Here is a 132,054-nt window from a genome sequence, read left to right as displayed (position 1 = left end):
GCCTCGATTTGACTTGAGTCTTCTAGTGCTCTGTTAAATCCTTCTTGCCATATCACATCTCCCACCTCATCTTCATCTACAAACTCTTTTGTTTCTATAATGTTGCTTACATGATCGTCTGTTGTATAGCCCCTCTGTATATTCCTTACATCTTCCTGCTTTTCCTTCTTTGGTTAGAACTGGTTTTCCATCTGAGTTCTTGATATTCATACTGCTGCTTCTCTTTTCTCCAAAGGTCTCTTTAATATTTCTTTAGGCAGTATCTACCTTCCCCTGATGATATATGCTCCTAAATTCTTATATTTGTCCTCTAGCTTTCCTGCTTAGCCACTGTGCACTCCCTGTCAGTCCCATTTGTTAGACGTTTATATTCCCTTTACCCAGCTTCATTTTTTGCTTTTTCATATTTTCTCCTGTCATCAAATAAATTCAATATCTCCCGTGTCACCTAAGGATTTCTACTTGGCCTTGTCTTTTTACCTAATTGATCTTCTGCTGCATTCACTATTTCACCTCTCAAACCTACCCATTCATCTTCTGCAGGATTTCTTTCCCCATTCATATCAGTCATTGCCTAATGCTCCCTCTGAAACCAACAACAACCTATGGTTCTTTCTACTCATACCAGTCCCATCTCCTTAATTTCCTACCTCTTTACAATGTATTCACTTTTAATCTACAATTCATAACCAATAAATTGTGATTAGAATCCACTCCCCAGAAATGTCTTACACTTTAAAATCTGGTTCCTAAAACTCTGTCTTACCATTACGTAATCAATATGGAACCTTCCAGTGTCACCAGATCTCTTCCACATCTTCAACTTTCATTAATGATTCTTAAAACAGGTGTTAGTGATAATTAAATTGTGCTCTGTCCAAAATTCTACCAGACAGCTTCCTCTTCCCTTTCTTTCCCTCACTCCACATTCACCTACAATGTTTCCATCTCTTCCTTTTCCACCTGTCAATTGCCAATCATCCATCACTATTAAATTTTCATTCCCCTTAACTATATGAATAATTTCTTTTATCTCAGCATATATTTCTTCAATCTCATCATCATCTGCAGAGCCAGCTGCCATTTAAACTTGTACTAGTGTGGTAGATGTGGGATTTGTGTCTATCTTGGCTACAATAATGTTGTTGATATTAGCTTATCTGCATTCCTATTTCCTTATTCATTATTGAACCTACTCGTGCATTAACCCTATTTGATTTTGTATTTGTAACCATGTATGCATATGACCAAAAGTCCTGCTCCACATGCTACAAAACTTCACTAATTTCCACTATATCTAACTTTAACCTATCCATTTTCATTCTTAAATTTTCTAACCTAACTACCCAATTAAAGAATCTAATATTCCACACTCCGAACACCTCTTCTTTTCTACTGATGATGATATCCTTCTGAGTAGTCGCCAGCTGGAGATCCAAATGTGGGACTATTTTTTCTATGTAATATTTTACCCTAGATGATGCCATCATCATTTAAACATACAGTAGAGCTGTATGCCCTCAGGAAAAATTGCAGTACCAGCACAGCAAGATCATTTTTGCTGATGTTACAAGGCCAGATCAGCTATTCAAACTGCTGGCCTGCAACTACTGAAAAGCTTCTCGTCTTCTTCAGGATCCGTACATTTTTCTGGCTTCTCAACAGATATCTTTCTGTTGTTTTTTTCATGTACGGTACAGCTATCTGTATCGTTGAGGCACACAAATTTTCCCCACCAATGGCAAGGTCTATTATTCATGTTATGGTTTGTTTCTAAAACCTTGTTGCAAATGTAAGAAATATTCAGACCATTTCATTAATTTAGTTTAGAAAGAAGGTCTTGGGCGAGAAGTGCTGAATCTGTATTTGATATCGATAGTGCTCATGCGGTGCACAACAGCAGCTTACTTGACTAGCCCCTGGTGGTGTAGCATACAGGAGTCATCAGGAGTGAAAATTTCAGAACAGTAAAATATTGGTGGCATCACGCACTTACCATGAGACCAACCACGCCCAACACATATTCTTTGAACCTTCTAGCAGGGCAGTGTGGATACTAACAGGTTCAGTTTAGGAAGAAGTTCTTGGACAAAAGACAGCAAATCGCCTGTTCTAACAATGGAATTGGTGAACTAATATTTGATATCGATAGTGCTCTACTGCTCATGCGATGCACAACAGCAATGCTGCTCGACTAGTCCCTCATTGTGTAGTATACAGGGGTCGTGAGGAAGAAAAATTCCAGAATGGCCAAATGTGGAAGACATCACGCCCTAACCGCTTGACTAACTACATGCAGGACAACTTCATTGAATCTTTTAGCAGAGCAATGTGCAAACGAAGCTGTATAAATACTGCGCTACTGAAGTGAGAATGGTATGAGCAACAAACAGGTGACACTGTCTCCAGGACACTTACCAGTCTGAAATGGACTTATTTTGATAGCCTCAGCCAAAGTAGACCACGTATTGGACTTAGAGAATGTTGAGTTAGTTCATCATAGATGAGCTTATAAAAAAATACTTTTATCCTGTTTCATGAGTAGCTCTACCAAGTTCTGTACTCTTGTACCACTCAAACCTAACTTCTCAGCTGAGACCAGGGAAACAACACGGGGCTCACTACCAGTTAACCTTGTCGAACTGCATCGTTTGAGGTAAGGTCTACTACTGTTGCTCATCTGGCTGTCCTTCTAACTCCCTCTCAGGACACGAAAAGCTTACAGCATAAGACAAAAACAGTGTTTTTCGAATCTGTTTAGAGTAGCCATTCTCTTTGATACTTCTCGCTGTTTCATAAATGGTTTCCATAACAGTAGGTTGAAAACCTTCGATTTGAAGTTCAAGCAATCATTCTTTATGATTTGCTTCAGGTTTTCTATAAAATACCGCAGCATTTCAGAACTTAAAACTGCAGGCCAAAGTCCAGGATGTTCTTTAGAAATGTTTGGTATCGATCTTGGTATCCTTGAAAACAGTGGTCTTGGCTGTGGCGTTTGTATGCTTATACGAGCCACAGACATCACTTCAACGGCATTGACTTCTAACTTACATTCATCAGCAGTCAGGAAACTAGCAACATTTTAAAAAATTCTTTTTACCCTTTAAATAATTAAGTATGCTAAAAATGATAGTGGCGCAAAATATTCTGGTACAATTTAAGAAAAAAACACTCTATTTCTTATTTGGAATTTCATACAGTGATAAGGGATAGCTGTATTATTAGTGAGTATTTTAAGAAAGACAAAGAAAATGGAAAGTTGTGACCACACTGACACACACATGCGTGATCGAACACGGTTAATCTAGAGGAAAAGGGGCTCGACTATATTTGAGGGGTCCAGGTTTAATCCCCAGGCCAGCCACCAAACTGGGGTGTTCTATTATATCCTCTACCATTTCAAGCAAATGTTGGGATAAGTCAATGAAACGGATACATACACTCCCTTCTCTTCCAGTTAAATGGAATTCCACTTCTAATGGACCTATGCTGTCGACCAGACGAAAAACTTCCTTCCTTCATTCATTCATTATGAGTGCACTGGATAGTTCCTATTATACACCCACTAGCTGATAATAACCTGCTTCGCTGGCCTTTTAATTTTCAGTCAGTAGTTTTATAAATGTAATATTGGACAGATAACTACAGTGAAAGACTTTTCAGTTTCGTTTTTCTTTTCTTTTCTTTTTTTTTTTTCGCTGTATTACAATATCATGATAACCATTTTCATTGTCCAATTACTTTGGCCACTTCGTTTGATCTAGGTGCATTCTTTCATTCTCGTCTGCTGGACCCTCATGAGCTCAAATTATTATTTTGTAATTATCTGTGACCATTTTTTCGATATTCTTTTTAAACATTCGTACCCATTCATTTTTTTATGTTTGAAACATTGCAGATCCAAAGTTATATCTCGATGCAACCCAGTGGTGTTCAAGAAGCGCTGATCGGCTTCGTCATCTTCGTTTCCTACAAAGCATACTTGTAAAAACTTTGACGTTTCATTTGGAGATGGTAACAATGTTCCGGTTTCATGAAACACTTGTCCTTGGATTCTAAACACCAGATTAAATCCTTCCTACTCAGTTACTCTTGTTGCTCCAAATTATGTCTTTTGGAAGCGTTATAATATATCCCCCCCCCCCTTTTTTTTCTCCAAAATGCTCTTCGATATTGATGTTCCACCTTTCATATGTTCAAAGAATTTGAGTGGAGGTAATTTTAGTGCTGGCAATGTAATTTTACCATTTGAGCAGCATATACTTGGCTTTTCATTTTAAATTTTTTCGCTTTACGATATTTACATAGATTATCCATTCTCCTGATTGCTATACTTGTATTTGCACTATATTTTATAGTTGAATAGTAACAAAATGTCTCATTTTTAAAAGAGTGACGTCCTTTCCTCCTTGCGCATCCAGCATTTGAAGATGTCTTCAATGAATGTGCGGTGACCCGATTTCCTAAGCTGTATCGTTGTTCCATGCTTTCCGGCACTATACAGGGTTGTGAAAATTTGTTTTTATGTTTGGGCTTTCTGCTCCAATATATTTTCACATTCTTAATAATTACACACAGATTCTAGGTACTCATCCTTTAAATGTTGAATTGGAACTGAATCACAGTTTTCGTGAGCAGTTTTAACTTTGTTATTTTTTTCTGCAATTATTCATAAATAATGATACGTAGGCAGAGATTGGATCATAGAATTTGTGTTGGCAGCGCTGAGCTTTAATTACGTTAACATGACAATTTTTGTCACCAACAGCCACCTAATTCCACCCACAGCGACCAAACCACCACAGAAAATTGCTTCTCAGTAGTGACTTTATTCAGCGGACTGGTTTGGTGCTAGGTTTTGATAGCAAGACCTTCTTCTTTAACTTTTGTCCTTGAGAGATGACAGCCCTTTGTTCTTGCTGTGCTCTTACCAATGTCAGTTTGCTTAACTCGTTTCATTCCGACTTTAATTTGAGTCATTTGGGGTAGGTTGAAGCCAAGCGGGGACTGATGACCGCAGCTGTTAAGTCCCATAGTGCTCAGAGCCATTTGAACCATTTTTTTGAGGCCAAGCAGCTACTGAACATCTTAGGGAACTGCCCTGACTTCCTCACTAATTATTTGGGGGTAACAGACAAAATTTAGTACAAGATTCGTTTAACTGATAATGTTCCAGTGCGACAAGCTCAATATCGATTGTCTCCCCAGAAAAAGAGGATACTGCAACAAAAGGTGAATCACATATTTGGGATGGGTTTATTAGTTCATCCACATCACCTTATGCTTCCCCCTTTTTTCTGGTTGCTAAGGCACAAGGCAAGGATTACAGGGCACTTAATCAAAAAGCCATTTTGGAATCTACCGGTATACCACTTTCTGACCTGCTTCATTGTTTTACTTTGTTTTCTGGGACTTGTTGCTTCCTGGTGCTTGATCTTAACCAAAGCTGTTAGCAGGTACAGTTGACCAAAAATTATAAGTGTGTTACTGCATTTTGCACCAACTGGAACCTATATGAGTTGAATTGGGCGCCCTTTTGCTCTACCAGGGTCACTGTGCTGTCTCACCTGTTATATCATGTTCTGGGAGACCTTATGTTCATACCGAGCGAGGTGGCGCAGTGGTTAGACACTGGACTCACATTTGGGAGGACAACGGTTCAATCCTGCGTCTGGCCATCCTGATTTAGGTTTTCCGTGATTTTCCTAAAATCACTCCAGGCAAATTCCGGGATCGTTCCTCTGAAAGGGCACGGCTGACTTCCTCCCCTATCCTTCCCTAATCCAATGAGACCGATGACATCGCTGTCTCATCTCCTATCCCAAAAGAACCAAGACCTTATGTTCAACTGCATCTATAACCACCGCGATGATGATCTTGTATATGGCCATTCATTTGACCAACATTCATGTCACCTCAAGGAAGTGTTCTTACACCTTTGGGCAGCTGGAATAATCATTAAGCTGTCTGAGGGTGCACTGGCTAGGTGGAAAATTTCTTTCTGGGTCATATCATGTCATGTGATGGGCTTAGAATTGATCAGGATTGTACCTCGGCCTTATGAAGTTTTCTTCCCCTAAGGAACAACAAGAGGGTAGCTAGATTAAGGAAGTTTGTTCCGAATTTTGTTCAGTTCACTGCCCCTCTTAATAGTCTCCATAAAAAGGGAGAGATCTTTTGTTTGGGTGGAGAGCCACCAGGCTGCTTTTGAAACTATTAAAACCACCTTGTAATCCCCCAGTCTTGGCCATACCAAACTTTGGAAAAGGCATCATTGTCCAGACTGATGTGTTGAATGCTTTCGTCACGGCCATGCTCTTGCAGTAGTGTTCCTTGGAAAGATGTTCCATCGTTTACACCTCAAGGAGTGTAACTGCTGCTGAATTAAAGTATTCCATTTAGGAGTATCAGGCCTTGGCGGTTCTCTTTGCCCTTGACAAAATTCAATTTTATCTCAAGCAAAGGGAGTTTGATCTTAAGATGGACAACCAAGTTTTAAGACGTGTCTTAATGTGACATAGAAAGACCAGTAGGATCACTGGATGGGCGGTACAAATATTCCCATTCTGCTTCACAGTTCAGCATGTTACGGTGCCTGACAATCATGTGGCCAGTACGCCTAGTTGAATGTTCGGAGAAGGTGCCGAGGAAGTAGGAAGGGTTCACTCCTCATCCATGAATTCTGTTTGTGGTGTATTGGCCAAGTTACCAGAGATTATTACTGACCTTAAGTCTAAACAGGGCCAGAACCTCCTTTCAGGATCCATTAGACAATGTCTGTGGCCAGAGAATGGGTATCCGGTTATCTGTTTGAAAGGGCACAGTTTGTTGGGAGGTTGGGAGATCCACTGACGTTGGGATTGTTTGCCTGTGGAGCTTGTTTCTTCCATTTTTTATTACTTTCATGATTCCCCACTTGGAGGGCATTTGAGGCTTCACAAGACCATTGTTAAGGTGTGGCAATATGTGACCTGGCCATCATTATATAAGGATATCGGCCAACTAGTGGTAGAGTGCGAGTTATGTAAAATGGAAAAACCCAGTCACAAATCATGCAAGGGACTTTTACAGTCCATGGGAGAGCAAGTTGTTTATTGATGGTGCGTCTTCCTCAAACAAAGGGGGGGAATTGTAATGTGTTGGTTGGAGTAGATGCATTTTCCTGTTTTGTTTGGCTTGTCCCTAGTAGGGGGTTACTGTGGCGGTTACCATCCACCATCTCCCCAAGACCTTTTCCATATTTGGGGCAACTATAGCCCTGGTGAATGACAATGCCCCAGCCTTTGTCCAAAGGAGTTTAAGCGTTTTTGCTTTGGTAACACCATTAAGCATGAGACTACAGCCCCCTATTATCCTCAGCCCTCTTTTGCCAAAAGGGTGAACAGGACCTCACAGATGTTCTCATCATCTACCATGCCAGGTCTCGAACAAAGTGGGACGGCTCATTCCCGTGGATTAATTTAGCTTTTAATTCTGCTCAACACAAGGTGGTGAAGGCTACCATGGTCTCATGAATGTTTGCCTGCCCCCTTAATTACCCTCTAACCGATTTGTGGAGGCACTGGGATAAGTCTAGGCACAAACTTTCTCACTGCTACTAAATGAGGCACTACAACCATGGTAGGCAGCCATTTTATGCTAAAGCTGGGAAGAAAAATATTGAAGCTGTATTCAAATTGCAGAAAAGAGCAATACATATAATGACCAAGAGTGGCAGAATGGCTCACTGCCTTGAACTTTTTAAAATGCTGGAAATCTTAACTGTCCCATGTTAATATATTTTTCAGAATGTTACGTACAGTTTAAAAAGTATTGGACACTTTGTTAACAATGTTTCTGTACATGGTTACGAAACTAGGAACTGTAATAATTTGCATCTGGATAGAAAAAATAAAGTTAAAATGCAACAGAGTCTACTGTACAATGCCATCAAATTATATAATAAATTACCACAAAACATAAAAGACATAGAGACAATTTCCTCTCTCAAAGGAAAACTAAAAGAATTTTACAAAATAAAAGCTACTATACAGTAATGGAATATTTGAATTAATAAAGGTTACTTAAAATCTGAAAGTTCTGTGTTCAACTATATGGAGAAATAATAATTATATAAGACTGAAAAATGTAAATTAGATTACAAGAAAATTTCACTGTCAGCTGTTGTGTAAGAAACAAATAAGAAAATTTCACTGTCAACTATTGTGTAAGAAACAAATTTAAACTGTTAAATTGTCTATTATTCAATGACAAAATCCATACAATGTAAATTGTTTCACGGATTAATAAAGAAATCAAATCACTTACCTCTTTCATGAGAAACCAAGGTTTGTAGTTGAACATGGAATTGCAAAACAATGTAGAAAAAATATCTGTATTGTGCAAAAATTAGCAATTGATCCTAAATAATGAAAAGTGTGAGGTCATCCACATAAGTGCTAAAAGGAATCTGTTAAACTTCTGTTATATGATAAATCAATCAAATCTCAAGGCCATAAATTCTACTAAATGCCTAGGAATTACAATTATGAACAACTTAAATTGGAAGGAAGACACAGAAAATGTTGTGGGGAAGGCTAACCAAAGGTTGCATTTTATGGGCTGGACACTTAGAAAATGTAATAGGTCTACTAATAAGAGTGCTTATACTACAATTGTTTGTCCTCTTTTAGAATACTGTTGTGCAGAGTGGGATCCTTACCAGATAGAATTGACAGAGTACATCAAAAAAGTTCAAAGAAGGGCAGCACATTTTGTATTATCACAAAACAGGGGAGAGAGTGTGTCACTGAAATGATACAGGATTTTGGATGGACGTCACTAAAGCAAAAGTGTTTTTCACTGCGGAGGAATCTTTTCAAGAAATTCCAATCATCTACTTTCTCCTCTGAATGCAAAAATATTTTGTTGACGCCGACTTACATGGGGAGAAACATGCACCATGATTAACTAAGGGAAATCAGCTCACACGGAAAGATATAGGTGTTCGTTCTTTCCGCTTTCTATATGAGATTGGAATAATAGAGAATTGTGAAGGTGGTTTGATGAACCCTCTGCCAGGCACTTAAATGTGATTTGCAGAGTATCTTTGTAGATGTAACTCTTTTTTTTATTTTCATGTAAAAGGGACCACAAATTTCTTTTCCAAGCAATATATCCATTTCTGACACTTTTTTTTCTGCAGTATTAGTAGCAATTTTGTCAAATAAACACGTAGCTGGAGACTGTGGCTTTTACATGAAATAAAATGTTGATGGTGTACAGCAGTCAGCTGAAAATTGATTTAAGGTTACTTTATTTGAAAAGTGCACTTAATGGTATCGAACTATACCATCCACCATCAGATGGCTTCCATGCTTACATCAACATATATGTGCTGTGAGTCAAAATGTGATGTGCAGTGGAAATTTGTTTTGTTGCCAAACAAATGAGCTTATTAATGCAAACCAACATATGTGATAGTGAAAATACAAACAACATTGTGAATATGATTTGTTGAAAGAAAACAATGGAAACAAGTAACAGACTAGCAATACACGAGTACACCAATGCATCACATATTTGGATGAAACCACAAAAGCCATCTGATAATTAATTGTATAAATTTGAAAGCAGTAGTGGTACTTTCTGAAGTTACGTAAAACCAATTTGTGGCTGGTTGCTGTACAGTGTACACCATCAACATTTTAGTGTTAGTAGCTTCATGATACCAGACAAATTAAATTCTGGTGTATAAAATAACAGACACAATGTGAATTTCTGCTATCTACATGAGTAACACCTTTATTTATTTATTTAGATGTTTTGCATGTAGCCATCAAGCTGACATCATTTGTAAATTTCATGCATAGGTAATTAATATAAATAACACTTATGTATAGAAGTGGAACAATAATTCATCTCAATGTTCCAAATATATATCATGCTGCAACAGAAGACATACAATTTAGAATTGGCTGAGTGAATACAAACACTTATGTTATTTCCTAGGAAAGCATTTAACTCTCCATTGACTGGCTTTGCCTCACAACTTTTTAAAGTATGTGGCAGCTTGTTGAATGGTATTTGCCCACTAACGTAAGGACTACTGACAGTTATTTGAAATAGTTACCGTTACTTCTAGTATGTGCTATTCGCAAAAAATGTAATGACTTTATACAAATATAAGGAACATATTGTTAAATATTTATGTCAGATAAAGGTTTCATGACAGAACTCTCTGACCTTAATCCATGCATTAAACTAACTACTCTGTTCTGTAATACTAATTTCTGTTGAGATGCAGGCCTGCTGCACAGCACCACAGTTCAGTGTCATAATAAAGAAATGGATAACTTATTCCACAGTACAACAAAGAAAACAATCAGTTTTTGACAAAATAATGTAACTGGATGAATAAAAAATCTGCTCACAATGTAGTGGCAGAACACACACATAAAAGAAGGTTGTGATTGGGCAAGCTTTCAGAGCCAGTGACTTCTTCTTCAGGCACAAGAGCTGTAGGGGAAGGAAGAGGGGTGAAGGAAAAGTACTGGAGAGGTCTAGAAAAAGGGGTAGATTTTGGGAAAGTCACCCAGAACTGCGGATCAGGGGAGACTTACCACACAGGATGAGAAGGAAAGACTAATTGTCGGGCATTGCTCGGATGAGATGCAGGATGGAAAATCTCGTCCGATGCAGTCCCCAACAGTCTTTCCTTCTCATCCTGTGCAGTAAGTCTCCCCTGCCCTGCAGTCCTGGGTGACTTTCCCAAAATCTTCCCCTTTTCATGGACATCTCCATTCCTTTTCCTTTACCCCTCTCCCTTCACCTTCAACCGTTCCCACCTGAAGAATGAGCCATTGGCTCTGAAAGCTTACCCAATTGCAACCTTCTCTTTTGTATGTGTTTTGCTGACACTCAGTGAGTAGATTTTTTATCTATCCAATTAAATGATTTTATTCCGTAGTACACTATTTTTAATGTTTGTCTTGGAACTGTTATTGCCAGTTGTCTTATTAAATAAGAGCTACTGCTGAGTTTCTCACACATAAAATTAATTTGGTTTAACCAGTGAAGATTTTGTCCACGTGGACACCAAGAACCTTAATGTCGTATGTTTCTACTGGTGTAACACCTCATATACAAGTGATACAATACATATCACAAAAGACAGGCTGTTCAGTTTATTTGTTAAATTGTCTGTGTGTCTCTTTCAATTTAGACTTCTGTGGAGACATAGACCTAAAATGACACACTGCTCACTTCAGTCATCTGCTGCTCACAGCGAATTATTTCTTTGTGTGTAATTTAATTTAAAATTGCACTGTCTAGATATTTGTGAAACTCAGTTTTAGCCCATTTTGATGAAAGAAAAAGTACCTTGCACAGAAAATAGTTAAGGTAAGATACAAATATATGATCAGGTGAACATCTGCAACTGAGGAAAATATTTATAGAATCTGTTTCAGTTGCCAGTAATTTTCTAAATTTATTACATAACCAGTTTTGAGGCTTAAAGCTTCATCTTCATTTGCCACCAAACAACTGCAGCAACATAAAAGTAGGGCAGTCATGCCAGATAGTCATGTGAGATCACATCCATGTCAAACAAAGGAATGGGTGCATAGGACCAACAGCCACTGCACCCGCCTTGAGAGTATGGCACAGAAGTGCATAATCAGGATGTATACGTCCCGGGGCAGCCGGGAAAACCCGGGAATTTTTTAGAATTCCGGGAATTTTTCATTGTTTTAGTTTTCAGCTAACTTTTTTTGTGATTTTTTACTGGTAAGAACTAATACTCTAACAAAGGATATTACTGCATCACGCTATTGCAGAATAATACTGCAGCAACAAAACATGAACGAGAGAAAAAAATCGAAATAAAACTTAAGCTGCCAAGGAAATGCGCCGTGTAGAACAACAAAACACAGTGCTCGTACAAGCGTCTGTCAACGGCAAAGTGTGTCAAAGGCCTTAGGAAGACTATGCAATGCTTCCTTGCCTCCGATGACCGTGACGCGACAACTGTTTAAATTAGATTCGTTTGAGCAGTGGCGGGCGGGCTCTTGCGCAAGCGCAGTTGAGTCGCGTATGAGTAGTACCTTTTTTCGCTTCTGGTTACGAAAGTATGGCTGGCGCCACTACTTAATACTGCCCCGGTTCGGAAATATAGTAAATCTGGCGCTGATGCCCAAAACAATCTGATTTGTGGTGCGGAGATGGATCGTCTCCACGTGACCTGTGTTTACGTTCAGTGGTTTTATTGTTTCCTCGTAGTTTATTGCTCTGACATTAAATGGTAACAAACTGATTTTTGCGGCCGGTAGTTATCAAATGAATTAAAATACGTTCGTATAATTACGAAATGCTAAAATATGTATTAGTTTTAGATTTTATTTCCGCCTTTCTGACAGTCAAGCATTAATCGCCTTGCAGAACAATGAAGTTATTTTTGTCGGTTTGCTAAAGAGATTTGGCTTTCATTAATCTTTTCTGTTTTATTTGAAACGAGTGTTTAATTTCACACTATTCACTAGTTTCAACTGTTCGCTGCATTTCAAGTGCACGTATGGCATTATGCCATAATAAAGAACCAAACATGATATAATACAGTACTGGTACTCCAAGAAATTTTACATACGAATCTGGACATATGAATGTGCATTTTAAGCCGAATTATGCATGGTTCACGAAATTCCGATGCTCTTGAAGTATCCTCTGATGTCTTGTTCCTTTTATGACATAATGTAAGATCTTTTAATGTTCAACACGTACGAACAGATGGGGTGAGCGCGGTGACGCCTATTATCTGGCGTTCTCTTCCTCTGCTGAAACGAACATATTTCTAACAGGTCGCAGGAAAATATTGCGAATGTTGGTTTGAAAAGGGTTACATTCAAACCAAATTTCCATTTACGCAAGATGAACTATATGCGAGAATGTACGATGTATTACTTAAATCACAAAACGCTTGACTCTCATTTAAAAATCAGCTCTTTGAGGACGACCATTTAGAAGAATTTCGCTGCCCAGAAGATCAAACAATTACGTCGTTATTAAAAATTTTACTGGGATATTTGTGTGATGTATCTTATAGTGTTACACGCGCAAAAAAGATCGGCATTATATGTGGAAGCTTGGCTTCTCTTCCAGCTTATTAATCTTAGATTAATCTTAGAGACCAATATTATATGTTAACGCTATGTATATCAATTTAAACCAATAACTTTTCTTCTTTATGTGTTCGCGCTACTTAAGAGTGATCTTACTATTGGCTTACTACATCACATGTCCTATGATGTCATCAGCTGGCGAGATCACGTGACAATGAGCTATGACTGGCTTACAAAGGCGACTGGCAATCTCGATTTCAATGCTTCAGAAAGTGACATGCGGTGTTTGGTGGAATTCAAATGTATACTTTCGTAATACGGAAATATTCAGCGTGATGTTGCTGCACATCAAGGGTCTTTCAAAACGTCGGTATATAAAAACTTAAACATTCAAAGAACTGATGAGTTTTACAGTGCCAAGGAAGAGCATATTGTCACTTCACACGGAAAAAGTGTATTTTCACCCGGGAGAAAGTGTATTTTTAACCTGGAAATCCGGGGATTTTTTTTCCTTGTCCATGTATACACAGTGATAATGTAACATAGTTTTTTATTTAACATCTGATGAATCTTGCATAAAAAAACTCTGAAATCAACTTCATGAATAAAACACAGTGATTTCAGACACAGTTTTGATAGTGATTTAAAATGATCAAATTACTGATGTGTCCCTTCCTTTTCTGCACCATTCATATGCACCTGTCAAGTGATATGAATGTTCTAAGACTACACAAGTAGGGCGAACTTTATTTTCATGAGGATAAGGTAGATTAGACTCAATTACACTGGTACACGGTATTATTCCCTTAATTTATTAAAAACTGATCAGCAGGACTTAACATTATTTTATACCCTTGCAAACATGGTGGCAGACATTCTGTGACATTTTAACAGTGGTGAATCCTGTCATTGGCTCATGCTGCCATAATGATTCGTTCCATCAGTGCCAACACTTGAGTCCCATGAGTACTCACCAAAAATGCAATTTATGTAGGCTACATATTAATAGGAAGATCAGTACACATGACGCTGACTCTCAGTATCAGGATTGGCTCTCGAGCAAGAAAGTTTGATGGTCACCAATGTAAAGGAATCATCTAGACAAAAGAAAAGGGAAATACACAATGCGATTTCTAACTTGCAAACAACAATAACTGTGTTAACTGAGGATTTGCAGTTGGAGGTACATGAAACAATGTGATCCTGTGAGAAAGGAAGTTAGCAAACAATTTCAAGAGTTTAATAATTAGGTAAAGCAATTGAAAGAGGTTAACAAATGTGAATTTAGAACAGTTAATGAACAAATCTCAGACATGTTTGAAAAGAGTACATTATAATAAAAGAAGGATTTGGAGGAGATGGCTATTTCAGCCTTTGGTAACTTGGAGGAGCAAGTGAGTGAGTTAAAATTCTTTGGACACACAGTGGCTATAAACGGAGTGTGACCTGACAGTGACGCTCCTTTTTAGACTGGCCAGATTTAGTAGGCCATTTGTAGGAGTGAGTGATTCATGTCATTTGTCCCCATTGGAACAGCAAACTTAGTGGATATGGGACAAAGGTGATACAGAACTCTTTAATGGCATAAAGTAAGCCTTAGGAAACACACAAATTTTAAAAGAGATGTAATGGCAACAGCCTTTCAAACTTGCCACCAATGCATCACACTGTGGCGTGGACTGTGAACTGTTCCAGGGAGAATGAAACCTGGAAGGAAGCAGTCATGACACAATAGGTTTAGTCAGAAAGTTACTAACTAAACATAAATTATACACCCACCAAAAAGGAATTAGCCATCACGTTGAGGGTATAGAAATTCCAAATGCTTATGCAGAGGTCGCAGATAATTATTTAGGCTGATCATGAGGCATGCGCTTTCTAAGGGAAAATAGATTGTTGCACAACAGACTTATGTGCTGACTGTTATTTTTACAAGAATTTCAGATAGAAATAAGACACATTAAAAGGTCATTAGGTACAATCACAGACACTAAATCCCAATTACCTTTGGGGACGAACACACAAACAAGAATAGAAGGACCTGGTGTTGTTTTTAAGATTAATTTTTTGTCTATTAGCTATATGGATAATGTGGTAAGATGCTTAGCAACAATTACTAGGCAAGAATGACAATTGAACTAATTCTTTGGTAAAAATTTTTTGGTGCAAGCAAAGAACCTACAGAAATTGAGAAATCTTTGCAGATGCTACAAGGAGTCTTATTGTGGGCATCAACATGGGACTCCAGATGCTGAAAATTATGTATTCTGCATGCAGCTATAAAAGAATTGGTTTGGTTTTTGCTCAAAAGTTATAGCCATTTAGGGATAACGAAATGTATTACACATGTCACCAAATTCTATCATTTCAAAGGTATGAGTAGATGAAGGTATCATAAGGATCTGTAAGTTGTGTTGGAAAATCAAAGATGACAAAATCAATGAAGTACATAAAATATATCAATTAATTACAAAAAGTTTACGTGACATAATGGTGACTAACTTATATGGACATCTGCCAAACGCTGGAAGAGAAGTTTCTTATATTTTAGTATGAGTTGAGTGTTGGTCAAAGTGTGTAAAATTATATCCAGTGAAGTTTGCCAGTTTTTCAGATATAGGAAAACCCCAATGGGTCCTGACAGACAATGGCTTACAATTCACAAGCAACAATTTCAATGAATTTCACACTTGGGAATGTATCAAATAAGAAGCCATTTCCAGGTACCATCCCCAGGGTAACCTTCCAGTGAGGGTAGTGAAGGAGATCAGACAACTGTGTTATACATACTGTTCCAAAAAGCACATGACCTGAGTACAAATTATTTCCTGAACTCCAAAAGATATTAAAAGAATTACCACATTTTTCAGCTGGACTGTCCCCAGTAGAGGATATGTGCAAAACGTTCATAGGGTAACCACTGTCAAAATATTTTACTTGACTGGAGGGGGATGAATTAAGTGATGTGAAGATTAACAAGCAAACGGAAGGGCTCTTAAAAGTAAACAGTGCATAGGGCAAGAGGACATAAGGTAAAGGCATGTGTACCTAAGTTTCGATTGGACCAATTTGCAGTAGTAAGAAATTATCATCAAATTTTAAATTTAAAAAAAGATACCAGTAAGTTCTTCCAGTAACATGATGTCCCTTATGAGATAGTAGGCATTCCTCAACCTCAAGCTCTATTTCTTGTGCATCCGCCCATAGGCCAAGAAAAAGATTTTTATAGTACAGAATTGATAAAGAGATAAACAGCTTAAGACTAAATGACTAGCAGGACCCATCTCATTTAATTTTTTTTAAATACCGACAGCACAAGGATGTAATCACTTCTATCTTCTTGAAAGTGAATGAAAGGATTGATATCATTTGATAATGGCATGTATTGATCACTGTACAATAATAACATGACCTTTTGCTTCACTGAGGAGAGGAAATTTATTTATTTTATTTATTTATTTATCCGTCCTTAGGCAATATACATTGTATGGATGTCATCAGTGAATATGCAAATTATGGTATGAAGTCTAGATATTTTCTTAATAAATGCCATTTACACTGTTTAATAAGCATAGGTATTTTGGTGTAGAACTAACATGCATAAATACAAAGCCCTGCATACATATTGCATAAATGAAAAAGATAGTTTATATTGTTTAAATAAATATACTAGGAGTGTTGATATGGAACTAGCAACCATAAATACATAGGCATAAATACATAATACACGAATGAAAAAAAAAAAAGATGTTAGGTATAGCTTATGCTACGTGTTCCCAAGAATGGATTGGTTTTTATTTAAGATATTCATCCAAACTGTACAAACAATGCTCTTGCAAAAACAGTTTTACAGTTTTTTTAAAAAAGAATACATACAGCTAATTGCTTTTATATTCTATCACACCTCAATAATCATGACTGTTCTGAGCTTTAAGCTTATTAATTCTATATAAATGGAGGCAATGACTCAACCTTATGTTATGATCATGAATATAGCTATTCAAGCTATAATAGTCAAGATTTTTTTCTGATATACATTATGGTCTGAAAAATAAACTCACAAGGAACAGTCAGAATGCCTAGGTTTTTAAATAATTCTTTACAATGAGCCCATTTATCGCATTTTGTCATTATTCTTAGAGCTTTCTTTTGTAATCTGGAAACAGTTTGTAGATTCAGGTACTATTTCCCCAAAAGATTATTCAATAGCTAAGGATGGCATGCACATAACCAGAGTAAGCTGACCTTACACAGATGTTACTGCTTACTGATGCAAGAACTCTAAGCGCGTAGCATGCTGTGGAGATCCTCTTTGAGATAGTATTGACATGTTCATTCCATTTTAGTTGGCTGTCAAAGTGCAGTCCTAGGAATTTAGTCTTAGTTATATCTGTTATTGAGGTGTTGTGTAGTTTTAAACTTATGGACTTGTGCTTCTTGTTTATTCTAAAGTACATGCTGTTTGTTTTCTTTATGTTGGAAGTTACTCTGTTCTCTGTAGACCATTTGTAAATATCTGCTAGTACTTCATTGGCGTTTTCCAATAGCAGACCAGTTGTCTTGCTGGTGAGCAGTTTATTACTGTCACTAGCAAAAAGTACTTTGTATTTTTCTCCATGCTCCACACTTTGTGGAACATCATTAATATAAATTAAGAACAATATTGGGCCCAGAACACTTCCTTGTGGGTCTCCTATATTAACATACTGTGGGTCAGATAAGTGGTTTACCACATATTTGGATGTGTTATGTGAAATTTCTGCTATCTGCACTCTGTTATTGAGGTACAATTGCATGTAGAAAACTGGAAAGTTTTGAGAATCATTTAAACCTACCATAAACCCATGTAAGTGGAATCCATCAGTAGAAACATATGTCAAGAAAGTAAAAGGCCTATGTCGCAGCCAACACCTATGATAAAATAAATTAATAAATAGTGTACTAAAATATGTATTCAGTCACTATTATAGGTGCTTGGTATTAGCATCACCACATTCACCACGAGAAGAGGGAATTGATATCCACCTTGGGAATTAAATGACAAGCTAACATCTAGGTATGGATATCAACACAGAGTAAGGATAATGAATAAGCCTGTCATGACATGAATTCAGTGGAGAGAAAAGTACAGGAAACACTATAGATGGCAATCTAGGCAGTCCATAAGTAAGTCCAAGCTATAAAAGGTAATAAGCTACCTACAAAAGAAAAGTGGTTGAAGAGTAGAAAGATTTGTAATTTACTTGTGTGAAATGTCATTACATGCACAACAATTGGTAGTGCAACAGATACAACAGTATGCAATCTAACTTTATTTCATTATGGATACTAAAGTATACAGTCTTCATTATTTTACATAATAATATATTAGATTTTAGTTTCTATGGTAGGCTATGGTAGCACTGCTCAATGAGCCATGATCTTAGATGTTATTTGATTTCTTCACATGTTAACATTTTAGTGCATCAAAATATTTTTCTCCTTTAATGTATGGACTGTTAGCAGTTTTTTTCAGTCTTCTGTTTACTATATGATTATTTTTTACTTGTGTAATGTTATGTTCATGAATTTCTATTACATCATGTATGTTTCTTATCTTCTACAGCTAGTACTATTTTTTTCAAACATGTACATACAACAAACAATGGAAAATCCAGGATGGAATGTAACAATACCAGAGAAGGAAAGTTGCTACTCACCATATAGAGGAGATGCTGAGTTGTAATAGGCACAATAAAACGTGTTTTGGAAGCCCTACCCCATAATACAAGACCATATGCAAGATAGAGTTGGATTAAATTGAAATACATTGTCCTCTTCTTTGGGTGTTTACATATGGATTGATGGATTAATTTTAACAGGAGAGCTAAAACAGCTTAGGTCTAACCCGCCACTGCTCACACCAAAACTAGGTGTATTGTGTGGTATCACTCCCTGTATACCTAGTAAAGCCAACCAGTGCCCTTAAATAGTGCAAGGAGTCCCTCTACCAGTTTTTTGTTAGACACAATTTCTTTAGGTCTAGTTGTCTCGAAGATTCTGTATCTTTTACTCTCCAATGCCATGCATTCAAATATTAGGTGTGATGCAGTTTCTTCACCCTCATCACAGATCCTACATAGGGTCCTTTTCCATTATACCCATTGTGTGTAGGCGTTGTTTTGAAGTTCCCATGGTCGGTCATCAGTCCGGTCATGAGTGTGATCTCTTTCCTGTTCAATCCCAGGATTACAGAGCTTCTTTTAAAACATCATTACCTTACCATGTTTTTGTTTATGGACCTCAGTCCAATATCCTACGTGCTGTTTCCAAAGGCAGTTCCGTAGTTCTAATTTGATCATAGCCTTGGTGATTGTCAAGACAGGTTCCGTTCCAATAAATGGATTTATTGCCCCCATCCTAGCCAATCTATCAGCTTGTTCGTTGCCACAGATCCCTGAATGGCCAGGGATCCATGCTACACCCTATTGCTTCCCTCCAGCTCCACCAGAGCCCTGTGGCAATCTGCAACAATCTTAGATCTTGTTGCAGGAGCTGCCAATGATTTCAGGGTTGCCTGACTGTCTGAATAGATTTAGATGCCATGGTCATTGTAGTACCTACTCATATTCTCCTCCACACTTGCCCTGATTCTCACCATGTCCTTTTCCTGTCATTTCCTGTTATATGTATAAGACCTCAGCAGCAGCGACAGCAGAGAAAGAATCTTTTGGAACGGTGAAGCTGGCGGAAGAGCCACCTTTTCACTTTTGGTACACAAAGAGTACAAGTAGCAACTGTACCCCAGAGGGCAGCTACAGATTCATTGTGAGTGGCTAATTTTAGGCTGGGCATCCTACTGCCTTTGTGGAATGTAACGGGAAACTATCACATTACATACCCAAGAGATACATGGCATATCTCTCCATGTGAAAGATTCCGGAGTTAAAACTTCCCCTCATTCGGATCTCCAGGAGGGGAACACATTGAGAGTAGACATATTAGAAAGGAAGGAAGGGACAGTGAAGGAAGGAAAGATAAGGAATGGAACATGGAATGTGAGGACACTATAGCATGCACGAAAGCTAGAGAATGCAAAACAGGAGATGAAAAGGAACAGATTAGATGCCCTCGGTTCATGTGACATGAGATGGGGAGAGAATGGTGAGATAGAAGGAGGAGATTGTAAGCTCTTGTACTCAGGGGAAATCAGGAGTGGAGAAAACGCAGTAGGAATATTGATAGGGCGAAAGCTGAAAAATAAGGTAATCAACGTACAATATAAGACTGATGATGACACGACTGAAGGGTAGTTCAAATGATTTGGTATTAATACAGGTATATATACCAACCAGCCAGCATAGAGATGCGGAAGTGGAAGAATATTGAGAAAATACAAGAACTTGTTGAGAAATAAAATAGAAATGCCTGCATTATCATCATGGGGGACTGGAATGCAGTGGTGGGTGAAGGAATAGATGAAGATGCAGTAGGAAAATTTGAATTAGGAATAAGAAATAAGAGAGGTGGACAACTAAATAGTTTCTGTAAAGAGAATCATTAGCAGCGGGTAACACATTATTTGAAAACCACAAAAGGAGACATTACTCATGGGTATCAAATTTGAATAAGGAAAGATATCAGTTGGACTACATCCTGATACAAAAAAGGTTTAGGAACTGTTTGAAGAATGCCAAAGCTTATCCAGGAGTGGTTATAAATTGAGACCACAACCTAGTAGTGGGTGAAATACAAGTGAAGTTGAAAAAAGTCTGGAGAGGTAAAGCAAAAGAAATACTGAACAGAGAAAGACTGAAAGTGGTAGGAACGGCATCAGATTTGGAAAACAGATTTATGGAAAAATGGGGAAGAGGTGGTGTTGATTAAAGTGTTACTGACAAATGGATAAAAATGAGGGAAGGTCTCTGCCAAAGAAGTACTAGGAATTAGAGTATCCCAAAGTACCAGGAAAGAATTGATAACAGAAAACATGTTGAAAAAGATGGAAGAGTGGAGAAAGTGGAAAAATGTAGAAACTGAAGAAGGTAAAAAGAGGCACAAGAAACTGAATAATGAAGTAAGAAGAGAAACTTAAGAAGCAAAGGAAAAATGGATGAAACAGGAATGTGACAAAATAGAGAAAATGGAGGAAGAGGGAAAGTATCATATGATGTATACACTGGCTAGTGAGATAGTTTTTGAACATAAAAGAAAGAGGAACAGTGTGGAAATAGAAGAACCATAGGAGGTTTTGTAAAAGGGGAATGGCCTGGGGACTTCCCTGCAACAGTAATGATACCAATAGAGAAAAATAGAAACACTAAAAAATGTGAAGAGCATAGGACTATCAGTCTAATTTTTCATGCAGCTGCAATCTTACTGAGAGTGTGGAATAGAAGGCTATATGACAACCCGGATAGAGGGAGTGCAGAGGAGCAGTTTGAATTTAGAAGAGGATAAGGAATAAGAGATGTTATTGGCCTGTTAAGAACGACAGAGGAAAGATATATGGAAAAAAGGTAGAGAAATCTTTGCTGTTTTTATAGATTTAGATACGACTTTTGACAGAGTTCAGTGGAACTAGCTGATGGATATTTTTAAGAGGAAAGAAGTAGATTGGAAACAGAGATGACTGATACAGAATCTATATTTACACCAGAAAGTAAGGATAAGGATTGGAAATGAAATGTCAGAAGGAAGCAGCAGTGGACCAGGTGTTAGACAAGGTTGTTGTCTTTTCCCACTGTTGTTTAATGCATACTTTGAAGAGATTATTGCAAAAGAATTAGATGGGAAAAGAGGAATATGTATTGGTGGAAAGAGAAGAGATTTATAAGATTTGCTGATAACATGGTGTTAGTGGCAGAAAGTGAGTGGATAGTGAATAACATGCTGAAAGATCTGAATGAAGCTTGTGTGGAATATGGGATGCAAATAAACACAGCAAAAACAAAGAGAATGGTCATCAGTACAAGACGCCGACTGCCCAATATTAAAATAGGACAATCTACTGTTAGCCAATAAGTGCATTTAAATATCTTGGAAGCACAGTAACTGAAGTCTTGAGGTGTCATCAGCAGCTGAAAACTCGAATTGCCATATTGAAGGAGGCATTAAACAGAAAGAGGAGACTCTTATGTGGCAAATCAGAAGGAAAAGGCTTGGCAAATGTTTTGTCTGGCACTATATGGGGCAGAAACATGGATGCTGAGATGAGAGGATGAAAAAAGGTTAGAAGTATTTGAGATGTGGATGTGGAGGAGAATGGAGAGAATAATCTGGATGGAAAGAGTGAGTAATGAAAGATTATTGGAAAGTGTTGGTGAGAGAAGATGTCTGCTGAAGGTCGTAAGAGAAAGCAAAAAGAACTGGTTGTGACATTTGTTGAGAAGGGAGTGCTTCATAGCAGATGCTTTGGAGGGACTGATTTGTGGGAGAAGACTGAGAGGAAGAAGGAGATACAAGATGGTAGATGACATAAAGGGAAGAGGAAATTATGCAGACCTGAAGAGGATGGCAGAAGACCAGACAGCCTGGAGAAGTACCACGTGAAAATTGCCTTTCGGCAGAACACCGATGATGATGAAGATAGGAATAGTTTGACATAGATGTAAAGATAATGTACCTAGGAAGACATCACATTTATCATTTACTCCTCAGGTTTGTAACACAAAATGCCAAGATTCCTCACTAAGGCTGTCTCTCAGTTTGGCAATGTTGGTTACAGAGAGAGTTCTGTCATATTCATAATTTTTATATGGTTTTGTACAAAGTTCTCCCTTTAGCACTAATAGTTGACCTAGATGTTCAGAGATGTGACCATTCACAACAGTAGCTGTAATAATATTCTTCCAGTCGATAATAACATGAGCTTTAGAACTTATACTAGTTGGAGTGACTCCTGTTGCTACATCTGCTAATAGATTGCTTTCTTCAGAATCTTTTAAAGTGTTAACATTAATATCCCCTAATAGGACAACATTGAAATGTTTTTGCTTGGACATTAATTTAAATAAAACTGTATCAAGGGAATTAATAAATAATTAAAATTTTCCATTTGGAGGTTTATACAATGCTAAGATAAAATATACAAGAGACAAGAATTTTATCTTACTAGCAACTATTCCACAGTACAAATTAGAAGAATACCCTTTTACCCAGGATATATTTCCAGAAGATTCTATTAAGTTATTATTCTCTGGTAGATAGTCACAATTCCACCTCTATAGTCAGTACAGCAGTAAAAACCAGATAAGGAGTAATTTTGGATTGAAAACAAGTGTATGTTATTTGCAGATTTTTTACAATCACATGCAACTAATGTGTGAGGTGTAATATCTAACAATGAAAAAATTCAGGATGAACTGTAACAATATTATGAAAAGGATAGATGCTACTCGCCATGTAGCAGAGATGCTGGGTCGCAGGTAGGCAAAAATACTGTCACAAAATGACTTTTCGGCCAACAAGGCATTTGTCAAAAAAAGACAGAACATCACACACACTCATGCAACTGAACTCATGCACACTTGACCTCCAGGTGTAATCTGTAAGATTGTGCTCAAAAACATCTATCTTATTTCCCTGTCCCTCTACTTTACAATGTAGAAAAAAATATCTCATGATGTACAGGGTAATACATCTTGATATGAATTGGTTAGGTTCATCCCATCAAGGGAGGACATGTACCACAATGGGAGTAAAAGAGCATAGGTGGACAATACGGCCATAACAATTTTGGATTGTGGTGGAAGTATTTTTCTGCATTAAGCAGTGCATTCAACAGTCTCACAATTGTTGGATGATGTTGTTATTTGAAGGCTTCCTCCAGGATCGTAAGGCAGAATAATGCAAATGGATAGTGCATTATTAGATATCTGGCCAAATACATGGACGGGAACATGTGTGCCTGAGCTTCACTGTTTATATAAGGCACAGGGAACTTGGGTACTGGTTAAGGAGCAATAAAAAGTTGTGAGTTCCTCTTGGCCTGTAGCAGCTCATCATAAGCTAGATTAAGTGTCAGTATTTGGGAATTTTGCACATTTCTTATAAAAGAACTAAATTTCACAGTTGGGTTTGTAAATGTTGTTATGTGACGGGTTTTATTTTAATATAATTACTCCTTTTTGCATTTTCTGCAGGGTTAGAGGCTTTAAGCAACCTGGATAACAGGATTAGTTTTCTATACTGAAAAATAAAAATTCAGATGGATTAGATGAAGTTCCAATTTTTCTAATTAAAGACTGTATAGGGATCCCATTATCACCATTAGTAATATTATAAACCAATCATTCAAGCAGGGTTACTTTCCTGACTACTTAAAATATGCTAAAGTACTGCGTCTCTTCAAAAAAGGAGACACAGGAAATATAGAAAATTATAGGCCACTCTAATTGCTCTTGTGCTTTGCAAAAATAATAGAAACTATTGTGAAAGAGAAACTTAGGAGCTATTTAAATAAGCACGACCTCCTAGCAAAGGACCAGTTTGGATTCTGAACAGGGAAAGGCACAGAAGCAGCAACAGCATATCTCAATAAATATATTCTAGAAGCACTCGATAAAGGAAACTATACAACAGGTATATTTCTCGGTGTAACCAAAAATTTTGACACAGTGGATCACAAAACACTGTTGGTTAGCTAGATGAACTGGGAATAAGGGGGATTGTAAAAAAAATGGTTCCAGTCATATCTAGAAAACAGAATACAGATGAATGAAATAACAAATTTATCATGTAGCTCCAACTGTATTGAAAAACATATTTCTGACCCAAAACATATAAATATAGGATTACCACAGGGTAGTGTCCTAGGTCCAGTACTATTTCTAATTTATATTAATGATTTTCCACAAAGTATAAAGCATGGGCATACAATATTGTTTGCAGATGACTAATGTGCTAATCAGTGACACATCACATGTAGGTCTAAGACAGAAAGCTGAAAAAACACTAAAAAGTGTATATGAGTGGGCTGTTAACAACAAAGTCACACTTAATATTAAGAAAACAAGTGCTATAAACTTTTACATAAACAAAAAACCATATCATAGTAACCTGAAGTTAGGTAATGAAACCATACAATGATTGGAAAGCACAAAATTTCTTGGGATGCAAGTTGATAGTCAGTTGAAGTGGGAAGACCATGTAAAAATACTTCCGTAACAGAATCTCTACAGAACACTATGCCGTCAGAGTTCTTACTTCAGCATGCGATATTTCATGTATTAGATCAGTATACTTTGCGTATATCCATTTTGTTATTAGTTATGGGTAATATTTTGGGGAGTCATCAGGAAAAATATCGAAGCTGTATTCAAATTGCAGAAAAGAGCAATACATGTAATGACCAAGAGTGGCAGAATGGCTCACTGCCTTGAACTTTTTAAAATGCTGGAAATCTTAACTGTCCCATGTTAATATATTTTTCAGAATGTTACGTACAGTTTAAAAAGTATTGGACACTTTGTTAACAGTGGTTTTGTACATGGTTACGAAACTAGGAACTGTAATAATTTGCATCTGGATAGAAAAAATAAAGTTAAAACGCAACAGAGTCTACTGTACAATGCCATCAAATTATATAATAAATTACCACAAAACATAAAAGACGTAGAGACAATTTCCTTTCTCAAAGGAAAACTAAAAGAACTTTACAAAATAAAAGCTGCTATACAGTAATGGAATATTTGAATTAATAAAGGTTACTTAAAATCTGAAAGTTCTGTGTTCAACTATATGGAGAAATAATAATTATATAAGACTGAAAAATGTAAATTAGATTACAAGAAAATTTCACTGTCAGCTGTTGTGTAAGAAACAAATAAGAAAATTTCACTGTCAACTATTGTGTAAGAAACAAATTTAAACTGTTAAATTGTCTATTATTCAATGACAAAATCCATACAATGTAAATTGTTTCACGGACTATTAAAGAAATCAAATCAAATCACTTACCTCTTTCGTGAGAAACCAGGGTTTGTAGTTGAACATGGAATATATTCTACGGGCCATCTTATGTGTGTACAGCACACATGTTCCCGACAATAAAATCAAAAGAGTATCAGATGATATGAAGAACATCAGTGTGAAAATAGAATATTCTTACTGAATTGAAAGTTAGTTCCACAGACTGATGTAATCCTTGTACATGAGTTTGAAACGAAGCTAATGTGGTTAAGGATTTAAGTTAGAGACTAATTCACTGTAAGGTAAGCTGTTATGAAGTACAACTTTTTATTCGGGACGGAAGATGTAACTAACATGAAAAACAAGTTGTTGTTGCTGTGGCTTATCAAAGGAGTGAATTATAAAGTAGTTACAGTTGATATGATTTAACTGTAGTATAAGACTGTCTAAGCAGGGGCTATGAGATGCAGCAAATGACTTTGGATTAAAATAATATGTTATACCTTGATCTGTCCATCTGATGAATGATGTCTGTGATTTTTAAAAAAGGAATTTTCTTTCTAGTTTTGTTGACATCTGACCCAACTTCTGTAATTGGAACTTTTGGTTTCTGTGCATCTACTGTGTGCTGGGCTGAATGCAGAATGGCAGTAGATGGTGATACTACGGTACAGTGAGGCCTTTGCTACAGCGAGCAATTACTCCATTCGTCTGACATCCCATCTAGGAGACATGCTCCAGTCCATTGGAAAACATTGCTGTTGACACCTGTATGAAATAAAGTGAATCATTGCTTGACAGTTATGATGTACAAGATAAAGCAGTGTAAACAGCTGTTAAATGCAGTGTATGCATTGTAATGGTGTATGCAAATGTATTTGCAAAGAAGATGAGTTCAAGATCACTGAGCAGTAGCTTATTTTCTAAGAAACATTTCAGGCTTGCACAGGTACTGCAATGGAGGAAAAGGAGTTTGAAGCCAAGATACCCAGCGGCCAGTTACTTCTCCAACTTGTTTTTAGTGCAAGAAGGTAAAATTGGTTTTCCATAGTGACCATAAACTATACACACAAAGAGACCATACAGACATTTGTTACATTACAGCTGCTACAGAATTCCCTGATTATTTAAAATGTTGTGCTGCTCTAAGGCCTGAAGTATGACCCTCGGCTTTAGCAGGCAATATTATTACTGACTGTGTTACCTGTCTACAGCAAACATAGATGTTCAGCACTTCTGAAATGCATTCTAAACTCCGTACACTTGAACTGCCTTTTAAGTGGCATTCACTCAATTGATCTATTGCAAATAGTGCATGATCAGATAACACTTCCTAGATAACTCCCAGTATCATGGTGACCATTTTGAATATAGTTATTGTAAGCAGTACAACTGAATGTAAAAAATTACATTTAGAGAGAAACTAAACTATGGTGCATCCCCAACCTACCAATGTATACACAACATATACACAAAGGGGAATGTGATCATGTCAGAAGAGTAATGAGAATCATCTGTATAAGCTACAGCAGACACTAAAGAGGAGCTGGCAAAGAGCATGGTGAGTGAAGGGAGGTGGGCTGCCATGTTTTCAGAATGACCAGCTCTAAAAGTGAACCCTCAGCGCCAGGTTATTTTGATGTTATATGGGAGAAAGTGTATCATTTTGTCAATTCTGATTTTTGTGTGAAATATTCAGCACATCACACGTCACTAAACCACATTTAATTGCCATTGCCATTAGGCAGGAAATCTTGCATCAGCATATGAAAATACAACATAGTTGAATGCAAAACTGCTATCTGTGACCTAAAAGCCATTTCATAATTTGTAGTATCATTCATTTGCCTCATTTATGACTTGTCATTGTTTCTATTATGTTAGAATTAGATGATCACAGTTATAATTTTCTTCATTGTACAGATCATGTTTGATTAGTATTTTTGATACTGCCTTATGATTCCTTCTGTTTGGATATTCTGAACTGGTCATCAGAATAAACACATACACACTAAAAATTAAACTGCAGTTGCTGCCTTTAAATAATGACACAGCCATCTTCTCCAGAAGGAGATCTGGCAAAGACAGACGTTACCACATTTTCCAGTTGTCTAGTGCTTCAACTCTCAACACCCTGAAATCGTGCAGTGAAAGAAAAATATTGCTGCTGTACAAAGCGCTATTACTGCTATATAAAGTACCACTACTAGTGCAAATAGTTGGTACAGTTATGGCAACTGCTGTCATAGGAAAGCTGGACAGGAGCAGAAATGATTAGCTAGTAAGTTAACACAATAAACAGAAGATTTACTTAATTCATATTTCTTCAGTTGAATGAAGAATCATTACAAATAATGCAGCAAGAAACAGAGTCCAGCAATTTCAAGGTCAACAATGATGAGTCTCACCATACTAACCACGAACTATGGTGTCAGAACCATGATTAGACGGTGTCTGGGTAGCGTCACATGGTGAGGAGGCTCTGGGTGCAAGTGACCTGAGTGGCTGCTGCCTGCCATCCGATATTGCAGCAGCAGAAGGCTTTCATAATACAGAGCCACTGGCAGTGTGGTTCAGTGGACATGCTCTTCTGGGTCCGCCAGATCCCGTGCGATTGCTGTCAGTGTTCAACGGAAGCTTGTAATTCCATTACTATCTCTAGAATGCTGCAAGTGGGGGTGGCACTGATATGAGATACAACAAGTACTTACCTCGAGGGGACAAAATTTTACTAGGCCTACTCATATAAAAGTACATACACTATCCTAGGTTCTGATAGAAATAATTTCTTCCTTGGGGAGGGAAAGGTATGAGTGAGACATTAAAATGCTCATCCTCTTGCCTGACCTTACTTTTTAACTTTCCTCTGTATTTAACTCTCTTCTTACTGATGAAGTAACTGTGTTTCAATTCTACAATAATATATGTGCTTTTTATATGTGCCTATTGGCAGCCTTGAAATTTTGCCAACTGAAGACAAGCTAGGCTCAATACTATTTCTCATTTACATTAATAACTTCCCACAGTGCACCACATGAGGTACAACGGTGTTATTTGCCAATGACATCAGTGTAATAATTATGGAAAAGACTCTAGAAAGGTCTGGAGCAAAAACTGCCCAGGCACTTACAGTGGTTTGCAACTGGGTAGCAAATGATAAGGTAACTCTTAATATAAAAAAAGACTAATAAAATAAAGCTCTATATAAAAAAGACCTAATATGCAATGTTTTAAAATATGTAATGACAATGTAGTGTGTGTAAACTGTGTGCCAACAGGCCTCGGAAGGTCCAACTGTAGTGTCATTCTCTACTGCCTGATGTCATCAGACGTAGATGTGGCTATGGAGAAATGTATGGTCAGCACACCACTCTCTCAGATGTTGGCAGTTTTTGTGGCCTTGAGTTGCTACCTCTTGGTCAAATAACTCATCAAATGGCAAATGGCCTCACACAGCCGAGTTCACCCCAGTAGGTCAACAGGGCATGATGGCCTTGATGGTTGACCATTCAAGTGCCCAGCCTCATCTGACTGAGCTTAAATTTGGTGATCTAACAGGAACTGGTGTTATCAACCACAGCACAGCCATTAAACAGTAGAGTGTGTGACCAGCATTAAATTTTTAAGTATATATCTTGATCAGTAATTAAAATTTAATTAACATATCACAGTACTCAGTAAAAGAGTTAGCACAGCACACTATGCCATATGAATATTAACTGCAGGGTGTAACAGCTCATGCCTAAGAACAATGTTTGCACACATGCGTTCTATCATCAGTTATGACATAATATTTCTTGTATCAATAGACAAAGTGGCAATAAATACAATTAGACATCTGCTGGTGGCAGTGTGGCTTCATTTGCCAGAGACTGCAGTCATACCTGAGAGCTGCATCTGTGTGTGTGTGTGTGTGTGTGTGTGTGTGTGGGTGTGTGTGTGTGTGTGTGTGTGTCAACTCAGCACATCTCTGCTATGTGGTGAGCAGTGACTTTCCTTTTCATAATGTTGTTATATTCCATCCTGGAATTTCCATTGTTTAACAAATTAATAAGTTTATTTACACTATAACACTTGATAACTGAGTTATGCATAACTTTGGATGCCATAGGTTCTTCTGTGGTGCTGAGTTATAAACAAATGATGCTTCTGGACAGTAATAAGTAGCCTCTAATGCTGATATTTTCATATAAGATGCTGAATATGATTAATGGTTAGTTGCATCATGCTACATTGTTGTGTAGTTCCTCTCTGAAATCTCTGATGCTAATGTTCATAAGTCTACAGATGGACACAATCTGGGCTGAGCTCTGAGCTCTGGCTGCTTAAGGGTATGCACCAGCTAATCAGAGTCTCAGGTGGTGAAATTATGTGAATTCCATATCCACTGTTGGCGTGTGTGTGTGGCACAACCACTCAGGGGAACAGCGAGTGAAGGAATGTGATATCGCCTGGTGGTGCGCTGGTGGGAGCTTTAAAAGTGTCATCTCCCACGCAGCAACGAGTGGTGTGCCTGGTGCAGGTGATGGAGGTGCTGTTGACACTCCAATATTCCGAGCTGCAAATGCTCAGAATGTGAAGGAATGTATTCAGACTGCAAAAAGGGGCCATAGGCATAATGAGAAAGAGTCACAGAAGGGTGTAATTCATCGAGCTGTTTAAGAATGGGTATTTTCACAGCTCTGAGGTTTTGTACAGATAACACTGAGCAGTTTATGCAGTAAACAGCTCTGTACACAACCAGCAAACCAGATGCAGTGGTTGCCTGTATCTGGATTGAATGAATGAATGAAGTTAACACCCAAACCACTATGTTACCATGGAGTTAAGCTAAATAATAAACTACTGAAAAAGACCAAAAACATTCACACATCTTTAAGTGTATTTACTAAGAAATAATTTTTACTCAGGTAAAGAGATCACAGAATAAAAATGATTACAGATAAATAATCAGGTTGGCCAATAACAAAGTAGCCACGAAGCATGTTTGTAAACAATGCAATATATGTCTAGTTTGTAAATTATTTTACATAATCTAAAAACTTAGGTGTCTTTGCAGAAGAGTTTTGTGATTCATTTCTTTCTGTTCCTTTGATCTTGGCTTGTATAAGTCAGTGACAAAATAGCATGTATATGTCACTGTGAATCTGGGCCTGCCTGCCCAACTTTAGCATATGGAGCTCAGGATTCGAGTCTTGTGAGTGGCAGGCAATATTTTCCTACATTGCATAACACAGTTATGTGTTTACATTGAGGCAGCATTTACTGTTTTATTCATGGTCTTACAGTCTCCACTGGTTTGTTGCAAAGTACAGTACAGAAAATACATAATGAATTGCATGACAAGTAAACGACTATAAACTTCTGAACTGTGCCACTACCAGTAAACAAAAAAAAAAAAAACACACACACACAAAATAAGAATAGTTTTTGCTTGGATGCAGTGAGAATAATAATTTTGTAACTTCTAATTTTACAACAAATCACATTTACAAAAGATGTTTGAAAAATGAGTAATCTAGCAGAGCGATGGGCAACAGTACCCACTTGTAGCAAGTGTAGGATCAACAAGACCAGTCACTGCGTGTGTGGTAAGGTACGTCATCTGGTGACATCATATCTTCAACATTTGTCATCCACTTATGAGGCATTTCTCATTTGTGGCCCCATGTGTCTTGTTTTAAATTACTAGTCACACCATCATCTATGTTGCTTTGGGGTTTTCAAACATTGACAAGAATCACTGTGTATATGAATAATGACGACATCCACACAAAGAAATTTGTCCTTGGATGAATGAATGAATAAATAAAAAATACTGGTCAGTAATACTGACACATAATTTTATAGTTTTCTCAGACAAATTTTTGTTTTGATAAGTCTTTTAAAAATTTTGTAGTTGCACTAGATTTTTATACATATTTTAGAAACAGAGACCACTTCTCTACATAGCCTACAGCCTTGGTGATTTCTTTAAGCCTCCAGGGAACACAGATTTCTCCCAGCTAACCAACCAACCATTGCACATGAGTTGTTCTTGAACATTGTCTAATATTGTCAAATCTTATTCTTTGAGGGAATTGTTTAAGTAACCTCCTCTGCACCCCCAAATTACAATTTTTGCACCAGATAGACAGTATTCTTACTCACGGGCTTTCTAACTGCAGACCTGGATGACATTCAACTATTTATAGATGGGTGTAAGAATAAATTCTTATTTTGTAAACTATATTATGCTTTGAAAATTGGCTGGGCTAGGTTTTACTGTTTTGGATAATTTATCTCAACTAATGAGATTTTTGGATTTATGAACACTGTTATTCTTACATGATGTGGATACCAGGTATGAGTGTCATATTGCATATTTGCATAAAGTGCATGAAATTATTAATTAATGAGTTAATTAATTAGTACTGTACATCATACTGCGCAGAAAAATTAAAGTAACAAAAGCATAAAGTCAAAAGTCAGACTCTAAGAGTGGTTAGAACAGAATTTGATATGAAGTGGAAATTAGCCTCTGGCATTGAGGGCCGGGAGTCCCCCATTCGGGGAAGTTCAGTTGCTGAGGGCAAGTACTTATTGCATTCAATGCCACATTGGGCAACTTGTGCATCAGAGATGGGGATGAAATGATGATGAGGACAACCAACAACCATTTGGATCGAGCACGGCATTCTGTATTACCCTCCTGAACCCACTGATTCCTTATTCTGTTAACAGTCATTGGATCTCGACCAACGCGAGCAGCAATGTCGCGATATGATAAAACGCAATTGCGATAGGTTACAATCTGACCTTTACCAAAGTCGGAAACGTGATGGTACACATTTCTCCTCCTCACGCGAGGCATCATAACAATGTTTCACCAGGCATCACCGATCAACTGCTGTTTGCATATGAGAAATGGGTTGCAAACTTTCCTCATGTCAGCACGTTGTAGGTGTTGCCACCGGCGCCAACCTTAAGTGAATGCTCTGAAAAGCTAATCATTTGCATATCACAGCATCTTCTTCCTGTAAGTTAAATTTCATGTCTGTATCACGTCATCTTTGTGGTGTAGCAATTTTAATGGCCAGTAGTGTATCACACACTGCACTTTCTCTTAGTGGGTAAATATCTAAAATTTGTCATGGAATGTAAATATTTTCATGTAATAAATAACTGTGTGATGGATAGACCCTGAAGATAATGTATGAAATCATGTGTTTGCGATGGCTCTCTATTCATTAGGCAATAACGACAGGACACCACAACATCTAAGTACTATAAGTTGCCACGGCCTCGTTCCTACGGAACAAACACTGTGGGAAATCTGAGTTCTGCAACTCTGCCACCAGACTGGCAGATGGCAACAACAGCATTCTATCCAGGCCTGCAGGCAGCATGCATGGTGATGGTAGACGTCATCGATGTACTGTATCACACATCTTCCTGCACCCGCTGTGTCACATGCCAAAAATAGGCCCACACATATCCTACCACAAGGCAGCTACTTAGGGTGGTGTACTGCTTGGCAAACCCCTTCCATTACTGCGAGCAATCGACAAGAAGATTTCAGCAATGTGTCGTTGCGGATTCAGCCACTATCTTCCAGGAGAGCATGCCACCTCCTCCACCTACGCTCCTAAGAGTTACTGGCTAGCTGGGACTTGGCATAATTTGTACTGTTTTTACTTCACTGACAAGATAGTGCCAAGACTTTACTTTGTGCTTCTATCCTTGCCAGACTTAAATTTTCTATACTGTTTGACCATCAGGACTTCTCCTGTGAAGTACAACTCTAAGATACTAGTATTTCGAAAGTTTACTTCTGTGACTTAAGCTAGTGTGCAGACTTTATTTTGAAACCCAAGATTTCAGAAACATCCTTTATGTTAAAATTTAACTTTATTCAGACTAAGACTCTGCACACCTTTAAAGAGTGTTGTGTTCTCACTTATCAAATGATTATTTTCTCGTGTTGAGGGAACATCAATTTTGTTTCCCACTGGAGAACTATTGTTTATTTTTCACTTGTGGAAGATCTCTGTTTAGTTTCAGACTTGAAGGGACTTTACTTCCATAATACATTGTAGACTTTGTTAAAGTTGTGTTCAAGAAATAAACCTGTTCTATTGAGACTACCTGTGTGTCTCTCTAGTATAGTGATCATCAAACTGACACCCAAAGGCTGCATGTGGGCCGAATCAAGTATTTGTGTGGCCTGCTGTTTTCAGACATACTTTATAATAACATGCATCTAGCAACTAACAACCAAATCCAAAAATGTCAACTAACTTCAAGTCAGCTAACGTCAGTTCTTAGGGGTGTAGTTTTCTTGTACAATAACAAACAAAAATACTTACAGCGACAGTAGTATTTTGAGATGTGCTTAATTTTAATTGGGGTTGGCAAATTCGATCGTCAGCTAAGTAAAGTTGGCCACTTACCCCAATGGCAAAGGGATTAGTAGAATGGCCACTAGGGGGTTAAGTGATGTGAGAGGGGGAATGTCTTACTTTTTATTTGCCAGTACTGACAGCTCATGGGCATGTGCAGCTCATACTGCAATACCGCTCAGCTGCTACTGTATAAATTTTGACAGAGAAGTAACATAACAGATAGGGTCATCTTCAAATATGTAGCAAGGAGCATTTAATTAATTAAGGGGGGTGTAATACAATGCAGTGAGTAGAAGAAAGGCATTAAAATCATTTATCAAACTTCTGTGATGGTGTTTCATATTCAACAGTGCATTTAAAAATAGATAAGTATGAACATTATTATTAATCGAAGTATCCACACCCATAGTAAAACCAATGACATTTCACCATGAAACTATAGTGTCACATCTGATCATTGAGGGTAGCAGAAATCTGAAACAGAGAACAGTCGACACAAAACATTCCGAATGGTGCTGACTTAACAATAAGTACTACGAGGATGGTCAACTTATCATGCCCTTACTATAGCTAGTGTATTGGCAGCTCATAACACACTAATTTATGTAAATTACCAGTTAATAATAAGATTGAGACATATGCAGCCTGATGTGTGTCACACACTGTCAGTATTAGCTCTTGAGCAAAAATGTTTGAGGACCACTGCTCTAGTTGATATCTCTATGGAACTGGTTGTGCCAGTTTTGCTACAAATATCACAGTTAAGTCTAAATAATATGTGTTATCTGCTTTAGATTTCTGTTCTCTCAAAGCATCTCAAATGAAATTGAGAATTTGAGATACACCGACTTGATCTAAGTGTTGCTTGACCATTCAGTGCTCAATTACAATTGGTAGTTACCAGTTCTATTCAAATCTTCATTAACAATTGACAACTTAGAGTGGAATAGGTTTAGAAACTAAATATACCATGTAGTGTAACATGTCACCTTGGGGTTATACATGGCATTTACTGAGCTGATGAATATAAAAGCTGTATTTAAGTTTGGTATTTTATCCATCCTCAGCAACTGTAATTGTATATAAGGAAATAATGAATAACCAATTGCATAAAAGGCATTTAATTTCTTTACTAATTTTGGACACTTTGTGCCCTTCTTCAGAAGGTTATATCTATTATATTATTTGCAGGTGTCACCAGTAAGATGCATACAGCAAAATGCCCACAGCCATGTGGTTCATAGTGCCTGGTCAAAATGTTGACCTTTAAGTAGTGAGCTAGTGAAATATGCCATTTTAAAGTTTTATTTCTTAACATGCAGATATTGTGAAGTGGATGGAAACAGTGTATCTGTAAGCCGGGATGACAGTAGCACGCTCACCACATTTTGCACTATCTGCCATTTGGACTGTTTATTCCATGGCAGTGGATCTTGCCTCAGAGATATGATGCATATCCTGTAAGAAGAACTCCTATGACAATCACTACAATGGCATGAAAAAAATCAGAAGCAGTTTTGGATGTCACTTTTCTGATAGTTGTCATTCGTGTGAGAATGAATGTCAGTTAATATCAAATGAAACTGTAACTGATACAACTCATTCACCAGAAAGTATTGTATGAGGTGTTTAAGTACTGTAATGAATCAGTCAATATGTTGATGTTAAAGAGAAAGACTCATACAATTTCTTGTAAGAACAGAATTTGTGAGAGACCTTTTCAGTTTCCAACACAGAAGGAGGTGCAGAGAGACATGACGTCTACATCAACAAAATACACAACTTTTCTGAACTGTGAATTTTAAACATAGGAGGTCAGAGTTATTAGTCAATGGAGACCAGACATCTATTTACATGTATAGTACATCACATAACATGTGGACTGGATAGAATGTCTCATCTCGGCAAACCAGTGCAGAACCAGAACATCTCTGTGCTGGAAAGGTGAGATGAGAATCTGATGAGAAGAAAAAATTAACAGTTTTTATTGGAAGAATCTTTAGTAAATAGATAGCTGTTGTGCTTAGCAATGGCGGTCAACAGCCAAGATTATGCTGCAGTACAAAAGCAATTGACGGCAAATCTAATAATAAAATGAAAACAATTTGGAACATTATAAAAAGTGAGACAAACACAAAAATAAGTGACACAGATGACCTAAAACTCAGGCATGGGGCTAACTTAATAGAAAATCAAAAAAGTGTGGCTGAAATTTTTAACAAATATTTCCTCTCAGTAACCCAACAAATTGGCTGTAGGCCCTCTGTTGAGGAAGCTACGACTTTATGTCAGGATGCATACTCCAACATAATACCAGAAATGTACATTAATCCTATCACTGTAGAGAAAATTCAAACAGTCATCTGGTCTTTAAAGTGTAAGAACTCTGCAGGAGTAGATAATGTATCCAATAATTTATTGAAATTTTCATGTATATGGATTAGTGATATTCTGTGCCATATTTTTGATGCTTCATTTCAACAAGGCATTTTTCCTGAAAGACTCAAGTATGCCATTGTGAAGCCCCTACACAAGAAGGGTGACCATTTTTTATATATTTAATGAAGACTGTTTTGCATCTTTTTGTATGTTTGTTGTTTTGTATGTTTGACTTGTTCCACATGTGACGTGCTCACAATACGACATCTATGGAACATGAAATAAATAAGTAAATAAACAACTTAAGAATTTTGAGAAGATTTGAATAGTCATTGCACAATCATTAAATCTATTGACTTCAGTTACACTGAAGAAGAAATTAATTAGTACACAAACTTAAGATCATTGAGAAGGACTTCTGAAGACTTCAGTTACATAACCAGTCCCATGTTGCTTTTACAGCAGCTGCTGCTGATCATATCGGTGTTTTGTCAACCTACTACAGTGGTATCTGCAACTATTGCACTCACCTTCCTTCAACAGTGCAGTCCGATTATCACATTGATCCAGCTTCCCATCAGGGTCTCAACATGGTGAGCCATGCAAGAAAAATTTGGTGGGCTGTATAAAATCCAAGTTGAGTAGTTTTGAATTCTTTTTGGCAGAGGTGTTTGCATTGTGAGGTATACTCCAAATGAGTTGACAACCAAAGTTTGATGTTTTAGTACAGCACCAAGGCCTAAATGTTACAGTGTTAAGGTGATTTTAATTACACAATCATTATTGTAGTTATTATATGTCCATAATTATGAGAGGCATGGAGGTGAATGGTAATAGAGTGGTTTAAAAATTTTAATGAGAAATTAAGTGCAGTATAAAGGATTTAAGGAAGAAACTGGGCATGAGATTAGACACTGCCAATGCTAGTATAGAGAACAGTAAATTAGGATTAAAAAATTAAATACAATCAACAGATACCATACTTCAGCAACATATCAATGAGTCACATAAGGAAAATAGGAGATAAATAATAAAATATTTCAGTTACAAATGATACTTTTTGCCTTAACAGAGGAGTTATATTCTGAGGCAATTAAACAGTGTGATTTAGCACTCAATGAAATGTTGGAACAATTTAGGGACTTGAACAATTAAAAGAAATAACTGAACAGGAGTTGAAAGCAGTATGTAGACAAATCTCAGACACACAAGTAAGGTTAAAAGTGTTGGAGTACAGCAGTGATTTGGATGTTAATGTTCTTTGAGGCTCTATATTTGCTAGTTTGGAGAAGCACATAAGTGATTTTATTGAACATAAAGTACAAGAGAAGATTGAATCATCCATCAGCACATCTCATCCTGATGTAAAAAAGATTAACTGGAAAGTGAATTTAAGAAACTTTGGGGTGGCAGCACAGTGGGGGCATTTGCAATTTTAAGCAGGCTCAGTTGGTAGCTAAACTTTTGAGTCATCCTAAATTGCACCAACCCTTAAACTGGCCACAGATGCATCAGAATGTGGACATGGATGTGAGTTGTTTCAGGGAGGATGGGATCCAAATGAGGGAGAAAGTTTTAAGAATGGTATTTTATGTGAATCTGCTGTTTGTCAGTGCATGTGTTGGTGCATTGATCTACAGTTTGCCTCTAGTGATTCTCTCTGCTGTCAAATACATTTAAGTTTCTTTTGACGTAAAGCAATGCTGTGCACCTGTATAAGTTTACAATTGTCAATGTCTTGAACTCAATAAACAAAGGTTGGCAGTGTTCCTCAGGTTTAACTTTGCACATAATTCTGATTATTGTCTTCATTTTTTTTCCAGATTTTTGTTGACATAGATATGTCCCAATATCAGCATACTGCAGGAAATGTAAGACTGTAATAGACTCATGGTGAAGAAACACTCCTTAATTTCCCCCATAACCTCAACTCCTTTTCGAATCTGAATTTCACCTGGTCCTTCTCCAAAACCAAAGCCACCTTCCTGGATGTTGACCTTCATCTTGTTGAAGCTCACATCCACACCTCTGTCCATATCAAACCCACCAACAAACAACAGTACCTTCACTTTGATAGCTGCCATCTATTCCACATCAAACGCTCCCTTCCCTACAGCCTAGGCATTCGTGGCAAACGTATCTGCTCCAGTGACGAATCCCTCAACAATTGCACCAATAACCTAACCAGTGCTTTCCTCTCCCGCAACTATCCTGCAGACCTTGTCCACAAACAGATCTCCCGAGCAATACATTCCTCCCCGTCCAACAACAATATTCCTACCCTCAGACCACACAGAAGCATCCCCCTTGTCACCCAATATTATCCTGGCCTCGAATACATCAATAAATTACTCTGCCAGGGATATGACTTTCTCAAGCCAACCCCTGAAATGAGATCATCCCTTGACAAAATTCTCCCCACACCACCCAGAGTTGCCTTTCGTCGTCCCCCTAACCTCCGTAACATCCTTGTTAAACCCTGCAATATTCCCAGACTACCTTCTCTACCCAGCGGTTCCTACCCCTGTAACCGACCCCGCTGCAAAACCTGCCCCATGCATCCCCCCACAACCACCTACTCCAGCCCCGCTACTGGGAAAACATACACAATTCAAGGCAGGGCCACGTGTGAGACTACACATGTCATTTATCAGCTGACATGCCTGCACTGCACAGCCTTTTACATTGGTATGACAACAACTAAACTGGCTGAGCGCATGAACGGACACAGATGAACTGTCCGCCTAGGAGATGTCCAATACCCAGTAGTGGAGCATGCCCTCCAGCATAATTCTAGGGACCTAGGAACCTGCTACACTGTATGTGCCATTTGGCTTCTCCCACCCAACACCAGTCCCTCTGAACTGCGGAGATGGGAACTTGCACTCCAGCACATCCTTTCATCCCGCCATCCCCCTGGACTGAACCTACGTTAAACAACCTCACTCCCATTTACTTTTGAGTCTTCTCCTCTTTCCCTTTCCTCTTTAGCCATTCATGCATCTTTTCATCCTACATCTTTATAATATACACCTCTTTACTTCTGTATGCATCCTCTTTGGTTTGAAGCTGCCACAGTACCTGCAGTAGAATATCTTTGGCTTCCCTCTGACAACCATGCCTCCATCCTTGCTACCTTCCCTGTTTTCCTTTCCCTGTTGCTTCATAACCTGGGTTGTGAGTAACTAAATCCACTTTCCCTTCTTCCCTTTCTTTCCCCTCTCTCCTCCCTGATGAAGGAACATTTATTCCGAAAGCTAGGAACTTAAATTTTCGGTTGTTTTTTGTGTTTCTATCGGCTGTACTGAGCTGAGGTAAGTACTGGCCAGCCCCTCTATCTCTTTGTTAGTAATAGACCATAATATGTCACTTTCAGAAACTCATTGGTGACTTATAAAATGACTTTTATTGTAATAATATGTATATTTATATATGTGTTTGGAGAGAGAGAGATTGATTTTTGATTGAGATTTTTACTTTAAGTTGTAACTGGTACCTGAATTTTGGTTGCTGCCTCCTTGAATGATCAGCTTCTGCACCAGTTGGTGATGTATTATAATTTGGAGGAAGTTATTATTCTTTAAGGTTTAAAATACGACTCTGTTAGTTGCTTGGGGCATATTGTGGATAGCTTTGAATCCAAGTTTTCGTAGCTTTTCATACCTAAGGGGCCACTGTTGTAAGTAAATAAGATCAAACAGCAATCTGCTTTCATGAGAAAAGGAGATTGCTTAGCACACAAACTTCCTTCAAACTACACATACTGCCGCATAAAAATTGATCAGTGGAGTTCAGCACCATACTATTATACAAGAACATAATCCAATTACTGCAATTAAGAAATTATGAGAGGTTGTTATGTATTGAATGAAAACTATAGAGTATGCATTTCCTTTCCTGTATTTTAGTGAACTTTGTACACTTATAGTTCAGTCGATTGATAGCCAGTGATAACAGTGAAGTTCGCCTCCTTTTCCAAAAAAACAAGATATTTCTATTCTTCACTTCCAGAAAATTTGTATACATAAATGTTTGGCAACTGTTATATATACTTTAGTCGGTTTTATCACTGAAACAGCAATTTTCATTAAATGTAACAATTCATTCTGAGAGACGGCCTAGCAACACGTCCTCTTTCCACAAGATACACATCAACAGTCGTTTTTTTTTTTTTTTTTTAAGAAATCTTTTACTCGAAGATTCACAACATCTATCATTGCACGGATTGCGCGCTAAAGAGTATCTTACTGTCCATCTGCGCTTCACTTCACTTCAAGTACTTTTTGAATCAAATTTATATTTATGGTATTTACATTACTGAGCTTCTCAGAATAAAATCAGGCACAAATTAGGCTCACATAACAGACTGTATCTATCAGTTGTCATAAGACATAGCACGCTCTTGCTATTCTCTTGCAGACAGAGCTACACGTTCTCCTCATTTGATTTCGAATCAGTGTAAAAGACTAGTATTTTTACGGATTACTTTATATGGCTTTAGTTAACCAGAGAATTAGTTCCTCTGTTCAATCAGGATTACAAAGGAGTTGATAAGAAGTAAATCAATTCATTGCTAGTTCTAATTTTTCCTGTGTAGCCTAATGCAATTCTATGGTGGCATGGTGTGTATTCTGCAGTGCTGTCTCATCTGCATAACACACTTCTGAATTAGCTCCTATGTGGTATGATAAATGATTAATTGCAATGATTTTACGAAGTCTCAGACAGTGTTCAGGAAAGATAGATTAGGCAGAATTGGTGGTGGAGTGTTTGTGTCTGTCAGTAGTGGTTTATCTTGTAGTGAAGTCGAAGTAGATACTCCGTGCGAATTGATGTGGGTGGAGGTTATACTTAACAGCCGAATTAAGTTAATAATTGGCTCCTTCTACCGACCCCCAGACTCCGATGATACAGTTGCGGAACAGTTCAGAGAAAGTTTGAGTCTCGTAACAAATAAATACCCCACTCATACGGTTATAGTTGGTGGGGACTTCAACCTACCCTCGGTATGTTGGCAAAAATACTTGTTCAAAACCGGTGGTAGGCAGAAAACGTCTTCCGAGATTGTCCTAAATGCATTCTCCGAAAATTATTTCGAGCAGTTAGTCCACGAACCCACGCGAATTGTAAATGATTGCGAAAACACACTTGACCTCTTGGCCACAAACAATCCAGAGCTGATAGAGAGCATCATGACTGATACAGGGATTAGTGATCACAAGGTCATTGTAGCTAGGCTCAATACCATTTCTTCCAAATCCATCAGAAACAAACGCAAAATAATTTTATTTAAAAAAGCGGATAAAGTGCCTCTAGAAGCCTTCCTAAAAGACAATTTCCATTCCTTCCGAAATGACTATGCGAATGTAGACGAGATGTGGCTCAAATTCAAAGATGTAGTAGCAACAGCAATTGAGATATTCATACCTCATAAATTGGTAAGAGATGGAACGGATCCCCCGTGGTACACAAAAAAGGTCCGAACGCTGTTGCAGAGGCAACGGAAAAAGCATGCGAAGTTCAGAAGAACGCGAAAACCTGAGGATGGGCTAAAATTTACAGACGCGGAAAATTTGGCACGTACTTCGATGCGAGATGCCTTTAATAGGTTCCACAACGAAACATTGTCTCGAAATTTGGTAGAAAATCCGAAGAAATTCTGGTCGTATGTAAAGTACACAAGCGGCAAGACGCAGTCAATACCTTCGCTGCGCAGTGCCGATGGTACTGTTATCGACGACTGTGCCGCTAAAGCGGAGTTATTGAACGCAGTTTTCCGAAATTCCTTCACCAGGGAAGACGAATGGAATATTCCAGAATTTGAAACACGAACATCTGCTAGCATGAGTTTCTTAGAAGTAGATACCTTAGGGGTTGCGAAGCAACTCAAATCGCTTGATACGGGCAAGTCTTCAGGTCCAGATTGAATACCGATTAGGTTCCTTTCAGATTACGCTGATACTATAGCTTCCTACTTAGCACTCATATACAACCGCTCGCTCACCGATAGATCTGTACCTACAGATTGGAAAATTGTGCAGGTCGCACCAGTGTTCAAGAAGGGTAGTAGGAGTAATCCATTTAACTACAGACCTATATCATTGACGTCGGTTTGCAGTAGGGTTTTGGAGCATATACTGTATTCAAACATTATGAATCACCTCGAAGGGAACGATCTATTGACACGTAATCAGCATGGCTTCAGAAAACATTGCTCTTGTGCAACGCAGCTAGCTCTTTATTCGCACGAAGTAATGGCCACTATCGACAGGGGAACTCAAGTTGATTCCGTATTTCTAGATTTCCGGAAAGCTTTTGACACCGTTCCTCACAAGCGACTTCTAATCAAGCTGCGGAGCTATGGGGTATCATCTCAGTTGTGCGACTGGATTCGTGATTTCCTGTGAGGAAGGTCGCAGTTCGTAGTAATAGACGGCAAATCATCGAGTAAAACTGAAGTGATATCAGGTGTTCCCCAGGGAAGCGTCCTGGGACCTCTACTGTTCCTGATCTATATAAATGACCTGGGTGACAATCTGAGCAGTTCTCTTAGACTGTTCGCAGATGATGCTGTAATTTACCGTCTAGTAAGGTCATCCGAAGACCAGTATCAGCTGCAAAGCGATTTAGAAAAGATTGCTGTATGGTGTGTCAGGTGGCAGTTGACGCTAAATAACGAAAAGTGTGAGATGATCCACATGAGTTCCAAAAGAAATCCGTTGGAATTCGATTACTCGATAAATAGTACAATTCTCAAGGCTGTCAATTCAACTAAGTACCTGGGTGTTAAGATTACGAACAACTTTAGTTGGAAGGACCACATAGATAATATTGTCGGGAAGGAGAGCCAAAGGTTGCGTTTCATTGGCAGGACACTTAGAAGATGCAACAAGTCCACTAAAGATACAGCTTACACTACACTCGTTCGTCCTCTGTTAGAATATTGCTGCGCGGTGTGGGATCCTTACCAGGTGGGATTGACGGAGGACATCGAAAGGGTGCAAAAAAGGGCAGCTCGTTTTGTATTATCGCGTTATAGGGGAGAGAGTGTGGCAGATATGATACACGAGTTGGGATGGAAGTCATTACAGCATAGACGTTTTTCGTCGCGGTGAGACCTTTTTACGAAATTTCAGTCACCAACTTTCTCTTCCGAATGCGAAAATATTTTGTTGAGCCCAACCTACATAGGTAGGAATGATCATCAAAATAAAATAAGAGAAATCAGAGCTCGAACAGAAAGGTTTAGGTGTTCGTTTTTCCCGCTCGCTGTTCGGGAGTGGAATAGTAGAGAGATAGTATGATTGTGGTTCGATGAACCCTCTGCCAAGCACTTAAATGTGAATTGCAGAGTAGTCATGTAGATGTAGATGTAGATGAACAGAAATGGACCAAAGACCGAAGAATGTAGGTCTCCAGTCCCAACTTTCTTCTGCAAAGAGTGTCAATTTTAAGTGAGATAGACTGTCTCTTGTTGCTTAAATATGGCTCAATTACAGCTAAAGTTGGGTTTTGTATACGATAAAATTCTGTTTTTGCAAGTAGGGTATTAAATGACATACAATCAAAGGCTTTGCTGAGATCAAAAAGCACAATAGATACCAGATCCTCATTTTGAAATGCAGTTAACCCATGGTAACAAATTCAGTGGCAGCAGTAATCGTTTTTTTTTTCCACACTGGAATCCCAATTGCCTGTCAGAGAGGAGCTCATGCTTTTTGAAATAGTTATTTATCTAGTTGTACATTAGAGACTTGAAAACTTTGGAGGAAATGGGGGAAATAAAAAGCTGCCATCAGTTTTGGGGAGATGCTTATCCCCCTGCTTAAAGATTGCTATCACTGGAGCAGTTTTGCTGCATCAGGGAAAACTCAAGATTGTAAACATGTATTAAAAAAATGAAAGAAAGAGGTTGACTTGTAGGATGTACTGTTGTTTTCTTTTTTATTTTATTTACTTTATTTTATTTTTTTATTACACAGTGTGAGAAGCAGCAGCAGTCCACACTTCTGGAGTAAGATTGTCAACATTGATTCCAGACTGAGCATTCGGAATTTTTTCATGTATGATGTAGTCATACCTCTACTTCTACAGTAATCTTTTTCTCTTACAGGCAAATACAGTTTCTCACCTTCCGTGTCAGAATCTGTGCTTTTATTCAATGAATTGTCATTTCCTCAGAGGCTAATGGTAGTCTGCCTGCAGTTACTGCATATGAATAATACCCAAGCAAATAAAATCTCTGCCCTAAATGAACTGAAGGTGAAGACATCATATTTGCTATTACTGATACTATCCCTTGCTGCCTACTTTGCAGCTGGTGACCCATCACAACATACAGTCCATGTGACGTGCAAGATAAGGACACACTATTTTAAGGAGTTGAAGCAAACAACCTGTTTTAATTAGATAATAAATTAATTTGTCAAGAAGGAATAATTTTTTAAGCTTATGGTTTTTATTCCTTTCTGGGTTTCATCTTATCTCATTGAGCCTGTAAGATAGTGGAATAGGCCATTATATCAAGAACCGATCAGTACTAGGTCAATGGAAATCTGCAATACCTTGAAAGTTGTCATGGCAGAATATGACTTCAGTGTTTTGTGCTTTAAAAGTTTTCCACTTGTATTATTTATTTCAAACAAACAGTTTGGAATGTAATTAGTAAAACTACTCTAATGCATCAATAAACTTGGATGCATAGTGTACTGTGAAGCTCTTTGTAGTTCCTATGTAATGTAAATAAACACAGTTACTGATACATTTCAATTACTGGCGTAAGAAGTAATAAATGTATCAGATGATACATAACCAGATTACTGCACAAACATGATAGGAACATAAACTATTACATAATAGTGAAGTAATTAACATTTTTACATAAATCACTGTATCAGACAAATAGGATCTTACATTTAAGCAAGTTAGTTGGTGTATTTGTATTGAATATGAAAGTTTATACAAAAACTCACTGCGATTTTCTATTCAATTATTCAGAATTGTGAAAGTTTCATTGTAATTTGTGATAATCTAGCAAACAGCAATGTAAGCATTCAAGCATGTTGTTGTTTTTGCTGTTGTCTTCAGTCCTGGGATTGGTTTAATGAAGTTCTCCATGCTATTCTATCCTGTGCAAGCTTCTTCATCTCCCAGTACCTACTGTAACCCACATCTTTCTGAATCTGCTTAGTGTATTCATCTCTTGGCCTCCCTCTACGATTTTTACCCTCCACGCTGCCCTCCGGTACCAAATTAGTGATCCCTTGATGGCTCAGAACATGCCCTACCAACTGATCCCTTCTTCTAGTCAAGTTGTGCCACAAGCTACTCTTCTCACCAATTCTATTCAGTACCTCATCATTAGTTATGTGATCTACCCATCTAATCTTCAGCATTCTTCTGTAGCACCACATCTCGAAAGCTTCTATTCTCTTCTTGTCCAAACTATTTATCGTCCATGTTTCACTTCCATACATGGCTACACTCCATACAAATACTTTCAGAAACGACTTCCTTACACTTAAATCTATACTTGATGTTAAGAAATTTCTCTTTTCGGAAAGGCTTTCCTTGCCATTGCCAGTCTACATTTTATATCCTCTCTGCTTCGACCATAATAAGTTATTTTGCTCCCCAAATAGCAAAACTCCTTTAATACTTTAAGTGTCTCATTTCCTAATCTAATTCCCTCAGCATCACCCCGCTTAATTCGACTACATTCCATTATCCTTGTTTTGCTTTTGTTGATGTTCATCTTATATCCTCCTTTCAAGACACTGTCCAAACTGTTCAACTGCTCTTCCAAGTCCTTTGCTGTCTCTGTCAGAATTACAATGTCATCGGTGAACCTTAAAGTTTTTATTTCCTCTCCATGGATTTTAATACCTACTCCGAATTTTTCTTTTGTTTCCTATACTGCTTGCTCAATATACAGATTGAATAACATCGAGGAGAGGCTACAACCCTGTCTTACTCCCTTCCCAACCACTGCTTCCCTTTCATGTCCCTCGACTCTTATAACTGCCATCTGGTTTCTGTACAAATTGTAAATAGCCTTTCGCTCCCTGTATTTTACCCCTGCCACCTTTAGAATTTGAAAGAGAATATTCCAGTCAACATTGTCAAAAGCTTTCTCCAAGTCTACAAATGCTATAAACATAGGGCGCCTCTCCTTAATCTTTCTTCTATGATAAGTCCTAAGGTCAGTATTGCCTCACGTGCTCCAACATTTCTACGGAATCCAAACCGATCTCCCCCGAGGTCAGCTTCTACCAGTTTTTCCATTCATCTGTAAAGAATTCACATTAGTATTTTGCAGCTGTGACTTATTAATCTGATAGTTCGGTAATTTTCACATCTGTCAACACCTGCTTTCTTTGGGATTGGAATTATTATATTCTTCTTGAAGTCTGAGGGTATTTCGCCTGTCTCGTACATCTTGCCCACCCCATGGTATAGAGTTTTGTCAGGACTGGCTCTCCCAAGGCCGTCAGTAGTTCTAATGGAATGTTGTCTACTCCTGGGGCCTTGTTTCGACTCAGGGCTTTCAGTGCTCTGTCAAACTCTTCACACAGTATCATATCTCCCATTCCATCTTCATCTACATCCTCTTCCACTTCAATAATATTGTCCTCAAGTACATCGCCGTTGTATAGACCCTCTATATACTCCTTCCACCTTTCTGCTTTTCCTTCTTTGCTTAGAACTGGGTTTCCATCTGAGCTCTTGATATTCCATTACATTTGTTCTCTAGCCATCCCTGCTTAGCCATTTTGCACTTCCTGTTGATCTCATTTTTGAGATGTTTGTATTCCTTTTTGCCTGCTTCATTTACTGCATTTTTGTATTTCCTCCTTTCATCAATTAAATTCAATATTTCTTTTATTACCCAAGGGTTTCTACTAGCCCTCGTCCTTTTACCTACTTGATCCTCGGCTGTCTTCACTACATCATCCCTCAGAGCTACCCATTCTTCTTCTACTTTATTTCTTTCCCCCATTCCTATCAATTGTTCCCTTATGCTCTCCCTGAAACTCTGTACAACCTCTGGTTTAGTCAGTTTATCCAGGTCTCCTCTCATTAAACTCCCACCTTTTTGCAGTTTCTTTAGATTTAATCTACAGTTCATAACCAATAGATTGTGGTCAGAGGCCACATCTGCCCCTGAAAATGTCTTACAATTTAAAATCTGGTTCCTAAATCTCTGTCTTACTATTATATAATTTATCTGATACCTTCTAGTATCTCCAGGATTCTTCCAACTATACAACCTTCTTTTATGTTTCTTGAACCAAGTGTTAGCTATGATTAAGTTATGCTCTGTGTAGAATTCTACCAGACGTATTCCTCTTTCATTTCTTACCCCCAATCCATATTCATCTACTATGTTTCCTTCTCTTCCTTTCCTACTGTCGAATTCCAGTCACCCATGACTACTAAATTTTCATCTCCCTTCACTACCTGAATAATTTCTTTTATCTCATCATACATTTTATCAATTTGTTCATCATCTGCAGAGCTAGTTGGCATATAAACTTGTACTACTGTAGTAGGCATGGGCTTTGTGTCTAGCTTCTTGAAGCATAGTTGTAGCCAAATGTCCCTCAATGTTGTAATGGAGTTTGTGGTGTCAAGACTGTGTTACATTATATTAGAAGTATGTAATGAACATTTTAAGGTTACATACTGCATTGTGTGTAAATCATTTTGTAGATAGTGCATGGCAGATTGCCTGACAATATGAGAAAAATAACTGCAGGCTCCATTTTTAATGTAGGTGCTATAAAATTTACTGAATTACACCACCCATTATTTATTGTCAGACTGGAACTTAAGTTTGAAGTGCAGCAATTGAACCTGCAAACACTTTAAGCCCACATTTGACACAGGTTATTTTTATATCTGATGGAAATAAATTGGAGGACAGTTCAAGGAAAAATATACAAAATCTTTAAGAAAAGTTCCTCATAAGAGCCACTCTAATTGGCAGTTTGGAATGGAAATGAGACCAGTTGCAGGACACGGACACTTCATTTATTGAGAACAGTGGAGCAAAGCAGCGAACATAGGCACAGTGAGAGCCCACCCACAGGTGGAGTGGGGGTGGGAGCGGACACTGCACTGACTGCTTGTGGGCGGCGGTGGCCATGGGGTATCTCGTTGCTTTCCTCTTCCTCAGTAGGAGTGTTGTTCACTATGATACCCATGATCCACTTCCTGTAGTAACCGACGAACATGAAGTAGTTGCTTTTGGCCGGTGAGCTACAATTGCGCATGAAGTCATCTCTCACTGGGACCATGTCAGAGATGATGCCATTCAAAAACCTGAAGAGAAAGTAAATATCACACAGAGGTCACTTGTATTAACATATAGAAATATTTCAGAAATAGTAATAGTACGCAATGAGCTGAATATTTTTTGTTATGCTCAATGGTCAATTTTTTAATCCATTGAGGGCAATCCTATTGAGAAGGAGAACCTTCTGAGATCAGGAAGGAGTTGAGGCATACGTTAACATGAGACAAGGGCATCACAGAAAATTACTATGTATAAAGTTTTAACAATAATGTATTGCTGTTTCTAATCCATTAAATTTTGGGAGTGCAGCAGCCACACAGAGACTACTTGTTCCACTGATATTTTGGCTACATACCATCCAGCCATCATCAGAATGAGTCACAGGACTAACGACAAAGTCACAAGTGTGGCCTCGTATCATCCACCGTGGCAGTACTGCACATGTGGGTCACAGATGCTGGTTGATGGCAATGAGGTACCCATGTGCCACCTGTGGTGAAAGCGTTCTGACACACACCCTCATATTGATGCATATTCAGTGGTGGTAATACCTTGATAGATTCTCTGCAATTTAATTAAACCAAGAGCTGGACATCATGCCTTGCCCAATTTAAAACCATTACCTCTATTTATTAAGTTATCGGTTAATGTAATATATATGCTTTCCTTGACCACAGAATCCCAAAAGGAAGAGATGGATATTAAAATATTAATGTCACTGTAGTTCATCAAATGGTCCCTATCTGTACAATGTTCTGCCACTGCTGTCTTATGTGGCTGTAGTACATGTGTGTATCTTTGATGTTCCACACACCTATTTATTTATTAAAAAACAAAGATGCTTTAACTTACCAAACGAGAAAGCGCTGGTAGATAGACACAATTTACTGACACAATTTATTGTGTCTATCTACTAGCGCTTTCTCGTTTGGTAAGTCACAGCATCTTTGTTTTTTAATATATTTTTCACGTTTGGAATCTTTCTTTCTATTATATTTATTTATTTATTTTTGATCCAACATCAACTGATTACAAAAAAAAGTTTTTTGTTGTTGTTCCAGTCTTCTGGATAAGTCAGAGCCTTACTTACTAGGGTTACATATCATTGTCTGGCACTTTTATCTACACAACTTTTTCTGAATTTAGTTGAGAGAACAGACTTACATATATGAACTATACATAAAAAAAATTGTTATTGCCATACTTAGCTTAAGGAATCTACAGTTTGTGATGCAGTATTCATATCTGACATTCAAATATTTACAGTTTGTGACACAGTCCATCATCTGAAAATACATATATTTTTAGATAGAGGGCCTTCCATCATACGAGTGTACTAAATCTAGAAACTCATCTATTGAATATACAGGATTGTTTAGGAGCCATAACTTTAATTTCGTTTTTAGTTTTGTAATGGGCAATTTGGAGATTTTAGGATGGAAGCAATACAGTAGTTTTATGCCTGCATAGTGAGGGCTTTTCTCATAAAGTGTTGTTCTATAAGATATGATGTGGGGTCTCTCTCTACCTCTAGTGTTGTGATCGTGTATTTCTTTATTAAGTGTTTTGTTACTGCTTACTGCCATGAATGGTGCATGTTATCTGATCTGCATATGATGTACCACAATTTCCACAAGGAATCGTATACACACCTTCCTTACATGGCAATAACTCATTTTGCTCCTCATACTTATGATAGTTAATGGAACATGGAAATTAAAAGGGAAGTCACTACAGCTGGTTTGTCAGCTGCATTGAATAGCTGTTGCTTATCATTGATTGTTAACTTAATATTTACTTGATCACAATCACAATTTTAAAAGAAAATAATAACCTATGTCTGTAACAATGGAATCCAGTTTACAATACAGTATAATGTGTCACAAAGATTCAGAATGAACACTATGACTTATAGGGTAGAAAGAAAGAAGTTTCAGTCATTGAGCCTGGCATTCAGATAATTTGTAAGAGGACTGGTTATGGGAATTTTTAAAAATTTTAGTTTTAGTAGTAGGGTTTCCCAATTTATTAATTTGTGTTAGATGGGAGCTTGTTGAATATCTTATCACCAAAGTATATAACTCAATTCTGAACCCTGGGCACGGAGGCAATGTCTACATGGAAACAATTTTTGTGTCTCGTATTGTGACTGCATCACAGTTCAGTTGAAAAGTGCCCCATCGTGTTCACTCTTGTGTTGTAAACTTGGCCAGAAGTCGAAACAGTGTGAAAGAAGATTCACCAACCTAATTTTTGTGACAGCTCCCAAAGCCAAGGTCCTTGGTGGTACCTTTGGGGCAGCCGCCACAAATTGTATAAAGCGTGGGTAGTGACCAGGATGTAGCTATGTCTGTTGGCTGAAAAATAATTACTGACAAGAATTGCGCCAGCGAGAATGAAGAGATAACTTATCTTTATTTCTGACAAAACGTGCACCAGCAATAAAAGTCCAAGTAATATCCAAGAGTAATCCATGTAGTGAGCTTAGTCGAATACAAAAGCAAATATCACACTGCAATTTCTCCGTTATAATCTCCATGAAGGCTAGCAATAGACAATCATCAATAGACTGTCCGACTTGGGGCCAGCACTCCTCCTTATATGCAAAAGGCAGAGGGCGCTGCGGACCCGAGCTCAGCCATGGCACGACCTCTTCCGTCGGCAGTTATGCCCTAAGACACCGACGGCCGCGACAGGAATTGTGGCCAGCGATATCACGGTCATGGCACGAGTGAGTGCGTTGGTTGGTTGGGTCCGTAGATACAACACTAATGATTTTATCCATTGCTCCACTGCCCAAGTTTTATTACTTCGACACCACATTTTCCTATTATGAGCCTTTGCGTCACTGATGAGTGGTTATGGAATTCCAGCTCGCCTGCAATTCCCTACTTATGGAACTCCCTTTGTGTTGTTTTTGTACTAACAAGGTTTACAAGAATGACAATTATTATCAGCAACAAAAACAATTAAGGTTTAAACTTATTGAGAAGCAAGTGTGATACTGCCAAGATCCTTAAAAAGGGCATTTGCAAGATATACAATTATCTATTTCACTCAATATTCTTACTGTTCACTTATTTACTTTAGTTGCACTGCCCCAGTACTTAAGTCCGTAAGACAAGAAGGTGTGACAATATGCAGAATAAGCCAACACTCTGGTCTTCAAGTGGACCTGGTGACAGATGCTTCTAAGGGCATTGCACACTGAACTGAGCTTCTCCATTAGTTTTGCTATGAATTGATAGTGGTTTAACTTGTTAACTATGAGGGTAATCCCAAAAGTAAGTACTGGGTTCGCAGGGAGACTGTTTGGTGGCTATTGGTCATGCTGTTTTTATCGTTGCTCCCTCCACTCTGCACAGAACCCACCACACATCCACTCAAGCTTCCAGTCCTGGCTTGGCAGGCAGATGTAATGAAACTCCTGTTAGCCATTACCGACAGGTGTGAATGTGGCACAGTTATTTGGTTTTTGAGTGCAAAAAGTGTTAACGTGATTGACATTTGTTGACAGTTGATGGAAGTATATGGAGAGTCATGTATTGATGTCAAAAAGGTCTGCAAGTTGTGTTGGTAGTTTCCACATGGTTGAACTGAAATTTGTGAGGAAAGAAATGGGAGACCACCAATTCCCAAAGAGGCAGTGACAGACATTGAACAAATCATGCTTCAAGATCAGCCAATCACTCTCAACGAGCTCTGCAATGTTGTTCCTAAGGTTTCACCAAGCACCATTCACTGAACATTGACTGAAGTAAATTTTGGAAGGTGTGTGTAAGATGGGTCCCAAGTGTGTGGATAGAAGGCCACAAGTACCAACATGTTGAAACTTCCCACCAATTTCTTTGACACTATGCAGATTAAAAGGACAACCTTTTGGGTTCAGTTGTCATGCTTGATGAAATCTGGGCTGTCCACTTCACATCTGAGACCAAACAACAATCATGTGAGTGGCAGCATTCCATTTCACCCAAGCCATGAAAATTCAAAAGAACACAGGCTGCCAGTAAAGTCATGGCAACTGCTTTTTGGGATCAAAAGGGGAAATTGTCGGTCGACTTCATGGTTCCTGGGGCAACAACAAATGCCAGTAGGTATTTTCAGACATTACGAATACTCAAGCAGGTGATTCAGAACTGAAGAAGAGGAATGTTGAGTAGGGGCCTAAGCCTTTTCCATGAAAATGCTTGCCCCCACATGCCCGTCAAACCGTGGAACTTCTGCAAACAGTTTGGATGGGACATCAGTACCCATCCACCCTTCAGTCAGGACTTAGCACCCACTGACTAAAACTTGTTTCAGAAGTTGAAAGAACACTTGGCTAGAAGGCACTTCAGTGATGATGAAAAGGTGAAAGACGAGGTAAAACGCTTCTTCAGAGGAATGGTGGTGTGCCGGTATGATGCTGTCATACAAAAACTGCTACAGCATTTACAAAAGTGCATCAATCGAAATGGTGATTATGCAGAAAAATAGAAGAATGCTCAAGCTTCAAAACTATGTACAATTTATATTAAAGAAACTATTAGTTATATTTTTTAAAAAAATGGAGGTCTTACTTTTGGGATCACCCTCCACGTATCTAGACTCCGAGGAATTTTGTGCACCGTCCTTCATTCAGTAGTTGTATTTTTGAAACTAATGTCTGTCGGTAGTGTATATGGTGCCTACATAAGTAAATGCTATGCAACTGTATTTAGTTGTTTATTACACCGTGCAGTGTTTGCAGCCACTGTGGGGAAGTAACAACTTCATTTGGTGGCCAATGATTTGAAAGTGTTACCATTTCGGGCAAAGCTGTTTTCTGGGGGGCCAAACACTTGGATGACTAATTTCGACGATATTATGAAAAGGATAGATTGCTACTGACCATCACATGTACCTGACCAAAGCCTCTAGGCCCTGCAGCTGGACTGTGCACAGCAACAGGGTCTGATGGAAGAAGAAGCAATTTGTGGCAAGAAATAGGTTTGGGTGGTGAGAAGGGTATGCTGAGAAGCATAGATAGAAAGGTATGGATGGGGGAAGGTGTAGTGCTACGTTTGGGAGCATGAAGGGACATGGTGGAGACAGGGCTGGGCTACTATGTGCAGGCGGGAGGTTGAGCATGAGGGGTGGGGGGGGGGGCAGCGAGATGGGGGGAGAGGAGAGAGGTAGAGGAGGGGAAAAAAGAGAGAGGCTAGTGGGTGCATTGATGGAATAGAAGGCTATGTAGTGCTGGTAAGGGGACAGGGAAGGGGATAGGTGGCTGAAGGACAGGAACTAGAAGAGGTTGACATCAGGGGGATTCAGGAATGTAGAATATATTGCAGAGACAATTCCCACCTGCACAATTCAGAAAAGTTGGTGTCAGTGGAAAGGATCCAGTTGGTGCAGGCTGTGAAGCAGTCATTGTAGTGAAGCACATTGTACTGGGCAGCATGTTCAGCAACTGGGTGGTCCAGCTGTATATTGGATGCAGTTTGTCAGTGGCCATTCATGCAGGTACACAGTTTGTTAATTGTCATGCCCAGTTGAATGTAGCACAGTGGTTGCAGGTCATCTTCCAGATTATATGATTGGTTTCACACGTAGCCCCACTTTTGATGGGATAGGTGATGCTTCTGACCAGACTAGAGTAGGTGGTGGCAGGAGGATATATGGAACAGCTCTTATACCTAGGTCTATTACAGGGATATGAGCCGTGAGGCAAGGGATTTGGAGCAGAGGCTAAACAGGGATGGGTGAAGATATTGTGAAGGTTTTGTGGGCGGCAGAGTACCACTATGAGAGGGGTGAGAAGGATAGTGGACAGGACGTTTCTCACTTAACGGCATGATGAGAGATTTCATATGAACAAAATTCTTGTAAATTAATTTTGTACACTGATGTCACATTACCTGACACTTTAGCACAACAAACAGAGCGAGTGCAAGCCCAAGTGCCACCCCGTGCGAGCTACTAAATTGATGCCCCAATCGCAGTTTTTGTTTTTACTTTTTTTGATCTACCTAGGTTTCAGCCACTGAGTGGCCAGTGTAAAAGCTTTTAATATGTGCTTACATCTAAACTGTCATGTTGACAGTTACGTTCATCTTGGCGCCACAGATGTAAACATAACTCAAAGCACTGAGAATAGCCACACTGTGCCCGAAATCTATGTAGATCTGGAAAATAAAAACAAAAATTGCGACTGATTCATGACATTCTCTACAGATTTATACAAAACAGTCACTGGGCATCAGCTCAAAAGTGCAGTCAAACCTAATTGAAGAAATGTGGCTGATTTAAATAAGCCTTGTGAATTTACAAAAATGTTCAAATGTGTGTGAAATCTTATGGGACTTAACTGCTAAGTTCATCAGTCTCGAAGCTTACACACTACTTAATCTAAATTATCCTAAGGACAAACACACACATCCATGCCCGAGGGAGGACTCGAACCTCTGCTGGGACCAGCTGCACAGTCCATGACTGCAGTAACTGAACTCCACTCAGCTAATCCTGTGCGTCATGAACTTACAGTTAACGTAAATAAAATTTTTCAATGGTTGTGAACAATTAATGTATTCAATGGAAAACAAAATATATTTACAATTTAATGATAATTTGGTTTGAACAATAATATTTACTATAACTATTTAATGTTGAACAAAATAAGATACAACACAGTAAATAACCAAGACACTGATCATAATATAAAAATTTAAAAAAACACTAGACAAATTGAATCTTCCTAGCTTTTGGTTGTGCAAACTCTTTCACACGATGTGTGTAATTTAAGTCCTCTGCAAGCGCGTGCTCAATCGATATTATTGCAAGATCATTCAAATGAGGTTGGCTCACCATTGGTCTTTATCAATTTCAGTTTTGAGAAACTCCTCTCTCCACTCGCAACAGTAACAGGGAATGTTAGGAGAATTCTCAGAGCAATGTTAACCAATGTTAACATTAGGGCAAAAATTATGTCTTCCTATAAATTTCAGAGTCTCTTTTGGACCTATTTCAAGTTTCAACAATGTTGAAAGCACTTTTAGTTCTTCCCTCAACTCCAATGCATCAATGTTGTTTGACTCATGATCTTGTAAAATCGCTGAGAGCTTTCTATACTTTGTGTCCAGGCTGTCAGGAGGTGCATTCTTCAGCTCGCCGATGTTGTAGAGAAAATCAAAATATCATTGTGAGATTTCAGTTGATTGGATCTCTCATCCAAAGATGTGGTTACTATATCTAAAAGATAATAGTAGAATTCAATCTTGCAACGTTTTGTTGGGTCATCTATTGTCTCATCCCTTTATTCATAGGTAAAGTGTATTGGCTTCTTACTTCATCACCAGGAAACACTTATCCATGGTAACGTTAGATCTTCTAGTTCTAATTCTGCAGCCAATTTTTTGGAATCCATGAAGAAAGACGCAAACTTTTCTTCTGTTCTGCAGGTCTCAAAATACGTTTTCATTTTTTCAAGCATTTCCATGGCCTCAAAACATTAATGTCAGTGGTCTGGAGGGTCTTCCTGACTACACTGATGTGAAGCAGAACGTCGTACCAGAGAAGTGAGAAAGGTGTAAGTTTTTATTTGATTCGCGAGTGACGTTGCTTCATGAGCGGTCATGGCATCGAATTCTTCTGATATCTGAACCAGTGCATCATAAACGCCTCCGCCGGCCGCAGTGGTCTAGCGGTTCTAGGCGCGCAGTCCGGAACCGTCCGACTGCTACGGTCGCAGGTTCGAATCCTGCCTTGGGCATGGATGTGTGTGGTGTCCTTAGGTTAGTTAGGTTTAAGTAGTTCTAAGTTCTAGGGGACTAATGACCAAAGCAGTTGAGTCCCATAGTGCTCAGAGCCATTTTTAAACGCCTCCAATTTGAAACCTCAAGGGAGTAAGTGCATCAATGTGACTTTCCCACCTAGTATCGCTCAGTGGCTTCAGCAACAGGTTAGGCTGATACTTCTTCAAGACATCCCAACGTCGAACAGAGGACAAAAAGAAGTCATAGAGGCTTTTCACTGTCGAAAACACGGAAACAGCATATTTAGAAGACATATCAGCATCATTTAAACAAGATTCAAAGGGTGACTGCTGCATGGTACATAAAATGCTCTCTTGTTCATATCTGAAATTCCTTACTGGAGACCAGACTTCTTTCCTTTCATGTTTGCTCCATTGCCGTGTCCTTGCCCTCTCATACTACACAATATGATTTTTTTTTTATCTTCCAAGAACTTGATTACGACCTGCATCAAAGTCGAGCTTGAAGCATCGGGCACTAGAAGAAATTCCAGGAAATGCTCCCGAATTTGGACATCGTATACCCTGTCGAGTCTTGTCTCCTGAACGAAACGTTCCACAACTGTCATCTGCTCAACTTTTGAAATATTTGGTGTGCAGTCTAGAATTATACTGTAATACTTTGCAGATTTCATCATTAATAGAATGTTGTTGGTTATAGATGATCCAATAAGATGAATTATTTCATTCTGTGCTTCTTTTCCAAGATAATGATGACCCTTGTTCTCACCTTGCTTTGTTCTGTGCAGGTGCTCCATCATCACAGTGTCGAACTTTCCAAATAATTCAACGATTTTCAATAAGTTTCCGTTGTCAGGCTGAAAGAGTGTATCTGTACTTCCTCTCAAAGGCAGACATTGCCGATCCATTTTTCCAATGTTTGCTTTCAGTATTCAGAAGCCTTTGATGATGGGTGTCGACAGTTCGTGGTTTTTTCAGTCCCTCGGAAAACACGATCCACTTTTTATGTGAATTCAAATGCTCGGTAGACTTCCCGTGACTTTCGAGATACGAAGCAAGGTGCCACCAGTCGGTTATACCGTTCTTTGAAATGTTTACTGTAAATGACGAAAACAGTTTGCAACAAAAGCAGAACACAGCATCCTTGCTCTTTGAGTATACCAACCAATGTCTATCTACTTCTTCTAAATTCTTGAAAGAGTAGCTGTAGTGCACAGGGCTGAAACACCGGTTGTCCGCGTTTTTAGGACATTCTTCAGCTTCCTTAATGCGCTCGGGATGACCTCGCCTGACCAACGTCGTTCGAATGCAGTTGGTAATAATTTCTGGCCATCTTCGGGATTTGAGTCAATTGTGTCTTCCTGTTTAGGCTAGCCTTCAATCCCTTCTCTGGTGGTGAGTACCTCGGCTGATGTTCCTCCGGTATTTTCCGAATTGGGTCGCCTAATTCCAGTTCTGCCTGATGATTCAATCTCGGAACTTTCATCACAAAGCAGGTTTTGAGTCCAGACGAGGTCTGTTTAACATGTTGAGGATGGCCAACAGTTAGCATTGTATGCGGTGGTCGCAGTACTGTGTTCGTCAATTTTCTTGTCATGTCCTGAAGATAAAGATGTAGCTGCAGTAGCTCGACTAGTTTCTATACTTTCAGAATCTATTTTTCCATCCTTGCCGGTGCTAGGTCGTTCTCTCTTTGGCTTGAAATATCATTGTAGTGCATCCTTTTGCTTCTTATCGTCATCTTCCTTCAGCGCGGGTTTTTTTCCTATATTCACTGCCAAACAGTCTTTTTCTACCATTGGACATATTTCGGACAATTTCCTGATATTCCACTGCACGTAAACGGAAAATTATATTACTGTAGGATACACGGTTCAGGAGATGAAGTCATAAGAATTGAGCCGCGTGAAATTGAATTTCAGGCGGAATTTCAATACAAAGGCAGGTGAAAAGATCAAAGAGTGGTGCGGAAGACAATGGAAGGTGGTAGAATAAGGAGATGGAGTTAACATAATAATGCAATAATAACACACTCGGGCATTGACTGATACTAATACTACTCGAAATATATTACACTACTGGCCATTAAAATTGCTATACCACGGAGATGACGTGCTACAGACGCGAAATTTAACCGACAGGAAGAAGATGCTGTAATATGCAAATGATTAGATTTTCAGAACATTCACACAAGGTTGGTACCGGCGGTGACACCTACAACGTGCTGACACGGGGAAAGTTTCCAACCGATTTCTCATACACAAACAGCAGTTAACTGAAATTGCCTGGCGAAACGTTGTTGTGATGCCTCGTGTAAGGAGGAGAAATGTGTACCATCACGTTTCTGACTTTCATAAAGGTCGGATTGTAGCCTATCGCGATTGCGGTTTATCGTATCGCGACACTGCTGCTCGCGTTGGTCGAGATCGAATGACTGTTAGCAGAATATGGAATCAGTGGGTTCAGGAGGGTAATACGGAACGCCGTGCTGGATCCCAACGGCCTCGTATCACTAGCAGTCGAGATGACAGGCATCTTATCCGCATGGCTGCAACGGATCGTGCAGCCACATCTAGATCCCTGAGTCAACAGATGGGGACGTTTGCAAGACAACAACCATCTGCACGAACAGTTTGACGACGTTTGCAGCAGCATGGACTATCAGCTCGGAGATGATGGCTGCGGTTACCCTTGACGCTGCATCACAGACAGTAGCACCTGCAATGGTGTATTCAATGACGAACCTGGGTGCAGGAATGACAAAATGTCATTTTTTCGGATGAACCCAGGCTCTGTTTACAGCATCATGATGGTCGCATCCGTGTTTGGCGACATCGCGGTGAACGCACATTGGAAGCATGTACTCGTCATCACCATACTGGCGTACCACCCGGTGTGATGGTATGGGGTGCCATTGGTTACATGTCTCGGTCACCTCTTGTTCGCATTGACGGCACTTTGAACAGTGGACGTTACATTTCAGATATGTTACGACCCGTGGCTCTACCCTTCATTCGGTCCCTGCAAAACCCTACATCTCAGCAGGATAATGCACGACCGCATGTTGCAGGTCCTGTACGGGCCTTTCAGGATACAGAAAATGTTCGACTGCTGCCCTGGCCAGCACATTCTCCAGATCTCTCACCAACTGAAAACGTCTGGTCAATGGTGGCCGAGCAACTGGCTCGTCACAATACGCCAGTCACTACTCTTGATGAACTGTGGTATAGTGTCGAAGCTGCATGCACAGCTGTACCCGTACTCGCCATCCAAGCTCTGTTTGGCTCAATGCCCAGGTGTATCAAGGGCGTTATTACGACCAGAGGTGGTTGTTCTGGGTACTGATTTCTCAGGATCTATGCACCCATTATTAAGTGAAAATGTAATCACATTTCAGTTCCAGTATAATAAATTTGTCCAATGAATACCAGTTTATCATCTGCATTTTTTCTTGGTGTAGCAATTTTAATGGCCAGTAGTGTAAATCACTGCGCTGCGGTTGTTCATGTCAAAGAACTGACATTCGACATCTGTCTTAATTTCCATGTGTCACTTCTTTCGTGTCTGATTATGGAATAAGGGGTAATGAATTAGTCATCGTCGTATCACTTCACTTTTCTTCGCTTTATTTATATTTTAGCTATTGGGACGACGCATGTTTATTTGCCGACTTGCCAATTTTTGAAGTAACAGATCATAAGAAAAATAAAATTTTCTATTCTTCAATCTTGAAGGAGAAATATTCTAACTTATGTGTAACATGCATGAGCAATACTAATTGTACATTGAATGAAAAGCACTTACCTATTACATCCCAAGTTGCAAGTAATTTGGACGCACTAATTCTTCTGTTTTACAAACGCAACGAAAGTGCTTCTGACCACTCTTGACTCCCTTGGCCAACTACCGAAACGAATTCTGTAGTTTTCGTTGCAGAGAAGACAACAATATCTATTGCCTGGAAAGGCGTAGTGGTGACGCGGCAGCGCCAGGAACTTGGTGACGTGACGTGGTACAGCGAGGCTGCGCTTAAACTAGCGCCCAAGAAGAAGAAGCAAGAAGCTCACAATAAGTATGTGACCGATGATATGGATAAATGCATCATCAGGCAGCAATTTCTATGGCATTACGAACAATAGAAAGAAATACGAACTTTGCGAAAACTGCACAACTTTTGTCAAACAGAAATGAGCTTCAAAGCTGGCAAGGAAACCCTTAGAAGCAATGTTCTGTCTATGGATTTTCGTTTTAGAAGGTGTCAAAATTAACGTTTTGTTTTGAGCTGACGAGAGGGCATTGTTGCTAAAAGACGATACTTTCCCAGGTTTTCATCCGAATCAAAGCGACCAGTAGCTTACTAAGATGAAACATGGATTCACACGCATTATACTGTAAATAAATGTTGGCAAAGTGATAATGTGCAAGTAGTATTGTCAAACAAAAGTGGCGGTCAGGGTTTAATTGTTGTTCATGCAGGCGGAGACAGGTGTTTCATGGCTCAAAAACCAAAACGTTCGACTATCACTCAGAAACGGATAGCAAAAATTTTAAAAAATATGTCAAAACTCAACTTATGCCATGCTTACTAGCAATGTCTTTATCCCTTGTAATTATTCGCAGCGTATTTACCCATTCGGAATACTTCTAGCCATTGTAGGTATTTGACATGTTTGATTGTAGTAAAGATCAACCATTTTTTTCCATTAATGCGGGAAGAATAAAACACTCAGAAATTGCCATTGAAGGGTTTAACAAAATTGCTTCAGGCTTAACATGAAACTGCAGTATCGAACATTACATTCGAATTTCCAAATTAGAGTTCGCTCTCTGCAAATTAGTATACGCACGGCGTGTAACAGGCTCGCAGCGCTCCACTCATAAGAATGCTGGCGTGTGCTCCAGACTGCTTCCCCCTCTTTGTTCCTCGAGCGTAAACACGACGGTGCTGCCACAGTGGCGAGGAGGAAATTAGTCCTCCTAACTCCCCTTGTTCAACAGGGGCCACCGGCAGGTAGTCGAGGATCTATGCTACAGTTCCCGAAGCCGCTCCCTCCGTAGTTTGGTTTCGAATCCCCTCTTGGGCATGAATGTTCAGTTTGTCCTTAAAAGAAGAGGGGGGGGGGGGGGGGCAGATTTGCTGCACCTTGGGAAAGTACCGCTCCATGCGACCGCACGTTTTGCACCTGCCTTGCGCCGGCCCTGACAACAAAGCATACTAAAAATGATACATTATAGAGAAATCTGCAAAGGGCATATCACTGAAACAGCATATTTTTGTAATACACAAGTATAAATATGAAAACCACCAATAGCTTTGCAAACACTTAAATCAACATGGCAGCTGCTCGACTTGCTTCTGTCAGCCAAGTGTTGTAGAAAATGAGCTCTAAGATGGAAATAAAGCGTTTCCAGATCCATGTCCACGTAACATCTTTTCTTCCACTGCATGTGTGGAATGTTTCTGAATAGTTTTGTCATACCTTTCTGGTACACCCTGTATTACTGTCGTGGCATAGTAAACCAATTTTTGTTGCTCTGTGTCGACCCACAATTCATTTTGTCGAAACGTGCAAGTCCAAGTGGGGTGGGTTTGCTATGACTCGTAAAACCAGTTTTTGGAGAATCGTTTATATTTTTACAAATATATCAATTTCCAAATTTCGCAGCTAGCTTTCCGGAAATAAGATAGCATAAAAACGTGTCTGGAACATAAATAAATATAGAATGCAACAAGCAAAAGGAGTTTCAATTTATGAAACGAAAAACGATGGAATCTTTGCAAATAATTTTATAGTTTGTAAACGATGAATTTAATAACGGTTATATATGAAAGAAACGCAATTTTCTTCGATTTTTATATTACAACAAGGAAGCAAAGAGGTAAAATTGAAACAATAAGAATAAATGAAGCACTGTTCTTTCAGTAAAAGATGAAGACCTTTCCTGGCAAAAATAGTCTACTGTTGGATGAGCAAAAGGTACATTTTAAGGATGGAGGACTGAAGAGTAATACCTCCAGAGCCCGTCCGGCTAGCTGTGCAGTCTGATGCACTGCTTCCCAAATGAGATGGCGTGCCGGTCCCCGGCACGAATCCAGCTGGCAGATTAGTGTTGGGGTCTGGTGTGTCGGCCAGCCTGTGCATGGTTTTTAAAGCGACTTTCCATCTACCTTGGCGAATGTGGACTGGTTCCCCTTATCTGCCTCAGTTACACCATGTTGACAATTGCTGAACAAACACTGTCTCCATGTATGCATACACCATAATTACTCTACCACACATTTGGGGTTGCACTCGTCTAGTATGAGGATATGTTCCCGTGGAGGGAGGGGGGGGGGGGGGGGAGGAGACCACTGAGGCCGAACCACACAATAACCCCTGTGGGGCAGCGGTGGGGAGGATGCACTGATGTGGCCTGTTGTGGTATTGTGAACCACTGAGGGCTACAGCGGGATAAAGCCTCTCTGTCTTTTATAGGTCCCTGGTTTAATACACAGTACACACACACAATATCTCCAGAGAAGATGCTGGAGTTGATGATGGGAAGAAGAGAAAGGAGAGTAGTTTGGGGTGTGAGTATGGCCATAATACGAAGGGGAGAAAGTGGAAGGAAAAGATGGGAGGGAAGGGGAAAGGGAAGGGAAAGATGGGGAGGGAAAGGGAAGATGAGGAGGGAAGACGAAAAGAGGGCAACCTTGGTGGGCTGGTATTACAGTTGGTGGAATTACCCAACTGACCAACTGTGTTTCCATTCCAGGGGTGTGGATTTCATTGTATGGGAGAGGAGACAGTTCAAAATTCGATGGGAGTGGATACGGAGGGTGTGTTGGGGTAGGAATGGTGGAATGTGTCAGTATAGGCGTGGCTGCAGAGATAGTAATGGAAATTTGAGGGGAGACAATAGATTTACAGAAGTCGGGTTTGTAGATCTTGTAGATTTCTTGGAGGTGTTCATTGTGAGTGAGAAGAGGTGGAAATTTTATGAGACAGTAAATGATCTATGGGAGGGAAGATGAGACGATGTGGGCAGCAAGTCAGAGTGTGAGACATTCAAGGATTTGAAGGGACTGACAGAACTACAAGGTTTTTTAGTTGTGGAAAATGGTGGAGGGGTACAATAACCAAGGTCACCTAGTCATTAGTTTTCGGCTATTGTGGGCACTCAAAAATAAATTGATGAAGATGTAGATTTAGCTTTCACGGTTGTACCTGTGGTTGAGAAATAGCTGAAATCACTAAAGCTGAACAAAGCTCTGGGTGCGATGGAATTCCTACCAGGTTCTATAAAGAATTTTCGTTCAAGTTAGTCTCACTTACAGTTATAATCTACCGTAGATCCTTCAGACAAAAACCATACTCATTAGTTGCAAGAATGCACAGCTATAAGAATGGTAGTGGAAATGATCCACAAAAATACCATCCAATATCCTTGACATCCATCTGTTGCAGAATCTTAGAGTGTATTCTGCCTACAAAAATAATGGTGTATCTCAAATAGAAAGACCTCTTGAACGCCAACCAGCATGGATTCCAAGAACACTGATCACGCGAAACCCAACTCGCACTTTTCTCTCATGACGTACTGAAAGCTTTGGATCAATTATAGGATATATGTTACACCTTTTTGGAAACACATTTTTTTTCTTTTTACCCAAACATGTTTCAGCTCCTCTGTGCCATCATTAATGGATTTTGCTTATCGAAAACTATAAAAAGTGAACATATTTTAGGTTGTAACTGATTTAACAAAGTGAGACCTGAAGAAAGTTTTTGTTCGTTTTGCTCTTACCGTGATTTTACATTACATGATTTTGCAGGGCCAACTGTATGGTATCCTACACTGATAGCTTGTCATCTGGAGACCAAACTACGTGAATGTGAATTCCATCGGCGAGTTACATATTCTTTGATTTTTAAAAAACATGATTCTAGCATTTCAAAATAATTTGCGTATATATTTGTTATTACCAACGTTTTGCTTTCTGAAGGCACTGCACACACGTATTAGTGTACTTTCGCTTTTTATAAATGCCTTTTTACTTTGCTAAACGCAGTGAGCACTTTGTTGTTGTGTTTCGTAATCCCGTCGTCCTTCATTTGTTCCCGAGAGAATTTGCCGCAGAATTGGAATTTTGTTTATTTTTCCTCTCTCTTTCTCTGTGTGTGTAAGTTCCTTTAGCTGTTTGTGTTGTCTTTCCTATACAGTTCCTCTAATGTGTTAAAGAACGTGTCTTTATGGAGTGTAGTGTTTTCATTTAAAATCTGTTTGCCTTCTGCTATTGTCTTATGTGAGTAGGAGTTCTCTTCTATTGTCAGTTTGTAGTATATGCTGTGGTTGGATTTCTGTATTTTTAAATCTGTTTCTGTTGTAGTTGGATGGGGGTTATGGGCTATTAGGCGGTCAGCAAATGTGCTATTGGTGCTGTTACTTTTTAGAGTGCTTAGTTGTTCTGAGTATTTTGTTTTAAAGTTCCTGCGTGTTTGCCCTATGCATACTGAAGGGCAAGTGTTGCGTGTGAATTCGTATATTCCTGATCTGTTGAATTTTGTCTGTTGTTGCCTTCTGTTTATGAGTTTTTTCTACGTTGTGTTGCCTGTCCTATACCCTATTCGATGTCCCTGTTTCTTCAATACGTAGCCTATTCTGTGGACAGTTTTATTATTGTAGGTAAGTATGCTCCATTTTGTTTAGTGTGTGTGTTGTTGTACTGTTGTGTTCTGCATGTGGTCATTGTTTGTATGTTGTATTGGTCTGTGTTGTGTAAGGTTTCGTGTGTTCATTGTGCATCCGTTTTTTTTCTTGGCGTAATTTCCCTGTCGTATGGGGCTTGTAATCATTTTCCTCGCTATCTGTTTTATTGTGTTTAGCTCCTCTGTGTAATTCTGTTTGTTTACAGGTATCTGTTCAATCAGTAGAGCATAAATCTGACGTTTGTTTTGTGTGCCACCGACAGATTGTGAATGGTGATGCTTTGGATCAAGGTAGTTATGTGGATGCAGTATTTCCTGATTTCTGAAAAGCATTTGACTCAGTAACATACCTGCATTTAACGCCAAAAGTTTGATCATGCAGGGTATCAAATAAAATTTGTGACTGGATTAAGGACTTTTTGGTAGGGAGGACACAGCATGTTATCTTGGATGGAGAGTCATCATCACATGTAGAAGTAACTTTGGGTGTGTCTCAGAGACATGTGTTAGGACAATTGCTGTTCATGTTGTACATTAAAGACTTTGTGGACAATGTTAATTGTAACCTCAAATTTTGAGTATATGATGCAGTTATGTATAATTAAGCACTGTCTGAAAGAAGCTGCATAAATATTCAGTCATATCTTGATAAGATTTCAAAGTGGGGCACAGATTGGCGACTTGCTTTAAATGTTCGGAAATGTAAAATTGTGCTCTTCACAAAATGAAAATTGTAGTATTCTATGACTATAATATTAATGAACCAATGGTTTATGGTAGAAGGTTCATAAGAGACAAGAAGTGATGTATTTATACGTTTAATGAACATTGAAAACATTTTAGATGTGAACAAAATCAGAGACGATACAGTTATTAAGTAATAAGAATGTAAAGAAAGTTCAGAGATATACACACACTCCCTCCACAGTGACAGCGTCCATACATTTTCGAGGGGAGGTGATCTGTCGATCTGTTCTGGTGATCGATGGTGAAGGTGCACTGGTGTGATTGCTGTCTGTCATCTTCTGAAGGCTGACCGTCTTTGGAATGGAATGTGATGGAATATCCAAAGTGGTGTCTCCTGCTGTGTCTTCCATGTTGTTCGATGAATAGTCTGTCAGAAGGGAGCAATTGGTCAGTGCTAATAGTTTGTTTTCCTGTTGGCATCTTCACCTTGAAGTGCTTGTCATTGTGAGACAGGACTAGATATGGCCCATCATATGTTGGCTGAAGTGGTGTTCTGACAGCATCATCTCGAATGAAAGCAAACTTGCTTGTCATCAGTTGTGGATGAATAAAGATCTTCTTGTGGTGGTGACGTTCTGTTGGAATCGGTCTTAGGCTCCTCGTTGGTTCCTTCAATTTGAAGACGAAGGGTGGGATGTCAGTTACTATCTTCTGTTCATTGAGAAATGCTCCTGGTGAGCTAATTGCTGAACCGTAAGTCATTTCCACTGGTGAAGTATTCACTTGCGGGATTATGTAGGAGCGAAGCCCTGAAAGGACCAGAGGAAGCTCTGAAACCCAGTTATCACTCATCTGTGCTTTCAAAGCAGTTGTTAACTGACGATGCCATCATTCAATTTTTCCATTTGCTGCACGATGATATGCTGTAGTTTTAATGTGAACAATACCCTGTGTGCTCAAAACGAGATATCCATGTTGAGACTATGGCAAATGAAACTGCTTCTGCTGTGATATCAGCTAATGGAACTGCTTCTGGCCATCGGGAAAAACGATCAATAATTGTTAGTAAATAGCGATATCCTTGTGGAGGAGATAGGAGCCCAACTACGACCACATTAATGTTACTGAATCTTGTTGTTTGAGAACAATGGTCCACTGCGCTGTTGGTGTGTATCAGCCTTTACTTTGTCGGCAAGGAATACATGCTGAAGTCCAGGCCTCCACGTCTTTTTTTTTTTTTTTTTTAGTGATGGCCAAATGAAGTGCTTTCTCACCAAATTAATGGTTGCTTGAACACCAGGGTGAGCTAGATTGTGTAGCGAGTTGAAAATTGCTTGTCGTAGTTGTTGAGGTATATATGGGCGAATCATATCTCCAGCTATGTCACAAAGAAGCTACCATTTGGCAACAGTATTGTTTGAAGTGCAAGGGACGTCGTACTTTTGATGTGTGCAAGGTCTTCGTCACATCGTTGGCTTTCTGCAATTTGTTCCATGGTAACAGTGGGAGGTATAGTGATTGAAGCAATTCGTGAACAAGCGTTGGCTGTGAGGTTCTCTTTCCCCGTAGTGTAACGTATGTCTGTGGCAAAATGTCCGATGAAACTAAGGTGTCAGATCTGACGTGGAAAAGCATTGTCCGAAAGTTACTTGAACTTGAAAGTGAGGGGCTTCTGCTCGTCCTTCAAGCATGTACTGAAAGTGTTTCACTGCTGAGTAGGCAGTGATGAGTCTCTGTCATAGGTTGAGTAATTCTTCTGTGCATTTGTCAGTTCCTTGGAGAAGAATGCTAATGGTTGCAGATTATTGTCTTTGATTTGTTGTAAAGGTGCACCAGTAGCATAACCTGAGCACTCAACCATTAAAATTAGAGGTAAATTTGAAGATCGATGAGCCAGCAGTGCTGAATTGGCCAAGCCATTTTTTAGGTCATTAAAGGCTTGTCAAAAATTTCCTGTCCAATTAATTTTCCTGTTATCATTTCTCTTCGTCCCATGCAGTAGGTTCAAAAGCTCTGCTTGTTTACTGGCTGAAGTTGGTAGTGCTCTTCGGTAAAAATTAATGAGGCCAAGAAATCGGTGCAGTTCTTTTATTATTGTAGGTAGCGGATAGTCGGCAATGGTTTGTACTCGATCTGGTAGTGGTCTAATTCCCTCTACACTTACCACATATCCCTTTAATCCCACAAACCAACCAACCAACTTACCACATATCCCAGGAAAGGTACTTCTATTGAACCGAAAATGCATTTGTTCAGATTGATTCTGATGTTGAATTTACTGAGGCGTTCGAAAAGAAATTGAAGATGCCTCTTGTACTCTTCTTCATCTTGTGATACCACTAGAATGTCATCTATATAAGTACACGAAATCTAGGTCTCTCAGGATATTGGCGGTATACTTTGAAAAGTTTGTGCTGCGTTTCGGAGTCCACACGGAAGTCCCAAAAACTCAAACGAACCAAATGGAGTTATCTCTGCAGTCTTACGTACATCATCTGGGTGTACAGGTATGTGATGATAAGCTTTGACCATATCTATTTTTGAAAATATCTGTTTTCCATGCAGCTGGCTGTTAAAATCTTGAACGTTACCTGTCAGGCTTGGTGATTTTGTTGAGAACACTGTGGTCTCCACAAGGCCTCCCAAGATCCGTCTTTCTTGGGAACTAAGTGGAGGGGGTTTGCCCAGGCGTTCTTTGACAGCTGGCAGATCTTCACACTAATCATCTGTTGGAACTCTGCTTTAAGTTTATCTGGTGGTAGTCGTCGTACCTTCCCCTCTACAGGATGTCCTTCTGTAACAATCGAACGAAACACAGTGGCATCTGGAACGTCAAAATTTATGTTTTCTTGGGACAAGTTGGGAAATTTGTTTAGAATGGCAGCGTATTTGTGATCTGGTGGCATTACATGAACTATTTCTATGCCGGAGACTTTAATCAATGTGCCAGATTATGCTGCTGACGTTACCATGTCAATGGGTCGTCTGTTCTTGAGGTCTACTGAAAAATTATAATGGTGAATGTTGTCGGCTCCGATGATCGGCGACTGCACATCTATAATTACGAAATTCCATGTGAACTTGCGCCGTAAACCCAAGCTGAAGCCGGCCACTGTAACTGAGCGGTTCTTCGCGCTTCATACCGGAACCGTGCTGGTGCTACGGTCGCAGGTTCGTATCCTGCCTTGGGCATGGATGTGTGTGATGTCCTTAGGTTAGTCAGGTTTAAGTAGTTCTACGTCTATGGGACGGATGGCCTCAGATGTTAAGTCCCATAGTGCTTAGAGCCATCTGAAACCAAACTGAGTAATAATAGGCGCTCTCTGTAAATATTAATGCCGGTGCCATTTGCAGCATAAAGTTTACGATCTATTTTCTTTCGGCGATCACTATTCGAAGGAAGAATACATGGTTCGATTCGTCAAAATTATCCAATTAGACTACCGTAATGGACTTCCGTATGATGACAATACCGATGACGAGTAAGGTGTTTTTGTAACGCTTTTCTATTGTCGTTGCTGTAGCGACCACCGTAAACATACTCATAACACCCGCCACCAGAGTTGCATGATCGATTTACGATCACACGTTCGATATGTAACATTTGGACCCCGTGATTTCGATAGGGAATCATTCTTGGAAATTATCAAAAGTTAAAAGAACTTGAAAATAATAGTTCTGCAAGGTTTGCGAGAGAACTTCTGTAAAGTTTGGAAGGTAGGAGACTAGGTACTGGCAGAAGTAAAGCTGTGAGGATGGGCCGTGAGACGTGCTTAGGTAGCTCAGTTGGTAGAGCACTTGCCTGCGAAAGGCAAAGATCCACAGTTCGAGTCTCGGTACGGCACACAATTTTAATCTGCCAGAAAGTTTCATATCAGCGCACACTCCGCTGCAGAGTGAAAATCTCGTTCTGGAAACTTGAAAATACTTCTCAGGAGCAGAGTGACTGAGAAACCAAAGGAATACTGACGAAAGGGGGAAGCAGTTTGCACGGAGAGCTCATAGACAGTTGAGACGAAGAAACACGCTTTGCGGTGGTGGAGTCAGCAAAAGGATCTACCTGACAGTTGCAGTAAGATCAGCACAGCTGCTTCGTGCACCTTGCTTAACCGATCACATAACGTGATTATGTATCTGTCTGTGAGGCAACATCTTAGTGTTGTTGCAGCGACCATTGTGTCACCTGGAGCCATTTACACTTGGCGCTCGAAATCTGGCATCAGCGGTGCCAGCTGTCAGGGATCTTCTTCTGCTAACTCTGCACCAGCTACGCATCTCGCTCACCCGTAGCACATGACGGGCCCGCCGGCGTCACCGTCACACATGGTGTTCTCCTCGGTGTCTTTGGTGCAGAAGACGTTCTCGCCGACGGGTGCGTTGAAAGCTCCGGCGTCGATCTTGCACTCGAGGCTGTCGGTCATGTCGAGGGTGGCGTAGTGCAACGTGTGCCGTACGTCCCAGGAGAACTGCTCGCCGAAGCCTGCGATTTGGCACAGCTTCGACGTGTTCCCGAAACTGAAATGAGGAACCGGAGTCAGAGTTTGCTGCCGACATTCGTCCTGTGCACGTACTGACTGAGCGCTCACAAAACAAATTTTACTTGCTGGAAGCCCAATACAGGTTTCCCAGAAATGTAGGAACATGCAAGGCAGTCAGAAGACCAAATATCGATATACCGATACATCGATAACTGTTATCTGAATAGTATCGATATACACTACTAGCCATTAAAATTTCTCCACCAAGTATAAATGCAGATGATAAACGGGTATTCATTGGACAAATATATTATACTAGAACTGACATGAGATTACATTTTCACGCAATTTGGGTGCATAGATCCTGAGAAATCGGTACCCAGAACAACCACCTCTGGCCGTAATAACGGCCTTGATGCTCCTGGGCATTGAGTCAAACAGAGCTTAGATGGCGTCTACAGGTACAACTGCCCATGCAGCTTCAACACAGTACCACAGTTCATCAGCAGTAGTGACTGGCGTATTGTGACGAGTCAGTTGCTCGGGCACCATTGACCAGACGTTTTCAATTGGTGAGAGATCTGGAGAATGTGCCGGCCAGGGCAGCAATCGAACATTTTCTGTATCCAGAAATGCCCGTACAGGACCTGCAACAAGCGGTCGTGCATTATGCTACTGGAATGTAGGGTTTGGCAGGGATCGAATGAAGGGTAGAGCAACGGGTCGTAACACATCCGAAATGAAACGTCCACTGTACAAAGTGCCGTCAATGCGAACAAGAGGCTATCGAGACGTGTAACCAATGGCACCCCATACCATCACGCCGGGTGAGACGCCAATATGCCGATGACGAATACACGCTTCCAATGTGCGTTCACCGCGATGTCGGCAAACACGAATGCGACTATCATGATGCTGTAAACAGAGCCTGGATTCATCCAAAAAAATGACGTTTTGCCATTCCTGCACCCAGGTTCGTCATTGAATACACCATTGCAGGCGCTACTGCCTGTGATGCAGCGTCAAGGGTAACCGCATCCATGGTCTCCGAGCTGATAGTCCATGCTGCTGCAAACGTCGTCGAACTGTTCGTGCAGATGGTTGATGTCTTGCAAAAGTCCCCATCTGTTGACTCAGGGATCGAGACGTGGCTGCACGATCCGTTACAGCCATGCGGATAAGATGCCTGTCATCTCGACTGCTAGTGATACGAGGCCGTTGGGATTCCAGCACGGAATCCCGTATTACTCTCCTGAACCCATCGATTCCATATTCTGCTAACAGTCAGAATTATTGAATTTCGACCAACGCCCGTAATGTCGCGATACGATAAACCGCAATCGCGATAGGCTCTAATCCGACCTTTATCAAAGTCGAAAACGAGATGGTACGCATTTCTCCTCCTTACACGAGGCATCACAACAACGTTTCACCAGGCAACGTCGGTCAACTGCTGTTTGTGTATGAGAAATCGGTTGGAAACTTTCCTCATGTCAGCACGTTGTAGGTGTCGCCAGAGGCGCCAACCTTGTGTGAATGCTGTGAAAACCTAAACATTTGCATATCACAGCATCTTCTTCCTGTAGATTAAATTTCGCGTCTGTAGCACGTCAGCTTCGTGGTGTAGCAATTTTAATGGCCAGTAGTGTATATCGGCGGTGTTACCACCGACAATACATCGACATATCAATATTAAAATGGTAATATCGAGTGGAGAAATTCTTATTTTATATTATATTTTTCACAATTTTCGGTAAATTTAACATGTTTCTCTTTTGAAATTGTAATAGAACATGACTGTACTTTCGCTGTGTGGAGAAGTAATCCCAAAAGTAAGGTCTCCTATTTTTTTATAAGTATATAGACCTGTTTATTTCTAAAGTGGTTTACATCAGTTTACAGCGTGAACATTTAGCTATTTTTCGAAATAATCACCATTTCTGTCTATGCATTTTTGTAGACGCTATGGCAGTTTTTGTATGCCCATGTCATACCAGCTCGCCACCGTGCTGTTCAGAATGTTATGAAACTCTTCGTTCACCTCGTCGTCGGAGCTGAATCGCTTTCTAGCCAAATGTTCTTTTAACCTAGGAAACAGGTGATAGTCACTGGGCGCCAAGTCAAGACTATAGGGTGGGTGGGTGATTACGTTCCACTGAAACTGTTGCAGGAGAGCAACGGTTTGCCGAGCGATGTGTGGGCGAGCGTTGTTAAGGAGAATGTGTACGCCCTTGCTCAACATTCCTCTTCTCCAGTTCTGAATTGCCCGTTTGAGTTTTTTCAGAGACTCACAGTACTTGTGTGCGTTAATTGTGGTCCCAGTGGGCATAAAGCCAACCAACAATACCCCTTTCCGATCCCAAAAAACGGTTGTCATGACTTTACCGACAGACTGTGTTTGTTTGAATTTCCGCGGTTTTGGCGAGGAAGGATGCCACCACTGACGTGATTCTACATCTACATCCATACTCCGCAAGCCACCTGATAGTGTGTGGTGAGGGGTACTTTGAGTACCTCTATCGGCTCTCCCTTCTATTCCAGTCTCGTATTGCTCGTGGAAAGAAACATTGTCGATATGCCTCTGTGTGGGCTCTAATCTCTTTGATTTTATCGTTATGGTCTCTTAGCGAGATATACATAGGGAAGAGCAATATACTGCTTGACTCCTCGGTGAAGGCATGTTCTCGAAACTTCAACAAAAGCTCGTACCGGGCTCCTGAGTGCCATTTTCGCGATTACTAAATGATCCAGTAACGAAGCGCGCTGCTCTCCGTTGGATCTTCTCTAGCTCATCTATCAACCCTATCTGGTGCGGATCCCGCACCAGTAAGCAGTATTGAAGCAGTGGGCGAACAAGTTTACTGTAACCTACTTCCTTTGTTTTCGGATTGCATTTCCTTAGAATTCTTCCAATGAATCTCAGTCTGGCATCTGCTTTACCGACGATCAACTTTATATGATAATTCCATTTTAAATCACTCCTAATGCCTACTCCCAGATAATTTATGGAATTAACTGCTTCCAGTTGCTGACCTGCTATATTGTAGATAAATGATAAAGGATCTTTCTTTCTGTGTATTCGGAACACATTACACTTGTCTACATTGAGATTCAATTGCCATTCCCTGCACCATGCGTCAATTCGCTGCAGATCCTCCTGCATTTCAGTACAATTTTCCATTGTTACAACCTTTCGATACACCACAGTATCATCTGCAAAAAGCCTCAGTGAACTTCCGATGTCATCCACAAGGTCATTTATGTATATTGTGAACAGCAACGGTCCTACGACACTCCCCTGACGCACACCTGAAATCACTCTTACTTCGGAAGACTTCTCTCCATTGAGAATAACATCCTGCGTTCTGTTATCTAGGAACTCTTCAATCCAATCACACAATTGGTCTGATAGTCCATATGATCTTACCTTGTTCATTAGATGACTGTGGGCAACTGTATCGAACGCCTTGCGAAAGTCAAGAAACACGGCATCTACCTGGGAACCCGTGTCTATGGCCCTGTGAGTCTCGTGGACGAATAGCGCGAGCTGGGTTTCACACGATCGATTGTTGCTTGGTCTCAGGTGTAAAGTGGTATGCCCAGGTTTCGTCACCCGTGACAATTGAGCCCAGAATGTTGTCCTGTTAGGCTGCAAGGCGGTGAAGAAATGCGCGGGAAGCATCAGCTCGTTACCGCATGTGGTCCTCAGTCAGCATGCGTGGCACAAACTGGCGCACACCTTCAGGTGTTTCCGTTAAAATTCTCTGAGCAGTGCTTCGGGAAACCTCAGGAACCAACATGCAGAGAGCATCCAGGCTGATCCACCGATCTTCACGCATGCTTTGCTCAACCTTCAACACTGTCCCATCAGAAATTGACGGTCTCCAGCTCCTTTGTTCGTCGTGAATTTCGGTCCGACCAGTTGCAAACTCTCTACACCACTTATGAACATTTTTGACATCCATGCACGACTCACCACACACTTCCGTCAATTGACGATGGATTTCAATCGGCGCAGTGCTCTTTGCGTTCAAAAACCGAATAACTGCGCGCAATTCGCACTTTCCCGTAACATCCAACGGGAGCTCAATTCTCAACGGCTGCCAAGCCAAGACTGAGCGCCTCAGTACGACGTGCGCATGTTTACACACAGCACGTGAAGCACTCTTGATAACAGTGTGACCAACTGCCACACAAACAGAGTTCTGTAATTATAAAAAAAAAAAAATAGGAGACCTTACTTTTGGGATTACCCTTGTACTTTTTATGCTTTCATCACGTCTAGTCTTTCTCTTTGACTGTGTGAAGCAAGTATAGATCGCTCAAAGGAAGAACTCCAACTGCACTGGCCGGTGGTGGTGTCAGTAGAATAACAAGATTTGCAATGTGGAGAAGTAGCACACTAGTTGTATTAAAAAGCAATTTTAACACGAGTAGTGTGCTATTTCTTCACATAGGCATTCTTCAAAAACAGTTACTGAAAAAATGAACAAAAATCTAAATGTCAAGATTGGCCTTTGTGGTGGTCAGAGACATGTGAGGGGAAATGCTGGCGCAATCGACTCTCATCGCTACCAACAGAAGCTGCAACGTTTACCTTCACGTGCAATTTTGACACTACAGCTGCAAGGTCACTCGCGTAGGCAAAAATGGAAAAAAAAACAGGGAAGTCGACATGAAGTGTTCTTGACAAATCTGATATGTGACGAAACCGAACAACGGACCTATCAGATAACTTTTTTTGTCCCACTTATATGCGTTTACCATTGTTAGCATAGTGGTTATCACAAAGCGTGGAGGTACATCGTTTTCCCTTCAATTCTTGTTATAAGGGGGATAGGCAGACAGCTAGCTTCTAATAATAAATCAATAGTCAAATATATAGCTCTAAAACCGACAGTATATTTACAATGTGCAGCCGATATATTTGTAGGCCAGTATGCCTATATTTCTTCTGTCGATATGTCGATACACCGCTACATTCTTCGAAATATCTCGATCCGATAGCAACATTTTTTAAGTATCGATATATCGGATACTCAATATTTTTAAAAATATCAACAGTCGTAACTAGGGTGCTATGACTCGTCTTAGAAATGTTTAAGTAACGCAAACAAAGTTTACAAGATTTGCGGACGTAGAGAAAGCATTTGATAATTTTAGTAGTGTGGCTACCTACTACCCGATCCACAGTTCAACTTTCTGCCGCTAGCCAACACGGCAGTCGCTAGTGGTGGTGTGAAATACAAAGATCCAATATGGCAGAAGGCAGGAAATGTAAAAATCTGATATGGCGCTGGCAGGAAATATAAAAATGGAAAATGGAGCATGCAGGAAAGAATCGTAAAGATAAGATTCCGCGATGATATTGCTCTACTCAGTGAAAATGGGGAAGAATTAGAGGATGTGTTGACTGGAACTGTCTGATAACACAGAACATGATTTGAGAGTAAACCAAAGAAAGACAAAAGTAATGAGGATTAGAAGAATGAAATTAGTGACTTTAACATCAAAACTAATAATCACTTAACAGACTTTTACGCGAAGGAATTCTGCTACCTTGGAAGGAAAGTAACATGTGATCGGTGGAGAAAGAATATAAAAAGGAAAGTAGCAGAGGCAAAGAGGACTTTCCTGATTCAAACATGAGTACTAGTATCAATTTGAGGATGATATATCTTAGAATATAAATGTAGAGCACAGTATTGCATGGTAGTGAACCATAAACTATGGCAATATTGGGAAAGAAAAGAATGGAAGCGTTTGAGATGTTATACTTCTAGAAGGATGTTGAAAATTAGGTGGATTGTTAAGGCAAGGAATGGGAAGGTGCTCCACAGGATTGGTAAAAAACACATAAAACAAGATGGTACTATTTTTACGTATTTACTTATTTTGGCTTTAGGCAACATAGGCCATACAGGCAGTAACAGTCATAACTATACAGAGTTACCATAAAATTTCGAGTGAAAATAAAATGGAAGGGCGAACTTAGCTTTGTCGATAGTACAATATGCTAAGCAGATTAAATTACACGCAGATCTATTCTTACAACAATTTCATATGGAGTATGTTAATGAAGATAGTTAATGCCTACATATACACATACAAGTTCTTAATTTAAACAAAAGAGAAACAATAATTTGAGTCCTCATATATAGAAATACAAGTTCTTAATTTAAAACTTATGGTATATACAAACATGCAGAGCATTATTCTAACCAGGCTGTCTCCATATGTTTACTTGAGCCATATGAACTCATAGGATCAAATCCAAATTTGTAAATCAGCTCCTTTTGAGTATTTCGCTATGAAATTATACTAATGAACAACGAATTAGCAGAGTTAGGAGGTAACAGTTGTAACGAGGGGAACACCCCTTGCAATCAGTTTCCTATACAGACCTTCTCGTACTTCCTTGAACTCAATTCATGCCAGTACTACACGATTCAAATTGGCCTTGTCAGTTTGATCTAGATAACAATTTCCAGAAACTAGAACTTTTATTCGATGTATCCTAAATGTGCGGGGTAACATTGGTGTCCCACTGTCAAGCAAATGAAGATGTCACATGATATTTACTTACACTTAGACTCAGAGATGAATGGCTGCCTGGTGCCTGTCCTCAATGTTACTGCAGTGCATGAGAAGCTTCCAGTCATGCAAAGCAGCTTTCTTGATTGTATGTTTGATATTAGCTTGAGAAACTGGTGTTAGATGGAACTGCCCTTAAGGATACAGGCTACTTATAAATTGTGGAAAATTTTTCATGACATTATTAAATTCTATAGTCTTTCCTGATTACACTGATGTATACATTATAGGGTTTCAAATGAAAAATTCCTATTTACACCAAATTTTAAAGTTACAGTCATGTATGCCGCCATGCCCTCTTTATTTCTGTTACAGAAACCAGTATTATTTCGAAAAGAACTGTGAACTTTCTGTTTCCAGCGAATATACACATGATACATTGTATATGTTGGTAACAGTGCAGGTTTCTAGTGTCTGTAAATGATTATCTTTGCTAGTATTTACTTTTGTTTTGCTGAAGCAGTTTGTTCACGTGTTACTGAATGTTTGTTGCCCAAGTGCTACATATATTTGTGGAAGTACATATCCTTTAGTATGCAATAAATACGAACTATGCCACGTATCAAGAAATTCAATAACAGAAAATTCTATGGTAACTAGTTCACAAACAAAGAAGCCACACTGTTGAAAGTAACCTATGTATCAGTTCTTCAGGGAAGGAACTCCCACATGGCACGCCTCCTGGTGATTCAAATTTTTGTGTTAACAATGAGGCTGTTTGTAGTGGCTTTATGATGTGGGCATCTTATCGTCTTTGATAAAGGAAGTGGCGAAATGTAAACATTGTGATGCTGTAGGCTGTCTGGAAATAACAAGAAGGGCTTAGTGTGACAATTAGTTGTTCTGTGTAGATCCTGCAATAAATCTACCTCAAAAATGACTTCGAACATAGTGCATAATTCATATGATGTGAATTTGAAGTTAGTGTACGCAATGTGTGCAATAGGAAAAGGAAAAGAAAAGGCTACTCAAACGTTTTGTGGTTTGACGGACCTTCCTCCTCCTCGCAGTAGGTTCAGCAAGTACATAAAAATACGTTTAGGTGCCTTGACGGTTGTGTCTAAGGCATCTATGGGAAGTACAGTAGAAGAAACTGTAAATATTAATGGAACCAGGGTCACTGCTGTTGCACTTGATGGGACATGGCAACGTTGAGGACATCGTTCCTTGAATGGTGTTGTAAGTCCTACTTCTCTGGAGAATGGAAAAGTTGTTGATGTTGAGTGCTTGTATAAGTACTGCCACACCAGCCATGGTAACACTGAAGGACATACTGAACATCAGTGTTCTAAGAATTATGATGGTTACAGTTTGGTGGAGTGTGATGGAGCTCTAAAAATATTTCAGAGGTCGATGCCAATTTATAACGTTAGATATATGAAGTATCTAGGCGCTGAGAACTCTAAAGCTTTCAATAAATTTAATGAGTTCAACTTTTATGGTGGTACCTTGGTAACAAAACTGGAGTGTTGTGGACATGTGCAAAAGAGGATGGGTGCTAGATTGAGGAAGCTATGAAGAGAAATGAAAGGAAAATCTCTGTCTGGCAGATTGACAGAAAATGAAATAAACCTTCTTCAGAGTTATTATGGACTGGCCATTATATGAACAGCACTTCTGAATGATGTTACAGCAATGACAAAAGCTATGTGGGCCATCTACTTTCATACATTGTCCACAGATGGCCGCCCTGTTCACGGACTTTGCCCTAAAGGAGCAGATTCTTGGTGTGGTTACTAAAAAGCAAAAGAAAGTGGTTAAACATACCAACATAAGCATACTCTTCCTGAGCCTGCTATGAATGAAATAAAACCAATTTTCAGAGACCTGAGTGACCCTGAAATGTCTTCATGGGGGCACTCAAAATACAAATGAAAGTTTCAACCATTGCGTATAGGAAAGATTACCCAAGAATGTTTTTGTAGGTCTAAATACATTAAACGTTGGTGCACTAGATGCAATGATCTGTTTCAATGATTGAGTGATGGGAAGGTTGGAAGCCCTGAGAAATTTAGGCATAAAATGTGGCTCTAATATTGAAGATCAACTGCCTGCGTGTGGTAGACAACAGGTGCCTGAAGCTGAAAGATTCTCTCTTCAAGTTACCAACGAAGCAAGAAGTGCTAAAAGGAATACCAACAGGAAGCTTGAAGATGGAGAAATGCTGGAGGATGAAGACTACGCTTCAGGAATGTTCTGCGGCACAGTTTAATTGGACTCATACCTTCATTCACATTTCCCCACAAGTTGTATTTTTCAGAAATCAGGTACAAATATTTCCTGAAGTTAACAAAGCATTGCTCTAATTTTTTCTGTAACTTGCAACAATCCATACTTATGTAGTAGACATAAGCTTTATTGCAGAATCAACTAAATTACAGAAAAAATAACATTTTTATTAGGAAAAAGATTATAAAAATTACAATGTAAGATGTAATTTTTTATCCTTGTAATATACATAATAGCTGGAATTAAATAGGTCTAGTACCTCGGTCATCATATCATGCATATCTGGTAAAAGTTTGGTCTGCTTCAAATGTATAACATTGGATTAAATGGTATCTCAATTTGAGGAAGCATTTTGGGAAAAAATGAATCAATTGCCGGCCGCTGTGGCCGAGCAATTATAGGCGCTTCAGTCCAGAACTGCACTGCTGCTACGGTCGCAGGTTCGAATCGTGCCTCGGACATGGATGTGTGTGATGTCCTTAGGTTAGTTAGGTTTAAGTAGTTCTAAGTCTAGGGGACTGATGATCTCAGATGTTAAGTTTCATAGTGCTTAGAGCTATTTGAACAATTTGAATCTGAATGAATGAGTTTCTTTTTATTTTTTAAAAAATAACTCTAAGGAGGTTCAAAAATATTCAAAATACTTCTAATTTGTTTGGAAAGAGTGCTGCATTACCTGATATCAACAAAAAATCTGTAAAACATGTACATTATAAACAGTGCCTGAAAGAAATAGACATTGATTTTTACATAATATAAAAAGTTGCCTGTATCCTTAAGCAATCATCCTCTCTGGTACGTGATCGACTATTTCGTTATCGAAAATTTCATATCCTTTTATCCACACCAACTGGATGTCTACGTCATTTTGTCTAGCTTCTCTGATGCAGACCACCCAAAATACATCTGTTAGTCCACTTGTCGAATTTTTGTCTTCGTAATTTCTGCATAACACTGGCAGTCCGTGAGTATTGATATGGGCTTAAATGACTGCATAGTGAATGTTCTCCCTTATAGTCATAGCTCCGTTCTATAGATAGACATTCTAGGTGTTTCTTTTTTTAGGTTATGAAGTGACTCTATCGCCCACTCACAATTATTCTATTTTTATTAACTAATTAGTTATTTACTAACAAGATGTGGTTTTTCTTCCCGAACCACAAGACCAGAATTTTGAAATGTGGGAATTTTCTATCTGCTTTCTTGAACTGTACGATTTGCGCGGGCTATACGATGAGGGACGGAAGTCTGTGTGAGAGAGAGATGAGGGACGGAAGTCTGTGTGAGAGAGATTCGGTTTGTGCCTAGTGGTCACTAAGCATCAAGAAGTAGCTTGATGAATTGACTATAGACTTTGGCCAACAGATGGCAGTATGTGACTTGCAGTGTTAGTCACAGATATGAATAATAAGATGTAAGAAGAATGCCAGACGATGACAAGTTAATGTTTAAGTGGACTTTATCCAGGTCATGCGATAGTGGCTTGCCGCACAATCTGCTGGCGAACGGCGAGACGTCAATGGGAATATAGCAAGTGGGAAGCGCGAACATTACACGTACATTGTTAACGCAAGCAAATCAAATCCCGAATCCCTATGTTGAAATAAATAAAATGCAGTTGCTTGTTACAATATTATGAAAAGGAAAGTTGCTACTCACCAAGCAAATCCCGAATCCCTATGTTGAAATAAATAAAATGCAGTTGCTTGTTACAATATTATGAAAAGGAAAGTTGCTACTCACCCTATACCGGAGATGCTGAGTGGCAGATAGTCACAGCAAAAAGACTGTCACAAATAAGCTTTCGGTCAGTAAGACCTTCGTCAAAAATAGATGATACACACGCACACACACACACACACACACACACACACACACACACACACACACGTCTGCAGCCTCTGGCAACTGAAGCCAGTTGCTTGTTAGCTATTCTTGTCGCCGGCCGCGCAAAGATTTATTCAGATCATTTCATTCACAAAGATTATGAACAGGACTTAAAAAATGAGCGTGGGGTTGCCTTTGAAAATAAAATTTAAGGGTGAGTTGTGACATCACAAAAGATTCCAAATTGGCACAGAGATGCATTCGAGATGTCACAAGCACAGACAAGGACAATGCACAGGTTGCCAGGTAATTCTCTTTAGAAGCACGCCTCTGAGTGTTATCGATCTTGGAATTATTCGCGCATGATGGTGTAACTCTGCTCAACATCACAGTATTGAACAATATGCTTTTTGAAAATCTGTTAGCAACACAGAACAGGAATATGAGCACCATACATCACATTATGCAGGCTCTTGTAGAAGAGAACGTACGAATGGCAGCGCAGCCGTTTTCACTCTGTTGTGTCCGAGATGTTAAATACCTGCTAAACAAGTAACAAGAAGGAAATATAATTGAAGTGTTAAGTGACAACTTTGATTAAAACTCAAGGGTTCCTAAGGCGAAGGCACTTCTCCGGAGTGGTTACAGCTTTAGTTTTCAAAGACAAGAGAACACATTAAAACGCTTTCTCTAGGTTTGTTCTCACAAACGTTGAGCAGAAACAGCAACGCTGGTAGCCATTCTAGATGGGTTTCCCAATTTAAATAGACTCTCTCTTTGGACTTTACAGTGTCATAAAGAATATGGACGCTTCTTACAAGTTGACTTCCAAGGTGAACCAAGACTGTTTAGAGCACTTTTTTTTTTTTCTAAAATTTGCGTTTGGGCTCATTTTGCAACATGTCAACACAATTCAAAATGAAAAATAGAACGCGGCTTCCAACACTAAATGGAAATACAAAATACATCCCCATGCGGGCAAATACATCCGATACGTAGAGTAACTGTGGGATGCTGTCACATGTTTCTCCATCAGAAGAAACCGAACAGACTAAATTAAATTCATCACAAGCGAGTTGTGGTTCAAATGGCTCTGAGCACTATGGGACGTAACTTCTGAGGCCACCAGTCACCTAGAACTTAGAACTACTTACACCTAACTAACCTAAGGACGTCACACGCATCCATGCCCGAGGCGGGATTCGAACCTGCGATCGTAGCGGTCACGCGGTTCCAGACTGAAGCGCCGAGAACCGCTCGGCCACCACAGCCGGCAAAGCGAGTTGTATATTAATAGAACTGGAAATACGACAGTTGATTTGGACTGCACTAATTTCAGTGAACAAAAACTACAACTGTTCCAGTTTATTAGTGCTGAACTGGCAACCAGTCATGACTGCGAATCCCAAAGTGAACTGAAACATCTTGCGGCTTACATAGCAATTAAGTCAAGCACACAGACAGATCCTTGCATTCAGTCTCAGAGAAGCTTCTTCCGGGTTCAGAATACCTCACTTGTAATGACTGGACCTCCGTTTCCTCCGAAGATGGACTCACTTCTCCTTCACCTGACTGAATCAATAAAATAATGCGTTTGAAGTGATATTTTGCAGTTTTCATGGGCGATATGTAGCTAAGTGTGACGGAGCGTTGCAAAAATTAATTTTTATAATAACTTCAAAGTTTCCGGAAATGCACAACAAAGTGGTTTCTATCTACGTAAGGACAAGAACCTTCATTAGAATATGATATGATATCCGAACACAAAATCTAAAACAGAAAATATAAAAACACTTGCCGCGAAGGAAAATCTTTGATTCTTGCGTCCTTATCTTTCTCAGCTACAGTGAGTATTTGTGAACGCTATAAGAGGTTCTCGTTCCTAATCGTAAGTCTTTGATGCTGGCTATTATTATGCTTCTTAACGTGTGACAGCACTTAACAAACACACAATTCATGAAGCTGGTAATGGTGTTAAACTATCGGTGTAAAACAGTATTCCAGATGATGTCATATGCGTCAGCCAATAGCACCACGATCCCCTGGAATGGTATTTTACAGAGTAAGGCAAAAATCTGGATACACTACCGTAAAAATCTCACGTTGTGAGGAATCATAATGGCGTATGTTATAGGGTGTCTGTAGCTGAGGGCCCAACTCATAGAAGCTATGGCAACAGCTGCCACTGTCTTCAGATCCGTCATCTTGAATTTGGGTTACGTGTTCCAAATGGGAAAGGGGTCAGGTGGCACATCACTTTGAACTGCCTCTTTCTCAGGAATACACATGTGAACTCTGTTTTAAGATATCCCTATTTTTGTAGGAGTTATGACCTGTTAAAGTTTGAAACTGCAAGGAAGTGAGCAATTCTGTTTGTTGTTGCAGGTGATCCACAGTGGCAATTTCACTGCAGGAACGAACTGAAAGTGTGTTAATGAGTGGTGAACGAAGTACCAGAGTGATCGCTGCTGACTTCAATGCCTGGCTTCCTGAGAGAAATGACATTTCACAGACGACAGTATCCAAGCTATTGGACTAATTTCGTGCTTTAAGACTCTGTGGTGGACAAGCCACACAGTGGACGTCCAAGAACAGCCACTGACAATGAGACTGGAAAAGCAATTGTGGCATCGTAAGTGAAAAGTTTACATCATTTGTCTGCCATTTCCATGAAAAAATAAAACAGGAGGAACATTAAACCAGTTGATTCATAGTACAAAATAAAAATAGAATTTAGCTTATATATTGCCTGAAGCTATATAATATGCCTTTATATATAAATAAGCCTTCTTTATATACAAATATGCTTTAATATAAAAAAGCAGTGAATGAAGGAATACAAACGTCTCAAAAATGAGATCGAGAGGAAGTGCAAAATGGCTAAGCAGGGATGGCTAGAGGACAAATGTAAGGATGTAGAGGCTTACCTCACGAGGGGTAAGATAGGTACTGCCTACAGTAAAATTAAAGTGATTTTTGGAGAAAGGAGAACCACTTGTATGAATATCAAGAGTTTTTATGGAAACCCAGTTCTAAGCAAAGAAGGGAAAGCAGAAATGTGGAAGGAGTATATAGATGGTCTATACAAGGAAGGGCGATGTTCTTGAGGACAGTGTTATAGAAATGGAAGAGAATGTAGATGAAGATGAAATAGGAGATATGATACTGCGTGAAGTGTTTGACAGAGCACTAAAAGACCTAAGTCGAAACAAGGCCCCAGGAGTAGACAACATTCCATTAGAACTACTGATAGCCTTGGGAGAGCCAGGCCTAACAAAACTCTACCATCTAGTGAGCAAGATGTATGAGACAGGCGAAATACCCTCAGACTTCAAGAAGAATATAATAATTCCAATCCCAAAGAGAGCAGGTGTTGACAGATGTGAAAATTACCGAACTATCAGTTTAATAAGCCACGGCTGCAAAATACTACTGCGAATTCTTTACAGACGAATGGAAGAACTGGTAGAAGCCGACCTCGGGGAAGATCAGTTTGGATTCCGTAGAAATGTTGGAACACGTGAGGCAATACTGACCCTACGACTTATCTTAGAAAATAGATTAAACCTACGTTTCTAGCATTTGTACACTTAGAGAAAGCTTTTGACAATGTTGACTGGAATACTCTCTTTAAAATTCTGCAGGTGGCAGGGGTAAAATACAGGGAGCGAAAGGATATCTACAATTTGTACAGAAACCAGATGGCAGTTATAAGAGTCGAAGGGCATGAAAGGGAAGCAGTAGTTGGGAAGGGAGTGAGAGAGGGTTGTAGCCTCTCCCCAATGTTATTCAATCTTTATACTGGGCAAGCAGTAAAGGAAACAAAAGAAAAATTCGGAGTAGGAATTAAAATCTATGGAGAAGACATAAAAACTTTGAGGTTCGCCGATGACATTGTAATTCTGTCAGAGACAGCAAAGGACTTGGAAGAGCAGCTGAACGGAATGCACAGTGTCTTGAAAGGAGGATATAAAATGAACATAAACAAAAGCAAAACGAAGATAATGGAATGTAGTCGAATTAAATCGGGTAATGTTGCGGGAATTAGATTAGGAAAAGAGACACTTAAAATAGTAAATGAATTTTGCTATTTGGGGAGCAGAATAACTGAGGATGGTCAAAGTAGAGAGGATATAAAATGTAGACTGGCAATGGCAAGGAAAGCGTTTCTGAAGAAGAGAAATTTGTTAACATCGAGTATAGATTTAAATGTCAGGAAGTCTTTTCTGAAAGTATTTGCATGGAGTGTAGCCATGTATGAAAGTGAAACGTGGACGATAAATAGTTTGGACAAGAAGAGAATAGAAGCTTTCGAAATGTGGTACTACAGAAGAATGCTGAAGATTAGATGGGTAGATCACATAACTAATGAGGAGGTATCGAACAGAATTAGAGAGAAGAGAAATTTGTGGCACAACTTGACTAGGAGAAGGGATCGGTTGGTGGGGTGTATTCTGTGGCATCAAGGGATCACCAATTTAGTATTGGAGGGTAAAAATCGTAGAGGGAGACCAAGAGATGAATACACTAAACAGATTCGGAAGGATGTAGGTTGCAGTAGGTACTGGGAGATGAAGAAACTTGCACAGGATAGAGTGGCATGGAGAGCTGCGTCAAACCAGTCTCAGGACTGAAGACCACAACAACAACAACAACAACATCTGCTTGTAGCCATTGAAAACGGACAGATTAACGCGAAAATGGAGTTCCTCAACCTCAGTTTTCCTCCTTTATCGCTGACTATTCCTAATGCCCAATTGGTAGCGTGATCGATAATTACAACAGGATTTTTGAGCAGAGTTTCGAGAAATTAGAATCAATAGGAAAATACTGCTGATGTTTTGTTGCAGTCAACCACTTATTAGTTGTCGACAAAAGCAGTGAACTATGGACAGATAAAATTTTCTTTTGTTCGCCTAATTGATTTAATATTTTGATTCTATGTATATCTTGAAATTTAGAAATAAAAAAATTTTCCGTTTTTGTTCGATTGAAATTACAATGAAATCCAGACCATTCGCTGCTTACAGGCGTTGATAAATATCAATAGGGACAGTTGAAAACATGTGTCCCGACCGGGTCTCGAACCCGGAATTACTATAATAGGGATAAAAACCGAAAATCCGTTATTACAGAAACCGGTTCTTTCAATCGGTTTTAACAGTCAGATTAAACTGGCCTGGAAGAAAACCGAGATAACCCAAAAGCGGTTGTTTCAGCGATAACACGTCTACGTGGTAACGAGAGACAGTGTATGTCTTCGAGTTTTTTTAACTTCAGTTCTCTTTAGTACTTGCTGCTGATCCGACATCGTTGTAGTGGGAAGCATTCATCTACATCTACTTCTGCGTCGCAACTCTGCATTTCATACTTACCTGCCTGGCAGGTGGTTAATCGAACCACATTCAGACTCATTCCTCGTTCTCTATCACTGCGCTCTGTAACGGCGCGTACGAAAAATTAACCCTTAAATCTTTCTGTGTTGGAGCTACGATTTCTCTTATTTTATTACGATAGTCATGTCTCCCTCTGCAAGTGGACGTCGACAAAATGCAAGTATTTTCCCATTCACAGAATTAAGTTGGTGGAAAGATCTCGGCCGTCCAGAGTAGTCGAGCGGTTCAAGGCGCTACAGTCTGGAACCGCGCGACCGCTACGGTCGCAGCTTTGAATCCTGCCTCGGGCATGGATGTGTGTGATGTCTTTAGGTTAGTTAGATTTAAGTGGTTCTAAGTTCTAGGGGACTGATGACCTCAGAAGTTAAGTCCCAAAGTGCTCAGAGCCATTTGAACCATTTTTTTTTGAAAGATCTCTCAGCTATGAAAGAAGACTTCGTTTTAATGATTGCCACCTCATCTCGCATATCATCCCCGTGACGCCCTCTCCCCTATTTCTCGATCATACAAAACGAGCTGCCCTTCTTTAAACTTTCTCGATGTACTCCGTCTACTTTATCTGGTAAGGATCCCAGACCGCGCAGCAGTACTCCAAAAGAGGAAGGTACAACCGTAGTGCAGGCAGTCTCTTTAGTAGACCCGTTGCATCTGCCAATGAAACACGGTCTTTGGTTAGCCTTCCCCACAACATTATCTATGTGAGCGTTGCAATTTAACTTATTCTTAATTGTAATCCCTAGCTTAGTTGAACTTACAGCCTTTAGATTTGACTGATTTATCGTGTGATGGGAATTTAATGGCTTTCTTTTAGTATTAACGTGGACGACCTCACACTTTTCCTTATTCAGAGTCAATTGCTAGTTTTTCGCAGAGTCATCTTGTAGACAATCGTGATGCAATTGATTTTGATCTTCTGGTGACGTTACTAGAAGGTACACGACAGCAACACCTGGCCGGCCGTTGTGGCCGAACGGTTCTAGGCGCTTCAGCCTGGAACCGCGCGGCTGCTACGGTCGCAGGTTCGAATCCTGCCTCGGGCATGGATGTGTGTCATATCCTTATGTTAGTTAGGTATAACTAGTTCTAAGTCTAGAGGACTGTTGACCTCAGATGTTAAGTCCCATTGTGCTTAGAGCCATTTGAATTTTGAAGCAACACCTGCAAACAATCGAAGGTGACTGCTCACATGGTCTCTAAATCATTCATATACGAGGTGTTATCCAAAATTTTCTGGAGTGGTATTGCCATCTGTTAAAAACGTTACCTTTCGACTAATGGTCACCGTCACCCTCAAAGTAGTTCCCGTCCGCACATACACACCAGTCCCAGCGCTTCTGCCACTGGTCAATCGTTTTCTGGAAGTCCTGTTCTTTGAAGGTGTTTATCTCCGGCAGCGATGCTTCTTGAATCCCCTCTAGAGTGTCGAACCGACGGCCTTTCAACTTGAGTTTCAGTTTTGGAAATAGCGCGAAGTTGCAAGGTGCCAAATCTGGCGAGTACGCTGGGTGGGGTACAGCCGCCATATTGTTTTTTGCCAAAAAGGTTCTGGTGATCAAGAACGTGTGACAGGGCGCGTTGTCGTGATGCAGCAGCTAGTTCTCTTGACGTCAAAGTTCGGGCCGTCGTCGCCGCACGTTTTCAAGGAGCTGCCGCAAACCGTCACACTAGTACATGGAATCCACTGTTTGGTTGGGTGGGACGAATTCTTTGTGCACAATCCCCTTGGTATCAAAGAAAACGATGATCATACTCTTCACTTTGCTCTTGACCTGTCTCGCTTTTTTGGGTCTTGGAGATCCCGGGCTCTTCCACTGGGACGACTTTTGCTTTGTCTCTGGCTCATAACCGTAACTCCAGCTCTCGTTGCCGGTGATAAACAGTGCCAAGAAGGTTGGATCATCAGATGTGGTCTGATGGTTTAAATGGTTCTGAGCACTATGCGACTTAACTTCTGAGGTCATCAGTCGCCTAGAACTTAGAACTAATTAAACCTAACTAACCTAAGGACATCACACACATCCATGCCCGAGGCAGGATTCGAACATGCGACCGTAGAGGTCGCACGGCTCCAGACTGTAGCGCCTTGAACCGCACGGCCACTCCGGCCAGCGCGGTCTTACGGATTCGATACACACGCGCTGTTCTGTTCGCGGAACCATCGTAAAATCGCCACACACCAAACACAGAGTATTATGGAAATCACTGTGGACAGGCAACACGTCCTCCCAGCTAGAATGCCACTCCGCACACTGACTCACCAGATACGCAGCTCCCGCCACCTAGCAGTGCAAAGATCTACTACTCATACTTTCCAGATGGCAGCACCAGTCGCGAAAATTTTGGATTCCACCTCGTAGATTAGGAAGAGTAGAGGGATTGTAAGACTTCTTCGTGGAACGCCAGATATTACTTCTGCTTTACTCGATGACTTTCTGTCAATTACTAGGAAGTGCGATCAATATTACAATAAATCACTCATCCATTCGCAGAACTCAGGTGATACTTCATAGGCATGGAATATGAGTAGAAGCCGATTGTTAGGAACAGTGTCAGAAGCTTTCTGGAAATCTGGAAAAATTGAGTGAACTTGAAATCCCCTTTCTATAGTACTCATTTCTTTGTGGGAATAAAATTCCTGAATCCATTCTGACTATACGTGAATAGACTGTTACCTGTATATTTTGTGAGTGTTTTCACAAATGTTACTCAGCCATTGTCATCCGTAAAAGCATATCTTCTTGTTATTGTCAATGGTCAACACACCTACAATGTGAAATACGAAATCATGTAAAAAGTTTATTTCAGTTTCAGATTAAGTCTAGTATAGGTCATGATAGAGTGTGTACTCAATCATGCAATAGAAGTTCAATGTTAATTTAAGGAAATTAAAGTTATTTAAAAAAATAATAAGTGAAGGTAATTAAGTGCGATTTAATGAAGAACAAACCTATGCCAAGGTTTTATTAAGCCTCAAACCTTTCAACTAGAGGCGACATCCATTTGCAGGCGACATCTGGAATACTGTATAATTTGTTTGAATTGTAAAGTTTTTAGTAAAGATTTGCTTATTACAGTGGATAAATCTTGTGCAGCGTTTCATTGCACCGAAAAAAGTAATGTTTCGATCTAGAGGCGATGTTGTTTTAAAAATACAAAAACGAAACGTCACGAACATAAATTTCCAGTGTGCATCGGCGAATTTACAGGTTGAAGCGTACCAGTGATATCGTTACGAACAACAGGCAAAGTCTTCATTTTGGGAGTACTTATTTGTATCTAAATATTAAGAAGTGAATGATAAGGGTCATTATATAATACGACGACCTTCAGATCTAAAACTCGATTAAAGGCGAAGATTGTGAGATGACAGAAATCTGTGGTAAGTTCCTATGGGACCAAACGGCTGAGGTTACACACTACTTAATCTAACTTAAACTAACTTACGCTAAGGAAAACACACACACCCATGCCCGAGGGAGGACTCGAACCTCTGATGGAGGGGGGGGGGGGAGGGGCGCGAACGGTGGCAAGGCGCCTAAATAAATGTTCGTGTGACTAGGGCCTCCCGTCGGGTAGACCGTTCGCCGGGTGCAAGTCTTTCGATTTGACACTTCGGCGGCTTGCGCGTCGATGAAGATGAAATGGTGATTAGGATTCCCCAGCCGGGCCTTTAGGATGGACATTCTGTCGCGCTGACCACTCAGCTAACGGGGGCGGACGGCAAGGCACCTAGGACCACATGGATAGCGCGCGTGGCTGGAACGACAGAACGTTAACGTCTAAATCACTACAATAGCTTTCTCTGTAATCAACATCTTCTAATATTTTCATGTCCGCCGCTCGTGGTAGCGTTCCCGTTTTCCGAGCACGGGGCCCCGGGTTGGATTCCAGGCGGGGTCAGGGATTTTCATCTGTCCCTAGAGGACTGGTTGTTGTTGTGTCGTTTTCATCATCATCATTCATCCAGATTACGGTCGGAGGATGGCAACGGCAAACCAATTCCATTAGGACCTTGCCTAGTATGGCGGTGCGGGTCTCCTGCATCGTTCCACTACACTCTGGCAAGAAGCATGGGACTTCATTTCCATTTCCAATATTTTCTTGTTCCCTTGTCAGTATTGGATTATCAGAAAGTCGTAAAACGTAGACGCTTATTTTTTGTAAAAACCGGACAAAATAGATAGGAACGGAAGTCATCTGCTACAAAAGCGTAATAAAATATTTCACGCACGTTGTCAAAAAACTAATTGCTTCCTGCCAAACTGATATTTTAACTAAATGACTCGCAGAGCAACAAATAGAGTATTCACTGAAGAACTGTAATTCTGCAGTATGAAAAAAAAAGCTGCAGGTGATCAAAGATGTAAACGATAACCATCGTACTAATTACTGGGATTTTTTTAAAAAAATGCGTTAACGGTACTACAAATACAACTAATCGTTCAGCTGTTAATAACAGTGTCTGATTTCAGCTATACATGAGAAAAAGTGTAACTGTCGGTTGCACTTGGCGTAGTGTGTAGTGACAGAAACTCGGCTTCTGCTCTCCGTCACGTGATTTAAGCGTCATTTCAATATTAACACAGCAGAGAGAGGGGCGTGCACTGTCTGTATGTACGAGAGTGAGTCAAATGAAAACCTTATATATTTTAAAAAATATTACTTATTGTATAGAAGTAGTACAAAGCTGCATCTCTTTTCAACATAATCTTCCCCACGCTCAATGGAAGTCCAGCACTTACAAAGTGCATAAATTCCTTTAGAAAAAAATTCTTTTGGTAGTCCGCGCAACCACTCATGCACTGCGTGGCGTACTTCTTCATCAGAACGGAACTTCTTTCCTCCCATTGCGTCTTTGAGTGGTCCAGACATATGGAAATCACTTGGAGCAAAGTCTGGTGAGTATGGTGGATGAGGAAGACACTCAAAATGCAAGTCTGTGATTGTTGCAACTGTTATACGGGCAGTGTGGGGCCTTGCATTGTCATGTTGCAAAAGGACACCTGATGACAGCGATCCACGTCGCTTTGATTTGATTGCAGGCCGCAGATGATTTTTAGGAGATCTGTGTATGATGCACTGGTGACACTGGTCCCTCTAGGCATGTAATGCTCCAAAATGACACCTTCTCGTCCCAAAAGAGAGTCAGCATAACCTTCCCTGCTGATGGTTCTGTTCAAAATTTCTTTGGTTTTGGTGATGAGGGATGGCGCCATTCCTTGCTCGCTCTCTTCGTTTCCAGTTATTGGAAGTGAATCCAGGTTTCGTTCCCAGTAGCGATTCTTGCAAGGATGCCATCACCTTCTCGTCCAAAGCGCCGAAGAAGTTCTTCACAAGCATCAAAACGTCGTTGTCTCATTTCAGGAGTCAGCTGCCGTGGCACCCATCTTGCAGACACTTTGTCAAACTGGAGCACATCGTGCACGATGTAGTGTGCTGACCCACAACTGATCTGTAAACATGCTGCAGTGTCAGTCAGTGTCACTCGGCGGTTTTCCTTCACTATGGCTTCAACTGCTGCAATGTTCTGTGGAGTCACAACTCGTTGTGCCTGACCTGGACGGGGAGCATCTTGCACTGAAGTCACACCATTTGCGAATTTCCTAGTCCAATCGTAGACTTGCAGCTGTGACAAACATGCATCACCGTACTGAACCTTCATTCGTCAATAAAATTACCCCAAAACAATAATAAGGACTTTTGCTTATTACATGAATTTTAATATTTGGAAGAATACATTGTAATGACTGTTTTTGCAAATTTCGTGTTAATTTAGACAAGCATAATTCACAAATTGTCCAAATATATTCTTTGAATAAAATGTCAATAAACTGCACAGTAATTTTGAATCTGCTTTGCGGAAAATTGCACATAGTAAGTAAGCACATTGTTGACCATAGAATTGGTGTATTAAGTCTAATTTTTTCGCCTGCTTGAAGACCATCGTTAATTATTTCGCTAATCAAAGGTACATTGTCACTCTCGTTAAAAATACAACTTTCTGGTAACCGATATGCGTCCAACATAAATTTCAGTTTGTCATAACGAAAATTTAACAAAATATCGTCTTCAATAGTATGTGGTAAACCAAGATCTAATGCATCAATTGTATTATTATGGTTTCCACAAATGACACTACGAGCAAGTTTATACAAAGATTCCATTATGAAGAAGTATACTCACTGTAGTGGTTTCCTCTGTTAGCGATGATCCGGCAACTGCAGAAGCTGAGCTCATGATGCACGGACCTACAATTTGTCTCCCTTATATACCGAAATATCGATTGTGTTGCTATGGCGAGTTTTTTGATTATTTCTGCTTGTGCTACGCTCGAGTCAACTTTTTGCTGGCGTGGGTGCTTGCCCAGATAGTGTCCTAAAAGGACAACTATTCCAGTGGGACAGTGACGCCGCCATGCTGACCTTTGGAACCTGGACAGACCCTGGACCCGGCTGACAGATTTAAGGTTGTCATTTGACTCACCCTCGTATCTATAGCCTAACTGTAGACATAAGACGAAACGCTGTGTCTGATGCAAAACAAGGCCAGAGGCAAAGGTGTCATGTGGCGTACTCACGTGGACCAGTCGGTCAGAGGCTCCATCTCGACGTAGCTGTTGAACACGAAGGGCACGTAGACCTGGGCGACGGTGATGTCGTTCCACTGCGCGTGGTCCCAGGGGTACATCCACCAGCGCTGGATCAGACGCACCTGCACCACGGGGTAGATGACGTCGCGGAAGTCATGGAACTGCACGTTGCCCGCCATCACCACGCCTGCAACACCACAGCCGCGCACGTCCCCCTGAGTGCCCCAACCGAGGAGAGCCGTCACTGTACCACGTCTGCTTTGAAATACAGGATGCATCAAAAAGAGTCATCTGATTTGGCACGTCTATACTTCTGAAACTATTAGACATATACAATGAATTTCGTTTTTTTAAGAACGGGAAACTCAAAACTTTTTTCCTACATTTTCATAGGTGTTCAATAGCCCCCTTGAGAAGCACAGCATCTGTCAATGCGGGATTCAAAATGTTCCCATACTGCAGCGAGCAAGTCTTCAGTTACAGTTTACACAGGAGTCTTCTATATCTACATGGATACTCCGCAAATCAAATTAAAGTGCGTGGTTGAGGATTCATCGAACCACCTTCACAATTCTCTATTATTACAATCCCGTACAGCGCGCGGAAAGAATGAACACCTATATCTTTCCGTCCGAGCTCTGATTTCCCTTATTTTATCGAAGTGATCGTTCCTCCCAATGAAGGTCAGTGTCAACAAAATATTTTCGCATTCGGAGGAGAAAGTTATTGATTGGAATTTTCGTGAAAAGATTCCGTTGCAACGAAAAACGCCTTTCTTTGCATGATGTCAAGCCCATATCCTGTATCATTTCTGTGACACCCATATTTCGCGGTAATACAAAATATGCTGCCTTTCTTTGAACTTAAATCAGTCCTATCTCGTAAGGATCCCGCACCGCGCAGCAGTATTCTAAAAGAGGACGGACAAGCGTAGTGTAGGTAGTCTCCTTAGTAGGTCTGTTGTATTTTCTAAGTGTCCTGCCAATAAAACGTTGTCTTTGGTTAGCCTTCCCCACAACATTTTCTGTGTGTTCCTTCCAATTTAAGTTCTTTGTAATTGTAATACCTAGGTATTTAGTTGGATTTACGGCTTTCAGATTAGACTGATGTATCGTCTAACTGAAGTTTAACGAGTTCCTTTTAGCATTCATGTGGATGAGTTCACACTTATCGTTATTTAGGGTCATCTGCCACTTTTCACACCATTCAGATATCTTTTCTAAATCGTTTTGCAGTTTGTTTTGATCTTCTGATGATTTTATTAGTCGACAAACGACAGAGTCATCTGCAAACAACCGAAGACGGCTGCTCAGATTGTCTCCCAAATCGTTTATATAGATAAGGAACAGCAAAGGGCTACCTTGGAGAATGCCAGAAATCTCTTCTGTTTTACTCGATGACTTTCCGTCAATTACTACGACCTGTGACGTCTCTGACAGGAAATAATCATCTACACTCAGGCCCAGTGACCTTGGAGCCCAGTAATGTAAGGCTGAAACATTTGGTCCAGTGTGACCGATCCATCGTTCAGTAGTCCTTTGATTTAAAAATTCCCACACTTCCAGATGCCAGTGCGGTGGTGCCCCAACCTGTTGGGAAATGAAGTTGTTCAAATCAGTCTCCAACTGTGGGAAAAGAAAGTTCTCGAGCATACCAAGATATGCGCTTCCTGTAACAGTGTTCTTGGCACAGAAAATTGAACCACACACCTGTTCCCGTGAAACCACACAAAAAACATTAAATTTTGGAGAATCCCTACCATGTTGTATGACTTTATGTGGTTGTTCTGTACCCCATATTTTCACACTATGCCGGTTCACCTTTCCATTTAAATGGAATGTTGCTTTGTCACTAAACACTAAGCATGGAAGAAAACTTTCATGCTCCAACCTGCCAAGAATGAAACTACAGAACTAGACAGGTTTGTTAGTCACATTCATGAAGAACTTGCAGTAGCTGAATTTTGTATGGTTTCATGTGTAAACGTAAGCACATCACACCCCAGATGGTTGTTGGGTCATGTTGGGCTGTCGAGCTGCACGGCGAACGGATTTCTCCTTGTGAAACTATTGCAGATGCGAAGTATAATTACATATGAATGTGTGTGTGTGTGTGTGAAGATGAACAGTATGTGGAGTAACAAGGCACATGTGCACACCCATTACTGTCGATGTAAACGGTAAAGATAATCGTAACATAACAGCTGAAAATATACGCTGTGTGTCCTGATATGTACAGTGAGTTACTTAAGAGTGATTCAACAATTAAGTGACACGTCAGTTGACAGCATATGTTTGCCGACTAAAGAAAGAACGTTTAACAATATAAAGAAAAGTTAACCTTTTTCTTTTCTCACATTCAGGAATTCAGGATGTAAACATTTGTACCTTATATGAATTTAATACAAAGTAATAGATGGTAAAATAACTGCATAAAATACATATTTTGAAGTGTTCACAACACCCACACAAAGTAGAATACTAGGTGCTGATCATCCTTAACAACAAATGTTTATAGTTGTAAGAATAACTGATGGGAAAATGACCATAGGTCGATACACACACATAATACTATCAAGATAAAATAACATGTCAATAATGAACAGACACACACACACACACACACACACACACACACACACACACACACACACACACATATATATATATATATATATATATATATATATATATATATATATATATATATGTGTGTGTGTGTGTGTTCATTGTTGACATGTTATTTTATCTTGATAAGCAACTGAAGTAGGATGTTTTTGTATGTTCTGGCTCATTAGCTCAATTTTATAGAAAAAATCTACTCGCTAACACTCGAATTTTTCATTTTTCACGAAATTGATCTAATTATCCAGAACATAGAAAAACATCCTACCTACCCTTTTACTTAATGATAACATAATAAAATAATAGCTATAATAAAAAATCATTTATTTTACATACATTGATCATAGGTGAACATAATAAAATAAATAAAATGAATTAGTTAACAAAGTACAGTATTTAAAAAACCATATTGCGAATATAAGTAAATAATTAAAATGTATTAGTTAAGAGGAATAAATTATTTACATTGTGAACTCTATATCATGGAATTCATTATTTCTATTTTTAAGTTTCTTCAGTATTTCAAGTTCCCAAGGATTAATTAATTTGTAATATCTATTTGGTAAAATAACTTTAAAATCATTATTAATATCCATACAAATTTTTTCTCCATATCTAGTATTTAAATATTCACAGTCAGTAGCACTATATAAAATATTTATCTCTTATTCAGTTTTTTTAAAATCTCTTTCAAGACACTAACATCATTGAGCTTTTTGATTAGAGTCTCCATTTATATAGAAAACATTTTATTAGTTTTATATACAATAATTATTTATTAGATTTTCAATAATGAGTAATGACAATACGTTAATGTATCTATTTTATTTTCTAAAACATATCTTTTATCATCATGAGGGCTTAGTGCTTTTTTGTTTACTCGAATTGTATATATTTCTTGTTCTCCACTTTCAATTAAACTAAATTTTCTATAGTGTTCTATATTCTTAAATGAACAATCTTTATAATCTTCGAAATTTATTTGGTTTTTAACAACACATATTTTAATTCCTTTAGATTTCTTTTCTATTTTGTCACCAACTTTATATGCATACATGTTTGCTTGTAAACCACTAAATTCTTCCATTAGATTTATCTTTAATTTTACCAAGAACTTTCTTCTTTACTTGTGGCATACCATATATATTATCTATTGGATAATCACTTGCATCAAAGTAATCAATCATCGATTTCATATCTTCATAGAAATCTTCAGTTTTAATATAGTAAATATAACTATCTGTATCTTGAAAACATAACTCAAAATTTTCTCCATATTTAGGTTTCATAACTCTATTATGAAAATCATACATTAATTCTTTAGAAAAATCAAGTATACTTAATCCAACATAAATAGGTTTATTAAATATTATTTTTGTTTTATTCATATGAATAGCAGCAAGATTTTCACTAAATATAGTGCTATTTTAATGTTACGTTTATCACATGTTTTACTATTTCAATCTAATTTTATATCTTGTCTATTTCTTATATTCTCCATTGTTTTTTCCAAATACAGAATTATTCACTAACTTATAGAAATCTTTTTCAAAATTATTTGTAGCTTTAGTTCTTAACTTGGTGTTTAGATCTATATATTTCTTTAACCAAGATAAATATTGTTTAAGATTTCTATAATGTACTACATAATTACACTTTTTATCTAAAGTAGTTATTAATTTACTTTCATTTGTACCTGATACAAATTTTGATTCAGGAGCTAATGATAAATCTTTATGTAAATCATGTAATTCTTTTGGATGGACTAATTCTACTTCAGATATATAACCTTTTTCAGAATTGTTTGGAATTTCATTTATTTTTGTACAATTAAATTTTTTGATCCTTCCCATTTAAATCCTCCATATGATAAATTTTGGTTCATAGCATAACCAAATAAATTATTTGCATCTAGATACATCATATAATTTGATATTTCTTTATTATTAAAATTCGTTATTTGCTTTTATATATCTTTCATAACATTGTGTAATTCCACCTCTTATTCCTTTTTCAACCATTAGAAGCATATCATAATCATTTAATAATTCAAGTTTTTAATCAGTAATTTTTAACATTGCATCCCAAGATAAACCTGGTGCTGTAAAATACCAAGAAGGATCTAGATTATATGTTTGTATACATGTTTTTCAAAAATTATCAAAAACGTCACATAATAATAATACATCAGTTTTAAGATATAAATCATGATATTCACCAAGATTTATTATATTGAACTTTTCCCAAACTAATTTTGCATGTTCATAATCTTCGTCACTTATGTCACAAACATTTAATTCACTATAAAATTTATCATTTGTTGGTAATTGTGATTCTTCAAATTTTTTCCAAGAATTCATGTAATCATATGGATAAACAGCTTTTCTAATTTCTAAATTGAATAATTTTTTAATTGATATTTTTAAATTTGATGAAATTTTATCAAGTGTAAAAGCCATAAATCTGAATGTATCAGCAAATCTCATTTGTATTTTTTTATATTTACGAAAACTAAGGTATTTATTTTCATCATTTGGTATTAATTCTATTTCTTTATTATCATAACCAAGTTCTTTTACAAAAAGATATGAATCATCACCTCACAAATTGTGTAAATAAATAAGTACAAAATCAGGTTGTTGAAGTTTTAAATTACAATTATTACATAATGGAATAATATATTTTCCAGTTAAATGATCTTGATGGCGAACATTTTTATTCTTTTTTGTATATTCACATTTACATTGTGTACAAACTCTAGATTTATTATACATTTTGTATTCATCAAGTGTAAGTGCTTTCACTTCATCAGTTTCAGAATATATTCTTCCAATTTCTTCAACTTCTTGTTTTATACATTCTATAAATTTTTAATAACAATTTGGTCATCTATAAACAACAGGGTCATTATAATTTCCATATATATATTTAATATAATAAGATAAAGCACTTGGTTCATTGTATATGGTGTTTCTGGATTTATTTCACAATTATCCATCTTTAAAAGTAGTCTTTCAAAATCAGCATAAATTAGAAATGGAACCTTTTGTGTAAATTGATAATTTTTAAAATATACAGATTATCTTTCACCTGGCATTACAACTTTTAATGGTTTATTAGTTAAACAGTTTGTCCTATGATTATCTAATTTACTGTTAAAATGTAATAAACATAAATCACAAATAAATTTTGCTTCAGTATGTTTAGTCATTTGACTTGATACAAGTCTAGATACTTTTTTCATATAACAATAATGTGAAATACCATCTTTCTTAAAATAAAGTAAATTTTCCTATTCCTCTTTTTTACATTTTTTTAATGGATACACTTGATAATTGTCATCTATATCAAATAAATAAACATTAATAGATACATTAATTATATATTCTATTTTTGGAATGTGATCAACTAGCATAGGAAATTAAACATTTTCAAGTTTTTTTTATCAAGTTCAAGACCAACATTTTTATATTTTGTTATTCTTTCTACATTTGTGTCTGCAGGAAACTAAACTGATTTTATAGCACACAAAGAACATTTTTGATCTTTATTTTTCACATTAACACCGGCTTTTTTATTTTTAATGTTATCTGGCACATCATTATACGATTATCCTCTTGGTGGAACATATTTTTAATTGCTAGTTGTAAACCAATAATTCTATTTAATGACCACCCTGATGCTCGTGCTTGAAACTTAGATATTTTTCCTAAAATATCTCTTTTACCATATTTGAATTTTTTATAAAAGTCTTTTGTGTTAAAGTAGTATAGTTTGATGTTTGTGTCCAGATTATTGAACTTTTTCATCTGTTTCACCTTTTTAGTATATATTTACAATATTCATTAAAATTTATCTTCACACCATGATATACTTTCCAATAGTCCTTAACAATTAAAAATTTTTGTTTTTACTGCATTTAAGGAATGATTAGGATCAAGTATATTACTATTTTACTATAATATTTTACTAAACATAGAGTTTGTAATGTGTCTGCAAATGCGTTTCAACTAAGTAATCTTTAATTGTTTTTCTATCTCTTCGTTTTACAAATATATTTGTAAAAAATAGTTCAAATGGCTCTGAGCACTATGGAACTTAACATCTTAGGTCATCAGTCCCCTAGAACTTAGAACTACTTAAACGTAACTAACCTAAAGACATCACACATATCCATGCCCATGGCAGGATTCGAACTTGCAACCATAGCAGTGGCACAGTTCCAGACTGATGTGCCTAGAACCGCTTGGCCGCCACTACTGGCTATATTTGTAGAAAATGGAAATAATCCTTTTAATGGTTTATCTTCTTTTGTTAGAAAAACATCATAAATATCACAAAATTGTAACTTGTTCAAAAGATTTTCACTACAATCAGATGTATAATTTTTAACATTATTTGTATTATCTTACTTCAGTTATATAATTTTTTTGATTTTCACTTATTTTATACATGTTATTTTTTAAAATATTTGTATTATTTTCAGATATATTATTTTCGATTGCTACAGGTGTATTATTTCGAAATATATTTTGGTTGGATGATTACTAATAATAATTGAACGATTACTAATACTAAATGTAATTAAATCAGATTTAATTAAATTTGAATATGCTCGTGTATTTTGTCGAATCAATAATTTATGAGGATATTCAAATTTACTTAAATCTGTTTTAATTACATTTATTATTAGTAATCATTCGATCATTGATTCTATAAAATGCAGTCTAGCAACAGTTAATTTTTGTAGTTTAGTTGCAATTTGTTTTCGTTGAACACCAATATTTTTTCCATTTTGCTCTTCTATTTATTGCAAAAAAATCTATTAGATTTGTTAAAAAATACGTTTTTGAATAAAATAATAATTATTTAATAGTTGGAAACGGATTATTATTTAATAAAGAATTATTCAAAATGATAATTAGTTTAATATTTTGTTTAACAATAAATTAATTTATTATTTAGTTTTTAAACAATTAGCCTTTTAACAATTAGATTAAAAAATTAGTTTACTATTTAGTTTAACAATTAGTTTACTCTTCTAATTATTACAAAAATTGATTAGATTAGTAAAAGTTATTTTTATTAATAAAATGATAATTATTAATATATGGATAGATAATTAATCATAAAGGATTATTATTTTTAAGTTAAAGCTTTCTTCTTCTTAACATATTGTAAGGTACATTTCTTACATGTATTATTATGCTCTCTTTGTGTGATGGATTTATATAAAACAATTTAAATCTTTAATTTCATGGCAAATTTTACATTTCTTTTTTTCTTCAGTTATAACTTCTTCATTATTCATTGTAGACTCGTGTTCCATTTTCATATATTCTTCATTTCTATTTCGCCCTACATGTTCTGTATTACAATATCTACAAAATTTAGTTTTCATGGAACTATCTTGTTGGGCTTGGTCCATTTTATATAAAAAATTATCATGCACACTGTTGTCCCTGCAACTACTGAAAAGGTTGTTGCCCTTCTTCAAGAACCATACGTTTGTCTGGCCTATCAACAGATACCCCTCCATTGTGGATGCACCTACAGTACAGCTATCTGTCTCGCCGAGGCACGCAAGCCACCCCACCGATGGCAAGAACTGCCTAGTAAATCAGCAAAATGTTTGACATATGTTTTATGTCTACTTGTCATCTCCACATGATTGCAAAATTACGGAATCACTCGGAAATTAAGAAGAAAAATTAATTCAAGTTTGTATGCAGGTAATTGTTTGTACATTTTTACTAATATGTGTTATAGAAATTCGGTAAGAGAATTGCTGCTTCTAAAAACTGACGCTGCGAATCAGAGAGCATTTGATATGGCAACAACAGAATCCAGAGATCATTTACTGGAGCTGCGATCTGGCAGCTACTAGACTGACTGACAAGCATACAAACAATGAAGTGTAAAACTGCAGTATCAACACAGGTTTGTCTAAAAATATGGTTTCTTTCGTAATTAAAATTAACAGATAATCAAGTGGCGCATCGGTCCATCCGACCGCCGTGTCATCCTCAGTTGCGGATGCAGATAGGAGGGGCGTGTGGTCAGCACACCACTCTCCCAGTCATGATGATGGTTGATTTTGACCGGAGCCGCTACTGTTCGGTCGGGTAGCTCCTCAATTGGCATGACGAGGCTGAGTGCACCCCAAAAAATTCCAATAGTGAATGGCAGCTGGATGGTCAGCCATCCAAGTGCTGGCCACGCCCGACAGCGCTTATCTTCGGTGATCTCAAGGGAACCAGTGTATCCACTGCAGCAAGGCCATTGCCTAAGAGACAGTTAGGTCTTCCTTAACCATCATATACTGAAGATTGCCCTGAGTAGAGGACGTGTCTCAAGAACTTGAAGTTCTGGTGTGGTAAGAATAACTAGGTGTATGAAGGTTGCAGTTAGTGTGCTAGGTACAAACAGTACAAGCAAAAAATAAGAATTTATAGAAATCAAAAGCCACAAATCAGTATTTATTGTTTGAACCTATAAGCTTTAAGAAAGTTACAGTGATATCTTTAGAGTGTGTTCGTCGTAATATTTTGAGAAATACCAGAAGATGTTGTTTGATGCAGCTCTCCATGCTACTCTATCCTGTGCAAGCTTCTTCATCTCCCAATACCTACTGCAGCCTACATCCTTCTGAATCTGCTTAGTGTATTCATCTCTTGGTCTCCCTCTACGATTTTTACTCGCCACACTACTCTAGAATAATTAATTCAGAATAGGGAAATGAACTGAATTATTTTATTTTTTATAATATGTTAAGAGACATTGGTTTTAACGAGGTATAGTGTTTATAGGACAGTAATTTCAAGTTCTTTGTATATTAACAGCAGTAGTAATCCAAACTCGTTCAGGCACTCTGGCTATGGAGTAATAAATTAGATTCATCTTAAAGTCTTTACGTGAATTTTAAGTGAAAAAACTGTTGCAGGTCCTGCAATGAACTGTTAGTAAATGGTAGCTGTTGCCGTCTGTTTACTTGGTTTAATCATTCGTTGAGTAGAAGTCATTTTTAAGAACTTAAAACCATTCGCGTAGCAGGGATAGTTTGACTCTGTAGTGACAGTTCTATTGAATACTGATAAGTGTAACGGATTCTGAATGAGCAACTCTAACAAAAAGAATAACGAGAAACGATAGATTAAGTATCCTCAGCTAAATCCATATCAGAAACAACAAATTGGTTCATTACGTACAGGAATATGTGAAGAATATCAGGTGCTGCTGCGGACACTGTTTATTAAAGTATTAACTTTTTTCTGGTGTACGTGCAGCGTCTTATTACAATTGAGTGGAGTGTGTTTATTGTTCGATAATATCATCATTAACATTAAAGTACAGTGCAACAGTGAATCGCATTAAACGATGTCGGACTTATGAATTTCACTGTATATGAGGCCCGCTCAAAATATTCCGGAACATTCGTAATTTCGGTCCAGTGGTGTTTTGGAGGGAAATGTGATTGGAATCCCTGCACTCGCCTGTGTTTAATGTGTAACTGCCGAAGTTTCATTGTATGTTAGTTAGTTATTGTGCAGTGCTGTATTGACTATAATGTTGTATCGCACAGTTTGCGAATTTCGAGATGGCAGAGTTAGAGAGCAACGCGGCTACACTAAATTTTACGCGAAACTCATGAAAACCTTCGCAGAGACACACCAAATGACGCAGGAAGCGTTCGGTAATGAGTGCTGAAGCCAGGGCCGGCCAGAAATTCTGCACGAGTGCGGTGCTCCTGCACGTGTGCAACTTGCGGGTCAGAGCGTGCACGCCGCAGCCGCCAGCGTTCATGTAGTGCATGTGTCTACCCACAGATGTCACTTTATCCACTTGCTGGGATACTCTGTACCGGCGCATTCTAGTGCTCTTTCCACAGCTTGCAAGCCAGCCATGGGAAGGCATTTCGCGTATTAAACATTTAAAATACTGTCACAGTCTACTCATTGAGACGGCTACTTTTATGTTAACAGTTTAACCCAGCAAGACAAGTAATACAGTTAACAACCGTGGGTTTTTATTAAGGCATCTTGACTGACGGCACGTAAATAGGCGTTATGTTTTTGATCTAGCATTTAAGAAAGAGAGCACTTAGCGAGTTCCAACGAACCTTATTCATGATTTCAAATAACATTAAACTAATGCAACATTTCCTATAACTAATTCTCGGTGCCCTCACTTACACCCACATAATTTCTGTCTCACTGACCTGTGAACAGAATGGTAACCGCAAACCTCTCGATAATCACCTCTTATTTCAATACCATTCTTGCTACATCTTTCATCAGCTCCGTCTGAAATCTGCATAATAACTGACAATTAGATGAATGGTACGTTTTATCGACTTCAGCTGAGTGTAGCCCTTCGCACATAAAAAAAACAGTAAATGTAAGTATACATTGGGACAATCGGTTTAATGACCAGCTTTCCTGATAATAATGTAACATGGAGCAGAATGAGGCACTAATACACAGTTAGTAAACAATAATTTTTAATTAGGAAAGGAATAAATCCAAACACGTTTATCACTGGTCATCAGAAATGATAATCGAGTTGATGTGTCTCATCCATTTTTTTAAGGACATTTAATTTTGCTTGCCGTTCTTCACTTTTGAGTACACTACACTCGTCTTTGTGATATGTATTGTAGTGTCTTTCAATTGAAAACTTACGCTGGCGGCCTATTATTCGGCGGCATAGCAAACACTGTGAGTTTTCACCAACGGCTACAAAAAAGAATTGCAGTTCCCAGTCATTTTTAAACGACTGAGAACATAGATCTCCCGTCCTTTGCTTTTTCACAGTACTTGCCATTTCTCAGTACTTCTCTGTTAATGTAACGGTTACCAGGGGTAAACGAGACTGGGTATGTTGCGCTCTTGCTTGTACCACATACACAGGGAAGTGGAGCGGCCGCCGTTCATTTAGGACACATGTCTAATAACAGATGTCGCTGTCGCAAACGTGCGCACATGTGCAGCACTTCCGCACGTCTGCACACTGTGCAGCGTTTGGCCGGCCCTGGCTTAAACTGTGCTCGGTGTTAAAAATGGTTCACTCGATTTAAAAATGATCGTACGTAAGTTAAAGGTGGCCCTCGTTTAGGCCGCCCTTCGACGTCTACCGACGATGCTCATGTCAGGAATGTCAACAAAATTGTGCGTGCCAATCGAAGACTGACTGCCCGGAGACTGCATAAGGGTGCAACATTTCAGTTGGATTCCTGTCATGAAATGCTGTCAGAGCATCTTGGAATGCATCGTGTTGCCGCCAAGTTCGTCCCACAGCTCATGAGTCAGGACCGGAAAGACTATCGCCTCATAATCTGTAAGGAGCTTTTGGATTGCACTAATGAGAACGGAATGTTTCCTAAGAGAATCATAACTGGGGGAAGACGTGTGTCTACGGTTGTGATGTTGAGACAAAGATTCAATCTTCACAAGAGGTCGGGAAATATTCTCCAACAACAAAAAAGCTCGTCAGGTCAGGTCAAATGTCAAAGCCATGCTGATAGTTTTCTCTGACTCTAAGGGATTAGTTCATCATGAATTCGTGCCACAGGGACAAACTGTTAATCGATGGTACTATCGGGACGTGTTGAGATGCCTGCGAGGAGATGTGAGAAGGAAACAGTCTGAAATGCGGCGAGACAATTCAGGGCTCTTGCATTACGATAAAGCACCCGCACATTCGTCCCTGTTGGTGCTTGCCTGTTGCACAAAAAACGAAATCACTGTACTCTCGAGAGCTAGCCCCTGCGGACTTCTTTTATTTGCAAAGCTGAAAATTCCATTGAAAGGACGATGATTTGCAAGAATAGACGATGTTATGCCAGAGCCTAGGTATCCCCTGCGGGCCGGCAACCCATATTACACCTTAGGGGACTGGGTTGTCTATGTCCAAGGCATACCAAAAGCACCATGGTAAACACCGGCTATTTACATACAAGATAATGGAAACAGACTTTCCGAGCACTACTTCCTGCAGGGGGAGCTCGTGCTATGACCTCCAGGAAGTATCGCTATGTCAAACTCTGATTAGCCAGAGACAGCTATTTAGGGGCTAGAACCAACCCCGAAGTTCAGTTCACTCCGGATACCAACCTCGTGGACTTCAACCGCTGAAGATAATGTCATCGTCTCTGAATTGAACTTTTACTAGTGTGTGTGTATGTGTGTTACCACGACCCTTTGTGGAAAATTAGAAGTGAACTTTTGTTTGCCTCAATTAGGAGACTTTTAATGTCATCGTTATTGTTACCTTTCTTTTGCTGTTCAGTCATCAACCTTGCAAACTCACATAAATAAAAGTTGTGTTTGTGAATAATTGCGAGATGTCAGTCACAACAGACGAGATAAAAGAAAAGTGGCAGTGGCACTTCGGGCGATCCAGCAAGAGGCATAACGAGATTGCTTCTGGGAGTGGGAATGGCGTTGGGAGTGGTGTGTCAGTTGTGGAGGAGAGTAATTCGAAGTAGACTATGCACAATAAGTTAAAGGTAGCGCAGAAAAATTTTGTGAACAAAGTTCCGGAAGTTTTTGAACAGACCACGTAGACAGGGCAGGCGGGCACAGTACAGCTACTGTGTAACAGTTGGTCAATTAGAAAATACACTGAAGCGCCAAAGCAACTGGTACAGGCAAGTGTATTCCAATGCATGGATATTTAAACAGGCAAAATATGGATCTACGGTCAGCAACACCTGTAAAAGACAAATGTCTGGCGCAGTAGTTAGATCGGTTACTGCTGCTACAATGGCAGGTTATCAAGATTTAAGTGAGTTTGAACGTGGTGTTATAGTCGGCGCATGAGCTATGGGACACAGCATCTCCAAGGTAGCGATGAAGTGGCGATTTTCTCGTACGATTACTTCCCGAGTGTACCGTAAATATCAGGAATTCGGTAATAGATCGAATCTCCGACATTACTGCAGCTGGAAAAAGACCATACAAGCACGGCACCAACGACGACTGAAGAAAATCGTTCAACATGACAGAAGTGCAAAGGCTTCTACAAATTGCTGCAGATTTCAGTGCTGGGCCATCAACAAATATCGGCGTGCGAACCATTCATCGAAACATAATTGATATGAGCTTTCGCAGCTAAAGGTCCACACGTGTATCTTGGTGTTTTGTAACTGCTACCGGAACGGTCGCGGGGTTGAAATGACGGAAAGCATGGCAGGACCTGCGGAGCGGCCCACGAACAACAACACAGTGGGAGAGGACAGACAAGTGCAACGAAGGACAGAATGAACAACAACAAGATCGAAACAACGGAGTCACAAGAAACCTAGCAACCACGTCCACTCGTGCACAGAACAAGAAAGTAAATAAGCTGTCTAAGGCGAGGCAATGTGTCCAGAGACCTACGCAAGGTCAGACTGACTGGCTGAGCGAGAGGCAGGCGCTTAAATACTCTGTCGGGGGCGTCGCTATTGGCCGCTGGGACCACGTGTTCCACTGTGGCGCCCTCATACTAAAATCAGGCCAGGAGGCGCGCGCCGCCACAGCTTACGGCGCGATGGTGCAGAGACCTCTAGCGGTCTTCGACGTCCATGACATCTGGCAGGGATTCAAATTCCGCGGCGCGCGGTACCAGATGGTAACTGCAATGCAAAGAGCTTTACGCATCACCTGGGCCTGTCAACACTGACACTGGACTGTCGATGACTGGAAACATGTTGCCTGGTTGGACGAGTCTCGTTTCAAATTGTAGTGGACAGATGGACGTGTTTGGGGTTGGAGACAACTTCATGAATCCATGGGCCCAGCATGTCAGCAGAGGACTATTCAAGCTGGAGTAGGGCGTGTGCAGTGTGCAGTTGGAGTGATATGGGACCCCTGATACGTCTACATATGACTCTGGTAGGTGGCACTTACGTTAGCATCCTCTCTGATCACCTGTGTCCGTTCATATCCTTTGTGCATTCCGACGGATTTGGGCAATTCCAGCAGGCCCATGCGTCCAGAATTGCTACAGAGTATAAACACTTCCGCTGGCCACCAGACTCCCCAGTCATGACCATTATTGATCACTTGGGATGCCTTACAATCACCTCCTCCTACTCTTACGGATTTATGGCCAGTTCTGCAATATTCATGGCCTCAGTTCCATCCAGTACTACATCAGATAATAGTCGAGTCCATTCCACGTCGTGTTGCGGCATTTCTGCGTGTTCGTGGCGGCAGTACACGATATTAGGCCAGTTTCTTTGCCTCTTCAGTGTATCACTACTGGCAGATATGGAAAAGTGGTCGGTGGAGAGACTTGCCATCCTGGACGCGGCCGGCCGTGCACCAGGAGCTGAGCAGCAGGAAGCGGGTGTGCACGATGGTGGCGGTGCAGGCTCTGAACAGCACCACGGCCAGCGCCGCGTTGGGGAACTGCTTGAGCTTGGCGGGCGTGCCGAAGAAGACGCGAGGCTTGGGCTCCTGGCGCGGGCACGCCGCCTCCGCCGCCCGGCGCCGCCTCCACCGCCCCCGCACGGCCCGAAGCGCCTCCACCGCCCTCGCCACCAACGCGGGGTCGCTCTCCGCAGTTGCCGCCCCCGCCACCAGCAGCAGCGCCGCTGCCGCCGCAACTACCCACAGTCGCATTGCTGCCCGCCAAGAACACGATACACTCCTCTTATTTTCTCGTCGGGCGAAACTTCTGTGTGACATAATACCGTCATATCTGAATCGTTAATACACTACTGGCCATTTAAACTGCTACGCCAAGAAGAAATGCAGATGATAAACGAGTATTGATTGGACAAATACACTCCTGGAAATTGAAATAAGAACACCGTGAATTCATTGTCCCAGGAAGGGGAAACTTTATTGACACATTCCTGGGGTCAGATACATCACATGATCACACTGACAGAACCACAGGCACATAGACACAGGCAACAGAGCATGCACAATGTCGGCACTAGTACAGTGTATATCCACCTTTCGCAGCAATGCAGGCTGCTATTCTCCCATGGAGACGATCGTAGAGATGCTGGATGTAGTCCTGTGGAACGGCTTGCCATGCCATTTCCACCTGGCGCCTCAGTTGGACCAGCGTTCGTGCTGGACGTGCAGACTGCGTGAGACGACGCTTCATCCAGTCCCAAACATGCTCAATGGGGGACAGATCCGGAGATCTTGCTGGCCAGGGTAGTTGACTTACACCTTCTAGAGCACGTTGGGTGGCACGGGATACATGCGGACTTGCATTGTCCTGTTGGAACAGCAAGTTCCCTTGCCGGTCTAGGAATGGTAGAACGATGGGTTCGATGACGGTTTGGATGTACCGTGCACTATTCAGTGTCCCCTCGACGATCACCAGAGGTGTACGGCCAGTGTAGAAGATCGCTCCCCACACCATGATGCCGGGTGTTGGCCCTGTGTGCCTTTGTCGTATGCAGTCCTGATTGTGGCGCTCACCTGCACGGCGCCAAACACGCATACGACTATCATTGGCACCAAGGCAGAAGCGACTCTCATCGCTGAAGACGACACGTCTCCATTCGTCCCTCCATTCACGCCTGTCGCGACACCACTGGAGGCGGGCTGCACGATGTTGGGGCGTGAGCGGAAGACGGCCTAACGGTGTGCGGGACCGTAGCCCAGCTTCATGGAGACGGTTGCGAATGGTCCTCGCCGATACCCCAGGAGCAACAGTGTCCCTAATTTGCTGGGAAGTGGCGGTGCGGTCCCCTACGGCACTGCGTAGGATCCTACGGTCTTGGGGTGCATCCGTGCGTCGCTGCGGTCCGGTCCCAGGTCGACGGGCACGTGCACCTTCCGCTGACCACTGGCGACAACATCGATGTACTGTGGAGACATTACGCCCCACGTGTTGAGCAATTAGGCGGTACGTCCACCCGGCCTCTCGTATGCCCACTATACGCCCTCGCTCAAAGTCCGTCAACTGCACATACGGTTCACGTCCACGCTGTCGCGGCATGCTACCAGTGTTAAAGACTGCGATGGAGCTCCGTATGCCACGGCAAACTGGCTGACACTGACGGCGGCGGTGCACAAATGCTGCGCAGCTAGCGCCATTCGACGGCCAACACCGCGGTTCCTGGTGTGTCTGCTGTGCCGTGCGTGTGATCATTGCTTGTACAGCCCTCTCGCAGTGTCCGGAGCAAGTATGGTGGGTCTGACACACCGGTGTCAATGTGTTCTTTTTTCCATTTCCAGGAGTGTATATTATACTAGAACTGATATGTGATTACATTTTCAAGAAATTTGGGTGCATAGATCCTGAGAAATCAGTACCCAGAACAACCACGTCTGGCCGTAATAACGGCCTTGATACGCCTGGGCATTGCGTCAAACAGAGCTTGGATGGCGTGTACAGGTACAGCTGCCCATGCAGCTTCAACACGATACCACAGTTCATCAAGAGTAGTGACTAGTGTATTGTGACGAGCCAGTTCCTCAGCCGACATTGAGGTGCTGGCCAGGGCAGCAGTCGAACTTTTTCTGTGTCCAGAAAGGCCCGTACAGGACCTGCAACATGCAGTCGTGCATTATCCTACTGAAATGTAGTGTTTCGCAGGGATCGAATGAAGGGTAGCGCCACGGGTCGTAACACATCTGAAATGTAACCTCCACTGTTCAGAGTGCAACAATGCGAACAAGAGGTGACCGAGACATGTAACCAATGGCACCCCATACCATCACGCCGGGTGATACGCCAGTATGGCGGTGACGAATACACGCTTCCAATGTGCGTTCACCGTGATTTCGCCAACCGTAAAAGAGAACTGTATCTAACAGCAAGAGGGAGTACTGACCCCAAAATTGTTCAATATTATAAAAACTATTGTGCGGTACTAAGAAAAGTTATTAAAAAGTCCAGAAGCATGTGTATCATGTCTGAGATCAGTAACTCTGATAATAAAATTAAAGCAATTTGGAATATTATTGAAAGGGAAACAGGGCAACCAAGAGCACAGGAAGACTTTTGTGCAATAAAACTGAATGACAAGTGCACTAACAAACAATCAGAAATTGAAAATATTTTGAATAATCATTTTTTAAATGTTGTGGAGAAAATAGGATCTAGATCTTCACTAGAAGAGGCAAGGCTATTAATAGAAGAGGCCATACCTGCGCAGTTTGAAACAACTGTAATTCCACCAACCTCTCCCTCTGAAATCAGTAAAATAATAAACTCACTGAAAAGTAAAAGCTCTTACAGAATTGATGGCATTTCCAGCAAAGTACTTAAAGCTTGTTCCCCACAGATAAGTAGGATTCTCAGCCACGTATGTAATAGCTCTTTGGAGCAGGGTGTTTTCCCTGATAGACTGAAATATGCCATTGTAAAACCATTGCATAAAAAGGGGGATACGTCGGATGTCAACAACTACCGTCCAATCTCTCTTCTGACAGCTCCATCAAAAATTTTTGAGAAAGTAATGTATTCAAGAGTAGCCTCCCATATTTGTAAAAATAAAGTACTAACAAAATGTCAGTTTGGTTTTCAGAAAGGCTTTTCAACAGAAAATGCTATATATGCTTTCACTGATCAAATATTAAATGCTCTGAATAACCGGACATCACCCATTGGTATTTTTTGTGATCTCTCAAAGGCCTTTGATTGTGTAAATCATGGAATTCTTTTAGATAAGCTAAATCATTATGGTTTGAGTGGGGCAGTGTACAAATGGTTTAATTCATACTTAACTGGAAGAATGCAGAAAGTTGAAATAAGTGGTTCGAGTAATGTTAAAACAACAGCTGATTCCTCAAACTGGGGTGCTATCAAGCACGGGGTCCCACAGGGTTCGGTCTTAGGTCCTTTACTGTTCTTGATATACATTAATGACTTACCATTCCACATTGATGAAGATGCAAAGTTAGTTCTTTTTGCTGATGATACAAGTATAGTAATAACATCAAAAAACCAAGAACTAAGTGATGTAATTGTAAATGATGTTTTTCACAAAATTATTAAGTGGTTCTCAGCAAACGGACTCTCTTTAAATTTTGATAAAACACAGTATATACAGTTCCGTACAGTAAATGGCACAACTCCAGTAATAAATATAGAATTTGAACAGAAGTCTGTAGCTAAGGTAGAATTTTCAAAATTTTTAGGTGTGTCCATTGATGAGAGGTTAAACTGGAAGCAACACATTGATGGTCTGCTGAAACGTCTGAGTTCAGCTACGTATGCTATTAGGGTTATTGCAAATTTTGGTGATAAGTATCTCAGTAAATTAGCTTACTATGCCTACTTTCATTCACTGCTTTCGTATGGCATCATATTCTGGGGTAATTCATCGTTGAGTAGAAAAGTATTCATTGCACAAAAACGTGTAATCAGAATAATTGCTGGAGCCCACCCACGGTCATCCTGCAGACATCTATTTAAGGATCTAGGAATCCTCACAGTAACCTCACAGTATATATATTCCCTTATGAAATTTGTTGATAATAATCCAACCCAATTCAAAAGTAATAGCAGTGTGCATACCTATAACACCAGGAGAAAGGATGATCTTCACTATGCAGGGTTAAATCTGACTTTGGCACAGAAAGGGGTAAATTATGCTGCCACAAAAGTCTTTGGGCACCTACCAAACAGCATCAAAAGCCTGACAGATAGCCAACTAACATTTAAAAATAAATTAAAAGAATTTCTAGATGACAACTCCTTCTACTCATTGGCTGAATTTTTAGATATAAACTAAGTAAAAAAAAAAAACACCTTATTCATTAGTGTTATGCAATATTTTGTGTAATGTAATTTCTTGTACAGACATCTTTTATTAACCTGACACGTTCCACATCATTACGAAGTGTCGTATTCATGATCTATGGAACAAGTATTAATCTAATCTAATCTAATCTAATCATGTCCAACTATCGGTAATATGTCTAAAAGTTTCATAGCCGTCTCTGTTACGAATTAAGTTATGCAAAACGACAGGGGGCTTTATAGTATCGATAGAAAAATCAGGATCCAACTTAAAGGTGTTTGAGGAAACTAAAGCCTATGCTAAGATTTGTCAACGCTCTATTTCGCTGGTATTGTGCTGACAGTAATCGGATAAATGCGCAGCCGCCACCACGAGTGTCTCACAAATCTCAATGGGCCTAACAGACGACGTGTACAGGATAAACTTTTTGTGCAGCACCAACAGGTGTCTCAAAGTGAATAAGCCTATTTTAAGGCTTGGTAGCAAGAACTTAAATTCAACTTACAATTATAAAAAATACATCAAATGAAATAGGAACTAGAAACATTTTCCCTTACAAGTGTTCAATGTCAGCACTATTGGTCACACAGCGCACATCGAGTTGATGGACGAGTTTCCAAAGCTGTGTCTGGGGTCGTAACAGCTGCTTCAATCCTGTTTCTTAAATGGAATAGATGAGTGTGTAGCGGAGGCACATACACATCATTCTTTATGAACCACAGAGGTAAAAATTGCAAGGTATACTGTGGTAGTGGAGTGGAGACTTTGCGAAACAAACTCTGTCATACGGCTCCTTGGAGCCAGTCTACCGGTCGGGTATAACGCCCTTTAAGCATTCGTGTACTGAGTTAGGCCAGGGACGAGGCGTATCATCTTGCTGCCAAATTGGCACAGGCTCCTTACCTAGCTTGCATTTATCGCGAACCTCTCGCCCACCACGAAGTCCAAAGAGACTGGAAAAAGACGCAGGTGACTCCAGCGAGTAAGAAGGGTAAAGGAACAGACCAGCAAAATTGTAGATCAATATCCCTAACTTCGGTTCGCTACAGAATCCTTGAACATATTCTCAGTTCGAATACAATAAACTATGTTGAAACTGAGAAGATTATGTCCACGAATCAGCATGGTTTTAGAAGGTATCACTCTTTCGAAACTCAGATTGCCCTTTTCTCACTCAATACACTGCGAACTATGGATGAACCGTCCGTGGTCTCCGAGCGGTTCTAGGCGCTACGGTCTGGAGCCGCGCGAGCGCTAAGGTCGCAGGTTCGAATCCTGCCTCGGGCATGGATGTGTGTGATGTCCTTAGATTAGTTAGGTTTAAGTAGTTCTAAGTTCTAGGGGACTGATGACCTCAGCAGTTAAGTCCCATAGTCCTCAGCGCCAGTTTTGGACTATGGATGAAAGGCAACAGGCAAATTCGATATTTCTTGATTTCCGGAAAGCATCTGACACGGTACCCCCAGTGCAGGCTATTAACGAAGGTACGAACATATGGCATAAGTTCACAGTAGCAAGAAGACTTTTTAAATAATAGAAGCCGCGCGGGGTAGCCGCGTGATCTAAGGCGCCTTGTCACGGTTTGCGCTCCCCCCCCCCCCCCCCCCCCCCCACCGTCGGAGTCCTTCCTCATTTATGGGTATGTGTGTTGTCCTTAGTATAAGTTAGTTTAAGTTAGATTAAGTAGCGTGTAAGCTTACGGATCGATGGCCTCAGCAGTTTGGTCCCACAGGAACTTACCACAAATTTTTGTCGTCTCGGAATTTTCGCCTTTAATAGAGTTTTAGATCTGAAGGTCGAGGTATTATATAATGACCCTTATCATTCATTTCGTAATATTTAGATATAAATAATAGAGGATGGTACGTTGTCCTCAACGGCGAATGTTCATCGGAGACAAGGCTACCGTCAGGAGTCCCAGGGAAGTGTGATAGGACCCTCTTGTTCTCGATACATAAATGATATGGCGGGCGGATTGTGCACCAATCTACAGTTGCTGATGATGCCGTGGTGTACGGTAAGGTGTCGAAGTTTGCTGACCGTAGTAAGATATAAGACGACTTACACAAAATTTTCAGTTGGTGTGATGAATGGCAGCTAGCACTAAACGTGGAAAAATGTAAATTAATGCGGATGAGTAGGAAGAACAAACCTGTAATGTTTGGGTACAATATTACTAGCGTCCTGCTTGAGAGAGTCAAGTTGTTTAAATATCCGGGCGTAAAGCTGCAAAGCGGTACGATATGAAGTGACCATGTGAGAACAATGACAGGGAAGGCGAATGATCTTCTTCGGTTCATTGGGAGGAGTGGATCACATGTAAGACAAAAATATGGCGCTGACTATACTGTTATCAAGTACGTGCAGCCTGTTTTTCCAGCAGTCATTGTTGTTGTATTGTTGTCAATGTGATGATGGTAGCTTAATTGTAACTGAGTCTTTGGAGAGTTGGTGCACCATCAAATGATACGCACAGACTACGCAGCTACGGCGATTTCCCACTTGATCGATTTGCGTACACCGTTTTTCCCGTGCTTGCTGTTCGCACTGTTATCGTCGTATAGCGAGGTAGGTATCGCGACTTTGCAGATAGAGAGATTGTTTTTAGTGCCGTGTGGGCATTGCTCAATCTCGCTCGTGTATAGAGAGGACATACACTACTGGCCATTAAAATTGCTACACCACGAAGATGACGTGCTACAGACGCGAAATTTAACCGATAGGAAGAAGATGCTGTGATATGCAAATGATCAGCTTTTCAGAGCATTCACACACGGCTGGCGCCGGCGGCGACACCTACAACGTCCTGACATCAGGAAAGTTTCCAACCGATTTCTCATACACAAACAGCAGTTGACCGGAGTTGCCTGGTGAAACGTTGTTGTGATGCCTCGTATAAGGAGGAGAAATGCGTACCATCACGTTCCCGACTTTGATAAAGGTCGGATTGTAGCCTATCGCGATTGTGGTTTATCGTATCGCGACATTGCCGCTCGCGTTGGTCGAGATCCAATGACTGTCAGCAGAATATGGAGTCGATGGGTTCAGGGGGGGGGGGGGATATACGGAACGCCGTTCTGAATCCCAACGGCTTATATCACTAGCAGTCGAGATGACAGGCATCACAGACAGGAGCGCCTGCGATGGAGTACTCAACGACGGACCTGGGTGAACGAATAGCAAAACCTAATTTTTTCGGATGAATCCAGTTTCTGTTTACGGCATCATGATGGTCGCATCCGTGTTTGGCGACATCGCGGTGAACGCACATTTGAAGCGTGTATTCGTCATCGCCATACTGGCGTATCACCCGGTGTGATGGTATGGGGTGCCATTGGTTACACGTCTCGGTCACCTCTTGTTCGCATTGACCGCACTTTGAACAGTGGACGTTACATTTCAGATGTCTTACGACCCGTGGCTCTACCCATCGTTCGATGCCTGCAAAACCCTACATTTCAGCAGGATAATGCACGACCACATGTTGCAGGTCCTGTACGGGTCCTTCTGGATACAGAAAATGTTCGACTGCTGCCCTGGCCAGCACATTCTCCAGACCACTCACTAATTGAAAACTTCTGGTCAATGGTGGCCGAGCAACTGGCTCGTCACAATACGTCAGTCACTACTCTTGATGAACTGTGGTATCGTGTTGAAGCTGCATGGGCAGTACCTGCATACGCCGTCCAAGCTCTGTTTGACTCAATGCCCAGGCGTATCAAGGCCGTTATTACGGCCAGAGGTGGTTGTTCTGGGTACTGATCTCTCAGGATCTATGCACCCAAACTGCGTGAAAATGTAATGACATGTCAGTTCTAGTATAATATATTTGTCCAATGAATACCCGTTTATCATCTGCATTTCTTCTTGGTGTAGCTATTTTAATGGCCAGTAGTGTATATACTCGTACTTTGGACTATTTACACACCTGTTTACGAGTCTTATGACGACGTCGCACATTAATATTCCATGAGATACATGTCTTTTTATTCCGTCTGTGAGTCCTGATGGACCTAGGTTTTGCAGGATGCTATTTATGAATCTTATACCATGGACACAACTTAATAGTCTAATATCACAGGGCTTCTTTCTTTAGATTTTATAATTATAATTATGTGTCTTCATTCCGCCTGGGAGTGCTGTCTGGATTAATATGGGGTCGTCCACACTAGTTTCATAAAGCATGATGGTTGGAGAGGAGGGGACCTTGTTTCTGATTGGGTCACAGAAAAAGTGTGCAGGTGAGGGGACTATTGGCAGCTAACAGATTGGAGATGATTACGCATACATGGCGCAATTTTCTATACCATGCCTAGGAAAATGGTCTGTCTTAATGGTGGGCTAAGATGTGGAGCTGCCTCATACTCTGTCATGGATTCAGTGATGGCCACAGCCCCTTGAGAAGTTCTACAACCGCTTGAGAAGTTCTATACCCTACTAGCATGTTATTTGGCTCATTCATCATGCATTATCTAGCGAATCGTGGGGCGAGTTCATCATAATATACATGTGTATTCTTAGCAGTCTTTGATATTTACACTGACGCCTTGGGGTGGGAGATCCATCCGCCAGAACAGATACATATGCACTGCCTTTTATGCGAGCCACCAGACAGGGGAGAATTACTTCATAACATTCCCAGCCATTGGTGGTTTAGTGTGGGGGACTGAGAGGGGGAGGGCAGTCTTCCAAACTACATCCTACGTATCAGAGACGGAGATGTGGGCTGTCTGGCAGCCAACATACTTCTCACTGGGGTTGTTGTAGAGACTGCTAGCCTCTCTAGAGGCATATTTTGTAGGGCTGTGCTACACATACAGTATATTTAGTTGGAAGAATGAAGATAGTGTATCCAAGATGGCGGCGACGGAAGTGGCAAATTCCTAATGACGTCATGGTGGTGAGTTCAGATTCTGGCAGGAAAACAGGTCAGTTCGGCTACCTACACTAAATTAACTGGCTAGTTCAAATTGCAGCAGGAAAAAGGTCACAAGGACTACCTCCACTAACCTAAGAAAATGGCGGAAAAATAGGTCATGTGAGCTACCTCCACTAACCTAAGTCATTCGAACGCCTCCTCTTCCTTGGAATTGGTGGGAAAAGGAGTCAGCCTGTGCTGGACTGCTGGATAGGATGGATGTAAGTCTTTACTTTGCAGGCAGTCTTTATTTAAACAATTTGAGTTGTCATAGGGTGTAGCTCCACCCAGTGTGTCCACCGTGAGGTCCAGAGTCCAATTGACCTAGTACACAGTACTGCCACCAAAGGGCACTGTCATCCCATGGCGGTCTGGGGAAGAATGGCGGGAATAGGACTCAGTCTGTGTCCAGCTGCTGGAGAGAGGAAGGAGTGTACTTTATTTAGTTTGTAACAGTTTATTTAGGCAGGGATTTCGCGTAGTTCATCTACACTCCTGGAAATGGAAAAAAGAACACATTGACACAGGTGTGTCAGACCCACCATACTTGCTCCGGACACTGCGAGAGGGCTGTACAAGCAATGATCACACGCACGGCACAGCGAACACACCAGGAACCGCGGTGTTGGCCGTCGAATGGCGCTAGCTGCGCAGCATTTGTGCACCGCCGCCGTCAGCGTTAGCCAGTTTGCCGTGGCATACGGAGCTCCATCGCAGTCTTTAACACTGGTAGCATGCCGCGACAGCGTGGACGTGAACCGTATGTGCAGTTGACGGACTTTGAGCGAGGGCGTATAGTGGGCATGCGGGAGGCTGGGTGGACGTACCGCCGAATTGCTCAACACGTGGGGCGTGAGGTCTCCACAGTACATCGATGTTGTCGCCAGTGGTCGGCGGAAGGTGCACGTGCCTGTAGACCTGGGACCGGACCTCAGCGACGCACAGATGCACTCCAAGACCGTAGGATCCTACGCAGTCCCGTAGGGGACCGCACCGCCACTTCCCAGCAAATTAGGGACACTGTTGCTCCTGGGGTATCGGCGAGGACCATTCGCAACCGTCTCCATGAAGCTGGGCTACGGTCCCGCACACCGTTAGGCCATCTTCCGCTCACGCCCCAACATCGTGCCCGCCTCCAGTGGTGTCGCGACAGGCGTGAATGGAGGGACGAATGGAGACGTGTCGTCTTCAGCGATGAGAGTCGCTTCTGCCTTGGTGCCAATGATAGTCGTATGCGTGTTTGGCGCCGTGCAGGTGAGTGCCACAATCAGGACTGCATACGACCGAGGCACACAGGGCCAACACCCGGCATCATGGTGTGGGGAGCGAGCTCCTACACTGGTCGTACACCTCTGGTGATCGTTAAGGGGACACTGAATAGTGGACGTTACATCCAAACCGTCATCGAACCCATCGTTCTACCATTCCTAGACCGGCAAGGGAACTTGCTGTTCCAACAGGACAATGCACATCCGCATGTATCCCGTGCCACCCAACGTGCTCTAGAAGGTGTAAGTCAACTACCCTGGCCAGCAAGACCTCCAGATCTGTCCCCCATTGAGCATGTTTGGGACTGGATGAAGCGTCGTCTCACGCGGTCTGCACGTCCGGCACGAACGCTGGTCCAACTGAGGCGCCAGGCGGAAATGGCATGGCAAGCCGTTCCACAGGACTACATCCAGCATCTCTACGATCGTCTCCCTGGGAGAATAGCAGCCTGCATTGCTGCGAAAGGTGGATATACACTGTACTAGTGCCGACATTGTGCATGCTCTGTAGCCTGTGTCTATGTGCCTGTGGTTCTGTCAGTGTGATCATGTGATGTATCTGACCCCAGGAATGTGTCAATAAAGTTTCCCCTTCCTGGGACAATGAATTCACAGTGTTCTTATTTCAATTTCCAGGAGTGTATTACACTGATACAAAACACTCGCTCAAATGTGCTTGGGGTCACACTACATAGCCTACAGACCTGCAAAATACTCGTAAATCGCCGAAATAATGCAGTACACTGATGTACAGACATGAAAAAAACTATAAGTAGTCGAAATAATCCAGAATGAGATTTTCACTCTGCAGCGGAGTGTGCGCTGATATGAAACATCCTGGCAGATTAAAACTGTGCGCCCGACCGAGACTCGAACTCGGGACCTTTGCTTTTCGCGGGCAAGTGCTCTACCAACTAAGCTACCGAAGCACGACTCACGGCTGGTACTCACAGCTTTACTTCTGCCAGTACCTCGTCTCCTACCTTCCAAACTTTACAGAAGCTCTCCTGCGAGCCTTGCAGAACTAGCGCTCCTGAACTAGCACTTCTTTCAGGAGAACTTCTGTAAAGTTTGGATGGTAGGAGACGAGGTACTGGCAGAAGTAAAGCTGTGAGTACCGGGCGTGAGTCGTGCTTCGGTAGGTCAGTTGGTAGAGCACTACCCCCCAATGGCAAAGGTCCCGAGTTCGAGTCTCGGTCGGGCGCACAGTTTTAATCTGCCAGGAAGTATCAGTCAAAATAATGCTTGTAAAATGCTGTGCACACACGCTCACTGGTTGTAAACTTTCGAAATATGCATTGCACTGCCTAAAGACCTGCTAACTGCTCGAAGATCACCGAAATAATGCATGTAAAACGCTCAGTGGACACTCTCACTAACTACAAACTGTCGAAATAATGCAGTGCACAAACGTTCAACCCAAGTAAAAATTCTTAGTGTTCTGCACTTAACCTGCTGTTCTGCTCCATGTTACCCAACCACCCACCCCCTTCCCTTAACTATTGTGCCACTAACACCATCTTGATATAAAAAAATTATGCAAATAATTAAATCGATATCCTTCACATGTGTGGGGTAGGTTTTTTTTATTTCACAGCACTGGTGGGGGAAATCGATGGAATGTAGTTTAAACAACAGATCGCTAGTAGAAAAACACATACCATTACCAGACACCCGACGCCGACGACTCCGCACACATGGTTTGCAGGGACAGTCAGACACGAGCCACCATCAGAGAAGCTCTATTTTGGGGTATACAGTTAGAATTCTTCGAGTGTTGTACTGACATACCATGTCTATGTAAATAAGAGCCAAGGCTCCTTCTGGACACACTATAGAAATCTTTTGCAATGCTTGCCAGAATAGCACAGGATGCATTGTTCCTAGCAATCCTAACAGGACATGCGAGATGCATCTAGCCGCTCAAGTCTTTACCACGGCTGACGCATAGCTTTCAGAGTTGCAGGTCCAGCAGAGGCCTAATTGCCAAGCGAGAGATGTCTGGATAGCGACTCGCCCTCGCAGGTGCAGCTAAAAGGCTGTCAGTATTATACTGACGTCACATGTCTATGTAAATAACAGCCAAGTCTACCTCTCCGAAATCGTAAAGTTATGCAGAAATAGTTGACGGTCGCTTTTGCTGCTGTTGTAGAAGCTTTTGTGATGTCTCAGCTTATCTGCGTGGAAATTTTTGCCCTACCAGGACCTGTTTACGAAAATAGCTCAGAATAACACCGAATTGTTTCGTATCGCCAGCAATGAATTACTGATGAAATCGTAAGGAAGTTATGGATATGACATGGAATACAGCGATAGCAAAGGGAATGAAAAATTTTTTTACTCGGAAATATATGACATTTCATAAGCATGGTATAGATATCTTTATTTCCAGAGGTACTAACGCCAGCAAGAGGTATTTCTGATACTTCGCTCATTGCGATATGTTATATAAGAGACCGCGATCATAATATTTAACTGTAAGTAGAGTGATCAAATATATATGTAGCTGGTTTCCTAGGATGATTCTGGCTAGTGGTGCATGACGCGTGGCGACATGGTTAGGTCAGCTACATACCTTTACCCCAACTGGTCTTCCATTAGAAAGGCTCCTGTCGTTAGTGGGAAACGTGAATCATTCCTGCCTTTCTAATGGAAGACCAGTTCGGGTAAATGTATGTAGCTGACCTAACCATGTCGCCTTCTAGACGACTGAATAGCGAACTAATACACAGTATGTGTTGGATAGCCTTCATGATTGCATGTGTTCTCTGTGAAAATTTGAGAAGTTCAATATGGACATGTGTTTGCTGTGGACCATTCTTCCCACCCATGTAAATTGTCCATCTACATCTACATCTAAATCTACATCCATACTCCGCAAGCCACCTGACGGTGTGTGGTGGAGATTACCTTGTGGACCTCTATCGGTTCTCCCTTATATTCCAGTCTCGTATTGTTCGTGGAAAAAAGGATTGTTGGTATGCCTCTGTGTAGGCTCTAATCTCTCTGATTTTATCCTCATGGTCTCTTCGCGAGATGTACGTAGGAGGGAGCAATATACTGCTTCACTCTTCGGTGACGGTATGTTCTCGAAACTTTAACAAAAGCCCGTACCGAGCTACTGAGCGTCTCTCCTGCAGAGTCTTCCACTGGAGTTTATCTGTCATCTCCGTAACGCTTTCGCGATTACTAAATGATCCTGTAACGAAGTGCGCTGCTCTCCGTTGGATCTTCTCTATCTCTTCTATCAACCCTATCTGGTACGGATCCCACACTGCTGAGCAGTATTCAGGCAGTGGGCGAACAAGCGTACTGTAACCTACTTCCTTTGTATTCGGATTGCATTTCCTTAGGAATCTTCCAATGAATCTCAGTCTGGCATCTGCTTTACCGACGATCAACTTTATATGATCATTCCATTTTAAATCACTCCTAATGCATACTCCCAGATAATTTATGGAATTAACTGCTTCCAGTTGCTGACCTGCTATTTTGTAGGTAAATGATAAGGGACCTATCTTTCTATGTATTCGCAGCACATTACACTTGTCTACATTGAGATTCAATTGTTATTCCCTGCACCATGCGTCAATTCGCTGCAGATCCTCCTGCATTTCAGTACAATTTTCCATTGTTACAACCTCTCGATACACCACACATCATCCGCAAAAAGCCTCAGTGAACTTCCGATGTCATCCACCAGGTCATTAATGTATATTGTGAATAGCAACGGTCCTATGACACTCCCCTGCGGCACACCTGAAATCACTCTTACTTCGGAAGACTTCATTGAGAATGACATGCTGCGTTCTGTTATCTAGGAACTCTTCAATCCAATCACACAATTGGTCTGATAGTCCATATGCTCTTACTTTGTTCATTCGCGTACTCTGTGTAAAATCGAACTGGTATCCCATCAGGTCCAGCGGCCTTTCCTCTTTTGAGCGATTTTAATTGTTTCTCTATCCCTCTGTCCAGTCGACGGCTTCTGCACATTCCCTTCCTTTATTTGGTTGAGAGAACATCGATTGTGGTGTTTGTATCTAGCAGATGAAAAACGGGTGGAAGACACGTTTGCTGGTTCTCTAGACATGAGGAACATCTTAGTTGACTTTATAAATTTTATGGATGATTTGGAATCTGCTATATCACCGACGTCGGTATTTGCGAGTGGAAATATCGGTTTCCTCCACTTTTTTTCGATTTTTCATTTCAAGATCTTTGCAGAGGAGATAAGTTTCTAGTTACTCGGTGGTTTAGAGCATGCTCCACCTCGCTAAAGTTTCGGGTTTCTAGACAAATAATTTCCAGCCTATATCTTCGGAATTATAGTGTGCAAGCGATACTGCTAAGTGTTTGACATCGAGAAGTATAGCGAAAATGGTATGATATTCTAGCACACCATGTAAAAATACATATGCTCTTTTAACCCCAGAGTCTGGAGATAGGTGTAGAAAGCAAGCAGGTAGGGGCCAGAAACAGTAACGCCTTTGTGCCGAGGGGAACCAAGCCAGCCTTTGTACAACAGTCTTCGCGATATATGTACGAGTGTCTGGCGGCCGCTAGCTATATGCAGGATGTATAAGTGATGATTTTGTATGGCGCAGGTTACGAATTGCGTGTTTACTACATCGATACAATATGTGCTGATATATAGCCAGGTTAGGGTTCGGTTTCACGCTGAAATATTCAAGCGTCTGTCTTCAGTGGCTGAGCAGTGTAATTGAGGAAGTGTCTTCCGTTCAAAATGGCTCTGAGCACTGTGGGACTTAACTTCTGAGGCCATAAGTCCCCTAGAACTTAGAACTACTTAAGCCTAACTAACCCAAGGGCATCGCACACATCCTTGCCCGAGGCAGGATTCGAACCTACATTACATTATACAAAATATCACATGACACTTAATATTTTTAATTTCTTCTTTTTTGTGAGTGTTAGGGAAATTACCCGCTTACTATATCCAAAAATTCATCTAATGCGTAGAAGGAGTTGCCATTAACAAATTCTTTTAATTTCCTTTTAAGTGCTATATGGCTATCTGTCAGACTTTTGATGTTATTAGGTAAGTGGGTAAATTCAGTAAGGGCCAATCAGAATGCTCCAGTCATTCACAAGACATCCCTTTTTGTTGGGATATAGGAGCCTCTATGGACTGGTTCTAGCAAGATGGGGGCAGGGTATCTACAGCAGGATGTTGGCCCTCATCCGCCACTGTCGCATTGGGACATCTCCAGCAGCTATAGGACACCGAAAATTCCAGCATTTTTCTCTTCTGCAGGACTGTGCTTCGACTTCTGTTTGCGTAATTGTTCTGTTTTTCCAGCCTGTGCTTAGAAAGTTGTCCTTTTCCAAACAATAAGAATCCTTTTATGATTAACGTTGTTTTCCCAAGCAGCACATATATGATGAAGGTTTTTAGCGGTGATAATGTTAACCGTTTCTGAGATATATTTTGAGAACAGGACGTCACGATTTCCATGAAGGATAGCACGGGATGCCTCATTATGACCATCAGGAAGAATACATTTGGTTTATTCTGAGCTATTTTCGTAAACAGGTCGTGGTAGGGTGAGAATTTCCATGCAGACAAACTGCGACAAGACGAAAGCTCCCACAACAACACCAAAAGCGACCATTAACTATTTCTGCAACACTTTACAATTTCCGATAGGTAGACTTGGCTCTTATTTAGATAGACATATGGCGTCAGTATAACACTGACTGCCTTTTGGTTGCACCTGTGAGGGTTAGCTGCAATCCAGACATCTCTCGCTGCGCAATTACGCCTCTGCTGGACCTGCAACTCTGAAAGCTATGCGTCAGCCGTGGTAAAGACTTGAGCGGCTAGATGCATCTCGCATGTCCTGTTAGGATCGATAGGAACAATGCATCCTGTGCTATTCTGGCAAGCATTGCAAGAAATTTCTATAGTGTGTCCAGAGGGAGACTTGGCTCTTATTTACAAAGACATAGGATGTCAGTTCAACACTCAAAGAATTCTAACTGTATACCCTCAACAAGATGGACTGTCCATGGCATCCCCAATCAGTGGCCTCCTAGCTGACATTTTCCTCAATCAGATAAAAAAAACCAATCTTTGACAAAATAGTAATACCAAAAAAGTACGAAATAATATGTTGGTCCAGATATGTAGGTGACATAATTTGCTTAATAGATGAACCACAGCCTCGCATAAAAGAATTCATGACAATAATCTCCATCCACCCACAAATACAGTTCACCATTGGAACATAAACAGATGAAAAACTTAATTTCTTAGACCTCACCATACACAAGAGAAACAAAAAACATTAACTCACAATTTACAGAGAACCCACAATTATCAGCACTATTATTCATAACCAATCCAATCACCCCATAACTCACAAAGAAGCCAGCTTAAGATATCTACTACATAGACAGAACAAAATACCCCTGAACAAACATGATTACACACAAGAACTGAACACAATAAAACAAATTGCACAGAAAGATCGATACGATGCAGAGAGAGTAGACAAAATAAAGCAAAAACACACATACAAAGAAACACAACACACAACAAATCAGCAGACAGTAAGCAACAAATGGCACACAATGACCTACAACAACAAAGTCACACACAGGATGGGTAATATACTAAAGAAACAACGTTTCAACATAGCATACAGAAATAACAACACAATACAAAGCAGACTTGGAAGAAATACCACCAACACTGACAAATACAGCCAGCCCAGTATATACCAACTTACTTGCAACTGCTGTCAATCTCTATATGTGGGCCAAACATGCAGTAATTTCGGAACCAAGTATACAGAACACCTCAGAGCACTGAAAAGCAATAGCTCACACTCAACATTTGCAGACCACCTGATAGCACACAATCACCACCCAACAAACATTGATACTGGCTTACACATCTTTAAAACTAGTAGCAGCTTATACCAAAAATTAACCATAGAAGAAGACTATAACATCCAAATATCAATAGCTCAAGGAAAGAAAGTACTCAATGAATACATATGACTGTGCAATAAAACCTTCTTCACCACAATAGAAGAAGTATACAAATAACACCCACAGAATACTAATCATGCGAAAAAAATATTCTTTCTCCTTCCCTCTCTCTCCTTCCCATTCTCTCTCCCTCTTTCTTTCTGCCCCAGTCGTGAACACACACACACACACACACACGCACGCACACATACACACAAACCAAACACCACAGACGCCAAATAAACTTCAAACTCGCGCGCCTCACCCAGCCAAACTTGCTACGAAACAAATGAATGCTACACAGCGGGTAATCTTTCGATTGACAAGGTAACTACGGACACCATATATTTAGCAGCCAATATATAGAAAGGTCTTACTTTTCACCTCAAATAATCCTAATTTTCATTACAAATTAACGATCAAACGATGTATCTGAACTCATAATATTAATGATAATAATTATTAAGATGCACAAATACTGGAGGCTCTTCTTTTATGGAAATCTCTACCAACAAATACTCGTGGAATTGAAATACTTGACCTTCTAAATTCCTTTCTTAAAAAGAATAAAATACCATGGAACAGCTGCATTTATATGTTTCTATACATAAGTGATGCGGCTGTACAGCTCATCATAAACGGTGCTAGTACTCACTGCATCATTCGTATGTCTTCCCCTTCTAACAGTGTTCTTCAAAATGTCATCAGAATCAACATCATAAAATTTCAGCCACGTAATAATTGTTTACACGAGGAAACTTGAAGTGTCTTGTTTCACTGTGCGGTTGCAAATAATGTGCAGCTATTCACAGAGGTCCCGCATAGAATGTAATTATCATATGACAACGAAACTTGGTAGAGATTCTAATGCAGAACCGATTTATACTGGGAAAATTGTTCCAATTTTGACCACCATATACAAACCTGGCGCTCTGAATGCAAGAAAGTAGGCCTATAGAAATGTTTGCATATGTAATGGATTATGAACAGGATGTGGCTAGAAAAGGTTCAACAACTGAGAAAGTCATAATGTAGATTTTATTATTAACTGCCACTTTTACAATTTGTTCAATATGAGCACTGGAGATATCGACGAGATGCTATACAGCGTCAGATTTGCACCTGATAGCTACTTCAACAGATTAGCATATCTGCCAAGTTTCACTGCCATACGAAATTACAGCCCACACTGGATCCTTGCGTAGATGTATTTTAATTAGAGCCACGGTACATACTGTAGTAAGGTGGTTATCTTGAGGAATGATACTAACCCATGTCTTGTAGCTGTGAGACAAGGTGCGTGCTTTCTTTTCAGTTGCGGATTGAAATGTGGATTATTTTATAGAAATCAGCTGTTCCACATTGGTTATTTAAGCGACATTTTGACAAAGACCAATTAATTTACCCATTGAGACAAACAAGATACTCACGAAAAAATTCTTGATTAAAGAAAAGGATTGAACTTAATACAATTTGTATGTGCTTTAGTAAGTATGAATGCTTTTCAACAATAAAAGGATTTTTAGAAGAAGGGGTTGAAATTTCAGATAGATATCATCAGCAACATGCAATTTTTTTAGCCTTTGTAAATGATACACAGCGGCATAATGAAACAAAAATCTGTACAACATCATATAACGGATCTTTCAAGTATTTGTAAACTGTTCTCATAAGTCTCATCCTAACAACCAATTCGAAAATCGCAGCGTATTCCGAAAAATGAAACGCTTAAGTGAGGGACAATGATGATTGTAAAAATCATTCTTCAATCCACACTGTGATCTCTGGGCTCATCCTAACTATCACTTCGAAAATCTGGATACATTCCGAAGGAAAAGTCAAGTGTGTGGGACAAGAATTATTGAAAACGTTATTGCCATTCGTCTCATTCACAGCAATTTAATTTGTGATCGAATGTACCAATCGAAGATGAAGATTCCGCAATAAACATAGTATCTTTGTAAGGGCGGAAAAACAGCAATTACAGTAAGCTAAAACATTTAACTGTTTCTGATAAGGGTCAAGCAGAAAAAAGAAATTAAAATCGGAACAAAACAAGCATTAATTTTGTGTTCCGTCGGCGTTCGCTTTCGAATATCAGCTAGCAGTGAGACAAAGGCGCAGCGCAGAGGTCAACTTGACTAAATACCTACATAATCCGCTAGAAGTGCTACAACAGTTTCCAGTTAACGTTGCCAATTTTCCGTCCGTCGGGACAACTACTAAAGTTTAGCTCTCGACTACATATAGCCATACACACTTGTCAAATCCAACTAATTCTGCTCACTCATATGACTTTACAATACAGTAATTGCGATTCACAGGGGCCTACGAGAATGAACACGGCATACATATTCTGAAAGTTAATATTCTAAACAGTGGGTGCATTTCAACTTTTACGTGTCTATACGGACTGTCCCAGGACGAATGCTCAATATTCAGGGATAAAACAGGAACCATCATTAGAAACAGACGTCTAGTAAACAGACCTCTACAATATATGCATTCATTCAGAGCTATGAGCACTTCTTCTTCGTCTTCGATACTACGAAACAATCTATTCTACTGCAGGCTTTTTCCTTTTTATATTTTGAGAGCTGGTAGTATGGACCAAACGCAGGGAAAAAGTGTCCAGCAACATGCAATTTTTTTGGCTCTTGCAAATGTATCTTAAGATACAGAGCGCCATAATGAAATAAAAATCTGTACGACATTATGTAACGTATCTTCCAAATACTTGTAAACTGTTCTCGTAAATCCCATCCTAACCACCAATTCGAAAATCGCAGCGTATTCCGAAAAATAAAACGCTAAAGTCAGCCTAAGAGCTCTGAGCTCTTGTTTATTTTCACTACTGTCAAACACATCTCTTCTATTGAACAAATGCTCATAGGTCTTAAGGTATGCGTTTTAGAGCCCAAGAGTACTTGACTTTTTTTTTCTCAGACTGATTATTGCTGCCACATCCCGGAATACCGACAATTTCTCTTGCGCCAACATCAAGTTGAGAATTCAATAGGCCTACATAGGGCGCTACCACCAAAACAAATAACGTGCTTTGAGAACGATTGGAACTGTGTTATCACGTTCCAACATAAACACAACCTCTGAATCTGCAACATTTTCGTAGGTACAATATAAACGATGTGCAGTTATACAAATTACCAATTTAAGCTACATAACTGAGATGTAACATCCAAGAAGGAATCGCAGTATATTCGAAGAACCCCTCCAAAAGATACCTATCTCAGAAGCCCAGTGTAAATACATGATCAATTTGAAAGGAAATAATCAGAAAACTGGGTGCAATGGACATACAGTTTGGTAGTCGAATGTTACACTTACCAGTACCGAGCTTGAAATTACCTTGAAATGTTTACCTCTATGGCTACATCAACTCGATATGTTCCACATACGTAGATTGTGATAAATAAATGACGTCACAGTCTCCATATTGATTGTACCAGTGGCTACAACCGACAGTTTGCATCGCAAACTGGAATACATGCACAGCACCAAAGCTACGGCATCCGTACAAACCTCAAATTAACGGCAACACCCTTTCTCCACAGAAGTTTCTTGACGACGCAGGCATGATAAAACGATACATCAGTCTATTTCCCGTCCAGTTCACGACTTATTTCACCACAAAACAGAAGGATATGTGCCACGGGGATTTTCAACTTCCGCCGAAGTTCCTTCGTACTAATTTTAGTGAGCGAGTACTTCAATCAGAATGCCCGAAATACTCATTCGATATGAAGCTTAGGGACACAAAGTTTTACTAAGAATTGTTCAAAATTTTAAAACAAAAACAAATAAAAAAATGCATGTTCCACACCCATGTGTTTACTCCACTGTCGTTTGTTTCTTGACATCGAACTCGAAAACGACAATTTGATAGAAATCGAATGGGGAAACAAAGTTTGAAACTCGAATCATCTGACTTCAAAGCCTAACATACCAGCCACGACACTCCGTCATGCTTTTGTTACCCGTAGCGACAGCAGCGTCCCAAGCGACCAGCAAGCGACACCGTTTATACTGATTTGTAACATACTTTTTACAATAGGAAATACATGTAGTGGCATATAAATCGACAAAAATTAAAAATTAAACTACATTTGTGATTATTTAGTTCCTAAGGACCCTGGGAGATACGAAAAGGAGCACTACGCGATAGTTTATTTACGATTCTCTTCTAACGTACAGACATTTACTGATTAACGTCGTTTTCCTTTAATAACAAAGTATTGCTACTAAACACCAGAAAACCCGACCTTCACAGAAAGACGGCGTACATCTATTCATAAAAGCAGTTTTGTTCGCTAGTTTCAGCCAAATCAGTGAATATGCAGGAAACCTATATGGAATGTAATACCTGCATTATTTAACGTACCAAATAAGCCATCACACATGCCACTTAAGGGAAAACCATACATATGTTATAATAAATCGTCAAAACAATAAAACTGTTTCCCAACGCAGGAGAAACCAATTCCCAATTGTTGCCAAACCTCAGCTACAAAAAGCAAGAATCTTCAAGACATTTACTTTTGAAGCAAAAATAATTACATTTACAAAAACATTCGTGTATTAGGAAGTCGGCTGAAGTGAAAAAAAGTGCGTATCATTGAACCCCATAAAAGGTTTTTAAGTGTCAATGAAAGTGCCTATGATAATAACAACAGACAAATACAGAAATATACGCTCGTCATGCGTGAAATATGTTTACATTCTCTTGCTTTCAGCGGAATAAGCTACAAATATAGGCAAATTCGAAAGTATCCCTTCACAAATGAATTGTAGCTTATGTCATTGAATCAGTATCATTCGGATGTTTTTAAATGTATTTCAGAATAATTCATGTCTCTTAGTAACTTACTAACATATGGAACGAAAAAATATAACCGCTGTTCTGTTAATTAATTCTGTTAATTAAAAACATTACCCTCACGACGCATGTGACAGTGTACTTTCTCACCGCTTTGAGCGCTAGTGTCGCTTCAGTTGTCAAATGGGAACAACTTTCGCACCAGAGTGTGTCATGGCTATATTTATTAGGCTGTGCTTCAACAGGCATCTTTAGGAAGAAATGTACGAGACAAGATAAAAAATCTACCATTCGTCCCGCAGTTCCCGGCCCCTTTTGTACCAAAGCTAAATTCTGATGAGAAATTACGAAGTAGAGGATGACGACTCGATTATAGTTGAACGCATTATCAAGTTTGAAAACTCATTCCCTGAGCTCAGTACAAGTTGCCGTAGTCAATCGTTACGCGAAAAGAAGGAAACTAGAAGGAAAAGTTAATAGTTAATTTCCCAAATATATTGATACCAAAGATGAAACTTGCTAAGCAGACTGGAAAGAAATAACTTGGAAATAGGAAAGAAAAATAAACTCAAAAATTTTATTGTCCTTACAACCGCAGTCGCGACACACACTGCTGCGAAAGTTGATAACGTTTGGCAGCTAAATAGCCCTCCAAGCAGTGAGGAATGAGACTGTTAATGCTGCGTAAGGATAATGAGCGTTTTTCATCCCTCATCTACGTGATACACGAAATATTTATTTTATTATTTTGCCTCCATTAGCCGGCCGGAGTGGCCGTGCGGTTCTAGGCGCTACAGTCTGGAACCGAGCGACTTCTACGGTCGCAGTTTCGAATCCTGCCTCGGGCATGGATGTGTGTGATGTCCTTAGGTTAGTTAGATTTAATTAGTTCTAAGTTCTAGGCGACTGATGACCTCAGAAGTTCAGTCGCATAATGCTCAGAGCCATTTGCCTCCATTAATTTGTGTAGTATCAGAAGACATGAATGACTCTAAAATAATTGCAAACACGCCTAAAACTCACGAACCCTGTGACAAGCTAATATGTACTACTAAAGAAATACGTGCGTCGTTAGATAGAATTGGCTAATACCAAGTTGATAGCAAAGGAGTATGAACACACAGACTCAAATGTAAGAACCGTGGAGCACCTCCATCCGCAAAAGTGCTTGCCGTCCCATTTGTCTGTTCTTGTAACGATACGCACTTTTCTTGTCACCCTACAAGCTTTGCGCGAAGCGTAATGATTTGCACATCCTTACCACGTTGCACATCCTTACCACAACACAGGAAAAACTTCACATCGTCTTCAAAGGAGGTCGGTGTTTAAGATTCTTACCTATGCAGCAGTGATACGGCGAGAATAGAGCAACTGACTGCTTCTGTGACAGAGGACGGTGTTATTGCTTTTGACGGATTATCACATCTTGTTGACA

The 132,054-nt window shown here is 40.0% G+C and overlaps 1 protein-coding gene across 1 annotated transcript; it reads right to left on the bottom strand.

Moving 5' to 3' along the window:
- Nucleotides 1-48,660: 48,660 nt before the first annotated feature.
- LOC126291972 (trypsin-3-like) lies at nt 48,661-129,644 on the bottom strand. The gene is made up of 4 exons (XM_049985727.1): nt 129,326-129,644; nt 93,263-93,461; nt 70,446-70,676; nt 48,661-49,075 (listed from the first exon to the last, which is right to left on the bottom strand). Exons 2-4 carry the CDS (start codon nt 93,451-93,453, stop codon nt 48,781-48,783), a joined length of 717 nt encoding a protein of 238 aa, XP_049841684.1. The 5' UTR covers nt 93,454-93,461; nt 129,326-129,644; the 3' UTR covers nt 48,661-48,780.
- Nucleotides 129,645-132,054: the final 2,410 nt, after the last annotated feature.

The sequence above is a fragment of the Schistocerca gregaria genome, chromosome 9, assembly GCF_023897955.1.
Source record: "Schistocerca gregaria isolate iqSchGreg1 chromosome 9, iqSchGreg1.2, whole genome shotgun sequence".
In the NCBI taxonomy this organism is placed as follows: domain Eukaryota; kingdom Metazoa; phylum Arthropoda; class Insecta; order Orthoptera; family Acrididae; genus Schistocerca; species Schistocerca gregaria.
Note: the sequence above shows the minus strand (reverse complement) of the source record. Positions and strands in the feature narration are given on the sequence as shown.

Excerpts from the sequence above, each read along its gene's own strand:
- LOC126291972 (XM_049985727.1), bottom strand. The coding sequence starts at position 93,453 with ATGGCGGGCAACGTGCAGTTCCATGACTTCCGCGACGTCATCTACCCC. Across the intron at positions 70,677-93,262 it reads CCTCTGACCGACTGGTCCAC|TTTCGGGAACACGTCGAAGC; the intron begins GTGAGTACGCCA and ends TCCTCATTTCAG. Across the intron at positions 49,076-70,445 it reads GGGCCCGTCATGTGCTACGG|GTTTTTGAATGGCATCATCT; the intron begins GTGAGCGAGATG and ends CTTTCTCTTCAG.